The following is a 119,482-nucleotide window of genomic DNA, read 5'->3' as shown; positions in this document are numbered from 1 at the left end:
TCAGGTCAGGATCTCAGGGTCCAGGGATCCTTCCCTGCTCAGGAGGGAGTCTGCTTCTCCCTCTGTCCCTCCCTCCTGCTCATGCTCTCTCTCAAAATAAGTAAACAAAATCTTTAAAAAGGAAAAGAAAACTTGTAGCTAAAACCCCCAAAAGGAGACAATAAATATATTTGTGTGTAAGCATATATTTTACACATACAAATTTTATATATTGTGTAAATAAACTTTGAAGTATATATCCATATCTCCCTCAATTATGCCCTCTGTATCCAAATGATATGCAGATAGAATCCATTAGCAGAAAACAATATTATGTGTGTGTGTGTGTGTGTGTGTGTGTGTGTGTGTGTGTGTGTTAATGTGGCAGTTGACCATCAAGACACTGAAAGCCCAGAGGGAAGGGCCAATTTTCCTGACTGTTCCCAGCAGGTTGCCTCTCGCTTCCCCCAAGTCCCAGGAATTCCTTTCTTCCCTGCCCTCCCTCCAGTCTTTTCTTTTCTCCTCTCCACCACCTCCCAGTGTCCCAGGGTCTTCCAACCCTAGTAGGAGCAGGCTGAGGGCTTTAGCGTTTTGACACAGTGGAGTTTCTGCTTGCTAATACTTGTGGTCTTTCTTTCTTTCTTTCTTTCTTTCTTTCTTTCTTTCTTTCTTTCTTTCTTTCTTTCTTTCTTTCTTTCTTTCAGATTTTATTTATTTAGTCATGAGAGACACACAGAGAGAGGCAGAGACACAGGCAAAGGGAGAAGCAGGCTCCATGCAGGGAGCCCGATGCAGGACTTGATCCCAGGACCCAGGATCACTCCCTGAGCCAAAGGCAGATGCTCAACCATTGAGCCCCCGAGGCACCCCACTGATGGCCTTTCGTATGATACCTTAAATATATTTTGATACTGGAAGAGCTCCCTCTCCAAGGAGAGCGGTAAGAAGAGGAGGGGTGAAGGGGACCCAACACCTATTCTCTAGTCTCTATACATATTTAGTCATCTATAGAAGTAATTTGTCCATTAGGGAAGCTGGTGGCACAGGCTGCCAAGCACCTGGGTCCAAAGCATGTAATATATAGCAGCCTGGAGAAGGTCAAGTGCCTGAGTAGGTGGCAAGTTGGAGGTGCCACACTTTGATGGGAAGGGAGAGGCAGAGGAGTATTTCTGGTTCATTAGTGCCCCCATGACCAGTGTCTGCATGGCAGCCTCTTTGAAAACTTGCTCACTATGTAGGAGCCCCTGATTACTACACCTTAGGTAAATGGAAGATTGCAATTATTTCTTTTCCATCTTTTAAAAAAAGATCTTATTTATTTATTTGTGTGTGTGTATTTGAGAGAGACAGAGAGATTGAGCATGAACGGGGGGAGGGGCAGAGGGAGAAGCAGACTCCTTGGTGAACAGGGAACCCCATGTGGGGCTTGATCCCAGGACCCCCAGAATTATGATCTGAGCCAAAGGCAGATGCTCAACTGACTGAGCCCCCAGGCACTACTTCCTTTTAAAAAGTAAGCTCTATGAGCATCATGGGGCTCCAACTTACAACTCTGAGATCAAGGGCCACACATTCTACTACGTGAGCCAGCCAGGCACCCTGGAAGGTTGCAGTTAACGTTAGCCAGACACCTACTGTCCTCTCCTTCCCTCCTGCCTCTTTCCCTGGCTTCTCTTCAGTAGACACACGTCATCTGAGTGCCTTCTATGTCTTAGCTCTGTGTGTGGTGCTGAGAGGGATAGCAGATTGCTCTGGACCTCACAGAGAGCAGGATCTCGGACTAGAAACACAAAGGGTTACACTTCCCGTCTCCACGTACTGATGCCCCTTCTCTAAGCTTTGTGACTTCAAGTCTTAGTTTTCCGTGTCAAATGGGAAAGTTGGACAAGAAGGTTTTTTTCTTCTAGCTCATCCGCCTGACCTTCTGTGGCAGCAGGAAAAGTGTTCTCCTCTTGACCTGGGTCCCCTGGTCAGAATCCCCCAGGTGACCTTGACTCCGCAGGGATAGGTTCCCAGCCCTACCTGCAGAGCCTGTTTCCACAGGTCTGGGCTGGGGCCTGGGAGACCATAGTTTTAGTGAGAACTCCTGGGAATTCCAATGCTGGCAGTCCACTAACCGGCGTCCCCTTACCCTTTGGGGACATCTTCTTTGCCCACAGTCTGAGGTGGCTCTGTGGCGTGGAGAAAATATTGCAGTATCAGTGGCAGCAATTCAGCCTTTCTTCCTTGGTGCATAATTAAGACATAACTGGTGGCAGGCAAAGCAGACCTGAGCTAGAGCCAAGGAGCACTTCCTCTGCCCCGTAGGCGGCTCTGGTCATAGTTCAACAAATGACTAGATGAATGTATAAATGTGGCACATCTCTTCACCCTCCTCTCTTCCCATGCCTCTGCCAGATTTCAGAAGCCAGATGACCCCACACTTCCCAGATAGGCCCTTGGTAAAAAGATGATGCCTTTAACTTATGCTGGTACCCAGTCCTGTTAGGGGCCCCAAAGTCTGTAAAACCCAGTGTCAGGTATCCCCAAATCTCATTCTCCACTATAGGAATAACTAACATTTACTAAGCACCGAGCAGGTGCCTGGCACTGTGCTGATTGTTTCCATTTTACAGATGAGGAAACTGAGGGAAAGATCTACAAGTAACTTCCCCAAGATCACTAAGGCAGAGCCAGGACATTTTGGCTTCAGAGCCATATTCTTTACCACTGTCCTACAGCTGCCTTTAAACTTGGCCCCAGAATGTCAACCCTGAAGTAAAAACAAATCTCAAAGTCAGAATGGTCTTGATCTGAGTGCCTCAAAAGACTCAAACTGCTTTACAAATACAAAAAATAATTTTTAAAAATTTATTTATTTATTTATGATAGTCACACACACACAGAGAGAGAGAGAGAGAGAGAGAGGCAGAGACATAGGCAGAGGGAGAAGCAGGCTCCATGCACCGGGAGCCCGACGTGGGATTCGATCCCAGGTCTCCAGGATCGCGCCCTGGGGCAAAGGCAGGCGCTAAACCACTGCGCCACCCAGGGATCCCTACAAAAAATAATTTAATTCAAGGAATGATAGACATTTTGCCAATAAGATCTAATCTAAGAATGTGACTTTTGCTATAAAAGATAAAATGTGGTATTTAGTCCCTGGCTGCTAAGCCTGAAGTCACTTGTAGACTGGAATGACACTCTGAGGCCATGATTCTTGTCTTAGCCTGTTGCCTTCTAGCTGTGAGGCACTGGGTAAGTCAATAGACTTACTCAGATTCTTCATTTTAAAAAAGGAGCATGCTAGGGTTAGGTCATGTCTACACTGGGTTCTGCCCTGGGATTCTGGGAATCTATGAGAGGCCATATCACTCTGTAGGCAAGACACAGGCTTTGGAGTGACAGATGAGGGTTGGAGCCGACTTCTGCTGCTTGCTGGCTGAGTCACCTCAGGCAAGTCCCTGATGTTCCTATGTCTATTTGCCAGTCCCTTATTGAGGAACCAAAAATAAACAGTTCAAAACAGTTAATGCTCTGCCCTCGTGAAGCTCATATTCTGGTGGAGGAGACAGATAATGAAAATAGTAGAGAAGTAAAATATATTGTGTGTTAGAAGGTGATAGTGCTATAGAAAAACCAGGGCAGGGTGAGTATATGTGGAGAGATAGTGGGAAGGGGAGGATGTGAGATTTAAGTGAGACAACTGGTAGGCCTCCTGGAGGAGGTGACATCTGAGCACCTTCTGATGGGGGTAAATAATAAGTTTTGTGAATATTTAGGGCAAGAGGCTTTTGGGCAAAGAGAACAGCCAATGTGGCTGGAACAGAGCAAGTGTCAGGGGAAAGTGGGAGGTGAGGCCAGAGCTAATAGAAGATCTGGTCCTGTAAGCCATGGGTTTTTCTTCTGAGAGACACAAAGAGCCATTAGAGGTATGGGCAGATAGGACACGAACGGACTTCAGTTTTTACAGAATCATTGTGACTTCTGTGTTGAAAAGAGACCATGAAAAGGCAAGAGTGGAAACAAGGAGACCAACTTGGCAATAATTCAAGTCCAAGAGGACGGTGGCTTGAACCAAGGTGGTAGCAGTGAAGATGGCAAGGGCTTCCTGGCACACAGTAAATATGTATCAGCCACTTGTTAGTGGTATCTTTGAGGATTTTCTAGCAAAGGTGAGGTAAAAAGGTTAATGCACGTGAAGTCACAGTGATCAATACAAAACAGAAGGCCATAGATGGTCACATGATCTGTGCTATAGGTGACCAAAGAAGGGTAGGAGAAGGCTTCACGGAGAAGAAAGAGGCCTTGAGGTGGTCCCTGACGATGGTGTCTGGGTGGAGGGAGTGATATTGCCAGTCTGTCTAAATTCTAGAATCAACGTCAGTGAACCAGAGCCTCTTTGGGGAAGTAAGCAAATCCTGGCCCTCCCCTAAGCTATCTGTGGAATCTTGGCAAGACATGTAACCTCTCCAGCCTCAGTCGATTCATATGTTTAAAAAGGTTATCACATCCCTCTCTCCTGGGACTGTTGCAGAGATGAAATGAGGGACACACAGGAGCTGCCTGGCACCGTGTCTGGAGCTCAGTAAGCCCTCAGTAACGGACCAGGCTGGCATGGCTTGGACCAGGGTGTGGCTGGGACCAGGCTGGCATGGCTTGGACCAGGGTGTGGCTAGGACAGACGTCTCACAGAAAAGCAAGGGGAAGTGATGACATTGAGCACCGTCAGCCATTTCTCCGAGGAAGGGGAAAGAGAACAGGGTTTCTGAGAAGGAAGTGGTGTTTGTGTGTCCCTCACACTGAGTCCATCAGAGCTGAATGGAGGGCCCATGCCATCTCTCAAGCTGGCAGGCACGAACTACTATGCTCTTTGCCTCTCTTAGCTGCGGTTCTCCCAGCCGTGAAATGAGAGTGTTGTTTAGATGATTTCTGAGGTCCTATCCAGCACTGACGTCTCTTCAGAGCAGGGGGTCTCTTCTTCCTTACGGAGTTCCAAGCCTGCTTTTGTAAATAATGATTTATTGGAACACGGGCATGCCATTGTTCATGTGTTGCCTGCGGCTGTGCTCATGATTCAATGACAGAGTTGCATAGTTAGAGACCATATGGCCCACAAAGCCTAAAATATTTATATCTAGCCCTTAAAGGAAAAGCTTGTTGATCCCTGTGGTAGAAGGTTTCCTAGAGTTGGGGATAGAAGGCTGGTTTTTGTTCTTATCTGCAACTCTTGGTCCAAGTGAGTCTTGAGGAGGTTTCTAGATTCCCAATTTTGCCTCAGGTATGGGACCAAAGGGATTTCTTTCTTTCTTTCTTTCTTTCTTTCTTTCTTTCTTTCTTTCTTTCTTTCTTTCTTTCTTCCTTTCTTCTTTCTTTTCTTTTCTTTTCTTTCTTTCTTTCTTTCTTTCTTTCTTTCTTTCTTTCTTTCTTTCTTCTTTCTTTCTTTCTTTCTCTTTCTTTTCTTCCTTCCTTTTCTTTCCTTCTTTTCTTTCTTTCTCCCTCTCTCTCTCTCTCTCTCTTTTTTTTTTTCAGGAAGGGAGCTATTGTAGCTGTCAACCCAGCCAAGATAGCACATTTGGAAAATCTCACTATAAAATCACACACAATTTCATGGAGAAAATATGGGACTCCCAAACCCATGCAAAAAAAAAAAAGGAATTCTGAGAAGATCTGCCAAGTCACTTGTACCTGGGTACAAATTTACTTCTCTGTGACTGACCTCTCTCCCAGGGCACTTGAATCTGGGTTTTTATTTATTTATTTATGATTTACTTATTCATTTTTGATCAATTTGTGTTGTGGGGTTTGAATTCTGTAAGGAAGAAGGGGAGAAAAGTGGAGTGTGAGCATGCGGTGAGTGTGTGTGTGTGTGTGTGTGTGTGTGTGTGTGTGTGTGTTCATTCTCAGAGGATGGAGCAGGCCCGTCCTTTGGAAGGTCCTGAGGATGGCTCAGGCCTCCCAAGCATATACCTGGTCCCTGACTATTCCTGGTACATCAAGTTGTTTCACAACGCAGCGGAAACTTCTCTGGCACCAAAGTTCGAGGCCATGCGAGGCCAGGAGTTCTACAGAGGGGTTGTGGCTGGTGTCGGTAACTCGCTGGACCTGAAGTGGGGAAGCGCTTGGGCGCCGCGCCGCCCTGGGGAAGGATGCATGTGGCCACGAGGTGGCGCTCCAGCCCTGGGAGTCCGACTGCCCAGCCCGGTCAGGAGGCTGCTGGCTTGGTTACCGCAGGGAACGCAGGCCTCAGAGCCAGCTCTCCCATCAGCTGACACTGGCTGACACTGTCTATAGTCCCAAAAGGAACACGGTTGTCTCAGAAATTGAGACACAACAGAACAAGCTTCTTTCCTCCAAAAATCTGCAGAGAAGAATGTCTTTCTTGCCTGAGGGATATTAGCAATCAAAATTAAAGGACGAGGGAGCGACCCAAGGAGACAGGAAGTCATCTTTCATGCTTCTTGTACAGTGTTCTGTTTCCAAACTCACTAAAATTTTAATTTTCTTTTTCTGTTTTCAAAGATAACCATGCTTAGTGCGGACAACTCGGAAAATAGAGACAATTATTAAAAAAAAAAAAAGAAAAGAAAAATCACATAATTTGATTTATCAGCAATAGCAACTGTTAAGATGTGGCACATTTTCTTCCAGTCTTTTCCCAGTGTATTTATGTAATAAAATTAAAATAACATTAACATAACAAAATGTACCATTTTGCATCTGGCTTTTTCCACTGGATATTATATTACGAGCATTTTTCTATTTTGTTAAACTTCTTCAAAAACATTAATTTTAACAGCAGCATAATATTCTTACAGAAAAGCGTATCAACATTTATTTTACCATTCCTTTGTTTTTGGATATGTGATTTGTTTTTGATTTTTCATTATTATAAATGGCTCAGGATGATCACTGTTTTGTATAAGTTCTTTGTGTCTGTCACATTTTTAAAAAAAGATTGTATTTATTTATTCATGAGAGACACAGAGAGAGAGAGGCAGAGACACAGGGCAGAGGGAGAAGCAGGCTCCACGCAGAGAGCTTGATGCAGGACTCGATCCCAGGTCTCCAGGATCAGGCCCTGGGCTGAAAGCAGGCGCCAAACCGCTGAGCCACCTGGGATGCCCTCTGTCACAGTTTTTAAAGCCAAGTGGAATAACAAGGTTAGAGTTTATCTCTGGAGTCTAAAGACAGATCACAACAGATCCAATAGTTAGAAATGGTCTTTGATGGGGCACTTGGGTGGCTCAGTCATTTAAACATCTGCCTTCAGCTCAGGTTATGATCCCAGGGTCCTGGGATGGAGCCCTACATCGGGCTATCTGCTCAGTGGAGAGCCTGCTTCTCCCTCTCCCCCCTGCTTGTGTTCTCTCTCTCTCTCTCTCTCAAATAAATGAACAAAATATTTAAAAAAACAAACAACAAAAAAAGATTTTCCCTACTGATTCAGGCAGGGCAACTATTGGTCTAGTTGGTGTCAGAAGGGACTCAGGGCGTGGATTTTTAAAAAAATTTTTTTTTTTAATTTATTTATGATAGTCACAGAGAGAGAGAGGCAGAGACATAGGCAGAGGGAGAAGCAGGCTCCATGCACCGGGAGCCTGATGTGGGATTCGATCCCGGGTCTCCAGGATCACGCCCTGGGCCAAAGGCAAGCGCCAAACCACTGCACCACCCAGGGATCCCCCAGGGTGTGGATTTTGTAGAAGGTAACAGAAGGTGGCTCAGTAGGTGTGTGACCAGCAGCATTCTGTTTGGGCCTAGCCCTGGCAGGGCCTGGGATGGTCAAAATGCTCATTTCTAACCAAGGAGGGGAATGATGATGGAAAGGACTTCAGCCAGAAGGGAAGGGTGGAGAGCCCAGTGCCATGGTGAGGGAACCTGCTGCATGGAGGGCTCAATTGGGGGACTGCCTCGGAGGGCTGCCTGGTGAATGCCATGACCACATGTAGATGGAAGCTGGTCAGGTGAAGGGGGTACAGATTCATAGTACCTTATCCAAAACACATCGGACTAGGAAACAATTCAGCTTTCAGGATCTTTCAGATTTTAGATCGGTTATGGTCTAGGTGCATTATGTAATATCACCAGCAGGGGCTGGGGCAGGAAGCTGTAATCAACACATCAATATCTCTGCAGAAAAAGATTCGACTATTTCCACTACATGGGATCATTGAACACCATAAACAGCTTCACCTAAGTTCAGATCAGGCTTTGTCACCAAATTAGCTCAGAAAAGTCAGCGTACTGCCAAATTGCTTATAAAAAATGTTGAGAGTTTCTTGGGTTTTAGAGTTAGGCTAAAGAATTGTGGACCTTTGTCATCACTAAGGGGAACAATTTCTTTTCAAACTATTTTAAATGTGGGCTACAGCATTCCCTGTCTTTTAACATGTTCTTAAAAGATCACCCCTGAAGCTTACAGGAAGCTGGGATTTCCTGCAGCGGAGGAAATGGCCAACATGTGTTGTGTCTCTCAGATGAAGCCAGACCGTGATGTCAGGCTTCCCCATCGACTAAACCCCAAAGTCGAAAGCTTTAGCCCTCTTAGAGAACCAGGGAGCCTTGGAGGGCATTTAAATTGTTCAGACAGGCCCCTGGCCACACAACCCTCCTCCTCCCTGATCCTGGTCTTCTTTATAGCACAGCCATCTACAGTTACAGGAGAGATATGTCAGACACAATCGCTGGAACACCAGAGGTGTCCCTGCAGTTCTCTTTACAGTAGGAACACTGCAGTGGTGATCTGACACAGTAATCTCACTCACACATAACTTTCCAGCTGGTGTTCAGGGTGGTACCCCCAACTGGTTAAGTGAGAAGCCCCAAACCTACTACCTTTTGTAGCTACATCCCCACCCCTCAGCAGTCAAATTGTCTCATAAGGCTCTGGCCTGAGGAATTTGAAGCTTCTTCCCTAATAAGACTTGGGGACCATTCAGTGTTCTCTTGCATAAGTGATCCCGAATCTGGTTTTGAGACTCTCCTTACACAGCTCCAGTGTCTCCAAGTGCATTGTCACATGCTCAGTGAACTTTTCAGTAGTTTTAATTTCTTAAATTAAAAAAATCCTTGTAGAGGATTTTCTGGCGAACACGGTGTTCACTGAACAGGTGTTGGAAACCCTAAAATTCAGTTCGGCTTCCAGGATGGAAGTTCATTCTCTGATTCATTCATTAAAGCATTGATTGACTCAGCATTCAATTATTCATCTATTCATTCATTCATCCTTCATTTATCCATTCCACAAGCTTTATTTTTAGCACCAGCACTGATGGTACATTTGTGGACTTCTCTTCTGCGTGTTTTCCTGTCGGGGTGGTCCACGTTCCAAAGGCTGCCGTAGCTTCTTTTCAGTTTATGACTGGGTTTGTGTTATGCCAAGGCAAGAGAGGCCATCTAAGCATTTAGCTAAAGTGAAGCCCAGAGGCTCTGCAGTAGGTAAAGGCAAGGAGCTTGAGGCAAGGCCTGGGTGAAGGTAGGAAAGTGGAACAAGAAGATGATGGAAGGAACTCCATGGTATCTTTGTATATTTCTGGCTTAGCATTTCCTACACCATATTGTAATTATCTTATATACTAGTTTTCTCTTGGCTCTGAGAGATTTGCAACTCATCTTTGTCCTGGTATTTGGCACATATTAGGTGATCAGTAATTATTGATTGACTAAATAAGTACATAAAAGTAATTGATGATATCATTATAAGGAAAAGGAAATAAACACATGCATAGGTTGGAGAGTGCTAAGAACCAGCAACAGGTACTTTGTGGATGAGAGGTTGTCTACTTCTGGGAGAGGAGGTGAGGCAGGCAGTGGATAGTGCTGAGAGTAGCTGAGCTGGGATGGGATGGTGCTCCCTGTGTGAGAGGATATAGTGGCCCAGGATCTGACCCAGAGGAGAAGGAGCCAGGGCAGTGCCAAACAACAGCTGTTTTGTCTCTTAAGGCATCAAGTGGCAAGTGTTTATTGATGAATGATGTTGAAGGTATTGCAATGAATGAATGATGTTGAAGGTATTGCAATGAATGAATGATGTTGATATTATTGCAGACAATCTTGGTTGTTGGGGGGAAGTTACAGTCACTGTGCATTTGAGGACTACTCTCCTTTTTCAGAGAGCACTTTCTTCATCTCCTGAACAGTTAAGTCAAGGCAGTTCATGCTCTCAACCCTGGGAAATGAGTCTGGATAGATATCTAAAAAGGGAAAAGAAAAACAAAACCCTAAACTAAAAATAGGCAATTTATTACTCATATGGGTGGGTGAGGCAGAAAAAAATGGCTGCCCTTTCCTAAATAAACCTCAGCATCCTCTAAGTGGGGAGTTCTCTGGCCCCCTTGTGTATTCACTGGGTGGTCCTCTTGGGCCCTGGGACAAGGCTGCAGTAGCCCCAGGTCAGCCCCACCGTTGTTGTTGGGAAGTGCCCTTTCTGAAGCCCTTTCTGGGATTAGAAGCAAACCCTACAGTGGCTCATCTGGAGGGACACTGTGCTGTTAGGGGCCTCGTTTGTGTCTTGAGAGAGGAGAATGGTGACAGGAAGTCTAAAATGTTTATTATTTGTTAACAGTAGACAAGGGAGCCCACTGCCACCCTGTCCTCCCTCTCCACCACCTCCAGGCTTAGGAAAAGAAAGCTTCTCTTTGGAGTTGCTCTGAGTAGAGACGTGGGGAATCTAAGAGAGGTCCTGAAATGGGGCTGTGCGCCCCAGTAAACAACACTGTCGTCTGTTACCCAGGGAATGGGTGGGGTGAGGGTGGGGCTGGGGTGAAGAAACAGAGGGGACACAGGAGATGGCTCTCTTTATCTCTCTCTCTTCTTGATTTTAGAAATGTTCCTAGAAACCCAAGCTATGAGTTCAGATAATGCAGGATTTAATACCTCCCCCGGCCATTGACTACTTGTGGGAACTTGGGCAAGTCACTTGCCTTCTCTGGGCTTTATAGTTCCCATCCTCACAAGGGGCTGCTAGGAGGACCAAAAATCAATGCGCAAAGAACACTGGATAGTCCTGGGCAGATGGTAAGTGCTCGATAAAGAGTAGCTGTAAATATTATTGGGAACAATACCTACCCTTGCCTCCTTCCTAGGGGACCCCGGGCTCCGTGGTGTCCACAGGCTGCTCGGGGTCTCCCCTAACCTGTCCACCAGCTGCCGCCCCTCCGAATGCAGGTCCTTCTGACCCTGACTGCCCTCTGCTGGGGGCTTGTCCCTGCCCAGCTCCCTTTGCCCACCACTAGGTGGCAGGACGAGCCTTCCATTAGAAAGGTTGGCGCCAGCCTTGACCCACATGGATTTCTCCAGGGGCTTTCTTCCAGAACAATGCTCCAGGAGACAGTTACATGGTGCATATTGCAGCCCTTGGGGTCCTCTCTTTTAGGCTCTCTCGATCCCCCTCCATGGTCATTTCACCAAACATGTGCTGGACACTGTCTCTGCACCTGGCACTGTGGGATTAAGTGCCTCCTCTGGGCCTGCTTTGGGATTACGGAAAGGAAAGGGAGAGCCAGGGTATTATCCAAAGGCTCCAGCACTGGCCTGGCCCACCACAGAGAGGCTTTAGGGCAGAGGATGAAACTTTTATGGAAACAGGGTCCCCAGGCTTCAGCTCCAGGAGCACTGAGCGCTGCTTTCTAGCCTAGGGCTGAAGGGTCAGAGCCTGGCTCTGGGTGCTCCTGCAGCTGGCTTCCATGTCATTCTGTCTCTGGCCCAGGGGACGGTTCCAACTCCAAAGTCCCACCACAACCGTACAAGGGACAGAGACAATTCCTCCAAGGGAATCTAGGGCATTGTTAGGAAAAGAAAGTGCATGCCAGGCAGTTCCCACCCCCTGTTCCCCCCAAAATACTGTACACTCTACAAAGTTGCTGTCCTCTGGCAATAGAGTCAACTCATGGGCTCCTTGCAGAAGTGAATAGGAAAGCAGTAGCATGAATTTTAAAACACTCTAGGAATAAGTTGAAATAGAATTTCTGAAGGAAATACTCAGCTGGGATATGCATCCCAGACACCTGGGTGGCTCAGTGGGTTGAGCATCTGCCTTCGGCTCAGGTCGTGATCCCTGGGTCCTGGGATGGAGTCCCCTGAGGGAGCCTGCTTCTCCCCTGCCTATGTCTCTGCCTCTCTCTGTTTCTCTCGTAAATTAATAAATAAAATCTTAAAAAAAAGAAATGTGCATCCATTTTGACTTGTCAATATTACTTCTAGGAAGCCATTTTAAGTAAACAAACACAAATACAGATAAAAAGAAAATTTGCAGGATTTTACATGGAAGTATTGTTCATGAGAGTAAGAAAATGGAAATAATCTAAATGTTTAGCCCTACAAGAATGGATAAACAAACTATTGAATAGTTTTAACATTTTCTTGAATTTAAAATTCTTTAAAACTAGCATTTGTGGGGTGCCTGGGTGGCTCAGATAATTGATCTCAGTGTCTTGGGACCAGCAGGCTCTGCACACAGCTGGTAGTCTGCTTCTCTCTCTCTGCTCCTACCCCCCATGCTCTCTCTCTCTCTCAAATAAATAAATAAATAAATAGATAAAATCTTTTTAATAAAACTAGCATTTGTAAAGAATTTTTACAGAAAAAGAGCTTATTATGTTTTAAGTGGAAACTATTGGATGTGAAATGACATAACGGTTAGCCAAATTGCAATGGTGTAAAGCGTACACGTACATAGTAAAATTCTGAGAGGAAAACCACCAGGATGGTAATAGTGGTTTTTATTGAATAGTGAGGTTTTTGGTTGATTTCTATTTTCTCCTTTTAAGTTTCTCCTTTTCTCCAATTTTCCGTAGTAAAAATATGTAAATTATATGTTGAAGGTTTATGTCAAAAAAGGTTACTTTAGGAATTTAACAAATAGGGACGCCAGGGTGGCTCAGTGGTTGAGCATCTGCCTTTGACTCAGCACGTGATCCTGGGGTCCAGGATTGAGTCCCGCATCGGGCTCCCCACAGGGAGCCTGCTTCTCCCTCTGCCTATGTCTCTGCCTCTCTCTCTCTCTCTCTCTCTGTCTCTCATGAATAAATAAATAAAATCTTAAAAAAAAGAATTTAACAAATAACTTAAAAGAACCAACCAACAAAAACAAAACAGAAACAGATTCATAAATACACAGAACTGGTGGTTACCAGGGCAGAGGGTGGGGAATGGGCAAAATAGGTGAAGAGGATTAAGAGGTACAAACTTCCAGTTATAAATAAGTCATATATTTATAAGATAAATATGCAGAGTACAACATAGGGAATATAGTCAATAATATTGTATTGACTATGTATGGTGACAGATGGTAACTACATTTATCGTGGGGATCATTTTGTAATATATGTAAATGTCAAATCACTATGTTGCACACATAAAACTAACATAACATTGTATGTGAATTATACTTCAATAAAAAATAAGTAAAAAGTAAAATTTATTTATTTATTTATTAAGATTTTATTTATTTATTCATGACATAGAGAGAGAGAGAGGCAGAGACACAGGCAGAGGGAGAAGCAGGCTCCATGCAGGGAGCCCAACGTGGGACTCCATGCAGGGAGCCCGACGTGGGACTCCATCCTGGGTCTCCAGGATCAGGCCCTGGACTGAAGGCGGCGCCAAACCGCTGAGCCACTTGCGTTGCTCAAAAAGTAAAATTTAATAAACAGCCTAGATCAACCTAATGCTTCCTTATGTTACAGCAAGCTATAATAATTATTTTATGAGTGTTTACTACACGTATCATCAGCGTATCAGAGCGTATCATCTACACGCTGAGCTATCTATACATACTTTCACAGTCTTTGTACTAACACTCTAAAGAAGACTATCTCTTCGTTTTACAGAGAAAGAAATGTACTTCAGAGAGTTTAGATGATTGGCCCCAAATCATATAATTAGTACACGACTGAGCCAGGATTTAAACTGAAGTCTGGATGTTTCTGATGTCCGTCAGTTTCCCACTATATCAGAACTTTGATCAATGCAATTCTTGAGTTATGAAAGGCTTGGATCATAAAATTCATTCCAAATTCATTTGTTTGGAATTTGGGACACATTTGCTCTTAGAAACACTGTAGAAATGCTAACAGGCAACACCATATAAAGATCAACCCCCTAAACGCTGGTGACACTCCATTGACTCCGCGGCTCTGAAACCACAACTTTCAGTAAGATGTTGCTGCTAACTCTTTCGCCCAGATGAATAATGAAACCGATGCTAAGGTGAGGACAAGGCAGTACTTGGGGGAAGTCACGAGGAGGGTGTCCCCAAAGCCGTGTACATGTGCAGAAAGAGGAAGCAGAGCCAAGGTGTGACTCAAGGTACAGGCAAAACCCATGAGGTCTGAGTGGCCGACTGGGAATGCGTGCAAGGAAAGGGTGCTGGGCTTGAGAGTTGGAAGCCCTGAGTGGAGACCCAGGAAGCCCCAGGAGGTGTTGGGGGGGTATCATATCCAAACGTTTCCAGGAACCAGGCAGGTAGATGAATGAACCCAACCAGGTGTCATCAACAGGAAATGGTGGGGACTACGGCAGTGAGAGACTGTGTGGCCTACCTACAGGCGTGAAGAATAAAACTTAATGGAAACACAGTCACACCACGGGTAACTTACCTCACTTGTTCCTTTAGTGAGGATTTTCTGATCTTGGGTTTAACCACTGCAACTTCCAATTTCGTGGAAGGGTGGGGACCTGGTGAAACTATAAGGGCTGTGGGGAGAGTGCTGGAAGATGCGGGGAAGGAGTGCCCAAGGTTTCAGGGTCCACTGCTTTGGCAACAAGGAAATGTCGGGGGAGAACTGTGGGGGTCAGGAGCTTGTTGGCAGCAGCTGTTCCTGTTGTGTTGCAAGGAAGAGTCTCTCGTTGCTCCTAGCAAAAAGTTTGGCCATGGAGAGAGAGAAAGAGGAAAGGAAACAGCCTGTGTTAAAAGCTGCCCTATTTCATAGTCATTATTTCATTTACCCGGAAAGCAGGTGTACATGGCAAAGACTAGGTAAAGGGTTACCAAACCCGTTTCCTCATCTTCCTGGGCACGTAGCTGGACTTCAGTGCTAAGTGTTCTTTGCAATAAATTGCAGCCACACACCTGTGATATAGACACTAGCCCCTGAGTGGAAGTGCCGTGTGGTATTTCTAGGCTTAGTATAAAACTCTTCCCCTGGCCATAGTCCTCCATCATCTTCCTTCTACCAATTCTCCTTGGATGGATGTCTACAGAGCCTGATGATCTGGAGGGCCATGTCTAGAAAATGGTGAAGCCAGACAGAGAAAGGCACATACCTCTTCTCTTGGAAGAGAACAGCCCGAAGATGAGGAATTCCTGTTCTGCACTTTATATGAATCGGAAATGAACTTCCACAGTGTTAGAGCCAAGTAACTTTGTGTGTGTGTTTATTATGGTAGCTAGCATAGCTTTAACCAATATGGTGTTTTTATGCCCATTCTATCGCAGAGCAAACTGAGGCTCAGAGAAGTCACGTAATTTGCCCAAGTCACGCAACTGAAAATAAATGAATTTGAATCCAGCTTTATCCAGCTCCCAAACTCAGGCTCTTTCTATAACAACATACTGTTGCCAAGGTAACCAGTAAATTCTGTAGTGTAGTGTAGAGAAATCTGTGATTTCTCATCCTATTGTAACTAACCTACCCCCCGCCCCCAAATTTGATGGGTGCTTCCAAAACGCAAGCAAGTGGGAAGAAAAACGGGGGCCGGTGGAGGGCTGGATCACCATCTCCCTCTAATATCTAGTTGCAAAGGGAAAAATGCACGGGCAGCTCCTAGGTCTTTCTCCAGAGGGCCAGGAGGGGCCGCTGACAGAGCAGAGTGTGATCCGACAATCCTGAGGAAGTTTTTTGATTCCCAGTGGCACTCTTGCTTGCTCCCCTTGTTCATTAACATCTGTGTCCCTCCAATTTGGGCTCTGGCTTGAACTCTGTGAACTGCTCAAAGAGGCTCTTGCTACCTCTTTGTTCAAACAGACAATGGTTGCAATAACAAAGAGGAAAATCAGATGCAGGTGAAAGTTTATTTTTAACATTTCCGAGGCCAAATGGGGATTTAACATGAAAATCAGAGCCCTCACTTCCGCTTGCCCTCTCCAAAAGTGGCTTGGGTACTTTTGGCTGGCCAGGACTCCAACATGGTTGGCCCCCTTCCAAGCAAGTGCACCACTTGATGAAGTAGACAGATCAGGCCTTCTAGGGCCTTCTTTGGGCCAGAAATAGATGTTTTGTTTGGAGATGGTGTTAAACTTGGGCCCATAGAGTGTGATAAGCTTAGGAAGGCATGTGGCTCTGGCCACTCCAAATTTGTGAGGTCTCTTTACATTTTAGTCAAGTCAGACTGAAGTCTGGGAAAAAAATGTATAGTAAAGTGAAAATTCTTGGAAACCATTAAGCAGAAACTCCATTGGGAGTGGGTCCCTAGCTTGTGCCTCCCGCATGGCTCCCCTAGAGGTCTGCAGATAGTCCAGAGGCTTGGAGGTTGGTGTGGGCAGCAGCAGGGACCACTGGGTCGGTCTTCAGGGAGCACCTAAGCTGGGTGAAGTCCCTGATCCTGTTATGCCATCATCATATCCTCTCCGGAGGGCAGAGTCCTTCTCACTGTGTTTGCTCTGTGAGGAACCAGCAGCTCTAAAGCACAATGAGTCAGCTCACCTAAGTGCATTCAATTCCAGAGTCAATTTTTCCCGCATTGTCCTGTAGTGTGGATGAGCATTAGTTTTCTTTCCTAGGATTTTCCACCAACCACAGGGAGGCAGAAACATGCAGAAATGGCTCGGTGCTTTTTTCTTTCTCTCTTCTGAGAATCCCAGCAGCTGCAGTTTTCCTGCAAAAATGAAGAAATGAGAAGTTGTGGGTTCACAGCAGCCACGACTGAAATGAGACGTTTCAAGAAAACAAAACAAAAATTAAGTGACGTGCTTGGTCTTCTGGTATAAATGGCTTTCCTTTCTGATTCCGTCCTTTCATCGGCAGGTCTTGGGAAGGTATGGATTGGGAAGAAAAGGAAGAGGGGGGTAAGCGGTCACAAGAGCTAAGCCCTGCCTTTATTTAGGACACTTGGTGAATGTGTCTTCCTCTGGCTTGTATTTCCCAAGGCAGAGAAAAGATGGGGTGATTGCTGGAGGGAAGGGAGGGGAAAGGAGGGCAGGATGAGGCGGTGGAGTGGAAAAGGATGTCTGGGCACAACTAAGGGGACTTTAAAGCTAACTCCACCAGACGGATTGGGCTGTCTGTGGCAAACATGAGGCAACACAGCCTGGAATGATGGTCCCATTGTTCCATCCAGGTCTCCTTGCCATCTACCTCTTTCCTCTCTGCTCCATGCCTCCTTAGACTAGACAGTCCCTACCCACTCCTGCTGTTGCCCCTTTTCCAGAAGAGGCACTCATGGAACCCTCAGCTCCCGCCCGCAGCTCTTGCTCCATCCTGCCCTGTATTGCTCCATGTGCGTCTCCGCCAACTTCTATGAAGCTCAACAAAGGCAAAGTTAAGACTGAATCTTCTCTCATAAACCAACATCTCCTTCTTTCTTCCCATTTTTATTTTTTAAAAGATTTTATTTATTTGTTCATGAGAAACACACAGAGAGACAGAGACATAGGCAGAGGGATAAGCAGGCTCCCCAGGCTCCCCTCGGGGAGCCCGATGCAGGACTCGATCTCGGGACCCCGGGATCATGACGTGAGCTGAAGGCGGATGCTCAAACAATGAACCACCAAGCTCCCTCTTCACATTTTTAAACAGACATTGCCAGTGTCCAGGACCCCGGGGCTGGCGTCCACTTTGACCTCCTTTCCTGTGAACTCCCATCGTCCATCATTCACAAAGCCCCATCTGTCCTTTCTTGAGCATGCTTCTTACATTTCTTTTTTTTTTTTTTCCTAACTCCTTCTTCTATCCTAACCCAGAGTCTTGCATCTGCCTCTTGCACCTGCTTCTTGGCTGGTCTCCATATAGACTCTTTCCTCTCCAAACTGTCATTCCACTGTGCGTCATTTATTATTCGTTCATCAGAAGGATATTCCCTGAGTACCCACTAGGTGCCAGAGAGTGTGCTAGATGCCAGATGCCCCAGTGAGGAAGACAAGCATCGTCTGGCTGGGGAGGCAGGCAATTATCAGGCACTTACAGGGATTTGGGGTGAGTGTGGTGATGGAAGAAGCACAGGCAGCTGGGGAAGCTCAAGGATGGGGTCCTAGTCCACACAGGGAGAAGTGTTAGGGAAGGCCTGTGTACACCCACCAGACTCATTGTCATACAGCACTTTTATCCTGTTTTAACTAAATTTGGCCTGGCTTGCATGGGTGGCTCCGTGGGTTAACTGTCTGCCTTCGGCTCAGGCCCTGATCCCTGGAGTACTGGGATGAAGCCCCAGGTCAGGTTCCCTCTCCCTCTGCCCCTCACTGCTTGTGCTTACTCTCTCTCTCTCTCTCTGTCAAATGAATAAATAAAAAAATTTTAAAAAAATAATATAAAATAAATAAAATCTAAAAAAAAAAAAGGGCAGCCCAGGTGGCTCAGTGGTTTGGGGCTGCCTTCGGCCCAGGGCGTGATCCTGGAGACCTGGGATGGAGTCCCACGTTGGGCTCCCTGCATGGAGCCTGCTTCTCCCTCTGCCTGTGTCTCTCTGCCTCTCTCTCTGTGTGTTTCTCATGAATAAATAAATAAAATCTTAAAAAAAATAAAATAAATAGGCCTCTGATTACTTTTGCTCCTTCAGGTTTGCAATGAGCTGAATGTATCCCACCAAAACTCGTATGTTGAAACCCTGACCCCCAGTGTGGTGTTGTTAGATGAGGGGCCATTCAGAGGTGATGAGATCATTGGGAGGGAGCCCTCAGGAATGGGATTAGTGCCTTTGTAAAAGGAACCCCAGACAGCTCTCTCACCCTCTATCTGCCACATGAGGATACAACAGAAGTCAGCAGTCTGTAACCCAGAAGAAGATTCCCATTAGAACCCAACTGTGCTGGGACCTTGATCCCAGACTTCCAGCCCCCAGAACAGTGAGGGATACATTTCTGTTGTTTATAAGCCCCTCAGTCTGTGGTGCTTTGTTATAGCTGCCTGAACAGGCTAAGATGACGTTTGAACGTGACAACCTGAGATTCCAACCTTTCTCTCCTCAGACTGGCCTCGTCCCCGGACTTGCTGATGGTAGTAGCAGTGGTGGTGACAGTAATGATGGCAATAACAGCAAAACTGTATGAAGATTATACAGCCCCAGGCCCTCTTCTCAGTACTTCTCCCATGCTCACTCCTCCCAGCATTCTCTGTTGGAGGAGGGGCCGTTAGTGTCAGCACTGACAGATGAGGAAACTGAGGCATGGGGGGGCGCTAAATGTTAGAATCTGTATTCAAACCCTGGTGGCATGGCTCCAGGCCTGACACATCGATCCCAACACCATTGCACATTGGTGTAACCTGGCCTTGAGGATCTTAGGCTCGCCCTCATATACCATAAAGTCTCCTTGAGGACCTTTTTTCCTGTCCTCTGTCTCCTGCTCCTGGGAATGCTCTTTTCTTTCTTTCTTTCTTTCTTTCTTTCTTTTTTTTTTTTTTGAGAGAGAGAGAGAGAGAGGTGAGCAGGGGTGGGGTTGGGGCACAGGCAGAGGGAGAGAGAATCTCAAGCAGATTCCTCACCCAGTGGGGGAGCCTGATGTAGCGTTCAACCTCACAACCCTGAGATCAGGACCTGAGCTGAAACCAAGATTCGGACACGTGACCAACTGAGCCACCCAGGCACCTTGCTCTTCTCTTAGCACTCCCTATGTCTTTTACAGAGCCTCCCTCTTTGGAAGAGGAGCTGGGTCTGGACTCAGTTCTGTGTTCAATTCCCAGTTTCTAGTTGTCAAATCCCTTCTCTCTGACCTCAGTTCCCTCATCTCTGCAATGGAACCATCATTGTCCTCCTCACAGGGCCTTCCGGAGCATGCCACGAGGGTAATGTACATGAGTGTGCTCTGCAAACTCTAGAGTCGTATACAAAGGTAAGGGAAACAGCATCAGTTTTTTCTTCCATTTCCCCATGTCAGTCAGACTATTTCTTTCACACAGTCTGTACTTCACTATGATGAAGTTTGCTTACACATTCCCTTGGGCACATGACTTCAGCTTTCTAAACCTCAGCTCTGTCATCTGTGAAATGGGCATAATACCATTTGCCTTCTAGAGTGATTTGTGGGGATTAAATGCAATGGTGTTTCTAAAAGATTACATGCACGATAGCCACACAAGCATGTGCACTGTGTGCCTCCCAAACCTTGACTTTTCTCAAGCCGCTGGGGATAAATCCTTTTTGGTCTCTCCCTAGGAGCCCATCTTAAATCATGCCTTCTCTCTTCCTCCATTCTTTTCATAAATGAATGACACCTGTCTTCTTCAAGCCTCACGTAATTCAGCATCAACAATGGAATATTTACCCACCAAAGAAAACTACTTTTCATGCCCCTTTTCACTGTGTCACACACATGCACCCCCACTAGCTGCCCAAAGCCCGCTCTACAGCAGCAGGACATTTTGTGACCCTCGGAGTGCTTGTTCAGCTGGAATTACTTGTGTCTGGCACAGACCTTCTCTTCGGATTTTGGCAGAACTTCAGGGAGTGAAAAAGCTGGGTTAGTGTGAGGGCTGGGATTAGAATTTGAGACTCAACAGATCATACTGTTAACACTTCTTCTCTTTGCTAACTTTATGAAGTTCAAGAAAAGCTTTCTGGGGAAAGGCATCGATTTATTTGCCAAAAGCTGAGATGGGCCAAGGAAGATGTAGTCAGCATTTGGAATCTCCTTGCCTTAGAATTTAACAGCCAAGGAGGGAAGAAGGATAGGCTGGGGAGCTGGGGAGCTGGGGGGCCGTGGGGGTAGGTGTGTTAAAGGGATTTGGAAGGATTCACAATGCTGAACAGGCTTGGCTCCTTGTGATTCCACCCCCACAACATCTCTCGAGCCGTCCCTTCCTGTCCTTCTCTAGCACAGCCCCCTGTCCTGGGCCTCGTCATCCTCACCAACGACAGCAGTACTCTCTGATATGCCTTCCTGTCTGTCCCTCTTGTTCTTCCTAAACACCACTGTCAGTTGGTATTTCCCTGCCCAAAGCTCCCCAGTGTTTATCAGATAAAAACTTCGCCTATAGCACTGTGTTCAGGTGACCCCAAAGTCCCATCTGTCCTCACCTCACCCCTTACCCTGCACAAACCTCTCGGGCCTCCAGGCACGGAGGAACCATCCCGCAGTGGGCCAGTATGGCCCAGACTGAGAGCCTTTGCCCGGGCTGCTCCCTCTGTCTGATTGCTCTCATCTGGTTCCCATCTTTGCCAGGTGGATTACCCCTCGTCCTCGAGGACCCAGTTCTGCTATGGCTCTTTCTGAGAAGCCTCATTCCCTTCTTCCAGGCAAAACTGAGGCCACCTCATTTCTCCTCCATGGGACTGTGTACTGCATTTGTTTATGTGCACTGCTGGGGACTTGGGGAACTGGACTAAGCTTTATTTATGTCTTCCCCATCCCCATCCAGTGCCTTGTTCAGTGTATGTTACTTTAGTTGAACTTTTGAAAGCTGGTGGGACAAACTCCCGTGATGCTAGGCAGGGGCCAGAGCAGTAAACTGAATTTTTGGCTGAGTCCGGCTCACTGATTCTGCCTTTCTTAATCTCCAGAGAAATGTAGCATACTGGGTAAATGCCTCCTCGTTTACCATGGGTAACTGCTCCCTGAGAATGTGTCTGTCTCCGAGAAGGTGTTCAAACTGGCAGATATTCTCCGGGGGCAGGGGGATATCCTATTGCATCTGCAGCTCCTTCTACAAGGGTTTTCAAAGTGTGGTCCCCAGACCAGCAGTACATGCATCCTAGGAAAATTGCCAGAAATGCAAATTTTTAGACCCCACCCCAGAGCTCCTGAATTAGGAGCTCTGGGGCCAAAACCCAAGAATGGCCACCAGGTGTTCTGATGCGCAATAAAGTTTGAGAACTACTGGGCGACATCATACAAGAATGAAAATGAAATGCCATGGTGGTTCCAAGAAGAAGCAATAATGTTTGATCAGAGGATGGGGAACACCTTAAAAGGTCTTTCAAGAAATAACAAGGGTTGACAAAAATGTGGAGAGCAGAAAACCCTGATGACCCGTTGGTGGGAATGCAGACCAGGGCAGCCACTGTGGGAAGCAGGATGGAGGTCTTTCAAAAAGTTAAGAATAGAACTACTATGTGAACCAGTGATTCCTCTACTGTGTATTTACTTAAAGAAAATGAAAACACTATTCGAAAAGATATATGTACCCTTGTGTTTATTGCAGCATTATTTACAATAGCCAAGATATGGAAGAAACCAAAGCGTCCATCAGTAGAGAAGTGGGTAAAGAAGATGTGGCCTACATCTATAACAGTAGAATATTACTCAGCCACAGAAAAGAAGGAAATCTGGCCATTCATGACAACAGGGATGGACCAAGAGGGTATGATGCTAAGTGAAATAAAGTAGATAGAGAAAGACAATATTATATGATTTCACTTGCATGTGGAATCTAAAAAATGAAACAAGGGGATCCCTGGGTGGCGCAGCGGTTTGGCGCCTGCCTTTGGCCCAGGGCGCGATCCTGGAGACCCGGGATCGAATCCCACGTCGCGCTCCCGGTGCATGGAGCCTGCTTCTCCCTCTGCCTGTGTCTCTGGCTTTGTCTCTGCCTGTGTCTCTGGCTCTGTCTCTCCTTCTATCTCTCAAGAATAAATAAATAAAAAAAAATCTTAAAAAAATAAAAAAATAAAAAATGAAACAAGCAAACAAACAAAAAAAGCAGGAAGAGATTCATAAATACAGAGAACAATCTGGTGGTATCCAGAGGGAAGGTGGGTAGGGGCATAGGCAATTTAGATGAAGGGGAATAAGAGGTATAAACTTTTAGTTATAAATTATAAATTTAGAGATGAAATAAGGAATGGGCATATAGTCAATATACAGTCAATATAGCATAGGGAATATAGTCAATAATATTGGAATAATATTGCGTGGTGGTATGGTGAGGCATCCTTATACTTGAGGACCCAGGCATCCTTACACTTCATTTTTTTTTTTTTAAAGTAGAGACAAGAAAAGAGAAGTTCTTTGAGGTGGGTTTTGAAGATTGGGTAGATTGCTTGAAATGACTACAAACTCATACATAATATTATAATTAATTGTAATATTGTAAACATAAAAATCTTTTATTCCAAAACATCAACCGTTTGTTTTTACTGATGGTCTTTTCCATTCCTGGTCTATGAGAAAACCTACATTTTTGTTTTTTTATAACTAATGCAAATACGGGACGCCTGAGTGGCTCAGCGCATGATCCTGGGATCCTGGATGAGTCCCGCATTGGGATCCGGGTGGGGAGCCTGCTTTTCCCTCTGCCTATGTCTGTGCCTCTCTCTGTGTATCTCTCATGAATAAATAAATAAATATTTAAATAAAAAAATAACTAACGCAAATACAATTCTCTATTTTACTTTTTTAGTTACCAATTTTTTCCCTTATACACTATGGTTTTTCTTATATAAGTGTTTTGACCATTCACAATGGCTTTGGGGAAATTCATTTAAAATAACTTTAGAAATTATCTACGGACTCATCACTGTAACCCAATCATCATGGTCATTTCCTTCTAGTCCTTTTCCCGTGGAAATTGTTTACACAAGAAGGATGAAAGCAGAGATGTATTACCCACATTCACTTTACATTCTAGCACGGGCATTCTTCTTCATTACTGAGCAGCTTCACTCTGTACAAGAGGCCAGCAAATCAATGTATCATAACTTATTTAACCCGTCTCCTATTATTGAACATTTTGCTTGTTTCCAGCTTTGGCTATGATAAACATCTTTGTGTATGAAATTCTTCCTCCCACATTTTGAGTTATTTCCTTAGAATAGATTTCCAGAAGTGGAATTATAGGGTCACAGGAACAAACTCTTTTATGGTTCTTGATGCATGTTGCCAAATTTCTTCCAAAAGGTTTGTACCAATTTACATTGCCACCAGCAATGTGTGACAGTGCCAGGTTTCCCACATCCTTGGCAGTTTGGGGCATTTTAATTAAAAAAAATTTTTTTGCCAATTTAACAGAGCTTTATTTTAATTTGCATTTTTATGACTTAACGTTACTTCATATCTTCCCATGTTGCTTTAGTGTTCTTAATATGCTTTTTAAAGGTTGCAATGTCTTTTTTTTATGGTTTAGATTTGCTGAGTGGTGGGCATTCCACCTTAGAGACCACCATGAGTCAGAGTGCACGGTCTGGCAGCTCAAATACAAGCCTGTCAGGAATGGGACTCATTGTTCTCAGCACTTTCCTTCTTCTGGGCTTTCCATCTTAGTAACTAGTACCACTGGTCATGCAGTCATTCAAGCCAAACCCTGGGTGTCATTGGTGAATTTCCCTGCTCTCCATCACCTGCATTCAATCAATAACCAAGTTCTCTAAATTGCTCTTGAAACCCAATGCTACGACTTGAATTCAGACTATATCTCTTTCCAACATTATGACAGAGGCCTCTTGAGGGGTCTTGTTCCCCTCTCAGCCATGCTTCACATTGCTAGCAGAACTATTATTCTCTTATGCAAATATGACTCAAGTCAAGCTTAACAACTTCCTATTACTTACAGGATGAAGTCCCAACATTTCTTAGTTCATTTGCATGGCTTCCGTGATCTGAACCCTGCCGTACTCTTTTCCAAGTGGTGCAATTAGACAGTTGTGCACAGCTCCTTCCTACTGAGCTGTGCAGAGACCAGGGCCCAGACCTAGGAGGACCACCACCATATTCTCAAAATGGCTAGCGGGAATGGGATTAAAAGGTGAGAAGCATTGCCTGGCTCACACGAGCGGTCTCACTATCATGCCCTGTATCCAGACCAATCACCTGGACGGTGTTTTGGTATTTACCAGTAGCATGTGCATGGTGCTACTCAGAGTAGCTCCGAGATTTGTTCATTACTAGTTCACAATGAGGTGAGGATAGGAATGGAAAGTAGGTGGTTAAAAACTGCTATAGCAATTTGATAGAGTAATTTTATGCTTAGAATAAAAAAGTTGTATTTGAGGAGTCTTTTAAAAATTCAATTTTCCGGATGCCTGGGTGGCTCAGCAGTTGGGCATCTGCCTTCGGCTCAGGGTGTGATCCCGGGATCCAGGATGGAGTCCCACATCGGGCTCCCTGCATGGAGCATGCTTCTCCCTTTGCCTGTGTTTCTGCCTCTCTCTTTGAGTCTCTCATGAATAAATAAATAAATCTTTAAAAAAATAATAAAATAAAAATTTTATTTTCCTATTATTTGGATTTTATTGTGTTTTACAAATTGGTCTATCATAAGATTAATTGGAAAATTTAAAATAAAAGCTCTTGAGCACAGATGGTTTGACTTGAATTCTCCTGGAAAGTTTAGTCTGAAACAAACAATCTTCTTGTAAGGGTGTAAATACACTTTCTGGAGTAAAGAGATCTTTGAAGGTCCCACTAAGAGAGTGTTTCAAAGATTGAAGAAAGTCCCAAAGAGAAAGAAATCACAACTTTTAAAAAAGTTAATTTGATTTTATTTACATTCAATTAACATAGAGTGTATTGCCAGTTTCAGAGGTAGAGTTTAGTGATTCACCAGTTTATAGAACACCCAATGCTCATTACATCAAGTGCTCTCCTTAATATCCATCGCGTTACCCCATTCCCACCTGCCCCCCTCTTCCCCACACAGCCTTCAGTTTGTTTCCCATGGTCAAGAGTCCCTTATGGTTTGTCTCCTCTCTGATCTCATCTTCTTTTATTTTTCCCTCCCTTCCTCTATACTCCTCTGTTTTGTTTCTTAAATTCCATATATGAGGGAAATCAATAATTGTCTTTCTCTGATTGACTTAAGAAACCACAACTTTAATTTATATCTTAACTCTGCGATTTTCATAGAGAAACTGGTTAAAATAGAAAGCTCCGGCTTCTGACCATCAAGTCAAGATGTAACAGTACTTCATATATTGAATCAAGGGTAAATGGGAACAACTAAGAGGGGAAATTAGTTTTAAGAAATTCCTCGTTACCCTGGCCTATAAAATGAGGCAGTGGGATGAAAAAACTTCCGATATTTTTTTCTACTCTAACACCATATGGTTTCATAATTCTATGCTTGACTACTTAGTTTAAAACTTTTCTAATAAAGGTGTGTAACATGGAGTAATGAGGGCTTGAAAAAGCAGCCGGTAGAGAATCATTGTTCTTACTTAAAATTTTTCTTTTCCATTCAACAACTTTAATGGAAGAAGCTGCTAAACAGTGACTCATTTATCAGAGACCTGGGTTCTCCACCACTAACTAGCTGTGTGATTGAGGACAGATGACTTCCCTTGTTTGTGCCTTCTGCTTTGTAATCAGGAGATTGGACTGTTGCCAGCACCCCTAGAGTGTCAAGGGTTCTCCCAGAGGGTGTAAGAGAGAAGGATGGGGAAAAGATTGGGTACTTCTTGGGGTTTTCCCCACTCTCAGCCAGATCAGCTTTTCTTTATATTTAGAGATCAGGCCTTGTGTAAGATTTCATTAGAAGAAATACTTCACTGGTATAAAAGATTTGGGAAAACTATCAGACTATATGATTGCCATTTTTTAAAAATATTTATGCCTACCTATTGGCATTGTACCATTTAGTGGCAGATGCCTGACTTGTAGTCATGATGTCTAGGTGGAGGGGTTGAAAATTAAAATGTATAGGATACAAGCAAGCTATGATGAAGGTCGGAGTATAAGCCCAATAGGGAGCAGTGAGGATTGTGGTGAAGCAGGAAGTGCATGTCTTATTGAAAGAAAACCTCAGAAATTAATTTCCTGCCTGTTGTCATATGGGGATGTGGACACTGGCCTGTGCATCCAATATGATTTCTGGAAGCCCAGTGTGACTCATCTGCTTCCAGACTGTGGCCACCTGAAGTTCTTAGAATTGTTCATGTTAAATAAGTAGCACACATGAACTTGCAGGCTAGTAGGCTTGATCATCTTCCCAACTGTTTAGCACTGTAACTGGCACATGGTAAACAGACTATGGATGGTAGCTATCATTATTATCATCACCATCTTTATTACCTAATAATGATGTAGCAGACTGGGATCTGTTAATAATTGCAATTGAATTGTAATGCAATTATACAGTTTTGTGCTATTCGAGCTTAATTCCTCTAAAAGCCATATCATAAAAACAAGCATTTTGGTGAATTACTGACAAGAGGAGGAAGACAATAAAGGATGCCTCACTATGAACTTGAGTCATGTCCAACGTAGGTCTTATGCTGTTCTGCCAAGTGTGGTCCTTCAGACTCATCTTGGCTCACGGTGAAAAATGTGTAGGTGTCCAGCACTATTAAAGACTTGGATGTACTCGCTCTGTGTGTGTTTTCGAGTCAGGCCTATTCCAGTGATAATAAAACAACACCGTCACACTCAGTGAGGTGTCCGGGTTGTTGGCTTCTCTCTCGCTCACATAATAACTATAGCTTTAAAAGAAATTATAGTATCTATAGAATCAGACCCTCTTCCTTACTTTTCTCCAAAAATGTCTTGGCTTGTCTTTCAAGCTTATACATTTATTTTTCCAGATAAACTTCCTTACTCATATGGGACAGAGTTACCCAAAGCCTGATTTCAGATATCACAGAGAAATCCTGTCCAGGAAATTGGGATTTGGCCCTAAAAAAATTGTAAAACAAAACATATAAGAAAAGTATTTTTTTTTAAATGTTCTCTCAGTTTCACCAGACTAACACAATTATTGTCGTTTCTCAGCATTCCCTCTCATCATGTATTTGTACATTGTTAAGTAAATTAAAGAACTATGGCTTTATCCAATTTGTTAGTGGCTGGTGAAGGGGTAGGTGGTTACAAAAATGAGTAGGACATAGTTTCTACCGCAAAGGAAGGGAGATGAAGAGGTTAAAAAAAGTCTTAAAATAGATTAAATAAAGCAGAGGATGACAAGGGTGGGAGGTGGCTAGGGAAAAGGAAGCATAGAAGGGAAGAGCTGATTAACTCTACCTATGGAAATGCCTAGCCTAAGGTTTGCCAAATCACTTTGAAACCTGTTCTAGCTGAAGGTTTCTTTTCTTTTCTTTTCTTTTCTTTTTTTATTTTTTATTTATGGTAGTCACACACACAGAGAGAGAGGCAGAGACATAGGCAGAGGGAGAAGCAGGCTCCATGCACCGGGAGCCCGACGTGGGATTCGATCCCGGCTCTCCAGGATCGTGCCCTGGGCCAAAGGCAGGCGCCAAACCGCTGCGCCACCCAGGGATCCCTAGCTGAAGGTTTCTAATGCTGGAGTCCCACCTGGATCCGGGGACTAGAGTTATATTTATTATCCTGTACAGTTTTGTGTTTTCCTCTTATTAAATTTTATATTATCAAGTAAATCATTTCTCATTTTGCTACAGAGACTTTCTAATTATTTTTGTAATCTACTGAAACACTACCCCCCCACCCCATATTAGGTATGTATGGCATATTCAGTTTACCACTAATATAAATAACAGTGACAGATATCTTTATACATGTAAGTTTTTTCTTCATTACAATTCTTTCCTTAGGATAAATTCCATGAAATTGGGATCTTGAGTTTAGAAAGATAACTATTGTTTCAAATTGGGTTGCATTGCCCCATTGTTTTCCTGGAGGCTTATATAAATTCACATTGTTAATAGATGAAATGGAGTTTTAAATTTTTCTGTAGACTTCCAGGAATTGGATTTTACAAATTTTTGCTTTCATTATTTTGATTTTTGTGTCTTTGAAGACTAATAAAATAGGGGATCTTTGAAAACTTCTTGTTTGCTCCTTGTCTTTTCTTGTATTAATTGCTTCATGTCCCTCACCATTTGTCTAATGGGGTTGAGGTGATATTCATGTATATATTTGACCCATTTTTATATGGGATAAATAATAGCTCTTTGGTAACTATTTTTACAAATAGCTATCTTTGACTACGTTTGTGCCAAATATACGCTGGGCTTCCATGTACTTTGCTCCTGTCTCATTACAGTATTCACCAGGTTTGTGTTGCAAGTATAGGTTTACACACCTCTCTCCCCTACTGAATCATGAGCTCCTTTCTATATGCCCACCTTATAGAGAATCTGGCACATAATTAATTATTCAAAATTGCTTGCTGGAAGAACAGCAACCAAGAAAATTGTTTGGTTTGGAAGAACAAGAACGCTTGATTGAAAGAAGTAAGTGAAGAATGCTTTGCAGTGATAGTACCATTTTGAATTTCTAGAACTACAGGGAGACCCCAGTTTTCTTCCTTCAGTCAGGAAGACTAAAGGGAAACCTCTGGCTGACCCTGTGGGGAGGACTAGCAGTTGGAGAGCAGGTCTTCCTCTCTCCCCTGGGGCCTCACCCAAGGCTCAGGTCTTGGAGAGCCCCTGGGGGGTCTGGGTGGGCAGCTGCTTTCCTTTGGCACCACTTTCTGGGCAAAAGGTTCCAGTGTTTGGATTTTACTAGCCAGTAAAATTAAGGGGAAAATGTTGGAAAAAAAATCACAGCACACTGTTGTTACGCTTATGAATGAATAACATAACTTGCAACTAGACTATTAATGTCTAAATGGATTTTCTGTGCTCCAAGCCAAAACACATTTCATAAAGTTGCACAGAGATGGATGGTATCCCAGTTAATAAAAACACTTGTGGGCGAAGAATGCATGGTCTGATGGAAGGGAAGCTGATTGATGCTAGGTTGGGGGGATTATTGCATTTCACTGGGATTTTACTTATTTTTAAATTAAAAAAAAAACCACTTTATTAAATAGTTGAACTTAAACATTATTACCAAAACTTAACTCAAAAAAGTGAACTTACGGAGCAAGTGTTTGGAAATATAAATACATAGATGGAATTTTATGAGGTATTTTGAAGGATTGTCAGCATTATTACCTACCATTTTAATCCAATCCTAGTTTATGTCTAGTCAAAGTAGGGATGTTTCTTTTAAACATTTAGGGGTGCCTGGGTGGCTCTATCGGTTAGGTGACCAACTCTTGATCTCAGGGTCATGAGTTCAGGTGCCATGATGGGTTCCATTCTGGGCTTGGAGCCTTCTTAAAAAATAAATAAACACATTTATTCAGTAGAGTAATATATAATTGATGTGTAGCTCTAGAATTTCAGTCAACACTTAAAAATATACAACACTATAGATTCTGACAGCTGCAAATATCTTAGTTCAAAGGATTATTTTTGTGATTATCTTCCTTTACAATCTATTGGGATAATATATTTCAGAGTTTCATTTCTTTAAAGCCTCTTATAATCAGCTGAAGGAGAGAAGAGAGAATGCAAGTCACTGTACAGAAATCTTAAGAAACTCAGGGCTTTCATCTGAAAAGGCAACTTTTCATTTTATTCCTAGAAAACTTCCCCATTCCAGTGGATCTCCGTGGTGATTGGTGGCTTATGGCTGGATATCACTTGCAATTGCAACTGCCTCTTCCAGCAAGGCTGTTTGTAACATGACTAAGAAATATGTGGTATGGGGCTCTGCTTAGGCAGAGTAGTTAGAATCATATATAAGATATATATTGTTTTCCTTTTTTTTTTTTTACCATTTGTAGTACAGGCATAATGTAAAAATGTGATAAAATATGAAAAATAAATCATGTGTATGTGGAAATGCACCAAATGTGAACAGTGGGTTACTTCTATGTCATGGAATTAGAAGTGATGTTTATTGTTTATTTGTTTGTATTCTTTCTACATTAAACCTGCAGCTCTTATATTAGGGAAAAGGGAACTATTTTTCCTTTTCTTTAATTTTGGGAAATTTTAAATAACTATAAAAAAATAACAAGACTCGACTAATAGAGCAAGACTATCACCTAGATTTGTGCACTGGACTTCAGGCTTCACTGGGATCCGTGACCCCTTTTTGGTTTCTTCTTTCTTTGTTTTGGACTGAGAATACCTATCTCATGCCTGTTCTACCACTGTATTTTGGTAATAGATGAGTTGTTTTTCGGTTTCACAGCTCCACAGATACAGCAGAATTTTGGGTCAGGATGTACCATATCCCAAACCTCACCCATAAATGACTTAGGTAATGAAATGTGGGCCTTTCAGAGTTGATGATATTTAGATGAGATTTTGGATTTAATGATGCTGGAATGACTTGAAACTCTTAGGAACATTTGGGGACCTTTAGTACATGGAACAGATGTGAATTTTGGGAGGTCAGAAGGTATATTCTACTGGGTAGGCTAGTGTCCCCCCAAATTCATGTCCTTCCTGGAGCCACAGAATTTGACCTTATTTGAAAGTAGAGTCATTGCAGTTGTAGTTAGATGTAAGTCAAGACAAGGTCATGTTTGAGCAGGGTCCCCTAATCCAATATGACTGGCATCTTTATAAGAAGGGAATATACATAGAGACACAGGGAGAAGGTTGTGTAACAGGGGCAGAGGAAGGAGAGCAGAACTGCCATTAATACCAGTAGCAAAGAGAAAGGCATGGGACGGATTCTCCCCTAGAACCTTTTGAGAGAGATCATGACCCTTGCTCACACCTTGCCTTGAGACTTCCAACCTTCAGGACTGGGAGACAATACACTTCTGTGGTTTTAAGGTGTGCAGTTAGTGGTACTTTATTACAAGAGCCCTCAGAAATGAATATAATTTGTCCATAGGCTCCTGTATTGTATATTATGCATATTACAAAATGTACACAGAAATAGATATTGAAGAATGTGTAAAGATGAGAAAACTAACATTAAAAAAAACTTTTCTTTTTTTCTTAATCTCTTCAACCCATGTGAGGTTCCAGTTTATGACCCTGAGATCAAGAGTCACCGACTCTACCAACTCAACCAGCCAGGTGCCTTGAATAAACTAACATTTAGAAAATAATATTAACTTATTTATTGTTTGCAAAGAGTTTGGTATAAGAGAGTAATGATACTATTTGCCATTTTTAAATAAACTTTTTTTTAAAAGATTTTATTTATTCATGAGACACACACACACACACACACACACACACACACAGAGTGAGAGAGAGAGAGAGGCAGAGAGACAGGCAGAGGGAGAAGCAGGCTCCACACAGGGAGCCTGATATGGGACTCGATCCCAGGACTCCAGGATCACACCCTGGGCCGCAGGCAGATGCTCAACTGCTGAGCCACCCAGGCGTCCCCATTTTTAAATAAACTTATCTTGGAATGATTTTGCATGTACAGAAGAGTTGCCAAGACAGTGCAAAGAGTTGACCAGAGACTCTCCTGGTGTGGCTGGGGGTGGGGGCAGCAGGCAGCTCTGATTCCTAGGAGAGAGCACTGACTTTGGAGCAGGAGACCCACGTGAAAGCTTCCCTCTGCCACCCACCATCTTCCTGCCTGCCTCAGTGTCCTCGTGGGAGAACAGGGGCGATAAAGCTGCTGACAGAGTTGTGAAAGTAAGAGAGGTCCTCGCTCTGCCCCGTGCTACCTGAATGAGCCTGGAGAAGATAGATATTCGATCCCCAAAGGCACAGTGTCCTCCTCTCTAAAGTGGGGAGAGTCCTGTCTTGTCTGTAAGGTTATAAGGGGGTGAGAGGTTGTTCAACTTTAGGCCACTGGCTCATCTCTTCTTCCCTTTCTTTGTCCCTTAGCCACGTTTTCTAGGCTTTTCCTTAAATGGAGTTCTTGGTTACGGTTGCAAAAATGCCAAATATGAGCTATGGTTGCAGCTCAAATATCTGCATGGAATGTTCAGACGCACCATGAAAACTTGCTCTGAAACATACAGCTTGTGGAACTAACATTATTGAAGTGTGTGTGTTGGGGGGGATGTTGGTGACCCCTTAAGGACCTTCCAGTCTTAGGATTCTTTGTACCAAGAGAAGCAGAATCTAGGCTTGTTTCTTTTATGCTGTGAGTAGTCCTCAGCTCTGTCTGGAAAATTCCAGGAGGAGGCTTCTTCAGTACATATGTCGGAGAAGAGCTGATTTGTTCTAAAACTAGCAAGTGCGTGGGTTGCTACGCACCATAGCTCCTCAGCACCCGCCCCTCGCCCCCACTTCTGCGATGCCAGCCTTGCCTTCAGCTGAGGAACCTCTGCCACCCCCGCTCCTTTCTCCCCAGACTCCATCAGGGGGAGGGGGTAGTCTCCAGGGTCTGGACTTCAGCCCTTTTCTCCTTTTCTTCCCTTGATGACAAAGATCACTGAACAGGGATTTTAGAGCAGGTGGAGATTTAAAATCTCTTGGAGATTTTAAAGCATACAGATTTCTGGGTCTCACCTTCAGAGATTCTAGGGGAGAAGCCCAGACACTGGTATGTTTTAAAAAGCTTCTCAGGTGAGGGGGTGCCTGGCTGGCTCCATGGGTGGAGCGTGTGACTCTTGATCTCAGGGTGCATTCCAGTGCCATGTTGAATGTAGAGATTACTTAAAAATAAAATCTTAAAAAAAATAATACAAAAAAAATAATACAAAGCTTCTCAGGTGTTTCTAAAATCCAGCCAGGATTGAGAGCCAGCCTAGAGTTTTCTGACCACCCCTTACCTAAGGCAGAGACCTTGTGTCTCTTGTGTACCACTGTATTCACTAACAGCACAAATATTTGTAGAATTAATGAATTCAACAACTACTTAGAGCCGTGGATGCCCCAGAGAGCTGGGGAGAAGAGGGCCAATGACTGGTCTCCAGGCCCCCATCCTTCCTTTACCTGGAGCACTCACAGTTATCTGTTAAAATTTAAATATATATATGCCCAGATAAGAGATAAAAGTCTCTTGTTTGGGATGCCTGGGTGGCTCAGTGGTTGAGCGTCTGCCTTTGGCTCAGGTTGTGATCCCGGGGTCCTGAGATTGAGTCCCACATCAGGCTCCCTACAGGGAGCCCGCTTCTCCCTCTGCCTATGTCTCTGCCTCTCTCTGTGTGTCTCTCATGAATAAGTAAATAAAATCTTATAAAAGAAAAAAAAAGAAAACCCTTCATTTACTGATAAAGTCTGGCTGTTTTAGGTAAAAGAACAGGGAAAAATTCTCCTGATGCAGCAAAATGGCCTAAGAACAAGTGTTCTCATGATAAAACTCCAACACATGTTCATTAATAAGTTTTATAATTTAACAACACATTTGTGGAGTTCCATACATTATAGCCATTTTTTCTATACAGACTTTAATTTTTAGAAGAGTTTCAGATTTACAGAAAAGTTGTAGAGACAGTACAGAGTTCCCATATACCCTGTTCCCAGTTTTCCCTTACTATTAATATCTTACATTAGTTATATTGATTACAATTAATGAACCAATACTGATACATTATCATTAACTAAAGTTCATACTTTATTCCAGTTTCCTTAGTTTTTACCTAATATCCTTTTTCTGTTTTCAGGATCCCACCCAGGATTTCACACTACATTTAGTTGTCATGTACCGTCATACTTTTCTTGGTTGTGACAATTTCTCATCTTTTCCTCTTTTTGAAGACTTTGACCAGTTTTAGGGGAGTGCTCGTTGGGTTTTTTAGAGTGGTCCTCTATTGGAATTTATCTGTGTTTCTCATGGATAGACTGGGATTATAGGTTTTGGGGAGGAAGGCCACAGAGGTAAAGTGCCATTCTCATCCCATCATATCCAGGGCACATACTATCACCATGACTTATCAATGTTCATGGTGACCTCTGTCACCTGGTTGAGGTGGTGTTTGTCCAGTTTCTCTGCTGTTTAGTTATTCCTCCCATCCCTGCCCTTGCCCTACTATTTTCTTTGGAAGGAAATCACTTTGTGCAGCCCACACTTGAGGGGCGGGGAGTTATATAATCCTCCTTGAGGGGGTAGTATCTACATAAATTATTTGGAATTCTTCTACTTGGGAGATTTCTCTTTTTCTTTCTTTTGCCCTTACTTTCTTTCATTTTAGTTATTCAATCATTTATATCAGTATAGAATATATATACTCTGGATATTTATTTCATACTTTGGGTTATAATCCAATACTTCTTTATTTTGTTTCTCAAAATGTTCCAGCTTTGGCCATCGGGAGCTCTTTCAGTTGGCTCAAGTGTTCCTCTGACATATGACCATGAATTTTTTTCTTTTTCTTCTTTTTTAATACTTCCTTACTTTTTTGGCACTACAACATGCTACAGGCTCATCATACCCTAGATTGTAACCATTTTAAAATGTATTGATATTGTTCTTGTGTACTCCTTAATTTCAGATTACTGTATATTTTTCTCAGAATAATTGAAAACTTCAAAAAGTATTAGACAAGTGTGTCAGGCTGTTAGAGTTTATGGTGTTGGTCAGCTTTTAAAATGTGTAATTTGCTCTGCTTTCTTTCCTTGGTCAAAGTAAATATTATTTTTATACCTAATTCGGTATTCATGATTTTGTTTGTTTTTCTTTTAAAAAATCTTTCCAATTATAAAAGTTTAGGGCCCTGGGGAGTCATTGGTGCCCCTTGCTTCTTCAAGTGAGTCAAGACATTTAGGAATGAAGTCTAAGTCTTCAATAGTTAAGGTCAAGTGAGAGAATGACAAAGTACGAACATGGGAAAAAGCTGGCCCAGCCCATGGGCCAGGACAGCTGAGCCTTCCCTTAAACTGGTCTGACCATGGCCCTTTGCTAAGTGCAAGTCTTTGCCAATAAAGTAATTTCAGTGGTTATTTTACTAAGCACATGGTACTAGTGACTCATTCAATAAGTGCTCAGTGAGAACATCTATGAGTTAGGCATCTTTCTGGGCATAGTTGGAGATAATAAGACAAAGTCTCCAACTCCAAGGAACGTACAGTGCAGAGAAAAAGATGGGAAGGACATGAATAATTGAAAATGGAATGTGACAGGTGTTCTGGGACCAGAAAAAAATTCTCCAGGAGAGACTTATTCTCTCTTGAGGGGTGGGGGAAGGATCCATAGAGCAAGGGATGTTTGGATTGGGTCTTGACAGATGGGTAGAAGTTCACCAGACAAAGAAAGGGTCATTTAGGTTAGCTGCATGAATAAGACTTAGGGTTGTGACAGGGCTGGCCAGTCAGCCACACTAGGAACCTTAGGAAGTCTAGTGAGCCCAAAGCATAATTAATGATTCTTTCAGTATCCTTGCCTAGATTAACAGGCCCTGTGCCAGATTCATCTTTGCAACTCTGGCACCTAGATAGTTCATGGTGAAGAGTCAGTGCTCAAGAGCAGTGGTTGAGTGGATAAATGGAAACATATGCGACTTATTCTAAATGGACTTCTTCAATGCATGTGAGTATTTGGCTATACAGATAACCAGTATGGAATTATAGGTAATAAGGCAAATCTCAAAAGAACTTAGATTTCCAACAAAAATGCATTGGTTAGACCAAGTACAGTATATTCACGAATGCAACAGAATTCTATATAGGCATTAATAACAACAAAGATAATATTTATGAATATGGAACAGTATTTATAATATATTGTTGAGTGGAATAAGAGATTACGAAAACAAAATATACAATTATAAACCCACTTTTGTAAATTATATGTGTGTATGTATATATAGACATGCATACATACATATATGTGCATATATGAAAATTGGGCAAGGATTTTTACAAATTATAGATTATTCCATTTTTCTCCTTTTGGTCATCCACTCTTCTAATTTCTCTATAATGCATATATGTTAAACATGTAATAAGCAAAATGTTTTCAAAAGACTCAAATTTTGAGGAAAAAATGTTTATTGAAAAACCATAAGACAGTAACCAAAAAGAGTTCTCTGTTAAAATGCAAGTACTTGGGCAGCCTGGGTGGCTCAGTGGTTTAGCGCTGCCTTCAGCACAGGGTTTGGTCCTGGAGACCCGGGATCGAGTCCTACATTAGGCTCCCTGCATGGAGCCTGCTTCTCCCTCTGCCTGTGTCTCTGCCTCTTTCTCTCTCTCTCTCTCTGTGTGTGTCTCTCATGAATAAATAAATAAAATCTTAAAAAAAATGCAAGTACTTGTGTGTGCATGTGTGTGTGCATGCAGGGGCAGATGCTTGTGTCTATGGTGTAGATGTAGCAATATTTTAACACCTTGTTGCCCCATATTAAGTGGTCTTTTCCTAACCATTGTCTCATTTAATCCTTACTGCAGTCCCCGGTTAGAGGCCAGGCTGGCATTACTGTGGGTGGGAGGATGTGAGTATTTACGAACTGACACTCCCAGCCTCAGCCCTGCCTACGTCCACACAGCGGTGACTAACAGGCTGAGCTGAAACTCATCCATGGGCCTTTGACGCTGGGGGTTAAAGCATTCTTCTTTCCTGGTCCAGGGATGATCTGACTGGGAGGAAGGCAAAACCCAGCCATATCAGTATCTCAGGGCTTTTTCCTGACATCATAGCCTTTAAAAGTCACACTGGAGAATATTTGGTCATATACAAACATGTCCATAAAACATTCTGAAGTGCAAAAAGCCAGTTACAGGGGTGTGTTCCCATTTTAGTAAAAATGAAAATGTTTGCAGAAACACAGGAAAAAAAATCTGAACTAAGATACATGATCAAAAGCAAAAAGCAAGATGTGGTACATGTGGTATGATGCCTCTTAGAGTAAGAAAGGTGGAAAACATGAAGTTATGTCTGTACTTGTATTTGCATTAAGGAGCCCTACAAGGATACACAAACAACCAAAAAGACTTCACCTCAGAGGGTGGGGGTGGGTGGGAAACAGATCGCTGGAAGTGAAGTGATGTTCCTCCTCAAGGACTATCTTTTCCATGCCACTCTGTTTGGAACCATTCAAAAAAATGAAAACTACATTAAAAAAAATCGAGCAGACATACCAAAATGCTAATTTTTGGGTAGTGGAGAAACATGTCCTGTTTATTTCCTTATAGTGCATCAGTATTTTCTGAATGTTTTTCATGTGTAAGAAAAGGAGTTGTTGAAAAACTTTTTTCCCCTAAATTTGTGAAAGCCTTTGTCCCCTTGGCTGAAAAGAGGAGCTAAACAAGATTTCAATGGATTTTGGGAAAAAGTGGTTCTGTCTATACTATAAATGTGAATCCTCCTTTCACCTGACGCTGTTTATTACTTCAGGCTGCCAGGCTGCAAAGAATCATTCTGGACCTGGTTTCCATTGTAAGAAGAGCAGTAGGCCCCAGAATCCTCTCTGGAATTGCATTTAAAATCCTGGTCTGGCTAAAAGATGAAATGCAGATTTCCCACCACAGACCAGTCCTTCCCACTCTCCGCCCCCAAAAGTTGATTCAGATGATACTTTAAAAAAAGAATCCCACACCACCTCCATTCAGGCAAATGGAAGAAATCTAGTCCAGAGACATTCTCTGGGCCTTTAGCATTTTTGATTGATTGTGAATTTAATATATTTTTAACTCAATTCAAGTGCTTCTCTCTCAAGAGACTGCTCCTCTTTTTCTCGTCTGTGTTGCCTGAATTGTAGTCAATGAAGTTTGGCTGCGTGTTTGTTGACACATTTTCTGGGCAAGGCTATTTGAGAAATACTGACATTTCCTCTAACTTTCTCTTTAGGCATCAGCCCAGTTTGTCTCCCCATCCCTGTTGGGGCTCCAGTCTCTTTCTTGGAAGAGAAGAATCCGCTTTAGTCTTCACAATCACTTTCAGACGTTTTTCTTCTTTCTTTCTTTCCTTCTCCAAACTTGTCTCTTTTCCATGCCCTGGGCCTCTGCCCAGCCAGCTTCCGAACCATGTTGTCTCCCAAAGCACAGAGTCCTCTGTTCTCAAATTTGGAAGGGACCTCAGAAATCCTTTTAATTGGCACATTAGGAATCGTCTCTATGACATCTTTGCCAGATAGTCATTCAATGTCTTCTTAAACACGTCTAGTGGCAGAGAGCTCAGTACCTTTCAGACCAGTTGGCCCTCTATTGTTGGTGTTAGAAAGTTGTTTCCTCAGGAAGCTGAGAGCCAGCTTGTGGTCTTTTTGCTTGCTTTTTGAGTGATTTCTGATCCCAGTGAAAAGCATCACCTGAGACAGGAGGATGGGGAAGACAGCTCATTGCCTAGCCTGAGCCAAAGGGACCAAAGGACTGGCATTTGCCCCAAGGGCAATGGTAAGAGTGGAGGTGGGGAGGAGGGAATGCCAAATCTTCTGGATTTGGCCTTAGAAGACGGGCCTCACCCCTGCATCATCTTTCACTTACTACCCCGTTACCTGGGGAAGTCATTTGTCCTCTGAATCTAGTTTCTCTCATTTATAAAACTGGACTTGTAATAACTATTTTCCTGGGCTAATGAGATGACTCAATGAAATAGTCCAGGCGGAAATGCTTGCTAACTAACAGACTTTTATGGAAAGCGCAGTTATCATCTAAGTTCTAGATGCAGAGCTTAGACTTACTAGTCTGTGAACCTGCCCAGGCTGAGGTGGTTACAAATGAGGGGTTTGGGGGTTAACTCTGCCTACATCTGTGTATCATTGGCAGGATCAGCTCGTCACTGCTGTTGGTGACCTCTGAGGACAGAATCTGGGCACGTCAGAGGCTGAAGGATGTGAGTTCCCATCTGGTATAAAATGCTCATTTTCAAGACGAATGAGAAGAACTGGTGCCTTGCCCAGTCACAGGGCTCGGTAATGGTGGGTGGACTGACTGTTGACCGACCTCCGAAGCCCGATTCTTAGGCATAGCTCTTGTCGGGCTTTCTGACAAGGGTACAGTGGTATTTTGGACAGTACCATCTTCATTGTGTAGGACTTCCTGGACCACTGTAGCAAGTTTAACGTCTCTGCTCCCATCCACTAAATGCCAGCAGCATCCCACTGTCATTTTTTTTAAGATTTTATTTATTTACTCATGAGAGACACACACACACACACACAGAGGCAGAGACACAGGCAGAGGGAGAAGCAGGCTCCATGCGGGGAGCCTGACGTGGGACTCGATCCTGGGACTCCAGGATCACACCCTGGGCTGAAGGCGGCGCTAAACCACTGAGCCACCCAAGTGTCCCCCATTGTCATTTAAAAAAATATTTTATTTATTTACTTGAGAGAAAGAGTGAGTGAGAGATAGAGAGAGAGAGGGCACACATGAGCACGGGCAGAAGGAGGGGGAGAAACAGACTCCCCGCTGAGCAGGGAGCCCAATGCAGGAATCGATCCCAGGACCCTGAGATCATGACCTGAGCCAAAGGCCGATGTTTAACCGACTGAGCCTCCCAGGCGCCCCCAACCTTGAACATTTATTCTCCTTTACAATCCCAAGCATTTCCTCATCTTCTGTTCTTACTCTCACTCTTGTTTGTTCTTCCTCACTCTTATGCACACTCTCCCCCACTCACCACTCTCTCACCACTGCTGCTGTGTCTTTATGCTCCAGCTTCTCTCTCATTAAAAATACCCCTGGGGTGCCTGGCGGGAGCAAGCCTCTCTTGATCTCAGGGTTGTAAGTTGGAGCCTCACATTGGGTGTAGAGATTACTTTAAAATTTAAAAAATCTCAAAAACAAATACCCCCAGCCCCCTAAGCCTTTGACCAACTTCTCTCTCCTTCCTCATCACAATCAAGGCTGTTTAAGAAATGACAAGAGTAGTACAAAGACTTCCCACATACTTTTCGCCCAGATTTCCCAAATGTTTCCATTTTACCACATTTGCTTTCTCTCTCTGGATCTAATTTCATCTAAACATATAAATAGATATGTTTATATTTATACACTTTATTATTTTTCCCTTAGTTTATTCATTATGTTTTGATTTATTCTTATATCTACTATTTTTCTGTTTTCTAATGCATTGATTTATTCTTTTTTCTTTGTATGGGGGGTTGGGTGGGCAAAGCAGAGGGAAAAAGAAAATCCCCAGCAGGCTCCATGCCCAGTGTATAACCTGATGTGGGGCTCAATCCCAGGACCCTGAGATCAGGACCAGAGCTGAAATCAAGATTCTGATGCTCAACCAACTGAGCCATCCAGGTGCCTCACACATTGACTTATTCTTGTATATATATATATTTTCCTGAACTGTTGCACATAAGATGCTCTTTTACACCTATATACCAAGTATTTTTTATAAATGTAAGCCAATGGTCAAAATCAGGAAATTAGGGGCATCTGGTTGGCCAGTTGGTTAAGCATCAGATCTTGATTTCGGCTCAGGTCATCATGATTTCATGAGATTTCATCACGATTTCATGAGATTGAGCCTCAAATCAGAGTCTGTGCTCAGGGGAGTCTGCTTGAGAATCTCTCTCTCCCTCTACTCCTCCCCCATTTGTCCATTTCTCTCTCTGTCTCCTTCTCTCTAAAATAGATAAATAAATCTTTGAAAAAAATCAGGAAATTAACATTAATATGTTACTTGATCTATAGATCATATTCAGATTTATTCATTGTCCCAATAATGTCCTTTATAGCAAAAGAAAATTCATTTGCCGTGTTTCTTTAGTTGTTTTCTTTTTTAAAATCTAAAACAGTTCCTCAGTTTTCTCTTTCTATTTCATGACGCTGACATTTTTAAAGAGTACAGGCCAGTCTTTCTAGTAGAAAATCCCTTAGTTCAAGTTTGTGTGTTGTTTCCTCATGATTAGGATAAGGTTATACTATTTCGGAGGAATACTACAGAAGGGCTGCTGTGTTTTCTCACTGCATCATATCAGGAGGTGTGGGGTGTTGATTTGTCATATTATTGGTGACATTAGCTTTCATCACATGATAGTGTTAATCAGGTTTTTCCTCTGTAAAGTTACCATTTTTCCATTGCAGTTCTAAGTATCTTTCGGGAGATACTCTGAGACTATGCAAATATCCTGTTAGTCTTCAAACTTTTCACCTACTAATTTTGGCATTAACTGATGGCTTTTAGCTTGCATTAATTATATTATTGTGATGGTTGCTGAATTATGATTTTCTAATTCCTTTATTCCTTCTACATTTATTAGTGATTTAAATGAATGCTTTTTTAATTTTGTCAAATGCCTTTTCAGTGTCTATGGGAATGACCATACTATTTTTCTTCTTAGATCTAGTAATATGAATTAAACTGATTGATTTCCTAGTATTGAACCATCCATGCATTCATAGAGTATCCTCATGTAGTCTCTCTTTTTTAAAAAAAAATTCTGCTAGGATATTTTTATTAATATTTCATTTAAGATTTTTGTATCTATATTTATAAATTAGCTTGATATGTAGCTTTTGTGCATGCTATCTTTGTTATTTATCTGTATCGATGTTAAATTCTCATAAAAAACTTTTACAAGGTTTTTATTTTTTCCAAAGCTGTCAAACAACTTAAATAACATTGGAATTATCAACTCTCAAGAAGTCTAGTAAAAATTCCCTGTGTATGGGGGAGGGAGGTGGAGAGGTAGATTCCCTGTGGAATTCTCTGAGCCTGCTGCTTTTTGAGGGAGTAACTTTTTAACAAATTTCTCATTTCCTTTTATGAAAATTGGTCTATTTTTATTTTCCACCTATTCTGGGGTTGATTTTAAGGGAATCATATTTGCCTAGAAGTTGGTCAATGTCATTCAGGTTTTCAAAGTTTGCATAGAGTTAGCAAATTAGCCTTATGACCTTTTAGTGTCCTCTAATTTTAGGTGTATTTCTCTCTTGTCATTTCTTAATTTGTGAAATTGAACTTCCTCATTGTAACAAATTACCACAAGTGTATGTGGCCTATTATCTCACATTTTAGTGGGTGGGAAGTCTGGCTCGGGGACTGCAGGCTAAAATAAGGATGCTGACAGGGCTGCATTCCTTTCTGGAGGCTCTGGGAGAGAAACTCTCTCTCTCTGCCTTTTCTACTGTCTATAGGCTGCCTGCATTCCTTGGTTTATGGTCTTCTACTTCCATCTTCAAGCCAGCAATAGCACACCAAATTCTCACATACATCTCTCTGACACTTCACCTGTTGTTACATTTCTCTCTGACCTCAACAGGGGAAGGTTCTCTGATTTTAAGGACTCATATGATGAGATATGAGCCCACCTGGATAATCCAGGATGCTCTTCTTTTTCAAGGTCCTTCACCTTAATCACATCTGCAAAGTCCCTTTCTGCCATGTAAAGTAATATATTTATAAGTCCTAGGGATGATAGTGTGGACATCTTTGAGGGGCCATTATTCTGCCTACCATGCCTGTTTTTTTCCTTAATAAGATTGGCAAATTTTAATCTATTTTATTATTTCTCCTTGGTTTATTCGTTATGCCTTAATTTATTCTTATTTCTATTTTTTTGTTTTCCAACATTGACTTATTCTTTTCCTTTTTAATTTCCTATAGTTTATGTTGTTCTTTTTCTAAATTTGAAGTCAGATGCTCAATTAATTTGTGTTTCTTCTATCTTCTTTATCAATTTAAATAAAATTATGGAATTTTCACTGAACACTGTTTTAACACTAGCCCACAGGTGCTGCTATGTTTTCATTGTTACTGCTTCTAGACAGACTAGAACTCTAGTTGTTATTTTTCCTTAAACCAAAGAAATGTTCAAGACAGAATTTTAACTTTTTTTTAAATTTCCGAAGGTGGAAGTGTCTTTTTATTTTCTGATTTTATTATTACTGGTATTATTGTACATAAGAATGCTTTCTTATGGTTTAATATCTGATCAAGTTTCACGAATGTTTCAAAGGCCTTTGTGGGGAAGAGGAATGTATTTTCTATTTTCAGGGTACAGAGTTGAAATTTCATCTATCAGAACTTCCTTACTAATAATTATATATGTGAGGTCTTATCTATCATTGCTTATCTACCATCGTTTATCCACTTGACCTGTCATGGACTGAGAGAGGTGAATTAAAGTCTCCTATTAATGTATTTGTGTTTATTTCTTCTTGTATCTTTTCTAACTTATGTTACATAATGGTCATTATTACATTTCTTGGTATATAGATTTTCATAACTATTATATCTTCGTTGCAGAGCTTCCTTGCCTCATTCAGTGTGGTATTTTTGATTTAAAAAAGCTTTTAAGGTTTTTATGTAGTCAAATTTTATAATATTATCGTTTCTGGTTTCTGTGTTTTGTGTCATGCTTAAAAAGGCTATCTCTACTCCCAGTTTTTAAAAATATTCAATCATGCTTTCTTCCAGTACATTTGTCATTTTGTTTTTTACATAAAAACTTTAAAAATCATCTGGAATTTATTTTGATGTAAAGACTGAATAGGTGCCTGGCTTTGCTTCCTACTCTCCAACATTGGTCTTTTCAGATGGCTTATCAGATGTCTAAACATCTTTATTGGATAATCAGTTATAGGAGACATCTGTTGTTTCTGCCTCCTGCCCAGCATCCTTTGCCTCTCCCTTTAATAACAGCTCTTCCATTTTCCCTGGGGAACCACCTCTCAGTCCATATGGTTTGTTTGGAACTGACGCTAGCTCCTGCTGCAGGGTTGGATATGTAAATCAAACTTGGTGTCATCTCCCTGACCACAGTCGGTGACTTGGGGATGGAGCATGACCTGAGCTAAGACAATCAGAGTCAAGAAGACTTAGCTCTAAGACTTTTTGACTATTATTTCAGAAGAGGTCATCTTTTTTTTTATTGGACCTGAAGCTATAAAATTGTAAGCCTGGGCTTACAGGGACCACCACCATGTGTAACCTGAGAACAAAACCAACAAAATGAAAAGCAGAACCTTGTGTGATAGAAAGAGACTAGGTACTGGGGACTTAACCTGAGCCTCTGGATTCAACTGTCTTGCTCCTGGACTTTTCTGTGATGTGAGCCAAGAAGTCTACTCACTTTTCAAGATATCCCAGAAAATTAACATTGGACAACCACCAATGTGTATATTTATTTACTCAGGCAAGATCATCAGAAGATGATAAAATCATCAGATGAAATTTAACTGGGGAATGGGCTACTTATTAATCTCATAGGGGAAAGAGTAATTTTATAATAGAACTGGCGTTACTACCTTAACCAAGTAATCAGCTTCAGAATAAGTACTATCAGGGCGAACTGATACCATGTGCCTCTCAAGGTGATGGGATAAGAAGTACACTAACTCTTAAGTAGTATTCCTGCCAAAAATGTTTGACTTGAATCTTATCACAAGAGAATATCAGACAAATCTAGCTTGTGACACATTTTCCTAGACAATAGTCTTTTTTTTTATGATAGTCACACAGAGAGAGAGAGAGAGAGAGAGAGGTAGAGACACAGGCAGAGGGAGAAGCAGGCTCCATGCACCGGGAGCACGACGTGGGATTCAATTCCGGGTCTCTAGGATCGCACCCTGGGCCAAAGGCAGGCGCTAAACCGCTGTGCCACCCAGGGATCCCTCTGGACAATAGTCTTTGTAAAGTCCTTGTGATTTAGGGCTTTTCATTTCATATACTTTCATAAATAGGTAGAAGGTTAGATGAACTTAAGTGAAATGTTTACATGTGTCTATTATATTATTCTTTCAATTTTTCACAGATTTGAAATGAGAAAAACACAAATTTGCAAACAAAGTATCCTTCATGCAAGCATACAAAATAGGTACTATATAAAAAATCTCATGTGCTTTCAAATTTGGTATGCCTTGCTCAATAAAATAGTTCAAACCTCTTTTGTCAAATCATATTATGAAATGTGCATTGCAATTATAGTCAATACTCATCTTATTTCAGCTTATAATAAGATTTTCTAGTTCTTATTAACAAAAAATAAAATTATATGCTAGCTTCTGGACCAATTAGTTTTAGCAGTATATACCTTTCTTTTTCATTAAATGCATGGGAAATTTAATCATAATGTCTAATTAAATTAATGGAGCTATTTTGGCCTTTTTAATGCATTATTTTATTGTATTAACCCCAGAAGCTGTCCACCAGAGTTCAGTACCCACATGGACACACATTTACTGAAGGAGTATCTTGTTTTCAGTAATACTCATCACATTAATAATAATTGATAACTTTAGTCACACATCTGAATAATTATAAAGTAATGAGTACTGCCATTATCATCTTGTTCTGGTAACTCAGATGTGATCAATTTTATTAGATATTCATCAGTTTGATCTTGACGACTTTTAGTAATATTTTTTAAAAGATTTTATTTATTTATTATTTATTTATTTATTTACGAGAGACACAGAGAAGGCGGAGACATAGGCAGAGGGAGAAGAAGGCTCCATGCAGGGAGCCCGACGTGGGACTTGATCCCAGAACTCTGGGATCACGCCCTGAGCTGAAGGCAGACGCTCAACCGCTGAGCACTCAGGCATCCCTGCTTTTAGTGATCTTTCTTACAATATATGCTATAAAATGTATTATTTCAATTTTTTATGTATTTCTTAAATTTTGTATTAACACATTTATTTGAGTTGAAAAATGCCATCTGACTTTTTCTGATAGAAAGGAAGTCATAGTCTGATTTGACCAGGAGGCTCAGCTTTGGAAAAGTTATTCTAGTAAATATTTTTCAGAATGTTTACTATTGAATGCTCTAGAGAGAACCTCTGAAGTTTAATTAAATAAAGTTAAAGCATGTGGGGATCCCTGGGTGGTGCAGTGGTTTGGCGCCTGCCTTTGGCCCAGGGCGCGATCCTGGAGACCCGGGATCGAATCCCACATCAGGCTCCCGGTGCATGGAGCCTGCTGCTCCCTCTGCCTATGTCTGTGCCTCTCTCTCTCTCTCTCTCTCTCTCTCTGTGACTATCATAAAAAAAAAAAAGTTAAAGCATGTGATGAAACAAAAGTGTTTAAACAAGAAGTCCTGAGCAATGCAGCAGACAGAGGTTAGGGTGGACCTGATGATCCCTATATTCTGGTATTCTTGTTTCTGTGCGATATCCTCCCCTTCCAGGTGTATGGAACCTAGAACTTGCTTTTAACTAAGAGAATATGGCAAGGATGATGGGATGTACATGACTACATTTATATGATTTTGTTACAGAAACTTGCAGCTCCAGTCTTATTAGGAGAGACTTTGCCTTGCTGGCTTTGAATCAGCAAGGGGCCATACTGGGAAGACCTCAAAGTGGTAAAGAGCTGAGGGTGGCCTCTAGCTGGTACACACAGAGAACTGACGGCTGCCAACAACCATGTGAATTTAGAAGAGAATCTTGTCCCAGCAGTGCCTCAGATGAGACCTCTGTCCCAGCTGGCACTTTGCAGCCTTATGAGGTCCTGAAGCAGAGGACTCAGTAAGTCATGCCTGGACTCCTGACCTACAGAAATTGGGAGAAAATAGATGTGTGTCATTTGAAGCCACTAAATTTGTGGGATATACATATATGTATATATTGAAATTAGTATTTCAATATTTGAACGCTTTTGGGAACTATCTGATTAAATACAGGTCCAGGCAAAGAATTACAGATGTAACATACAGTAGTGATTCTCAAACTGGAGCCTCAGAATCACCTAGAGGGCTTGTTTGGTAAAACACAGACTCCTGGTCTCATCCCCAGAATTTCTGATTCAGTAGATCTGGGTGGGGCTTAAAATTTGCATTTCTAACAAGTTGCCAGATGATGCTGATGCACTTGTCTGGAATCCACACTTTGAGAACCACCAGCGTAGAAGCATTTGGTAGCTAAGTCTTGGTAAAACCTTTTTGGTATACATATCAGAGATGGAGGAAATGATTAGACTCTAGTGATTGGTAACTTCTAGTTTTGTAAGTTAAGTTGATTCCAATCTTTTGTTTTCAGTGAAATCAAAGGAGGACCTAATGGAATTGTCAGTTGACAGATCATTTAAAATAATTTCTGATGAAGATCAGTATATGAACCTTGGCATATAGCTTGGAAGGACTATTCCATAATGGGGTGATATTTCTATTAAACACACATGCACGCAGCTTATTCCATTCCTAAGTATTTAAGTGAACAAGGTTTATTAGTTAGGGTAAATTAAACTGCTCTTACAAATTGACATAAACATGGTTCAGTTCGTTTCTTAACAGGCATGTGGTGAATCAGAGGCCCAGGCTTCTCTATCTTGCACCTCTGCCACCACCCAGGGTCTGGTCATCATCTACATCCAACTGGAAGAAGGCACAGTGGAGGTACACGTGCTTTCTTAATAGCCCTAACCCAGAAATAGCCATCATTATTTCTGCTGAAAGAGAACTAAGTAACATGACCACTGTATCTATCTGGGTCCAATCAGAGGAGAGAAACCACAAAGTAATTTGAATAAGGAAAGTTTAATATGAATAGTTATTAACCAATACAGGAAATTGGAATAACAAGGGATTGGCAGTTCTAAAGTAAAGGAATAGCAGATATAAAGAGTGGGTACTAGCCCCAGGGTGAGGTAGAGTACCAAGGAAGGGTCCCAATACCCTTCTCTCCCCAAAGGGCTGAGATTCAGACTTTATTGGGAAGGTGTATTTGAGAGTCCCCAAGATCACCCTCAGGTTCAATGATTTGTGAGAGGGACTCACAGAACTCAGAAAAGCTGTTATACTCAAGGTTATGGTTGATTACAGTAAAAGGCTACAGATTAAAATCAGCAATGAAAAAGGCACACAGGCAGAGTCCAGGAGAGACCAGGCACATGTTTCAGGTTGTCCTCTCCCAGTGGAGGCAAAGGGATAGCCCATCATTCTCCCAGCAGTGAAATGTGAAAATATTCATGAAATATTGCCAGCTCAGGAAGCTTACCTGAGCCTTGGTGTTTCCACAGCGGTTGATCACGTGTGCATGGCTTACTGCCCACATGGCTGACCTCACTCACTCCACCCTCCAGAAGTCAATTGATGCTATGTGGCCCAAGGCACCCCAAGTATAAATCACACTCTTAGCATAGACTATGTGGCATGGCCTGAGGTCCTGGGTAAACAGAGACACAGAGATATTCCAGGCAAGATATTCCAAGGGCTTAGAGGTTATCAAAGGAGCCAGACGAAGGCCAAACCATTTTTTGGAATGTGAAAAGTTTGGACATTGTAAGCCTGCTAAGTTAATTCTTTGCTGTATTAGAGGATATAGCTATGGCTCACTGAAGGGCAGAGAGTTCCTGACTGGTAGAACTTGCTGGAAATCCACCCTGTTGGGGGCCAGAGAAAACTGCTCAAGGTCCTTTCCTACAAAGCCAACTGGGAGGGTGCAGTACCAAGGGAAACTTCTGGCTGCTGGTTGCCACTGGCTACTGTGCACTATGGGAGCCTAACAGGCACTGAAAAAAGTGCAGGCCCAACAGGAGATGCAAACACTCTGCTATAAAACCACTGAAGGTAGGGGGTGCCAGAAGAAACTGCTGGAAGCTGGTTGCTACGCACTGCAGTAGTTGGGTACTACAGAAGCTGGAGTAACTTCAGGAGACTGCACACAGGAACCAGGAAATAAAGCCCTTTCTCCTTCATTGTCACTCCAGCGCCTTCTGCTGACAAAGTGTCACTGCCACCTAGCAAAGAAAGAATGCATATGGGGCCCAGATTCATTTCACAGAGCAAACACAAAAGGGTGAATTTGAGCTGGGAGACAATATATTGATAATGGGCCCAACAACTGCAAGGGATGCTGGAATGTAGCCTAGTCATGTGTACAGCTACAATCTTACTGCCAAAGGAGAAGAAGAAAATGAATTTGGTGGACAGCTAGCACCGTCTTCCCACAGTGTATCTTAGCGCTTACTTAAAATTAAAAATTAGGAATAGAGCGGACGCTGAAACCTATCTCATTCGTGCAGTGAACTAATGGAAAAACAATAGCACTCCCATCCCAGGGAGATCACTGACAGATTTGTTTTTGATACATTTTTACTTTTTAATTTTAACAAATATATACCAGATTTGGTTATATATTTATGTTGTTTTGATCGATTGTGAACTATTAATTTAGTAATCACTCAACACAGAATAATTTTTTAACATGTAAAGGCTGATTGCCAAAGGAAATGATTTAAAACAATTCGTTGGATGCAGGTATCCTAGAGTAAGATTAAAAGGCAGGATAAAGACTTTCCAGCATAAAAATAGATTGTATCAGGATAAAATTCTTTTAGGGGGTGTATGCGGAAATATGGATTCAAGGATAAAAAAAGTGACATGGGGTGTCTGGGTGGTGGGGTGCTTAAACGTCTGACTCTTGATTTTGGCTTAGGTCATGATCTCAGGGCTGTGAGATGGAGCATTGTGTCGAGCTCTGTGCTGGGTGCGAAGCCTGCTCAGGATTCTCCCTCTCACTCTGCCCTCCCTCCCCCCCAATTAAAAAAAAAAAGAGTAACATAAAAGTCTGTGAAAGAAGAGATCGTATAGTTTGGTGATAATGATGAAAGTTTAGTGATGGTGGTGATTAAGTTGGTAGCATATATAAAATCCATTGTTAAATTGGAATAATTATATTTTAAAATGTAAAAATGTAAAATAGATTGGAAATTATATCCTTTTCAACTTTTCATAGTATGATAGAAAATGTTAAATGTCAACTTAAAGTAGTGCTAACAGGTGTCTAGCTTTTGAAAATTCTTTTCGATTGTATGTAAGCAAAAAATGTGAAAACTGATATAATTCATCACTGCATAATGAACATCTGGCTTGGTACATGGTATGTAATAGGTGCTCAATAAATAATATTTGAATAAATTGGGGCACCTGGGTGGCTCAGTGGTTGAGCAACCGCCTTTGGCTCAGGTCCTGATCTGGGGTCCTGGGATCAAGTCCCGCTTCGGACTTCCCACAGTGAGCCTGCTTCTTCATCTGCCTGTGTCTCTGCCTCTTTCTCTGTGTCTCTCATGAATAAATAAATAAAATATTTAAAAAAATATTTGAATGAATAGAGAAAGAAAGAGGGAATGGCAAATTGAGGTGTTAAGTATAAATAATGTTGAGTGTAGACAAAGAGTATAAGAACAAGTATGAATCACAATCTTTTTGGTGGGCCTTTTGTCGTTCATACAAATAACCTTGAAATATTCCTACCCTTTGCTCAAACATCCATCTTCTAGGAATGTATCCTGAAAGTCATAAAAGAACAAAGACACTGATTACTGTATTTACTCGTTCAATAGATATTTCTTAACCACCTGCTCTGTATTGGAGATAAAGCAGTTAGCAAAGTATACATGGTTCTGCTTTCATGGAATTTATAGTCTATTGGGAAAGACAATCAACTAATCTTGCAAATAAGTGAATAATTAAGAATTGTGAGAAGTGCTATGAAAAAAAGATAGTGTGGAAAAAGTGGATAATGGGGGATGAGAGCAAAGCTTGGAAGGCCAGGAAATTGAAATTACTCACTTACTTGTAAGAGTGGTTGATTGTCTTCCCCTGGGGTGATCTTTGAATTGAGATGAAAGTATGTGTTGAGGTTAAGCTGGTTGGAGGTTACAGATGATTTTGAAGGCAGTATCGCATTTCAGGTCCAGGGAATAATTTGTGTCTGGCTGGAGCAGGAGACACCAGGAGGTCAGCGGGGCTGGAACATCTAAAATGAGAGAGAATGGGACGAGATGAAGCTGAAATGACAGGTAAGGACTCACTTTGTATGGCCAAGTTAAGGATTCTGGTTTATCCCAAGAAATGACTAGAAATACTCCTTTGAGGAATACTTCACAGGAAATAAAAAGCGCAGAATTCAGGTATTCAGTTTGCCACATGCTGACAAATGTACAAGTAACAACCACCGAAGCCAACATCTGGAGCATTTCTTTCACCCCAGGGCATTCCCTCTATACCTTTCCGATCAATTCTTGCCTATCCACACCTTGCTATCATTTTCTGATTTCTACCATCAGAGCTCATTCTTTTTCATCGCTGAGTAGTATTTTGTTGTATGGATATCACAACCTGTTTATCTGATCTTCCCTTGATGTACACTTGGGTTGCTTTTGGTGGCTATTGTGAATAAAGCTTCTCTAAACATTCTCACAGAGGTCTTTTTGTGAACACATTTCTGTATCTCTCTTGGCTAAATACTCATGACTAGAGGTGCTAGATCGTAAAGTGGATGCATGTTTACTTTTATAAGAAACCACCAGCTTTCCAAAGGAGTTGTATCATTTTACACGACCTCAGCACTGTATTCTAGCCAACATGCGGTAGTATCAGTCTTTTTTAAATTTTAGGTGTTCCAGTGGGTGTCATTGGAAAGTCTCAAGTGATAGAATGGCTTGGGCTTAAAATTCATCATTCTGACTACAGTAGGGAAGAGGGGTTGGAGGAGGTAAGGGTGGATGTGGCAAAGTGTGTTAGGTAGTGATGGCAATAGTCCAGTGAGAGGTGATTGTGACTGAGTTATGGCAGTGATGGTGGAGGTAGATTTGAGAGATATCTAGAAGGTAAAATTAGTAGGAGTTGATTGTTAATTGGGAACACCAGAAAAAAAAAAAAACCCAATTCCTGTCTTTTGTTTGTTTGTTTGATTTTGGGGGATGGAGATTACTTGGCTTGGTTATGGATATACATTTGTGGTGCCTTAATCTCCAGCAAAGGGACTGCTCAGAAATGTTATAGTATATATATATATATATATATGATGGAAAACGATGCAGGCACTAAAAATGACTGTAGGAAAATACTTCCGGATCTGGAAAGATATTCAAAATATACTGTATAAAAATAAATTACAAAACTATGTCCACTGTATAGCACGACCTTATTTTTATAATTAACAGCACAGAAAAAAGCCATGTGGGTGGAGCACCTGGGTGGCTAAGTTGGTTAAATGGCTGACTCTTGATCTCGGCTCAGCTCATGATCTCAGGGTTCCGGGATCAAGGCCTGAGTTGGGCTCCTTGCTCAGTGGGGAGTCTGCTTGAGGATTCTTTCTCTCTCTCCCTCTGTCCCTCCTCTTGCTCAAGCTCTCTCTGTGTCTCTCTCTGTCTCTAAAATAAATAAATAAATCTTAAAAAATAAAAGAAAAGCCATGTGGAAGGATGTATGATACAGTGTTAACTGTGATTTTTAGGTGGAGTTTCCAGAATAGTTTTAAATTTGGGCTAAGGTTTTTTTCTGTTTTTCTACAAAGAACATATGCTAATTGTGTAATATGAAAAAAGGTTATTTAAAAACACTTAACATTTCAAAAAAAGAAATTTAAGAGCACAGAACAAGAACAGAGTCCCATAGGAATGGTAAAGATGATGGTGACAGCAACGTAATCTCTCTTCCTCTATCCCTGAATCAGTCATCTAGTACCTTCTGGGCAGGACGCCTGGCAGGGATGCCCAGGGCTCTTTCAGACTTTGTGAGTCAAGGAATGGAAGGGGTAGTGAAAGAGGCTGAGCTGAACTCAAGCCCAGGATTCTGAATCCATGGAGCCTTCCCTGATCCCTGCCTCAAACCTCCTTTGGGTCATTCAGTTGTGTCTCCTTCTCTCACTCTATGGAAATGCACAAGTAATCTGTGACCTCCATGTTGCTAATTCAATCCTCACCCTACTGACACTTGAGAAGCATCTGCCATATTGATTTCTCCTTTCTCCTGGAAATACTGTTCTGATCGTCCCTACTTGATGAGCCACTTTTCCCCCTGCTCCTCTGATGATTCTTCTCCATCGCCTCAACCTCTTAATCTTGAAGTCCTCAGGGCTCAGTCCTGGGAACTTTCCTTTTTTCTATCTAGACATATTCCCTTAGTGATCTCATCTAGCTTCAGCTTTAAATACACACTGATGACTTCTCTCTACAGTCTGGATCTCTCTCCTGAACTCCTGACTCATGTATCCAAATCGATGTTCCCATTTGGATTTCTAATAGGCATCTCAAAGTTAACGTGTTCAAAACAGGATGCCTGTTCTTCCCTCACTCTCATCCCCAATTTCTCTTCCTCTATCTCAGTGAATAGTTGTAAATGCAACTTCACACTTCCATGTGCTCAGGCCAAAAAAAACCTTGGAGCCGTAACCGACTCCTCTCTTTCTCTCACACCACACATCTGAAACCTATTGGCTCTATCTTAAAAATATATCCAGACTAGATCCTCTTTGTGCCCTGGACCTCACCTGCATTCCTGTAGCCCTGGTACTTGGTTGTGCTTCCTTGCTTGTTCCCCTACAATCGATTTTTCAACTCAATGGGCAGAGCGGTCCTTTAAAAATTAGGTTAGATTATGTCACTTCTCTCTCAGAACCTCTAACAGCTAAACATTAACAGAGCAAATGTCAGAGTCTCTCTCTTCCTCTTTTTAAAAAACTTATTCATGAGAGGCAGAGAGAGAGAGAGAGAGGGACAGAGCTATAGGCCAAGGGAGAAGTAAGCTCCCTATGGGGAGCCTGATGCGGGACTCGATCCCAGGACCCTGGGATCCACACCCTGAGTGAAAGGTAGATGCTCAATCACTGAGCCACCCAGGCATCCCCAGTGTCACAGTCGTTAAAGAGCCTACCTGGCCCGAGATGATACAACCAGAATTTCTTCTTTCTGCTTCTAACTATGCCCTGCATCTCACTCCCTCTGATCTAGAGTCACAGGTCTTACTATTCCTAAATATTCCATGTGTACTCAAAGTTTCAGGGCCTTGCACTTGCTCTTCCCTCTGTCTACATGCTCTTCCTTCCCAGGTATCCATCAGGCTACTTTATTTTTTCCAAGTCTTTGCCCAGCTCTGAGGTCATCCCTGACATCCCTATTTAAAATCACAACCCCTGTACCTCACCATTCACTATTTCCCTTCCCTGCTTTATTTTTCTCCATAGTACTTAACACCATCTAATGAGTGCTATCACTTGTTTCATGTGTTTTTCACTCCTTCCCCCAGATGTAAGACCCCTGAGAGCAGAGACTTGTACCCATTTTTTCCCTTTCACCAATCCTAGAGCAGGGCCTGGCATAGAATAGGCACTACTTATTGGATGACTGATAGTAAGTTTTAACTTGTGTTCTAGTTTCATGTAGAAAAATATTTTCCCCACTAGCCTGTGAGCCATTTAAGGGGAGGGTGGGTTTCCCTGTGTGACCCCCACCACCCCAAAGTGTCTACTGCAGTTTCTTAAAAAAAAAAGGTGCTTGATGTTTTTGAACAGAACAATGGATGCAAAGAATCACTCACCTGAAGTAGGGAGGCCAAAAACCCAAGGTCATCCAGGAGAGCCCTGTTCATGTGATAAGTAGGTGTAGCAACCACAACCATACCTGCTCCAGGTCCCCTCAGCCCACCTGAGTTACTCATCTACCAACAGCTCCCAGCACACTGACCCTGGGGCTTACCCTTTGCTCTCCCCGGTAGGAAGCGCTCCGAAGAGTTCACAGCCCTGGGGGCAGGGGCTGCAGTGGGTGGAGGGATGCCCACCTCCTCAGCCTCTGGCCAGTGTGGTCAGAATAAGGTGGTATCAGTGGAGTTTGAGTATGAGCTGCTATGAGCTCGTGAGCAGGGCGTTTAAGGAATCACTGCATGTATTACTGTGCCATGAACAGGGCTTTATTTGAAAACTGTCATCTTAAATCATTTATTTTCAGGATCCAGCAGTGCCTGGCATCTAGCTCAGTAGATGCTTGGGAAATGAACAGACATATATCTTTAATGATGGGACTCAGCACACTTCAGAGCTTCCTTACTAGTAATGACTTGAGAATGTTTTTAGCTGTTAAACCTGTGCACGCAGGTGTCCACATGTGCGTGCATGTGCACACACACACACATACACACACCTTGAACTCCCAAAGGAACTCCTTTCTCCCATACCTCCTAAGAGATCTGGAAGTAGTGGCTCATCTGTGCCCTCACTGGCCTGGGAGGTTAGGCCAGGATGGCCCAGAGATCATCGAGTTAATCCAGTCAATCCCAGAGCTGGGGCCAGAACCCCCGTGTCTAGTCCTCTTCCCACAGTAGCCACTCTGAACATTCCAAGAAAGTACTTTGGGAGGCTAACAGCCTTATTTTCAGATTCAGTTTCAACAGGCTGTTACCATTTAAGAAGTCCTGCCAAAAAGATAATGGGGACGAAAAAGTGCTCTGTAAACTGTGAAGTGCCATTCAAAGGTTAGCTATCTGAGCTTCACTGCCAAGGTCAACAAACCAAGGTTTGGGTATAGAGTCAGGTCTTTAAGTGGAGGAGCTAAAGAAAGCTGGTCGCTCAATGACCAGTGTATGGGACAACAGCGTGCTGGGATCAGGACCCAGAGGCTGTCCGTGTGCCACTCTCACACCCACTGCCTATTTTAAGTACAGTGCGCTCATGCTAAATCAAAACAATGCTTACACATACAGGTATTAAAATCGATGCTTTTCTGGCCTTTTTTCCTTTTGCTTGTGTTCCAGAGGCTATACCCTGAGCTCCAGCCACCTGTACTACCGGACAAGGGGTTGTCTAGGGTATCCAACCGTCTGGGTGTGTGTGTGTTTTTCTTTCACATTCGTATACGTTTGTCCCAGCTGCATTAGAATTTAGATTCTGCACATACTCTGGCTCTCATGACCACATTCTTTTGCCCTCACACTACCTCTTTGTCATCTAGCAACTGAGTAAGCATTGTTTGCCTGGCTTGGCTCATGAAAGGGGACCTCGATGAAGAGTAAACTTCACATTTTCTGGGCTTCCTTAGCCTAGCGCCCAATGCTGTAAGGGCGGCCCAGTGTTTGGTGACCTCCCGCGTTAGGTTAACGATCTGGGTCTGGGCCCAGGCTGGATAATGAGCCCGTGAATAATGGGAAGCTGACTGTCAGAGCCTTATCGTGGTGAAGCGGAGAGGCAGAGTTCGCTTTGTCCTGGGCTCCCCTGCCTTCTCCCCAAGCGTCTTTTCTTCATCTGTCAGAGCTAATGGGTTTATGTGGCAGGCATTCATGCCTCACCAGCTCCGATTCAGTCTCCGATGTTTGTACACTCACTGGCTTGTAAAACAGTGAAAGACAGACGGTAGATAAACTTACAGAAAGCCCTCTGTCAGAGCCCTGGAAAAAGGTTCTACTTAATTCTCTACTGTAATAGGAGTCTTGAAAAGCCCAAAGGAAGGTGCAGAATAGAGTGAAAGAGCAACACGGCAAGACCCAGCCCTGCACACAGCCCTGCACACTGTATATGGATATTCCCTTCTACACTTGCCCCATGCGATATATGCCCACGAGGAGACAAACTGGGAAGAAAAATTTCTCCCTGCCCCACAGCTAGGAAAAAAACAGGCCAAGACTTTCCGAAGCCTTTGTGGTCGTTCTCTAGGGAACAGCCTGATATTAGTAAAAATTTTACTTGCTAAGATCAAAGCTTGTTGGGGGGAGAATTAGTAATAAACTTCTTAGGTGCTTCCTGGTTTTTCAAGAATGTATCCAGGGGGCTAAGCTAGACTTACTCTGGAACTCCTAGTCCTAGCCTAGTCAGTCATCATTCACACAACCTAGGATCCAAATGGGAGCTAGGCTTTAAAAAAAATTGTTACTAGGGACGTCTGGGTGGCTCAGCAGTTGAGCACCTGCCCCTGGCTCAGGGTGTGATCCTTGGTCTTGGGATTGAGTCCCACATCAGGCTCCCTGCCTGGAGCCTGCTTCTCCCTCTGCCTGCGTCTCTGCCTTTCGCTGTGTCTTTCATGAATAAATAAATAAATACAATCTTAAAAAAAATTGTTACTAATTTTGAGCAGGTAGGCGGGCTCAAGGGGATGGGGTAGTCTCAGCTTACTACTGGATGCGAAGAGGACCTCTCTATCTCCTAGTCCTTCAGATCCCATTTTTAGCCAGAGTTTAAGAGGGGAGGCCAAAAAAAAAAAAAAAAAAAAAAAGAGGGGAGGCCAAAGAGCACTGTGCACTTCTATGTCCAGGTAATAGTTCCTCTAAGTACTCTCAGCTCCAGTCCACTGGTAAGGCCAAAGAGCTGAGAGGGAAGGAGAGAGAATGGGGGTTGGGGGAAGGGGAGAGAGAAAGCCAGGTGGCTTCCGCTTGCTTTCAAATTAGACCACTGAGAGCAAGAAAGAGGCAGGTTTCAGGCACTTGGTAAACTGAAAGCAAACTTCTTTATTGTACACAGTACAGAATATAACGCAGCTTGGCAGGATGCATACGGCCCTGCGCAGGGGAAAGTATTTCAAATCAACTGGCAGGTTAAAGCCTTTCTGCACTGTAGACTTTCCACACTCTGGAAAAGAAGCAAAAATAAAACAAAACAAAACAAATAAAAAAAAATAAAAAACCAAAACCATCCGGGAGGTGCATGAGTCCAATGGGAATGCAACGGTGATGCGCCATCCTGTGTCCCGTACCAGCACAGGCCCCGTGGTTACAGCAGGGGAAGGGGGAGCTCAGGCTACAGAGGGTTATTTTCAAACTTGCTAAGACAGCATAAATCCATCAAAAAAAGAAAACCCAAACCAGGATAAGAAAGAAAAAAACAAATCCTATACAGCATTTACAACAAATAAATCTCTAGCCAGCTGGGGGTAAAATATGCATCTATATATAGACTATGTGTAGGTTAGAGAGCTATAAATATGGTCGGGAAAGAGTCCTTTGATTAGAGTACAATGCTAATTAAGGCCCAAGCTAGAGGTTCAATACCTTGGCGGGCTAATTAGCTTCCAATAGAGGAAAACCTCATGTTTTCATAGCTATAAAACGCACCCCTCAGCCCTATGAACCTCTTCGCAGATGTGCCGCTGCTGGTCAAAGGGGGGGTGCTGGTGAAGACTGTAACGCACCCCCCTTGAGAGGCAAACAATCAAAGCAGGTTTCTTCCCCTCACCGGGTCAGCACTGTCTTGTGCACATGAAGACCAGCAGTCAGGGTTAACTTGCCAAGTGCTGCGGGGAGCACGGAATCCTATCAGCGGAGCAATCCTATCAGCAGAGTGGGCAGCAAGGCATTACCACTTCTAAGAACTTCTCCACTTTGAGGCCAACTTTCACATAGCTTTAGCTGGGTGGTTTAAAACTTTTCTGATATAATACAGTAATCATAGTAAACTTTTTTTTTTTTTTAAGGTGGCAGGAAACTCAAATGCTAGCACTGTTTTACCTGTCAGTGTCACATGTACATCTCAAACCCTATTGAATCATATGCAGGGTTGAAAGTCCAAGAATTGAAGAAAAAAAAAAAAGAAAACAAAACAAATGGATGAAATGGAAATTGTCATCGGTCATGCCCGGGGAGAAATCCCCAGGGTTCCCGCCAGGTGGCCAGGTTTCGAATGGACATGACATGTATTATGTACATATGCTTTCCAGAGAGGGCATGTTAGAAAACACGGGGAACTATACACATAGAATCTAAGTGGTGTGTCCGGGCTGCCCTGCACACCTCAAAAATGTACAACTCAGGTGCAAATGTTCCATCAGGCTGTCTGGTGCAGAAAGCACAAAGCAGGCAATAGAATGGGCTTGTGCACGGCTAAGGGGGCGCCCCCAGCAAAGCCCCTTTCAAGCTGCAGCGTCATCAGTCGGCACTGCCCTGCTTAGGACGCAGTGCACAGTTACCAAAAGATTTGTTTTTTTTTTTTGCTTTAAATACCAAAACTACAAAAATCAGTTTATAAACTGGTTTTCCAAAACAACCACCAAAACAAAACAATCCCCCGAATCAAAGCAAAACAAAATACTGTCAAAAGTGTAAATCACCCTTCTAAAATGAAAGCCGTCCACACACACAGCCGTGTGACTGGGAAGAGAAAGGGGGCTTGTTCTACTTGGTGACCACATGGCTAGAAGGTTCCCAAGAGTCGCAACGGTTTAGTATTTGAGAACCATGGAGTGGGGAACAGCTGTTCTGACTTTCCCCCCTTCTTTCTAGACCGAGGGGAAACATTGCAGCTCGAGCTAGAAGAGCTCTCCCAATTTGAAGATAGACTTTTTAACCCTTCATGGTCTGAGCCTTCCCAGCTTCTTAGCCTACTGTTCTATGGGTCTGTCATTTCTGTTTCAATAAATTGTGCAAATCAGAGCCCTTCTATGTAAAGGCAATTAGTAGTCCACGATCAATGCAGATTGTCACACACTCTGTCCTGGTTTGTGGGCACTACCCTGAACAAGGTATTGCTTTGCATATAGTGTCCATGGGAAGGAGGCTCCACTGCAATCTCTTCCCAGAAACCTTGTCAGGATCAGAGCCGAGGCACCAGCCTTTTGGTGGTTTCTCTGCCCCTTCCCTGTTCCCACTCCCCAGCCAAGGTATCTGTCTTTGAGGGTGCCAATCCAGAGACGGCTTGGGTTCTCCAGATAATACTCAAAGGGCAAGCTTTAGGAACAGCCAAAAACACAAACAAAACCACTGCCCTCGTTTGCCTGAATGGGAACTGCTAGCTCTAGGGTTTGGCCGCTCAGCCACTCGGGAACTTAGTAAGCAAAGCCCTCGGCGTAGGGGAGGCTGCCGCAGCGGTCCAGGTCCAGGAGGTAAGCCGGGTTGTCTTCAAAGTGGGTCAGGGGCAGGGTATCCTCCTCGGTGAGGTGACACTCGGACTCTGCTTTCAGGAACGGACGCTGGTTGTCAGGGAAGGCCATGGAGAAGAGGGCATCCGGGTCACACACAAACTTATAGACGTATCGCTCCCCAGCCACCTGGGAGAGAAAAACACACCTTCTCAGGCCCAGCTGGAACAGGGTATGGAGGGGGACGGCGGAGGAACCAAGGGAAGGATAACCAGGTGTTTGTCCTTCATCAAGGTCTCAAGGAGCCAGGGACCAAAGGAGGCTCATTAGCAGCTGATTGTCCAAATCATTGAGATTTATTCTGATAAGTCCTGGGGGCTTGTTATCTGCCGAGTGTTTTGTTGACACCACAGCTCAGCAGTTGAAGATATCTGAATTTCAAATTCACACTAGATAGGCTCACCTACTTATTTATTTACTTAGGCTCTTTTAGAGGAAAATTCTCATTGTGTTATACTCACAGCTTAGAAAGAAAGGTTATGCTGAGGCCAGTGCTCGGTGTGAACAGGGAGGATTGAAAAGTGAAAGGCCGAAAGACCATGTTTTCAGTTACCTCCAAGGTTCACAGTCTTCACAGTATGGCTTTGTTATTTTGGAGGGTTAGGAATTTGACCAGAGAGCTTCTGTGGAAATTTAAATGTGTTCCAAAGCCAAAGAGAATTGCTTTTTTGGCTTACCTGGGGTTTTAAATTATGCATTCTATCGTTCTGTTACACCGAAGAACTGCTAACTACTTTTTTTTTTTAATTTTTATTTATTTATGATAGTCACAGAGAGAAAGAGAGAGAGAGAGAGGCAGAGACATAGGCAGAGGGAGAAGCAGGCTCCATGCACCGGGAGCCCGACATGGGATTCGATCCCGGGTCTCCAGGATCGCGCCCTGGGCCAAAGGCAGGCGCCAAACTGCTGTGCCACCCAGGGATCCCGCTAACTACCTTTTTATGAATTTTCTGCATTATAGCATTTATTAGAACCCAAAGTTCTTGATTCTAAGGCCTCATGATGTGGTTGATGAGCCATCCAGGTCAACGGGGTCACCCATTCTCTGCTGGTTGTTTAGCATCAGTGCAAGATGACAACTATCACTGATAATCAAACCTGATAAAGTGCTTTGCCTGGGTAATACAAAGGGGCAAGGGAAGGCCGCTAAAATTGCTGATAAAATGAACATTTTAGGCTTAAAATTCAAAAGGCTGAGTTTAACCCTACCCTTCGGTCATTCTTTTTTTTTTTTTTTTTTAAAGATTTTATTTATTTATTCATGAGAATACACAGAGAAGAGAGACACAGAGACAGAGACACAGGCAGAGGGAGAAGCAGGCTCCATTCAGGGAGCCTAACATGGGACTTGATCCCGGGTCTCCAGGATGACACCCTGGGCCAAAGGCGGCGCTAAACTGCTGAGCCACCCGGGCTGCCCCCTTCGGTCATTCTGTTGGGATTCTAAAATCTCTTTGTAATTGCAGAAATACGGCTTTGTTTCCAAATCTTGGCTTTAAAAAAATCTGTTGCTACAGTGGCAACTTGATGTACACAACCAATCAACCCTATTTGGTTTTTTTAAGCTACAGATTTACACTGAATTTCTGACACCCCACCCCTAAAGCCAGTATGCATATGTAGAAGAGTGAGGCAGAAGGGCACAGTGGAAATAATATGAGATCAGGGGCCAGTAATGGATGGATTCCCAACCTGGTTCAGTCACTAAAACGGAGGATAAGGGACTACATACAGCTTTCCTATCTCTCTTCCCATAAGGGCACACTATCATTCACCTTTAATTAGTTTTCTTTTACTCATGGGTCATGTAATATATGTAACAACAATCCCTCACATTGGATAGCACATTATTATCTCTGGAACATTTTCACATATTTTATCCTGTGAAATTACAGGATAGCAGGGTTTTTTGTTTTTTAATCTCCACTTTTACTGGGAATAGAAGCTTTGGAAGGTTAATACAAAGCATCCAACTAATAAGTGGGAATGTTAGGATCTGAACGCATCCAAGCCTCATTTTTGTGCCTTCCTGTACTCTTTGCCTGTTTTGTTCTCAGAAATAAAGTTCTTTTTTACTTCCTTAAACAACTGAAGTCCCTAGTCATAGGGACAACTCACTGCTAGAAGTTCAAGTTATTGTATCTTGGTCAAATTCCCTCAGAATGGATCTGGAGTTGGGAACAGCAAAGGAGTAACAGCTCTTCTTCCTGAATTTTAGGATTCCACTTGACAGTATTAACACTAAAAGGGGTGTGTGTGTGTGTGTGTGTGTGTGTGTGTACGCACGTGCATGAAGTTTGGGGAAAAATGGAAAGTGATTGCTAATGGATTTGGGGTTTCTTTCTGGGGTGATAAAATGTTTTAAAATGGATCGTGGTGATGGTTGCACAACTCTGTGAATAAATTAAAAAACCACTAAATTGGGCAGCCAGGGTGGCTCAGCAGTTGAGTGCCGCCAGGGTGTGATCCTGGAGACCTGGGATCAAGTCCCACGTCGGGCTCCCTGCATGGAGCCTGCTCCTTCTTCTGCCTGTATCTCTGCTTCTCTCTCTGTGTCTCTCATGAATAAATAAATAAAATCTTTAAAAAAACAAACACTGAATTGTACACTTTACAAAAAGGAGAAATCGAGTGACTGCCCATTTTAGATTATCTATCAACTCTGTGCCAAGCACTGAAGTCAAACCCTCAGCTCTACACCAAAGGAGCTTACTACACTCCTGTGGGGGATGCTGACAAGTAATGAGTAATTTACAGTACAGAGAGACGGGCCGTGATAGAGATGTGCGCAGGTGCTACTGGAAGCAAGAAAAGAGACCCAGCCTCAGGACTTCAGATTCTTAGGAGTGATGAGATGATTGGCCAGGTAATGAAGGCATTAAGAATGTTCTAGTTTTTAAATAGGATGATAGTTTAATAGGTGGTTTTTTTTTTCATTTCCTAATATGCTTGATAACTTATATACATGTGGTATATATTCTTTGGTAAACAAATACTACATTAATTAAGAGAAGATGGCCTTGTCAATGAAAGCAGTCAAGTCTGAGTGAGGAAACAGGAATTAGATGATGGTGTCCAGAGTGAGAATAGCCTTACAATCTTATGAACCACCAGAAAGTCTATAAAACTTTATCTTTACTTCTTTATCCAGAGGATCGTGGCAAGCTGTTTAATATTTTTTAAGGTGGTGAGAGGAATATAGGGTCACATTACCATCTGCTATGGGAAATATAAGTCTGGTCTCTGCATAGGCAAGTTCTCAGCGGCAATGGCCATATTGCTTCTGCCAAGTGCATCCTATCGGCCACCACCCAGACTGCCTAAATGTGTAAATGCTAGAACGTGGGTAATAGCACGGCATAAAATACGGTGGCTAAGAAAGATGAACCAATGATTAACCATTCCCATCTTCTGCTTATCCACAGGATTTTCAGGTTGTGGTCTCTCACCATGCATCCCAATGAGGATTTTGTACTGGCTTCCTCAAAATCTGCTCTACCCTTTATTCTGCAAAAAATGACCCGGTGCTAGGTGATTCTGCTGCCATTTTACAAACCTTGGGTTTTTAAACTTGAGTTCCAGTCTTTTCTATAGGTCTTTTTTTTTTTTTTTTTAAAGATTTTATTTATTTATTCATGAGAGAGAGAGAGAGAGGGAGAGGCAGAGACACAGGCAGAGGGAGAAGCAGGCTCCATACAGGGAGCCCGATGTGGGACTTGATCACGGGACTCCTAGGATCATGCCCTGAGCCAAAGGCAGGCGCTCAACTGCTGAGCCACCCAAGCATCCCTCTATAGGTTCTTAAAGAGAAATAGGATCGCCTTACTCCTCTAACACTATTGAGAGTATTAAATCAAGGTATTTAAAAGTCTAGGCATTTTGACAACTAAAGACTTCAACTCAGCTCTTATGGGAGTAGAGGCCTTCAAGTTGATTCCTTCACATATTCCTTTATAGATATAATTGTTGGCTTATGTTTCTGGGCATTTTTGTAATCAGAGGCAACTTAAGTAAAGCAGAGTTCCTAATTTTCCTACAGTATGTTCCATGTGCAAGCTCTGGAGTTTGTGTACCCAAGAGCATTAAAAGTGGTCTTTATATCTCATTTGACTCTCAAGTTTGTGCTCCCAGGATTTTTTCCTACCCCAGAATCACTTATGAGACTCACATTTTCTCCCAGCCACTCTAAACAGTCATATAAGAGAAGCCCTTGACATTTTCCTTGAAAGTGGTCAGAGTGGCCCAGTAACTGCTCACCTTCTGCATGATGCCCTTTTCATAGTAATAGCGTAGAGAACGGCTAAGCTTGTCATAGTTCATGGCTGGCCGGTTCTTCTGGATGCCCCAACGCCGAGCAACCTAAAGAGATAAGAAGCAGAGAGCAATGGAAACTCCTTCCCTGGGGCTAGTGGTTTTCTCCCAATCCCAGGAGAGCGAGTTCTGTAATCTGACTGCTTTGGTCAATGGTCCACTTCCCTGACCTGGATGCAAAAGTACTTGATTCCCTCAAGACCAAACATTCAACAAAGGTGATGATTCAGTCACAACCACTAAGAGAGGTGAGATCTAGAAGGCGAAGAATCCTAGCACTTTAAGATTGCAGAAGGCTTGGCTAATGTCCTAGAGGAAGCAGGCTCTCTACTGTTTCTCCACATATGAATTATTGACCAATACCCATAGACCATTAACATGTTGCCATTAAGTGCTATGGTTTCTGTAGCAGTCAATAAGGAATAATTAGAATGGTCATTCCTGAAACATTAGAAACACACTAGTGAGTTGCTAATGGGCCAGCAGAGCAAAAGTTCAATTCTAATAAGATTGGCGAGGGGCTGGGAGCTGTTTACTTACTGCAGCTCATGGAGTAAGGGGGAACCGGATCATTCCAGCCCACTGCCATCCAACCCCCCCGCTCCCAGCAGACTTGCAGAATGGACATTAAAACATGCAGCACCATTATCCACTTAATGAAAAATTAACAGGGCTTCCCAAACAGTTCTGAAGTGCATTATATCCAACCCAGTCCACCTGAGGTGCAGTGATGGGGAGATGTAATTGGAGCTTTGGGCAAAGAAGCCATATAGCAAGAAAACTTCCTAGTGGAGTTTACCCAATTGTCAGGATAGCCAAGCAATTTCTGTCCTCAAGCATCTCAACATCCAAATCCTACTTATAAGATGACTGTCCATGCAGGAGAGGAGTAACTCTAGAAATGTGAGCCTCCTCAGAGGTCTTTAAATGTATGTAAACTAGGGGTCATGTATTGAATATTTTAGGTCACTTCTGGAACTTAAAAAAAAAAAATCAAAATAATTATATTCCTTTGATCTTTAAAAAAACAGATGTTAACATGGAATGGGAAATAGGGAGACTGAAAATGGGAAAGAGGATCATAAAAAAGCATTTCACTTGAAGTATTTCCTTAAAGCATTTGGGCAGAATGAAAGCAACATCTTCTGAAATCAGGATTCTAAAATGACCTTTAAAAAATACCAGAAATGATCTGATAAGCAAGGAAGAATGCGTCTGTCCTAATTACATTAGAATAATTCAATAGCTATGATTCCTCCCTGCCTTGCAACGGACCATGTGAAAGTTAAGTTTCCATTCGTTTGCCTTGGGCCCCAACAGCATGCACCATGTCCCCGGCTCTCCTTTCTCCACACTGCACCCATTCAAATCTCTCTTCGAAATAGCCAAAAAGGCACAATTAACCAAAAATACATCCCTTGGTTGGTGAAGATAAACATTTTAAACCAACAGAAGCAGTGGTGAAAGGGAGACCTGCTAAGCCAATACTCCTACCCTGTTCACAAGAAATGACACTATGAAGCTGTCCTTGAACTGCTGTGAGCCTCCCGCAAGTGATGTAGGGGACTCTGAAAGCAAGCCCGGCCTCGTCGTCTTACTATATTCAGTGGTGGAAATCAATTCTGGAATATTTTTCCACTTTAGCCTTGACCTCTCTTTGCTGTTACTTGCATATGCAATAGCTTGCTGGAGAGAGGTTCTGTATCTGCACCGGCTTCCAAGCAGCTCTGGTAGCCATAGTTACTGACTCATCCTCTTGGGCCAGGGCCCTGTGATTCAGTAGCCCTCCCCAGGGCTGCTCCGTCTACAGTAATGCATGATGCGGCACAACTGCAAGCTGCTGGAAATTAGGGCTGCCCCATTTCTGGGGGGAGGGGAGCAGGCTATAGCTTGTTAGCAGCTCTTTCACTTTCCCATTTGTTACTTTGAAAACAGGCATCTTGAGGACAGAGGCTGAAAGAGTTAAAAAAACTCACATTTCTTTTCCTCCCTTTTCAAGACAGAGCAAGCCACAGCATGGGGAGCGGCTCTTTCTAGCAGCCCATCCTTTTAAACCTCCCCATGGCATCAGTTATCTGCCACATGTTCAACAAACAACCCTACCCCCCAAAATATTCATTAATGCAGATTCACAGTTAAAATGGCTCCAGATTAAAGCCGAGTCAGTCATAATTGAGAGGGTGCTAAGCTGGATGACTATCAAAAGACATTTGATTAGGGGGCCTGCCAAAACGCAGTTCTAAAACCACAATTTCCATGCACAGTGTAATGGATATTATGGATAATTACCCAGAGTGCACTACTCAGCCACACAGCTGCCTACAATTACGTCCCAAACAGCTTCCTCCTCCGCTTCACCCTTCAAGCTCCCCCCATGACAACGTCTTACAGCTTTCTCGAGGAGTTGGTATCTTCCTGACTTTAACAAAGAGTGGGGAGGGCAAAGTTATACAACCAGTAGGGAGAGAGCTCAACCAACGCCTCACGTCCCAAGGCCAAAGTGCGCACGTGGAACAGAAGCAGTCCTGGAATATCCGAGATTGGAACCCTCAGAGTTGGCAGCATGCTGGGGGGATTTCAAGGTAGGGTGGAAAGAAGTCCTTCCTGGAAAAACGAAGCTGTCCAGTCAACCCAGGGAGGTGCAAAGCCACCACAGGCCTTACATGTGATTCGGCCCCTTGGCATTTAGGAGCACTTTGGATTAATATTAGTTTCTCTATTAAGTACGAAGGCAGGGGCCCTTTACCATCTGTTCATCATTGTCTTTACCGCTGGTAGGAGGGCAGAAGATTCAATAACAGCTTTACAGAGGGTCATAACCAGGTTTACCTGCAGCTGCACAGCCTGTGCTTAGGCCTGAGGCAGTGGCAATAAAGTAATAAAAGCTCCTATTTGTGAAATGAGATAAATCAATAAGGACGGCCCACATGACAGACTTGCATGCAGAAAGCCTCAGTGAGTCTAGGCAACCTTTCTTCAAGCCTCGTATCAACCAGACCATGTTATGAGGAAAACAATGTGGGGTGGCTGGCTCCCCGGTACAGCTACATTTCCCCATGACTTGGCCCAGGAGAAACCTTCAAAAAACACAATAGTACCAAACTCTGGCTTTGAAGGGAGCCCAGTCTTAGCGGAAACTGTTTATGATAGGACATGTCTACACACTTTCAATTTGACGAAGGGAATGAGACAGGGAATACCATGTATCTTCTTTTATAACTGCCTGTAGTGGAACCTTCCTTTATCCTCCTACCAGCTGGGATTCTTTAGAAATTTCCAATTCACATAGTCTCCTTTTCTCATCTTAACTTTCAGACTATTTTCTTCTTCCAAGCCAAGTGCCAAATGGCTACTTTCTGCTGTTAATCCCCACACCAACTTATCCCCTTGGTATGCTGAGGCACATCCTGGAGTTAATCGAATATCTAAAACCATACTTCTTGGGGATCCCTGGGTGGCGCAGCGGTTTGGCGCCTGCCTTTGGCCCAGGGCGCGATCCTGGAGACCCGGGATCGAATCCCACATCGGGCTCCCGGTGCATGGAGCCTGCTTCTCCCTCTGCCTGTGTCTCTGCCTCTCTCTCTCTCTCTCTCTCTCTGTGACTATCATAAATAAATAAAAATTAAAAAAAAAAAATAAAACCATACTTCTTGCTCAAATGCCTTCCAAGAGGTCTTTTCCCATTTCATTTACATCCAACCCAAAGATACCTTTTTCTTTGCTGATTTAATATAGAATGCCTAGGTATACAGTACCAAAAGAAGCATACCTCAGATTTTTAGGCAGTTTTTTTTTTCTATTTATAATCTCTCTAGATTCTAAATCAAACAAATTTAAAATCAATGCCTTTGGAATATGCCAAACTGAGAACATGATTTATTTTGTTATCTAATATTCTAATATTTCTCCATTGAAGAGAAAATATGTCTGTCTGTAGGCCTTTCTATCAATAGCTCTAGGCAAAAAAACAGTGTTTCTTTTCTATTAAAATAATGAAGGTTTGGGCCACCTCTCAACCATTGTGATGCCACGATTCACCTAAAAAAAAACCTAAGCTCCTAAGATTGACCCCCTTCTGATCATTTTATTTCTTTAGGTTAGAGCCACTTGAAATATACAGTGGGGTAGTTGCATCTTATATTACCAAAATGTCATATAATATGTTCACGTAGCCTCAAATAGATCCTGTGACACATGAGGCCCGACACCAAAACAAGTTGGTATCACCGAAACAACCCTTGAAAAAGACTTTCCAACACGGAAAACAGATGCTGTCTGGATATAAGTCTTCATGGCCTCACTCTTTAGATTTTGCAGATGTGTTACTAAAACTTTTTCTACAGTGGAGAACCCTGCCTGTCCCCGGATTGTAAATTGTCCTATTAATAGGAAGAGAACTGCCAAGCCCATTGGCCAGGCCAGAATCTGAATGAGAAGGAAGAGCATATTTAACACAGTAAAAAGCCTCAATGGAGGGGTAAACAAACGTAGACATCATCATCCTTGTCCAGTCAAATCTCATCCAAGCCCAGCACTAGTGCTTACCTCCTCAGGTTCTATCAGCTTAAACTCCATGCCACGGCCCGTCCAGGCAATGAAGTGGGCATTGGCTGGGTCATCCAGCAGAGTAACCAGGAACTGCCACAGCTGAAGAGAACCTCGCCTCTGGTAAGGGGGCCCCTCCCGATACATGGTGGGCTCTTGCTTGACTTTGCCTATTTGGGATGAGGATATACATAGAATACGTGAGCATTAAGTTTCTTGGGCAATTTGGGCACGAAGGTGTTGTTAATGCCAGCTTGGCATGAATAAGCCTGAGGTGCTCTAACATCTCTGATACTTCAGCTTAGCAACAAACTAGGGGGTGGGGGAGCTACTTACCTTCCAGTCTCTCAGGAACAACACAAGTGTCGTCAAAGTACAACCGGGGATCTTTTTCATATGAAAAACCTGAAGGAAAATTTAAAAAGACCATGTTGTTTGACAAATTCTATCTGTATTCTACTCAAACTCTGGTTTTAAGGACTAAAATGGAATTCTACTATTCCAAGTCCTAAGCCCTACTAATTGCAGTATGTATGCTCAGACTGAATTTGGGGGACTTCAAAGGGACTTAGGTGTTCGTGCTCTGAAGCCAGTCAGAGAAGCATCGATTCCTGCTATTTGAGCTAAGACTGCAGGGAAGCGCTGAGTCACCAGTAAGTTCCCTCACATCTTGTAGGAGGTCTGGATAGGTCAGTGTTGCTGTGACTAAGCTTTTATATCTGAAAAGACATCTCATCTATTTCAGCAGGCCTAGCCAGGAGGATTTGGTTGATCTGTACATAGTCTTGCCATTTTCCTTTTAGCAAATATTAATTTCAACCTTTCATAGGGCTTGTCGAGGCTCCCCGTGTATCTCATTCAATTATGAAGGAGCCTGGAGGGTAGACAGTGTTGCCGAAGTGAGTAAAGACTTGGGCCTGTGGGGGATTGTGACCAGCAATAAATTTAAAAGCAATTTGGAAGTATTATCACCAGACATAATGGAAGAAATCTGAAAAGACTTCCCTGCAATAAAAAGTATTTATTGTTAGAGACAACAGAACAGAGGTAAAAAAAGACAGGGTGGGGGGCACCTGGGTGGCTCAGCGGTTGAGTGTCTGCATTTGGCTCAGGTAGTGATCTAAGGGCCTGGGATCAAATCCCGCATCAGGCTCCCCACAGAAAGCCTGCTTCTCCCTCTGCCCATGTCTCTGCTTTGCTGTGTGTCTTTCATGAATAAATAAATAAAATCTTAAAAAAAAGGGGCAGGGGATGGATGGGCTCAACATGCATAAGCAGAAATGAAAGAAAGGGAGGGCCTAAAGTGAAACAGGTCGAGGAGAAGGAGGGCTGACTGGCACTCTCAGTCCATAGACCCTTATTGTACGTTTGGTGCTGACTACTGAGTCATGTCACCAGGGACCCTGGCGAGATCTGCGGTGCCAATCAAAGCCAGCTAACAGGCTTGCTGGGGACCACATCCGACCCCACGGCCGAGCCCGTTTCTCAGGTGTGCAAGGGCCAGCGCCTGCTCCCCTGACAGCACACCCCTCTGCAGAGAGCCCCGGCTGCTCCTGCGTGCCCATCCCTGTGCTCACCCACGTGCCCATCCACCTGGCTGTGCAGTACAGGGGTGCACTCAAGTGCCAGGGGTGCGGCGGGGGCAGGCCAGGAGACTGGCTACTCTGCAATGAAGGACTAGCAGGAGATTGTGGGAGGGATTTGCTAGGACTTGAAAAGTCCATGAATAAAGATGCCAAGAGATAATCTGCTGCTCTTTTTTCACAACCAGCCAAGATCACGTTCTTTTTGGCAGGGCCAGCGCTGTTTTTAAAAGGCCCTGGGACTGGGAAAGTACTACCTGACTGGGATTATTTTGAGGTTTATATTATTCATTTTTGTTTTCTCAGCCCCAGGCACTATATCTCTGTCTGCTTAATGATATCAAAGGGAATATATTTTATTGACATTTATTTATTATTTAATCCAATAAATATTTATGCCAGGCACAGTGCTAGAAGGAGGTAGATAATGAGAATAGTGACTCGGTGCTTGTTCTCATGGAGCTTATAACCCAACTGGCAGAGACAGACAGACAATAAAGTAGGGAAAGAAAAGTGAGACCCGGGATGGTGGGGGCATCACAGTGTGGGCCATGAAGCCAGACTGATACACTTGGAATTGCTGCGTGCCCTCTCTGCACCCCAGCTTCCTCATTCGCAGACAGAGGAAGATACTAACTATGAGAACTAGTTGTGTGAGAATATTATGAGTTAATATATATTCTGTTACATTGATCTGTTTATCTCCACACCTCAGTGTTAAGTAAATGTACATAAATGTACAATAAATAATAGTTTAAAAATTATGATAGTAATTGTACATTGTGATAAATAACTATTTAGAAAGTAATTGTAGGGGCACCTGGGTGGCTCAGTTGGTTAAGTATCCAACTCTTGATTTCGGCTCAGGTCACAATCTCAGGTTAAGATTCTCTTTCTCCCTCTGTCCCTCCCCCAAAAAGAAATTAACTGGATAATGTGAGAGCTTTATCTTATATAGTCCTGGTCATAGATTCTATATTCCTTGAGGATAAGGACCATGTCCCGAATATCTTAGTATCCTTATACCGTCTTGTACATAAGTGCTCAATGAATATTTGAATAATTATGAAAGAATCTCCATTAAAAAAAAGATTTAAGAACACAATGTTAGCTTTGTAAGTCAGGATTCAGTGACTTCTATGATAAATCTATTTTTCAATCTGGTACTAGGAAACTGACTTTTATGACAAACTGTTATACTTTATATTATCAACAAGAATTACATAATCCCTCATGTTTCACGTGTTGTATTTTTTTGTTTGTTTGTTTGTTTTTGCCTTGGCTGTCAGGAAGTTATAATTTTCCTGACTTTCCAAGTGGATTTTGATACTCCAGTGGTGTTTTAACGGCCTTATTATAAAGTCGTTATAAGTAAATGTCTTCAGAGTTTACACGTCTGTCAAACGTGCCATGTGATTTTTAGCACTGTTCTTCCTCTGGACACAGATGCTACATTCACAGTACAGAGGGGAAAAATGTAAGTTGGGATGAAATTCTAGGTTTGGCTTTTAAACCAATCAGATGAGGGCCTGCCCATGAGTATCGTTTTGGTGTATCTGTGGTTTTTGGTCACTGCCACACGAGGTTCTCTAAAACATCTGCAAGGTACTGTTGGCTTAAGTGAAATTTAAGTCAGTTGAATTAGCCTTAGCAGTTACATCGGTTGTGGCCACAACCATCCCACCACTCAAAGGCGGCAGGAAGGAAGAACCTATTTGAGGAGCCAAGTGGAAATGAAAGATTCACATGCTGTGCAGAGATTCCAGGTGAACGCTAAGGCAGGACGGCTATCTTAGTAATCACAGATGCCAATCAGAAACACTTGTTTCACTAACTGGCATCCGTGGTCAAGCCTATAGAAGGAGGAAGGAGAAGCCACATCACGGCAATTTAGAGCAATTAAGAATGCAGGTCTCTTTGAAACTAGCTTCTCAGATGTGTGTGGGGTCGGGGAGAGGAATGGGAAAGAGTAGGGGGAAAACACAAACTCGCCAGATATTCTGTGTATAGTAAGCAGCCCAATGCTTTACTAAAAATATTTCCTTTAAGAGCATGCTCCTTTCTAAATGTTGTAATTATGCAAAAATGTTTTCCTCCCTCTCTTTCCCCACTCCCTCCCAGTTTGCCTGCTGCACACATCAATTGCTGCCGCAGAAACATTTGGGAACCTGGAAGAGAGCCCCACACAGCTGTGCCAATTGATCACAGTCAGAGGTCCAGTAGACAGCCCTTCCTTCCCAGGGCTGGACACACACTCAGAATATTCTTGGGTCCCCAAGATAGCCCTGCTGGATTGCCCCTCTCACCAGGTCAGTGGGAGGCAGGTCCTATACAAATCATGCTTATGAGCCAATCACTTACAGAAAATGAGCCATGCTTCCTAGTACAGTTTTATTAGCTTTTCAATCCTCCTTGGATACACATTAGAATCATCTGGGGATCTTTAATAAAAAAAACTACAAACACCTAAGCCCCACCCCAGAATTTCTGATTTACTTGTCCTCAGTGAAGCTTGGACACCAAAAATTTTTAAAGTTCCCAGCTGATTCTAATGTGCAGCCAAAGCTGCAACTTACGATACTATGGTAGTTCTCAAACCTAAGCATGCATAGCACCACCTAGAAAGCTTGTTACAACACAGAGTGCTGGGCCCCTGGAGGCTCTGATTCAGTAGTATGCATGGGGAGGGGGTCCTGAGAATCTGCATTTTTAACAGATTTCAGGTGAAGCTGATGCCATGGGTTTGGGGAATCACACTGCTCTGGCTATTTAAGGAGAGATATATAGGACAAAAAAACAAGGCATGCTTCTGGGGAAAATGTACTAAGAAAAAAAACCCTTCCTTGTTTCAGTGTTCAAAGAAATCCTAAACCTACCATCTCAAGTAGTCACATAGTTCCCAAGTTCTAGTTCAGGCTGATAATATTATATATATACAGCTATATAAACCTCCTTGAATGGAAATGTGGAAATCAGATTGGTTTATTTTTTTTTCTTTCATAATATTCCATGAACTCTTAAAAGTTAGTCATTTCTATTGACAATGATGGTGGTCCTCACTGTGTTCAGGAGTGTGCCTCAAAATAACTGAAGATTATCATCCATTAGCTCTCACTTTGATGACTTAATAAAGGTTTAAACCATCTATGACCCCAAATCTTAGCCTGGAAGCTAAGCAATTTTAAGTCTGCTTAAATATAATTTTTTTTAAAAAGTTACTCACCTTCATGGCTGCTGGAGAAATACCCCCCTCTGATATAGGACGACTGGCAGTTAGGCACTTCTGAAAGACAAACAGACACACCATCAGTAATTTCTGTAGGTCAGTCAGCACATCCGTTGAAGTGTAGCCCTGCAGTAAAGCTCCCTAGACCTTCTCCTGCTCCCAGGTCATGTCTTTCTGGTCTTGTCCAGGGAAAGAGGTACCACCCTAATAGGCAACATGGGCAATGCCATCACCCACCATTTGGACGTAGGACCCCTGACTCCTGATCAAAAGAACTAGGAGGAAAAAAATGATGCTTCATTCTCATAACTTATTCATTTTAGAAATTGGCTAGCAACAAATCTGGTGAGAGAGTTAATCATAGAAAAAGAAAGTGGCTTTCAAGAGGCCAAGCTTGGCCTTCTGTCTCTACTGACTCATGGGCTTTGGGGGTTAGAGTTAGAAGAGGTATGCTTTAGATCTTTCCCAATTTGCTCCCCTTTATAGCAGATGGTCACATCCAGTTCTGCTCCAACAGATGAGGGCCAAAGAGATTAGGGGATTTGAGGTTAGGAAGCCAGGACAAGAGCCAGTGGGGGTGGGGGCAACCTGCCATTTGCAAGTACATTTCCCCACATTGGAAGTGTTGGAATGAAACCCATGCTCAAGTGAGCTCTTCTTCAAGCATTACATTATCGAGGTGTCCATTGAGAGGAAAGCTGGTGAGTTGAGTTTTGCCCATGTGGGACACAAGAATTATAGATATGGTAACATCTGCTAAGGGTCTTGCTTTAAGGGGGAGTGGGGTGGAGTGAAAAATTCATCAGGATGAATTAAAAATGTCAATCCCAAAGGAAAAAATGTTGCTGGTCATGTTTTTTCCTGAGAAAAACACATCAAAGTCTTCAGGAGGAATGCCAGTGGGAATTTTACAAGCTCTCAATACCTATACACTGGTATTTTTTTTTTTTTTTAAATCATAGAGCAACAGATGTCTCCCTTCTGTCTACTTCCCAGCCTTTCCCATAACCCATTTCTGCCTGAATTGAGCAATCTATGTATTATCTCCCAGAAGGCCAAGAGTAAACTATATATATCCTATTCTGTTTGCAAAAGTCATTCAAACACATACTGCCCACCCCTCTCCAGAGTCTTCAAGAAAAACACCCATCAAAAAGGCTAAAAACCTACCCACCCCACTCAAATTCCTTGAGTACCAACTGTAAGAAAAGAGTGAAAAAGTTTAATTTCTGAAAGAAGAGGAAAAGAATAGGAGGAAGTGGTTTCTAAAAGTGCAAACTGCAGAATTTCAACTCTCCTTTCCCCTAATGATCTCATTTAACATGCCCAGCCTGTAAGATACATAGTTAGTGAATGAGTGTATGGTGGTGGGGTCTCCAATGACAGTTTAAACTTCTTGATATGTCTATATTTTTAGATGAGAGGTAACCCATAAGCACACAATAGGTGTCCTAACATGTTACCTGTCCCTGTGTATACCAGCAGCATCTGAAGGACACCAGGAACTTTCCCAGATGAAAACACTGCAAGAGGGCAGTGAGTCCCATGAAGCAATCAGCAAGACAGCCTTTTCCTTGGTGGACCCAGCACCCCATAGAGCCACGACATACTAGGTGCTTTCTCAGAATACGATTCATTTCAAAAATAGAAAGAATCCCATCCTATGTGTAGATTCTCTTCCTTATGCTCATATTAGTAGTTTATGAGTCCACTGTATTCAAAAAGCCATAAAGCTAGTGGCAGGACTAAAATGCAGAAATGATATTTCCTATGTCCAGTGACCCTAAGATAATAGATCTTATAAAGGGCATTGCCATAACTGGATCTCTGGGCTTGGACTCAGAGGTGTACTCCCTACCACTTTTGAATGCCTATTCCACTTCCTACCATCGGATGGCTTTTTTGTTTTGTTTTGTATTCAGAATCGCTTCTGAGCCTTTTGGCTAAGATCAAGTGTTGCTTTGTATTCAGTTATACATAAACAAGTCTGCCTTTTTAGCTCCTAAGTTCTTTGAGGGCGACTTTTTATAAAACTATTTCCTAAAGCCCTGCACATAGAAGACAATAATAGCAGACAGATAAACAAGAGAACAAAGAGAGGAACGGCATGATTTTATGCTAACCTGAATCAACGCAGTAATCCCGGGGCTCCTGCTTGATTCCCATTGGTGACTGGAACCCATGTGTTGGGGGGCCTGGCATGCCTGGGACCCCATGTTCATAGAGTGGATCATGGTATTCTTGTTTGAATCCCTGAGGGGGTGGGGGAGCTGCAGGGACAATGGGTTCTGACATTTGCCGGTGGTAATTGGGGCGATTATCTCCAGGAACTCCTGACTGAGGAGGGAAGGGGTGGCAGGGTTCAGACAGTTGTCTCTGAAATCTGTAAGAAGAAAGTAGTTATAATTTTTAACTAAGAACATGATATATGCCTACTCTGATTAAGCACTGGGAATTAGAAATTCAGATAAAGGAAATTATTTGCAAAGCACTTAGTAATGTATATTTCTGAACATTTTACCTTCTTCCCAAAATTATATGGCATATTTCAGACCCCTTGAGTCAGGGATGGCAAAAAAAAAAAAAAACACCCCAAAGCAACGACATGGTAGCCTCTTATCTCCCATGCATGTTTATTTCATGCAGTCTATCTGTACAGTTGGGTCAGATTATGTGTTTAAATATATAAAACCACTTAGTTGCAAACAGTACTAACTTATACATATGTTTACTAGTTCATTCCTTCTTTGACCTATATATAGAATTAAAATTTAAAAACCAAAAAAAAAAAAAAAAATTAAAAACCAAAGTGTACAAATTGGCCAGTTAGAAAATGTAATTAAAAAGTCCCATTCATAATAGCAATCAAAAACATAAAATCTCTAGGAATAATCAGGAAATGTGTAGGCCATAAGAATAAAACCTTAAAACTGTTTTCTGAGGAAAAGAAAGAAAATTTAAGTAAAGAGAAAATATTTAGGACTTAGAAGCTATTGGCTCCCTATTATTCTTTAAAAGCAATGCCTTCCCAATCAACTTGATAAAATGATGCTAAACTTCAAAGTATTAAATAATTTTTGAAAAGAAATTAATGATTAGATATGTACAAATTTTCAAAAACCACAATAATTAATACAGCAATAAAAGAATGAAAGCTAGTCAAGGGAATCAAACAGGGAGTCAAAAACTGTCAAGAATATTCTAAAATTTACTACTTGTTAAACTTAGCATTTCAAATTAGTTGGGGGGAGAGTTAGATCCTGTTTTATACCACATGTCAAAATAAATTTCATATAGATTTAAGATTTCAATGTGAAACCTTAATGGTAGAGAAAATAGATGTGGAAACATATAATCTTGGAGTGAGGGAAAACCTTTTTACACATCATACCAGCAGTAAAAAATCATCAAGATAAATATGGATATTTCTCATTATATAAATTCTACAGTTCAAAAGAACACCAGAAACAGGATCAAAACTGAGGAGAACATCTCTAACAGTCAGAATACATTAGAAACAAAACCAAAAACAAAACAAACTGGGGAAAAATCTCTAACAGGTGTAGCAATGTTAATATTGTTGACATAAGCAGCTTTTAAAAATCACCAGAGAATGAATATCCCAGTAGAAAAAAATGGGTACTGAACATAAATAGGAAAGTCACTGAAGAAGAACTACTAATGATTGTAAACCAACAAGAAGCTCAACTTCATTAGTGATCAAAAGAGTACTGAGAGAAAGGTTTGTCCTGGTTACTTGGAGGACAAACAGGCAGTTAACAAATCTGTGCCTGGCACATAAAAAGCCCTGAAATCATAGGCAGATGAGATCTAGCTACAAGGATGGTCACCAGTGCAAGTCTGCAAAAAGGGAACTGGCTAAGCACATTTATGATAAAGCTATTTAGTTGTAAGCAACAACCAAATATGATATAATACTCAAATATGTAAGAACTTGGAAAGCTATTTTTGACGTATTGTTTAATAGTTACAAAGAACAACAAATTTTTGCAAAAATAAAGTCTCTATGGAAAAAAAAGTATTTTTGGGATCATGCAAATCTTGGAGAGATCTGCATACCTAAATGTGAATAGTGAATACTGCTTATCTTTGGTTGGTTATGATTTTAGGTGATTTTCTTTGTTTGCTCATCTACAGTTTCATACACATGTACTACTTTATTATTAACTGAGTAGCATTAATATCCTTTAGCTGTTAGGAAAACCCAAAAGTGTACCGACTGCCCTTGATCTGTTGGAAGGGCAGTGTAGTGAAAGGGAAAGCGATAGGGGGCAAATTTTCTTGGCTTCAGTTTCCTCATCTGTACCATGGGAGTAAATTATGAATCAAAATGCTACTGGAAGGGTGAAATAAAATCATGTCTACGAAGCATGGTTTCCATCACACCTGTGAGCACTAACAGACTTCAGGAGGGTGGGTGTAGAAGTCAGAGATGGTAACCCTAAAGGTGAGGTCTCCATCCATGAAATGTGCATAATAAATGTGCATAATCTCTGTGTATAAAGAAGAGCGTTTGTGGATCTATGTCCTCAGGTAGAAAGCAGGAGCTGAGGTTTGGGTTCAAAAATTAAAAATCTACAACTAATTCCAATGGGTTTTTAAAACCCAACAACAGAAGCCTGTAATATTAAGGTCTTACCTCTAATTTTAGCTCGAATCCTATGAATAGCTTTCATAAAATAATTTGAATTTGATTTGAATCAATCTGTGGCAACAGGTGGCCAACAGATTTCTAGAATATCAAGATTTAAAATCTTTAACTGAAGAGATCTGGATACAGATAAAACATTGTTTAGATCAGGGTTTAGCACTGCACTCACTCTGTGTGAATCTTTACTACCTTACCAAAGGTACTACCGTAAGATCATGTCATGACATGAAGATCCCCAAACAGTTTTCCATACGCTTAGCCTTTTATCCCAGACACCAAAGGCATCCGAATCTGCCTGGCCAATGTATTAAACAAGTTTTACAAACTATATAAGGTTCGGTGGGTTGAGAGCCTTTCACTGTGGCGCTGAATGCATTACAGTGGAACTTCATCAGGAATGCGGATTTTCAAGGTTGCTGTTATTTAAGGAAACCCTTCCATGGTCTTTGAAGAAGTGTAAATTTGAAACCCGGGTTTAGGCTTGACATTTAGAATACAGGCAGCAGCAGCACACTGCAAACCTGAATTTTTGAAGAGAATTCTGAAGAAGTGGGCAGAAAAGAAAGATGAAGATATTCTCAAGGCCTTATTTTTATCAAGAACCAAAGCTTATACTAGAAGGAAGGAACAGTAACAGAGGCACCCATCTTCCACACTCTCTCCTCTCTGCCACCATCTTAGCACCTTCAAAGGTGACCTCCACAAATCACTTCCTTTGATGGCTCTGAGAGGGCGCAGAACTGCTCAGTTCTGTAACCAGAGCCTCTGCAGCTGGCAGGCCCAAGCCTTTCACTTCCTCTCAGCGCCTATCTTCTCACCTTCCAGAATGAAACTCTAGAGTCGGCCTACTGCAGTCCCTTCAGGAAAAGGTACTTCCATCTGGGTACCAGCCAGCAGCTCCTGCCCCTCCCCTAAGCACCACTTTAAGGGTGCGAGGAGCTTAGGGGCCTCGGATCTGCAGAACAGATTCCATACTTGGGAGGGTTCAGCCCTGGTTTGTTTTGAGGGAGTGGCATGGCAGGCAGAGGGGATCCGAAGGGTAAGTCACAAAACCAACATATTGGGAGAAAGGTTCTCTCCGAGCCTGCTGCCGATAATGGCTTTTATTTGCAGAGATTAGTAAAGTAATTCCGTGCTTGTCCTCAAAATACATTCTGTGAACTTTACTCACTGACCTTCATTTGAACCCTCTTCCCCTTTCCGCAATCCTTTTGAAGTATCTAAGAATGTGTTGTATATATAATACAGCTATGACAAAGATGCCTCTTGTTTACTGAGGCAGGCAATCATTTTCAGTGGAGGAGCCGCCTGGTTCCTCACAACCCCCTTCTCTTGCTCACCCCCCCCTTCTCGCTCCCACACCCGTCATCCCAACAGAACTCCTCAGGCCCTAGTGAACTCACAGTTGGTGAGCAAAAGGAGATTTCTGACTATCGAGGGAGCATAAATTCAATAGGTTACGGATTAAGGCTTTTTCGGTACCAGTTTATTTAAAGAACCAGTTATTTATTTATTTGTCAGATTTATATAGCGCCTTTCCTCCCAAGAGCTCACCCACGCTACCAACATTTGGTTTACGTTATGAAAACCGTTAGATGCTTTTTCTGCATTTCCTTTTCGGTTTCTGCTGCCAACACACAGAGTAAACACAATGCTCAGAGGAAGAAAGGAGAAAAGTGTGGATTTGACGAAGGCTACACAGTGACTATGGATGCCAGGTAAAGTAGCCATGGTTCAGAGGCCAGCTGGGAGATGAGATATAAAATCGGCCAAGAAACCACCACCATGCACTTAATATATCCATTTAGGCTAAGAGAAGATAGAACAGGGACACAGCATAGCTGGGTAAGAGGCTGTGGCCATAAAGGAAGAAGATCCTGGGCTGAAATCCAATCTTTACCATTTACTGTCTGTGTGACCTTGGGTGAGTTATGTAACTGCTCTGAGCCTCATTTTCCTTGTGAATAAAGTAAGGACAACCAGGATACCTGTCCAAAGGTTTGTTGTAAAGATTACAAAAGCTAATGCAAGAAATAGGGCCTGGCTGGCTGTTAAGTTCTCAATATATGTTATTTTCAAACACTACCATCAACTGCCCCATCTCCCCCTTGACCCACCCCAGAAGGCTAAATTCAGAAGCTAGACAGTAAGGGGAGATCTTAAGGAACCGGGAGAAAACTTTCACACACACATAACAGACTCCACTAGTTGCCTAGCCAATATCCATTCTCCTTTCTCAGAATGAAAATGCTATTTGTATTCACATTTATTTCACACTAATGTTTACTTTCCTGCCATCTACCAAGAGCCAGACACTATTACAAAACCAAACTCAAACACTCCCTAAAAGCACACCACAGAACTCTGAAAAAGCTCTCGGGGGCTCTGTGAGTTCTGTTAGCACTGCCTAAACTCAAATGTGGCCCATCCCAACTATGATAAAACACTGATAGATGAGGAACAAAATATGTCCTTTAAGAGACTCGATGTTTGTCTGATTTCCTAACATCAAACAGAGAAGGATGGTGATGGAAATACAAGATATTCTCAGAATAACAGCTGGTGAGAGTGTTAGCTTTATGTGCATAACATTGTTATGCCTGATGATACAAAGATTAGGGATAAAGAGAGCTTTACACATTAAAAATGTAACCAATGCAGCAACAGAAGTTTCTAAGCTGTGTTATCTGCAACATTTTAGGAAGATTCCTTTATAGAATGAAAGTGTCACAGAAGCTAGCGTTTACTGAATACCTTCTCTGTGCTGGTATGACTTCATCTAATCCACCCAATGATTCCATGTGTTAAGTACCATTCTCCCATTTTCAGATGAAGAAACCAAAACTTAGACAAAGTTAAGTGCCTACCTGAGGTCATACAGATAGGAAGCAGCAAGCTGGGATTCAATCCCAGACCCAACTCTAGAACCTATACTCTTTCTGTGACTGCTTTTAAATACTTTCTTGATGATATTGAAATAAAAATCATATAGTCCAGACAGCTAGAAAACTCCCATATGTTTGGAAATTAAACAATATATTTTTAAAGAACTACAGGATTGAGAGAAAAAAATAGAAAATGCTTAGAACTGAGCTTTGAAATTAAATCAGAACTTTAATTTAAATCAGAACTTGTGGGATGCAGCTAAAGCAGGACTTGGGTACGGAAATCAAATAACTGATTGTCCAAATCAGGACATTTGGGGGAGTAAAAAGGAAAGCTATGAGCAGTAACTTCCATTAGGCACCAAACATAAGTGACCTGGGACAAACTGAGTATCTGGTCACCCCAGCCTTAGGAGAAGTTTAATTTGGTTATATGTTACACTATAAAGAAAAAAAGTGGGAGGCCAGGGTGGCTCAGAGGTTGAGCATCTGACTTTGGCTCAGGGCATGATCTGGAATCCTGGGATCTAGTCCTGCATCAGGCTTCCTGTGTGGAGCCTGCTTCTCCCTCTGCCTGTGTCTCGCCTCTCTCTAAATAAAATATTAAGAAAAAAATAAAGAAAAAAAAAGCTAAAAAAATTAATGCATGAATCATCCAACCAAGGCAGTTAGGAAAAGAAAAACAAACAAAAAAATAAAAATAAAAATAAGTTAAAATTTAAAAAAAAGAAAAAAACAATGAAAGAATGAATAAAAAATTTTAGTAAGAATAGAGAGAAATTAATGAAATAGAAAACACCTAATAGAGAGGATGAGCAAAACCAAAGTTGATTTGTTGAAAAGACAAATGACATTGTCTGCCAAGGACTAACTAGAGATTTTATGGCAATTAATTTTAAAACTCACACAAAATGGAAAAATCCCCAGAAAAAGTAATTTATTAAATTCACTCAACTAAATAGAAATTCAGAGCAAGACCAGAAAAGTGAAGATGCTTAACCGGTAATTAAAAATCTGCCCACAAAGAAAATATCAGGCCCAAATGGTTTTACTGGTAAATTCTTCCAAAAATTCAAGGAATAAATGTTTCCAATTTCACATGTATTAATCTAGTATACATAAAAAGGAGGATACCCTCTACTCATTTGATGAGAATAACTTCAGTGCTAAAACCCAACAAGGATAATATAAGAAAAAAAATTATACGTTATTAGTTTTTTTTCCTATACAGATGCAGACATCCTCAATATATATTAGAATAGAAAGTCCAGGAATGCAAAAAAGGTAACACATAACAAATAAGTTGGGTTTAGTACACAAATACAAGGCTTGTTTCAAATAAACCAGTATAACTCACTACATTAGGAAATGGAAGGAGAAAATTCACTGGATGATGTCAAAAGACACAGAAAAAATATTTGATAAAATTCAATATTCATTCATATTTAAAACTCTGAGTAGGGATGCCTGGGTGGCTCAGTGGTTGAGCGTCTGCCTTTGGCTCAGGGTGTGATTCGATTCCAGGATCCCAAGATCGAGTTCCACGTCAGGCTCCCTGCAGGGCACCTGCTTCTCCCTCTGCCTGTGTCTCTGCCTCTCTCTGTGTGTCTCTCATGAATAAATAAATAAAATCTTAAAAAAAACAACAACAACCTCTGAGTCATCTAGGAATAGAAGGAAATTTCCCTTAGTTTGATAAAAGGTGACAAAACAACTAGGTAAATATGGTGAAATGTTAAAAACAATCCCTCTAAGATTCAAAACTAAAACAACCCATACTCTAACCATTAGAAGTACATTATTCAGTCTGTCAAAGAAGGTTCCATTAAGCATCTCCAAAACTCAGTTTCGGATCCCAAAGTGAATTTGTGCTACCATACATAACATGCTATTAACAGCAGTGCGTGGAGAGGAGATGCGTCAGACACATTCACTTCATTCCAGGCCAGGCTACAAATATGACTCACAGTCAAGTTCTTCCCTCTCTAAAAACTACAAAATCTAAAGGACAAAAATGAACGGCACTTTATTGGGGATGGACTTTATGAGAGGAAGTGGAAACAACAGAAAGCCCTAAGTATATTAAATCTCTTAATCTTTACAGCATCTTTAGGGAATGAATAGTTACCTATCAAATCACATATCCACAAAACTTAAGCTCATTCCTTTAAGCTTTAAAGCTTTGCTTATAACCACTGTGGGAGAGAACTTTCCCGAACAGGTTAGGTGATTCGCATAACTGATCCTTTCTTGATGACTCTGGGACATTCTACTCTATCAATTTCAGCAGGATAGCCTATCATAATACTGATGCCCTTGGAGAACATCAAAAAAGCAGGGGATTTTTCCACCAGCCGTACTGTCTTGAATGCCGTCATTTCTTGAGATTTGCTTCTTGATGCTAAGTGAGAGAGCAGTGTATTCCAAAATTTTTACATGATAAATTTCCTAGTGGAGCCTCTTCAGTTGAATTATGGGGACTCTTTCAACTTGAGATGTAATGAGAAATGGTGTAACAAAGGACAAAATCATACCTGGCCAGTACAATACTTATAACACAGGAACATTTTCTAAATTTCCCTCACCCAGCCCATATAGACATCGTAAGCAGCATGATGATAAAACTTTTAAGATTAGGATGGCTGAACGAAAAACACGCCTCCTCTTTAAGGAGCAGCTGGTCTTTAAGGATAAATGGAACATGTCTCAACATGCCAAATTACATGCTTTATTTCCCCCCTCCTTGGGGGGGAGGAAATCACGAATATAAATCATGGCTTCCAAACACAGTATTTATCTTCTAAAAATAACTTACGACTTGTGAAAAATTATATACTAAGATTATATAGAACATTAAGAATGTACTTTTGAATAGATTATATTTTATTTGTTTAAAGTATAATCCTAGCAAGCTGCTGTCACTATCAGTAAACATAAACTGAGGACAAGTATGATACTGGGCTGAGAGGGTTCTAAATCATGGTTTTTAAGCCTCAAAAAGTTTATTCAACAGCAGAGATAAGGCATACTGTGAGCAAAACAAAAAAGCTATCTGTCACAACATGAGTTTAGATGAGTGAAGCAGGAATTTAGCAGGGTTTTGTAATTTAAAACATGGATAAAGTTCTGGTAGTTTAAGAGGATGTTAGCAACCCCTTCCCCCAAATCATAACCAAAACAGCGCAGTTATAAATGTTTTGGTTTCTAAATGTAGGCCCCTGTATTTGGCTATGTGACCATTAAGGAAGCCCCTTAGCTGCTCTGAGGCCTGATATTCTTATCTATGGAACAGGTTTTTTACTCCGCTTTGGTTACAGGATTGTTAAAAAGCTCAAATAAGACTATTTCCTGGAGCACCTGGGTGGTTCAGTCGTTAAGTGTCCGACTTCAGCTTAGGTCATGCTCTCAGGATCCTGGGATCAGGGCCCCACATCGGGCCTGACACTCAGCAGAGTCTGCTTCTCTCTCTCCCTCTGCCCCTCCTCCATTTGTGTTCTCTCTCTCAAATAAATAAATAAGGCCTTAAAAAAAAAAAAAAGACTATTTCCTTCATATCCTGCAAAATACCATATATTTTTGTTAGGGGGTTCTTTTTGAAGTAATATTCTCAGATTGCATTTAGATTGAAAGTTAGCAAAGAACAAACTACAATTACCAAAAAAAAAAGTAATCTGCCCCATTTCGTGCAGGTGTAATAGTTATTAGAGGTGGAGTTATTAAGCTTGTTATCATACACAAGTACAGTCACTATTACTTTTACAAAATCAGACCAGGGATTTTAGTTTGCCTCATTTTCTTTCTTTCTTTCTTTCTTTCTTTCTTTCTTTCTTTCTTTCTTTCTTTCTTTCTCTCTTTCTTTCTTTTTTTTTTAAGATTTTATTTATTTATTTATTCATGAGAGACTGAGAGAGAGAGAGGCAGAGACACAGGCAGAGGGAGAAGCAGGCTTCATGCAGGGAGCCTGACATGGGACTCGATCCTGGGTCTCCAGGATCAGGCCCTGGGCTGAAGGCGGTGCTAAACCGGTGAGCCACCTTGGCTGCCCAGTTTGCCTCATTTTCTGTGTGCTCTCCAGTATCTACAAGCAAAATCATTTGTCATGTCTTTGGTGTAATCTGCATCACACAAATATCCCATGGATACCCTCATTAATAACAGACAAGGGCAATAAGAACAAAATTCAGAGTACTGGGTACTTGATGCATAAGGAAAAGGTGGGTTTGAGTAAGGATGGGGGTACAACAAACAGCTATATCATGATTTTTCAAAGTGTGACAATAAAATATCCAGGCCATGCCCCCAGACCCACCACCTCAAAACCTGGGGCAGAGTAAGGAATCTGCATTTTAAATAAGCCCCTGTGATAACTCCTGTAACTGGCAACTTCGCAACTACAGTGTCCTCAGGTAGAAGGCTAAGTGTCCAGGTGTTGCTCTTCACCCTAGTACTCTCAAGGATCTCTGTATCAGCCCAGAGCACGAGAGGTCTTTTTATTCTCAACCTGTACTCCTGGGATGCCTGGGTGGCTCAGCGGTTGAACACCTGCCTTGGGCTCAGGTTGTGATCCCAGGGTCCGGGATCAAGTCCCACATCAGGCTCCTCACAGGGAGCCTGCTTCTCTCTCTGCCTATGTCTCTGCCTCTCTCTCTGTATCTCTCATGAATAAATAAATAAAATCTTTAAAAAAATAGACCTTTACTCCTAATGGCAGACTGTAGGGGAACTAAGCCCACAGGCAGATGTCAGAGGAATCCCCGCTAAAAAGAAATATCTGGTTTCTGGTTCCTGCCTTTCTCTCTTTGGACACCTGAGGGCAGATACTCCTGGATCTCAGGATCAAACTTCCCCCTTTGGGGGGTGAGGTGGGGCTGGGAAGCCTGGCAACAAACCTACTTCATCACCACTAAGACTAAGGCTTCCTGTCTGCCTGGGCTGCAAGAGGACAAACATTCTCCTCACTCAAGCCCTCTGGATAAGAAACAGGGATTGAGAGGGAACTGTATAAAAGAGATTTAACATGAGTAATTCTCACCATACACATGGTGTAACAAATACAAGGTTTGTTAAGTATTTCATATACCAAATATATGTACGCCCCATCCCTCATCCTCAATTAATAATCCCTGCAGAAAATCAGGAAGATATTGTTTAAAAAACACAAAACCAAAAAACTTTTGAAATAAAAATGGCATCCAGGCCTGAGTTCACCAACTGGCAGCCTTGCAGAGTGATTTTGCCCAGAGAGGTTTTGTTTAGTCTGCAAAATGTTGCTGTTGTTTTTAATTTGAATTAGTTGCCAACTTAAAAAAAAAAACAAAAACAAACCAAAAAAACCCCCCATAGAACCTGGAATTTTTACATAAAAATCTGATTTCCGAATTCTCTTGAAGAAGTGTAAGGCTGTTAACAAGGCAATAAACTGGCAAAGCTTAGTGGTAGCTATCTCCTTTGGATGAGCTTCCCATTGAAACCAAGGCTCACTACTGAGCCAGCCCCCCAATCAACGCTCGCCCCTTGGGTCCTATGTATCATTGGTGTTCATGGCTCTGGGCCTCGCTAGGGGAATAAAGACTAATCAGCCAAATTATGTAGGTCTTTATGGTGACTTTCACAGCAAGGGGCAAAGGGGACCAAAACCAGAGAAAAATGTCTTTCTTTTCTGTATTTCATCTAGAAATAATGTGACCCCTGAGCAAATACTGGGAGGCATTTGGGTTGGACCAGGCCTTGGGAAGGTATATATTCATACAGCCTCCCTCTCTTGCCCCTCAGCCCTACACCCAGCCAATGCAAAACAAGAAAGAGAGGAAGGAACTGCAACGGTCACCATCTTGCAACTCTTGGTAACATCACTGACAACTCCCCATGTATATATATTCCAGAGAGACTCGAAATAAAAAGGCAGAGGTCTCCAGAACACCCTGTACAAAGGAAGGCCACAGGCATCCAAAATTCTAAAATACCTAGATCATGGACTTACAAGGCTAGGACCTAAGAAGTTCAGTTTGGTGTTTGCAGAGGAGGTTCCCTTTTCACTTTAGTTTGTTTGACGAATGAGACTCTGGCCAAGTTACTCCTGATGCCTCAATTTCCTTATCAGGAATGTAGAACTACCTACCTGGAGTGAAAGGAGAAGATTTCCATCTCACAAGTAGGTAATTACAAGTAATGTCTTTTGCTAATTTCCTGTTAAAATGTGTTAAACTCAGACAAGTAATAATACCTTTTGTAATTTAGCAACCTTCCCATGTTAATGCAGTGTTTGTCAGTAGCATAAACCAAGGTTCAATACCAGGAGGCAGTATCCAGTGAGTCAGGAAGCCCGCCCTCAGTGAGCGTCAACAGACTGTGTATCCTGGTCAAGTCACTCTTCTACCTCCATAATGGGGCGATGGTACTAACAATCCCTCCTTCACCTACTTCATAGATCCTCCGAGTACCTCAAGAACAGGGTGGTATATAAACAGGTCATATTCCTATTATTATTCATCTTACCTGACAAGATGCCTCAACACCATGAGAGCTTTATAGGTACCTGGTAAAGACAAGCAACTCCTTCCTCTTTCCCCATGGGGTCAAGGGGAGGAGGAGGATGGAGGCAGCAAAAGCAGCCCGGATCAGCACCCACCTCTGTTCTGATGGATACTGGTTTTCAGGCATCATCTTTGGCATCTGCAGGGGCTGATGTGGTGGCCGGGGGACCGCAAAGGTTTGCTGCTGTGGTCCAGGTTCCGGAAGCGAGTGGGGGGCGGGGGCAGGGCCCACCCCTGGTACTGGGCCAGCCGCGGGGGCATGCGCAGGGGTGGGCAGACTTGGCTGGGGCGGGGGGAAGAGGGAGCTCTGATGGGTGGGGGACAGGGGGGTGGTGGGAGGGGTTAATGGCTTGAACCCGGAGGGAGGCTTCCTATCATAGGCACTGGAAACAGAAAGAGAAAAGGAAGCATTAAGCTGCGATGGAGATGGAGCCGAGCCTTGGTGGCCAGGTCGGGCAGGACGCCTGGGCTAGCTTGCAGGCCATGTTGCCAGGAAATGACAGCATTAACATAGTTAAATTGCTGGCAGCCCCGAGGGAATATTTGTACCTCCGAAAAGTGACAAACACAACTGCGTCACAGGGACTTGTTTAACACTTCTAGTGATTCTTCTCAAAGATAATTTTAGCCTCTGTTTCCGGTTTCCTTTTTCCCCCTTCTAAGAGCATTTTCCATGTATGCGCCTGTAGGGATGGATGGTGCGGGGAGCTTATGCCCTGGGGAGGGGGGTCCTGGCCCCCTCTCCCAAGTACTCCAGGGTCCCAGGGAAGCAGTGAGATTCCCTATTGAAGATAAATTTTCTGCTGTAAGATCACTTGAATTAACGGCTCTTCTCCCCCTTCCAGGCAGATCTATGTTTATCTTCTAGAGCAAAGAATGCTTTAAAATTAAAGCTTCATTCCTGGGGCCTGGATATTCTTAAGTAAAGGGCACAGGCCCTGGGACTTTTTCATATATTCTGATTTGAAGATTACTTCTTTGGTGCTTAAAGTTCACATTAACATATGCTAGACATGGAGAAGTATATCTTCCCTCCCTAGAAGCCACAGATCAAATATCCCAGTATTCAAGGCTCTTTCCCTCAGGAGGGCTCAGTACCCCATGAACGCAGTTCCCCTGCGGAGGCCGTCTAACAGTTTTGCTTTTTATGTGCAGCACAAAGGCCCCATTTGTACTGGGCTACACACCTAGAGGCCGACATTGCCACGAGAGACTACTCTGAGCGCTACTCTGAGTGTCTGCTGAAGAGCACTTGAAGCCGTCGGCCTGACGGCTCCTTTCTGGCCAGCCTTTCTCTGGCTCCACTTACCAATAGCTGTAGAGGCACTTTTCTCCATAGTTAGCACCGAGAGCCTGCTCGTGGCTACAGGATGACAGCTCCGAGGAGGGGCTGTGCAGCTCCCGTTTGATCTTGGTTGGAGGTGGGGCATGAAGCACCACTGCAATGAGAAGAGGGATGGAGGGGGTGGACAAAGAGAGGATAGCCGATTAACAGGGAGCACAATGCTTTCCTTCTGCAACCCCTGTAACTAGCTGATTGTTCTTGGAAGTCATGTCAAGTCACATGCCAGAGAAAGCCAAACACTTAAACACAGAGCCTTCCATCTAAAACCAATGAAAAGTTCTTTCAAGTCGGAAGTCATCATCTGACACTTTTAATTAACCATGTCTTTTCTCCCCCCATTTCGTTGGTGTTGGGTTTGCTTTTCCCAGAGGCTTTGAAACCCTTAAGATTCCTGCAGGTGTCGGTTCGTCAAGAAAAATGCAGGTGTGATAGAATGTCAAGGGTTGCAGACATGAAGAATTTTGTTTCCAGAAAAGACAAAAACAGCCACAGATATACTGGTAGACATCACACATTAACTTCGCAGAGGCTTGAAACTGTTCTGGCAAATACATTTCTTATTCAGAGGCATATAAATTAAATATATGACTTTTTAAAAGTCCTTTGTCAAGCAGCTCTACGTATCAGTTCTGAGTAAGAAATACTTAATGGCGTTTCAAAAATTTTAAAAGCAAAGGAATACAACAATGGGCCAAACCACAACCTAGCTAAGGCTAACTGAGTTAAGGACGAGTCCTTGAAACCTTTGTGCTTGTGTATACTCTGTGCCTTTCCGTCCGACCAATCCAGAAGGGCAGGTTTTCATAACCAATCCTTTCAGAGAAGTGCCAATCACCTCTCCAAAATTGACGAAATAGTACACAGAGCTCTTGCGTAATGTTTGGAAATCAAGTGCATATTCCATATGTGATACTGAGAGGGCAAAGTTTTTCAAACCAAGGTAGCTTTACGTGGTAGCAAAATGAAACAAAATAAAACCAGGTTGGCCTTTTCTGTCTTATCTAGGACTTAACTTGTTTTGAGAGAGGGCATTTTACCCAAAGTAGAAGGACAAACTCTAAAAGATGCTACACCACGGGGTCTGTTTTCTACGTTAAGAGTTAGAATTGCTGCTCTCTGTCCAGCTATCAGGAAGGCTGGGGGAACGGGGAGTCAAATTTTGTGACAGTAACTCTCCACTCTATCGAAGGTCTCTTTAGATAGCTAACCACAATCAGTGCCCTGGTGACCCACTAAAATTTCGGTTTGACTCAATGCTTACTCCTAAAACTTAACTAAACGATCATCTGTTTTCTGCTGATAAGACCGAACAATCTTCTGGCCAACTGGTTGCTCAGGTGCCACCTCCAACCACACGTTCAGGTCTCAGGAGTGAACAAACGAGATAGATGCCTCTATCACAGATAAGTTTATAAGCAAAGTCCTGCCAATGGCTGACCGGAAAGGATAGGTTTTTATAATTCCTTTCCTACAGCATGCCAACTGCTTTTCCAAAACACATGGAATAAGTTTGGAACTGGAAGATTATAGTTAGAAGTCCTTGTGATTTTTTGATGGTGACATCATGGCAGCCAAGCCTCAATTGTTATCAAATGTTTTCAGACATTCAGACACAGAAAATGGCTAAGCTTGTTGTTAGAATGGTTAGTAAATGAAATGGGACAATTAGACAATCTGACACAGGACAACACTTCTCCAATGCAGTGAGTATTCCGGTGGTTCTCAGCACCCTTCTCTTTGCCATGGCCTTTCCTCTCATTAGCTTTTTGTCACAAAAGTTACGGAAAAATAATGAGGAAACGTTAATGATGCCCCAGTGTAAGCAAAAGTTATATTACCTTGAAAAATCTCCTTTTCTTTACTTAAAATCATTTATAATCACTAATTTTACTTACATTTAGAAAGTAGACCATTATGGTATCACTCAATTTTCCTGTTTCAGGTTTTGGAAATGAATTGACATTTTCACAGTACTGTTTAAAAAGTAACCAGTTCTGCTGACAAGACCAAGACCAGAGGGTAAGCCAAAGATGTCCAGAAAGAAAAATTTGCGAATGGCTTCAGGAACATCATATACCCATGTTGAGAGAGAATCTAAGCTGCCAGCCAAGTCCAATGCCTCGATTTCTTCAAATCTATGCGGTACCCTTAGTGTGTATCTTATTGTTTTGTCTCGAAAGTAAATGGTATATTATCCCACCCCCAAACTGTCTTACACCTGGAATCTTATGTTCTCTACACAAAGGAGGAGTTCAAGAAACAGCTGATGAGTGCTATGGTCTGAATGTCTGTGGCCACACCCCCCAAATTCATATGTTGAAATCCTAATCCCTAATGTGATGGTGGTGGTAGTGGGAGGCTTTGGGAGGTGATTACGTCATGAGGGCAGAGCCATGAAGTCACTAGGACAAAACAAGAAGAGAGCCTTCACTGGACCATACTGGCACCCTGATCTCGAACTTCCAGCTTCTAGAACTTGAGAAATAAAGTTCTATTGTTTATATGTTACCCTGTCTGTCATGTTTTGTTATAGCAGCCTCCATGGACTAAGACAGTGAGTGACTAAGTGGATTATGTTTCCAATTAATTCTTAACCTTGAAGGCTGGGACTGCATCTACCCTACAAAGTGAGGCAGTGTTAGTCATAAATATTTTTTCTGGGATGCCTGGGTGGCTCCGCGGTTGAATGTCTGCCTTTGGCTCGGGGCGTGATCCTGGATTCCCGGATTGAGTCCCATGTCGGGCTCCTTGCATGGAGCCTGCTTCTCCCTCTGCCTGTGTTTCTCATGAATAAATAAATAAAATCTTTTTAAAAAAAATAAATAAATATTTTTTTCCCAGGAATGAAGAGAGAGAGAGAGAGAGAGAGAGAGAGAGAGAGAAGGAAATGGAACACAGCCAGAGCGAGATTTGAAAGTTTCCCAGATCAGTGACAAGAAAACCATTAGGGGCCGTTGGAGTGGTAAGGAAGAAGGCTCAGCTCTCCAAAGGGACTGCTGGGCCAGAGGATGTGTGAAGGAACCTAATTATGGCATGCATTAGTCAGAGATAGTGGTGTATTTAAAGCAAGGACTTAGAAGCCCAAGGAATGCTCCTTGCTTTCAGTCTGTTCCCTCCTTTGTAAAATGAGATATGTGATGCTGCCTTGAGAAATACAGAAAATGGCACAGCACCTTGCAGATGGTGCTATGATGTTGTGTAATTATACACTGTGCTTTCAAAAATAGAGTATTTAACTTCGCACAGGCATCGCTTCCTAAATGATGACAGAGACCTAGGACTACAAAGGATGGCAATGAACTGGAATGAAAAAGGGTCACGAACTCCAAAGGAAGCTGGAAAAGAAATGCCAAAAAAGTTGACTACGTAAGTTGACAAACATTTTCTACAATTAGAAATTCTGCATTTAAGCTCAGAACTGTGGAAAATGGGCCCAGAAAGCCCTGACAATAATCCCCAGTGAATATGGATCACCTTTGTTGTTGTAAAGCTATCATTCACTCCTCCATCCATTCACCCACTCGCTGAGCATCTTCTATGGGTTAGGCATCCTGGAGATGCGGGGGGTCGGATGGCATGCCCAACAGCCATGGCCCTTTCTTCGTGGTATGCTCAATTTAGTGAGGAATCGGACTTTGGGCATCATCTCATAGATGCATTCATAGTTAGACCAGGGCCTCACAGTCCACCTCATTCAGGCCTCTGCATTTATAAGGACTGTGAGGCTCAAGGAATCAAAGTAATTGCTCCAAGTCTTGGAGCTGCTGTTATTAGAGAGGACGCAAGCACTTCTGTCATTTCAGTGATCTACTGCACTGACAGAAATGGGAGACATTTCACTCACCCACTTTGCACACTAAAAATAGAGGACATAAACCTTTTTTTTCAACAAAAACAACAAAAATATCACATTACACCTGGTTAAAAGTGCTCTAGAACAAAGAAAAAAAAAATGAATAAGAACTAAGACCTCTGGAAAAAAACAAGGTAGACCGAAAAGAAAGAGGCAGCCAGACAGACCCCTTAGCATTTACTTTGTGACAAGTTGCTCTTACATACATTATTTTATTCGATCTTCCCAACCCAATGAGAAAGGTACTTTTGGTTTCCCTTTTTAGTAGGATGAGAGAGCCCAGGCTGAAAACGTTAAGTCATCTGGCACAGTCTCGGGTCTTTAAGTGGTCGAGGTTCCTACCTAAACAGTGCTTGGTGATTCTATCATATTCTATCATATTGCCCCCTAGAGAGAATCTGAGAGAAAAAGAAATAGGGGAAGGGATGGAGAAGAAAGACAACACCAGAGGAGAGTGGAAGGATACGTTTTGCCAGCTCTCAGAGTCTGTTTCCTCATGTTGACTCTACATTCTCCAACTGGAGGCACATCTGATACACCTGTATCCCCATTCGACTCATCCCTTCCCTGTCCCTAGGCCACCGAAATGCCCAGGATCCCTCCTTCCCTCCTACTGGCAACCAACATCTCTTGACTCCGGTAGCCTCTGCTTCTTATCAGTTCTTGCCTCCCATTCCACCTAAAAGATCTCATTCTCCCTTCTATATTTCAGCTGACCATTATCTTCTACTTATTTAGACAGCTACCTGACTTTGGAGACCACGTATCTTCCACAGCAGTCACTGGCTGGCCAGAACCCACATTACTGCCCTGGATACCCTCTCCCCAAATGCTCTGCCTCTCCTGAAAGTGCTTCTGGACAGTCCCCTCTCAGTGCCACCTGTGAGGCAAGAACACTTTGAGTGAGCTGTCTGGACTCCTAATGAACTGCAAGAACTCTGTTAAGGATCCATATGCAAATATATATGGAAGTCTCTGCTTGTCAGGGGTAGAAAAGACAAAGATTCCTGTCTGACCAGATTTTAGTCCATTATCTGTGAATGTGCAGCACAAAGTACAATATTGCTTTGTAGACTACTATGACACCAAATTAAATCTAGATCAAGGGCAGCCTGGGGGGCTCAGCGGTTTAGCACTGACTTCAGCCCAGGGCCTGATCCTGGAGACCCGGGGTCGAGTCCCACGTCGGGCTCCCTTCATGGAGCCTGCTTCTTCCTCTGTCTGTGTCTCTGCCTCTCTCTTCCATTAATAAATAAATAAAATCTTAAGAAAAATAAATCTAGATCAACTACATTTAACTTTATAGTTGGTTTTGTTATTATGGGAATTCCTTGGGAGATTTTTCTATCTGACACAGTGATCAAAAATAAAGCTGAATCTTTAGCCAATTCAATAAGTCAAGAAAAACAAATAAAAAACAAAAGGATTAGAAAGGAAGAAATATAACTGGCATTAATCACAGGTGGCCTGATTTTGTACATAGAAAATATAAAAGTACTGGGACGCCTGGGTGGCTCAGTGGTTGAGTATCTGCCTTGGGCTCAGGTCGTGATCCCGGGGTCCCAGGATCGAGTCCCATATCGGGCTCCCCACAGGGAGCCTGCTTCTCCCTCTGCCTGTGTCTCTGCCTCTCTCTGTGTGTCTCTCATGAATAAATAAATAAAATCTTTAAAATTGTTTTTAAAAAAAAAGAAAATATAAAAGTACCCACAAAATATAAGAATCAATAAGCTAATTTACCAAGATCTCTAGCTACAAGCCTAATCTAAAAAAGAACTGTATACATGTGAAATTTGAAAAATAAATTTACAATAGTGACAACATGAGATACGTAGGCACACATCTAGTCAAAGATATGTAATATGCCTAAACTGAAAACTACAAAGCACAAGAAAATTAAAGAACTCTCAATATATGGAAGGATATATCATATTCATGGGTTGGAAAGCTTAACATTGTAGAGATAGCAATTCTTCCCAAATTTATCTATAGGCTTAATAACCCCAAACTAAATCTCAGCACTACACAGAAATGAGGATAAAGAAATTACAATTACACTGAACAGCATGGAATCTCACAGATATGCTGAGTAAACGCTGGACACAAAAGAGTACATACTGTGTGAGTCCATTTATGTAACATTCAGAAGGACAGGAAACTAATATATGGTGTGTAAAGTCAGGATGGAGGTTACTTTGAGGGTAGTACTTTTCAGGGGGTACAATGAGTCTTCTTGTCTTCTGGTAAGTTCTCAATCTTGATCTAAATGCTTGTATAGTTTGTGACTGCCATGTATCAATTAAGTTTCTCTTTGCTTGTATTAAGGTTTTTATTTTAATTCCAGTACTATTAACATGGAGTGTTATTTTAGGAAAATATGGAATGCTTCCTGAACTTGTGTGTCATCCTTACAGAGGAGCCATGCTAATCTTCTCTGAATCCTTCCAATTTTAGTCTATGTGCTGCTGAAGTGAGCATAAGTTTATCGTTTTTAAAGAAAGCAGCTCTGTTAAGCAGCATCATTGAGTTTAATAAATACTTATTAAGATTTCTTGTATTTTAGAAAATCTTTCTTCTGTGATGGTATAGAAACAGTTTTCCAAAGAAATAACCCAATTGTTTTGAAATAGAAAAAATAGACAAACTGGCCCATTCAAGAGAAATAATAATTCCCTCTGCTGACAAAATCTGTTTCCTGCCCACAAGTACAGGCTTGTGGACTCTGTCCAAGGCAGCTACCCCATGCCAGTGCTGGCAGTGAACTTCACTATTACAGCACATATGATCAAAACAAAGGAAAACACTTTTGTTGAATGATAGGATGAACGACAGTTTGATTTAAAAGGATTTTTTTTTCCTAAGGAAGACAAAACCCACCTCGTCTAACAAGCCTTTCCTGTGGTGCTTCCATAATCATCAAAGTTTCAATTTGCCACTGACTTTGTTGGGAATACATATAGCATTTATGTAGCTGCTGAGGGTTAAAGAAAGTGCTGATCAGTGACACTGCAGTCTGAGAGGGAGACAGACTAAGCCCATTGTTATTTCTCACGCTTCACACACAGGCTTTGCCTACCTACCCCCCCCCCCCACCCGCGGCGGCGGGGGGTCATTGCTCAGGTTTTGTTTTGGGGTTTTCCTCCTCCCTTCTTCAGTTTCAATATTTTCATCCGGGGCAGATTCACCTTCCCAAATCAGCTGTGCAGGCCTGCCCTTGGGGGAGGACCTTATTTGGTCACACTCGATAGATCTTCTTACCTTTCATGGAAAGTTGTGTCTCATGACAGAAGGTGACCAGAATACCCACACCTGCTTCCAAATGGCATGTCCATGAGACTATGTCTCGGGTGGCTAGTTTATGTGTCTAGGGCCTCTCACAGAACTTCTGAATGTGGAATGTATATAGTTGTGGTCAGAGACGTCTCAAGAGTCCAGAGTCATAATTTTACAGTGAAGGTCTATTCTTGAGCTACTCCCTTTCCCAGCAGCTTTAGGTCACTGTTCCTCTCTTAGGCCACTACCATCCCACCTCATTTCCCTCCATAGTAAGGAAATACGTGCTGTTTAGTTCAAGAAGGCAGGGGGTGGGAGAGAGCCCGAGACATCAGCCCATATTGTTCTTTGGTTATGGCAGTGAGTAGACTGTAAGGAAAGAGGCAGAGGGAAAAACCATCAAGTAGGACATGTGAATATAAACATAACACTGGCAAAAGAGAACCAAAGAAGCCACCCAGAACGAGTAAGTGTGACCTCTTCTCTCCTCATGTACCCTTAACTTCTGAGAGTGCCCCACTAGCAAAGACCAGAGGGCTTGAAGTCATCAGATGCAGTGTCCCTTGGGACCTATGGTTTGAAGAGCACAACAAAGCCAACAGGCTGACTTTCCAGTATACTGTTGCCTTTCCTTAGCTCTGGCTTTTTTGGACAAATTTTGAGACAAAGTGCAAATAGCCAGTTAGAAAAAAAAAAAAGAGGTAAACAGACTGAGGCTTACATTTTAAGTTCTACCGTATTACCAGAAGAGGTCAGAAATAGGTCTTTATTTTAGGGCTGAGTAGACTAAAAATTCATTTCAAGCATAAAATATATTCCTAATGTCTCAATATTCTTTGTAATTGCTACAGCACTACTAGTGAATGACAAGAACAAGAGATAATACTCTGTTCTGGGAACCAAGAAGGTTCAAGAAAGATAAAGTAAGTGGATAGGACCTGGCACTTAAAAAGAACATCTGGGAAAGGAGATGCCTTTTGGATTTCCAAACCAAATAAGAAACATGCTCAAACCCATCAGAAAAGCTCACATTAATTCTGCCTGGCAACAGTTTCCAAAAATAAAAAATTTCAAATGTTATCAAATGTAGTTAGGGGGCACAAGTTCTAAAAGCAGGATTGGAGGAAGTATGGGAGAATGTGCTGTCTTCTTTAATACCTGACACAGCTAACCCTGCTAAGCATAAATTTAAAAATTGAATATAGCAAAAAAAAAAATCATCCATAAATAGTAAAATCAACTAGTAGGCTGTGCTAAAAAAATTTTAATGATTCCCTCAAAAGCCCTCTCCTCAAACATGTACAAACTATTTCCAACCCAAATATCTCCATCTGACTCACTCTATTCTTTTATACTAGTATTTTAAGGTCAGTCCAATAATGTGGATATAAGAGTGAGACAATCAGCAACATAGGACATTTCTGGACCTAAGGCCAGCATTTCTGTGTGTTGTTTCTTATATATCCTTTATGTAACCTTTAAACATGTACCCCCAGGGGCACCTGGGTGGCTCAGTCAGTTGAGCAGCCAACTCTTGGTTTAGGCTCAGGTCCTGATCTCTCATAAGACTGTGCCCACCGTTGGCTTCCATGCTTAGCATGAATTCTGCTTCAGATTCTTTCTTCCTCTCCCTCTGCCCCTCCCCCCACACTCCCTCTCTAGATAGATAAAATCTTAAAAAAAGAATTTATCCCCCAAAAGTCAACAACTACAAAAAAACTCTCTAAGACCCTTCAAAAAAATATCAACGTTACAGGAAAAAGAAAAAAAAAAAGGACAGAGTGTTGTAAAGAAGATAAAAGAGACAAAAATAAATGTAATATGGATTATTAATTGAATCCTAGATCAAAAACAGTATTAATATCAGCTATAAAAGACATTTGAGGGCCAACTGGGGGAATTCTGAGTATTACTGTATAAAAGTTAATTTTCCTAGGCTATGTAGAATATTTTTAATCTTTGTGGAGATGCACACTAAAGTATCTGGGGGTGAAATATCATGTCTGCAATTTATTTTTGAATGGTTCAGAAAGAAAAAAATAATCTACACACAGAGAAATGAAGCAAATGTAGGACTATGTTTTAAAAATCAGTAAGAGGGTGCCTGGGTAGCTTAGTCGGTTGAGTCTCTGACTCTTGATTTCTGCTCAGGTCATGATCTCAGGGTCATGTGATCGAGCCCGTGTTGGCTCCACGCTCCATGGGGAGTCTGTGTGGGACTCTCTCTCTCCCTCTGTCCCTCCTGCACCACTTGCTCTGTCTCTAATAAATAAATGTTTAAAAAATCAAAATAAATCAATAAGATCCTCTATTCCATCTCTTCTGAGATACTTGGAGAAAAAAAATATGCCTTTGTCTTATGATTGACTAATAGGTCAAAAGTAGATGTGCTAAGAACTTCAAAACCATGCATTCATACATGAAAAAAGCCACCCTGGCCCATTATCAAATTGGAAGGATACTATCCTATTTATCCTTTACCATGTTTGGCTAATACAGCCCCAGGATCTAAACTTACACAAAGACAAATGTTGGTCACACTTCAATGTCTAAGTCAGTGATTCTCAGATACTTTTTTGGCCCTGGTCCAATTAGAAAGGAGAAGGGAACACTCAAGAGAGGTCAGAATGAAAAGTGCCACTGCTATCATCATGACTATGGCCTGTGGCCGCCTTTACCATTGCCTGGGTAAAAAACACAGTAATTACACAAGTACAAAATATTAAGAAAAGGAAAATCTACCAGTAATTCCACATATATATTAACACACACATAACAGAAACTAAAACATATGCCCAACTCAAGATCACAAAGCATTCTTGGGAAAAAATGGAGAATGTCTACCCCTTGTAAATATATATATGCACAACAGCTTTAGAACATTACCAGAACAGCTGGACAACTCCTTAGATTTTATCCCCAGAGTCCTCAAGAGGACACAATGTAGTCATCAACAATCTGTGAAGGTTGGCAGAATTAAAAAAGAATTAAAGTCCTTTTCCTTGAGGTTCTCCTTTGTTCTCTTCCCTTTAAGCAGCTGGTTTGGCACCTTTCGTCCATAAAGGCTGAGCAGGGCCAGGAGTAGCAGTTTGAAATGCATGGCCTTGGCTTTTGGTGATCTGAGCCTTGTGGAAAAAAGGCACATGTTTCTGAAGGCCCAAATTGGACCAACCTAGCTTACCAGGCTAGATCAGAAAGGAATATGGACTAAAGATGTATGTTGTGTTTTAAAAGTATGTTGGCTTGAGAATCCCCTGTGCATTTATGTTTTGGGAATCCAGAGTGGCAGTGGGACTCTGGAGTCAAATTGAAGCCCTCCACACAACTAATAGGAAATAGGACAAATCTCTGGTATAGCCAACACCTATGTGAGCATATACAACACATCGGGACTAAGATTTCAGGGCAGACTCATTCTGCAATCCCAAACTGTAAGAACAGCTGCAGGGCAGCCCAGGTGGCTCAGTGGTTTAGCTCCGCCTTTGGCCCAGGGCATGATCCTGGAGACCCGGGGTCGAGTCCCACATCAGGCTCCCTGCATGGAGCCTGCTTCTCCCTCTGCCTGTGTCTCTGCCTCTCTCTCTCTCGGTGTCTCCCATGAGTAAATAAAATAAATAAAATCTTTAAGAAAAAAAAGAACAGCTGTAACTGTCCTGGGCAAAGTCCTACATGAAGAAAGCAAGGCTTCCTCTCTGGGATAGAATTTGGGATCAGTAGGTACAGGGAAAGTGGTCTTTAGGACTGGCACAGTGGCAATATTCAAGATTTTAGATTGCTGGTAAATCATGGTGGTAGTGGTAGGGGTTAGAGTGTTGATTACTCCAGGTTATTTTTTCTTGCTTGCCTTGTTGGTAGTTGGGGACAAAAGGACTGAGTATCATCACTCTGGTGGTATACTTCTAGGCCATGGATATAGAATCAACCATGAGGTAGCAGAATTCATCAATTAACAATTCTAGAAGCCCTTCCTGTATGGCCAGTATTATCTTCTGTACAATAAATATCTCAAGAGCCAAATTAGGAACTGATAAAGCTAGTTCCCGGAACATCTGGCTTCAGGAATCAGATTTCTTCTATGCAATAGGAAAAACCTACAGTCAGCAAAAGAGAGGCTTCAGAAATTAGTGTGTGGACCAAAACAACAACAACAACAAAAAACCCAAACCCATTCTATTTTTCATGATTTAGAGCTAGAAACCTGAGGTAATATAATAAGCTCAAGGAAAAAAATCTCTGACCTTGCTATCATGACACGGACTATGGGTAAAGACAGATGCAACAAATAGGATTAGGGTTACATTGGTATTTGGAAAGGACCAATCCAAAAGTGAGATTCAACGCTTATGATCTTGCATGAACATGGCTGGGGAATACCAGATTGAAAGAATAACCAGTGAAACCAGAGCCAGGTCTTGCTAAAGAAAAAGAGGTGAGGGAAGAAGACACTGGTTTTTTGCCCGTAAGACAGATGAGGTTATACCAAGTATTTGGAAATTCAAGAGCTGGAAACTTTTTGGGGATGGATGCAAACTCAGGAACCACGTTGGTGAGCTCCTATCAACAATAAGAGGCACTTACTTGAAAGATGGTATGGAGAGTGCGTCTCCAGAGAGCCCACTCTCAATTTACAAATGGGGTGCCAGGAAAACAGGGTTAGCAGGGACATCAGAACAACTTCAGAATTCTGAAAATGGAAACCCAGAGGCCTTGATACAAGAGTTAGAAATTAAAGGTTGGAAAAGCAGCTTAAAAAAGCACTGGCCCAACTTTGAAAATGTATAAAGAGCATTAGTGAAAAGTGGTATCTGAACTATCTCTATGTGGCCACCTGCAAAGGCAGTAGAATTCCTCCCAGGATATAGGAATTAGAATTATTGATAGAATTTCTCCCACCTAGGTTTTAAATTAGACAAAAGAATGGATACCATGAAGCAGTTAAAACCATGAAGCCAAGCTCTGTAAGCCTCTCTTCCATTTTCTGTTTACCCTGGATAACCCTAAATCTCTGCTATGGACTGGAGCTGACAGCAACATGGGTCTAGATGGTGCCATGGATACATGTTGAGTTTGCAGAACTTTGCTTTCTCTGGGGAAATGCTGGCTGTATATAGGATTGCCATTGGATCAATGACAAGATGGTGCAGTGCTCACACCGGCTCTGGGAAAGTACCGGGTTTCTAAATTTTGTTACATATAGGCTGGTGTTACGGCATTTTATGCTCTACTGCTCCCTGGAATGTGGAATATATGACACAAGACAGACTCAGCAACAAAGAAACCCAGCTTTAAAGATGCCAAATCACATCTGCATTTCAGCTCAAGGGGCCTCTGGGTTGCAGCTTGTTAGACCCCCAAAACAAAGCCCTTCTGGCAAGGGCAAACGTAGGAAAAGAGAAAAAAAATGGTGGTTTTATACTTACAAAAGGATTTAAATTTCTGTGATTGACTTGACAAGGGGTACGCTTCACAAGAAAGGGCTTTATTGGGGGTATTTTTCTATTGTTGGAATCATATTATTTGAACTATAATGTTTGTATCATCGAGTGACTTAATGTACTGGGGAGGGGAATGTGATGATCTGGAAGTTTGCTTCTGCTAGGCTCAGCTTAATGATTGCAACATCCCCCCAAAAGTTTCCTCCCTCCTCTCCCTCCTCTTCCACTGTCTCTCCCAGCAATCAGCCATGGCAGCAGCTGGCAGGCAGAACTAGCACATGGTATCCCAGAATCAAATCACCAGCTGAAATACTATTGGTCAGAAGATGAAAAACTCAATCCTGCCCATGAAAGTCAGCTTGAGAGGTCACTGTGTAACGTACGACTGCAACCCAGATGGAGAGATAGTATCGTGCAAGCTGACCACTCAGAATATGGGGGGGGGGCACCTTCGCCTCCAGGGGTCTCAAAGCTTTCCTTGGTTCTTTACTCTCCCTCCAGAGAGGAGAAAATGTGACCCAAGTCAAGGATGACACCCAGGTTCTAAAAGAGAGACAGTGTGGGGGTGGGGGTAACAGCTTTTGCTAAGAAGAGTTAAAGTGGTCCTCAAGGCTATTTGCCTCTACTGTTGCAAAGGGCTGGAAGCTGCTCCCCACCTCCAAAGGCTGAGTGAGCCCTACGAAGAGCTCAGGGTAATAATGGGCCTGTTGTGGGCGTTAGAAGCAAGAGTCCTCATGGCTGACCTATAGTTCTGGGGCAAATTTGCCAGGGTATAAAAGGTTGGCTGATCATGTCTTCCCATGGTCATCAAGTAGGAGGACCAGTTTCTAAGCAGAATTTGGGATACTGACCTTGCCCATTCTTTACCTCAATCAGTACTAATAATAATGACACAGGTGATTTTTGAAGGTTTCTATTCTAAATTAGGCTAAAATAGAAGGAAAGAGATTCTTTGTATGAATCCTCCTTAAGAGAAGTGGTCATGTTAATCAGAAGCCTACTTTTTTTTTTTTTTTTTTAAGATTTTACTTATTTATTCATGAGAGAGGCAAAGACACAGGCAGAGGGAGAAACAGGCTCCCTGCAGGGAGCCTGACGCAGTACTTGATCCCAGGACCCTGGGATCACGATCTGAGCTGAAGGCAGACGCTCAACCATTGAGCCACCCAGGTGTCCCGAGAGAAGCCCACACTGGACACAGGGTATGAATCAGGGATGTGCAGACTCTGAGGATGGGGAACTGTGGATGTGGATGTGGGAAAGCACAAGTGTCTATCCAAGAATACTCCCCCTGGCTCTTGGTACAAAATCGCAAATCTTTCAGCGTCATTTCCAAATAGAAAACCTCTGCTATCAAATCGGGGGAAATAATTTAACGCCAATGGTAGCAGAGAGGTGTTTTTGTGGTTTGGGGTTTTGTTTTTTTTTTTTGGACCCAGATGAACGAGTTCCAGATTCACTTCAAGTTCACACTCTCCACATCTCAGTATTTTTGAAATGGCTCGGATCTGTGCAGTTTCTTTTCTTCGAAGGACTCATTTACCCTAACAATTTAGGATTGTTACTTTAGAATTTGAAAATGGAAACTCAGAGGCCTTGGAACATAGAGTGAGAAATTAAAGAGAGGACAAGGAGCTTCGAAAGCAACTGGCTGAACACTGAGGTAGGGCTTGTGTCTTTAACCGCTATGGGGCTCTTCCACAAAAATATTTTGTACAGAATGAATATACCTAGTTGCATCAATGTGTCACATCCCCAAATTTGTGGGCGATTGGAGGAACCAGAGCATTTGACAGTAGAGTGTAAGGCTTGTGCGAGTGTACAGAGCTGACTCAGAGCAGAGTCAAGATAAAAATAAGTGGTTCCTCTGGCTTTGAATGAACCACCCCATTTCGACTACCACAGGCTGGGACTTTTTAGACACAGCCTGGAGAGCTGGCTTCCACCTGGGGCATTTGGTTACTTTCAAGCTTAAGAGACTAGCAGGATGAAAAGGTGACTGAATGGTCTGCTTACCCCGAAAGGAAAATCTGAGCATTATTCATACTAATTCCTTTCCTGGGGCAGCTGTTCAAAGAATTTTAATATTCAACTTTTACCAATATGATAGACAACTATTTATTTGATTTTCACTTGCGAGAAACAAGTCTAAAGAGAGCCTTTGTGGTCGACATGACAGGATGCCTTCCTCTACTGTGGGCCTTACGTCAACCACAGACCATGAAGTTACCATTAAGGGCTGCTCACGGGGGTTGGGGGGGAGAGGACACAGGACACAACATCATCAAGAAAAGGGGAAACAGGGCATTTTTCCTGAATGGTGAAAAGAATGCCAAACGAAACCATCTTTAACATCCTTCCTATAATTTATTCCCAATTTACGTGATTCTCCTCTAAACTGGCATTAAAGAAAAGTGTTATTAATACTGGAAACAGGACTTAAGCACTGTGGAAAATTTTATCTTTGCCTTCAAACTTAAAATCTGACAGGAGAAAAATCCAAACTCCAGAGAAATTAGGGAAATCAGCTCCTCTGAGAGCCATTCCTCTATTTCTGGCCCTCCTTCTCCTAAAAGCAGAAACTCGGCAAATGTGTCAATGGTGTCTACACCGTGACTTATTCTCTAGCACATGTAGTCTTACTGGGAAACATAGCATTAGCCGCATGAAGTCTAAATGCAGCCTAGGAAGACTTGGCTTGTGTATGTGTTTAAAGGAGGAATCAGAAAATGAGAACTAGTCCTAACTAGTTTTTTCCTACTTATCTCTAAGGTCATCCCAAGGACTCTCAGAACTCCGGTTTTGAGATCCTCTGCTTCTGAGCTGTTAGAAGCTGGTGTTGGGGGCTGTTGAAAGGTGAGGTGGGAAGGGAACACGAGAGACTATGTGGTATACAGAATACATTCACCAAGTTCTGGTTGTGTGCAGAACTCTGCTACGGCTGCCGCGGATACAAAGAAATGTAACACAGGGGTCCTCTGCTTTTGGAGCCACTTATAGTGAAGAGAGATTGTTTCCTGTTTTAACAAGAATGTAAACTGAGAAGCAGGGAGTGAGTTTAATGTTTGTCAAAATACAGAGGACATTAAAGCCCTATATGGCTTTTTCCTTATTCCTCCAGAAAGATTCCATGAAGAGTGAAGGAAATGGAAAGGGAGTTGAGGGGCAGAAATCTTCTGACTTGAGGTATCCGTGGGTACGGAGTAGCTACCCCTACTAAATTATTCTCCATTTAGATTCAGATTAGGACAGTTGGGGTAGGCATTCCAGGATCTGGTCCTTACTGTGGGAGGGCAGCCCCCCAAGCAGACACATCCCCCACTCCCCTTCTACCTTTTCTATAAAAAAGTATAAAGGACCCTCATTAAGTGCCCTTTCAGGCAGTCACAAAGCATTTCCAGGCACTCAGCTGAGAAGTGTTTCTGTAAGCTGAAGTCCTCCTCAGCCCCTTCTGGAAAAGCACAAATATCAGCATCCTCTTACACAGCTGATATCTAGGGTTACCTCCTGAGAGGTTTCAAACTCTCTCACAAAAGGACAATCTGCCCGGGCCTGTTCTTTTTTTTTTTTTTTTTAATAGGGAAAGGAAGACATTCTTGTAGGCCCTTGTCTTTTCCTATAGAGAAGGAAATATTTCAGGAAAAACAAAACAAAACAAAACAAAAGAACAAAATAAAAAAAAAAAAAAAAACCCAACCACCTTAAAGTGAAACACAAATGCAAACAACCACCACCTCATTTCAGGTGTGAGGATGAGGACCAGGAATTCAGAAGAGCTCTTTAAAACACTGAGAAGCTGCACTGAATCATTACTACTGAGTTGTGTTTTGCTTTTTAACTAATTGTCCTTTTCGTGCTTATCCCATGGCCCTGGTCTAGCCCACACAGCCCTTTGAGGGAGGCGGGGGTGTGGGGGGGGGGGGGGGGGGGGGGGGGGGGGGGTGTCTGTGAGCTGCTGGCCAAGACAGAGGAGAATGTTTCAAATGGTTGCAACCGAGGTAAGCATATCCCTAGAACCTGACCTCATTTGGGGTGAGGAGGCCGTTCTGGTTTTGGGGTTGCTCAGAGGCTGGGTTCTTTCTGGTACTTCCTGGGATGTTCATCTGAGGAGGCTAGGCATCTGAGGAGTGCCTGGCGGAAGGGTCACAGCCAAAGCGAGGCTCCCCCGTAGCTGAATAACAGTCTGGGAAGTATCATTTTAAAATGACATGTATCCGACCACAGTGGGAAATTAAACAGGACAGAGAAGGCCAAGGAGTAGGGAAATTACAGCTTTGTCATTCCCAAGTCAAAATGTAAGCAGAAGCAAGAGATCTGGGCGCTGCAGCAGACAAACACCCGATCCTCAGGCCTGGAGTCAAGGCTGGAGCTTGCAGTGGAAGAGCAAGCAGGAATCTTCCATGGGAGCTAAAGCCACAGCCCCACAGCAAGCAGGAGATAAAAGGGTAATATCCTCAGATCAAGTCTCAACACCTCTCTCTCTGGGGAAGCTGAACCACCCTCTTCTATTAGCACCCCCTTTAGACAGCTACAGTGTAAAATGGGAGACAAAGAGAGGAGGGCGGCCTCATGGGTCAGTAGCAGCCCTCCCTCCGAAGCCCAGACCATTAGCTTGGCAGTTGCAGGGTTAAAGCCAGCACTTAAAAGAAAACTGGAACCCCATTAAGCCCAGGCTCATTAAGCCCAGGCTCGGAGAACAGGGAGCAGCAGGGAAGCCAAAGGAAACTAATTTTGGAGGTTCTCCAAGCTGCCAATCACAAGCATATTTCTAACAGTCCCAGTGTTGTTTGAGTTGGTTGTTTTTCCACAGGCTGCACAATAGGGTCTGGTTATTCATTGAAAAAGTCTGCAAGGGAGCCCCGCCCTCCATTCACAACCAATTTGGAATGCTCCATTCAGGCCGGAGGGGGACTCAGCAGCTCAGCTCGCCGGGGCGGACCGAGCAGAGCCCAGCTGTCGCCACAGGGACGCTTGCTCGCCCAGCGCGCTGTGTTTATGTAAGAAATTCAGACACTGCAGGCGCCGGCCTGCTCTGCACCCTCCCTAACATTCGGATGGCCGAGCCCCTGGCTCAAATCTGCAAGGATGTGCAAGTCAGCTCCGAGGAAGGTCGGAAAGTGCCCTCTGGCACAAGGGGGCGGGGGGGGGGGGGGGGCGTAAGGCAAAAGAAAACTGTCCCGTGCTGCCCGGTTCAGAATCCAACTGTAGCTACCAGCAAAGAGAAAAAGACTTCCCTGGTATTTCTCCTGCCCCCGGGCAAGCTGGTTTGCATTAGAGGACACCTCTCTATGGAAGTCAGCCTTTCCAGACTCCTTGCTTTTCCATTCACTGCCAACAGCTACATGGGGAGCCACCTGGCATCCTCCCCAAGGGAGAGGGTCTCTGGAGACACCACTCGATTCTCTGGCTGCAGAGGGGGGGAGGGTGCGAGCTACCTATTATGAACAGCTTCACAGTTCCTCTACCGGCTTCACATCCGGCTTGAAAGGTTTATAATCTCCCCCAGCCCCCCACCCCCACCATGCCCATGCGACATCAAAAGGGAAGAGCATGGATATGTTGGGGTTGGCGGGTGAAATCTACTCCAAGGACAACGCAAAGTACAAGGCTAAAAACTGGTTTGGTTTCTTGGAGATTTTTTTTTTTTTCCAAATCTTCAATAATTACCCTGAAGAAGATCTGATGAAGCCAGTCTGACAGCCAGGGTTTATTTCAAGAAAAGCATACTACTTTGTGAAAACCAAATCCAGGAGATAAATTAGCTCTTGGGTTGTTTCCTTTTTTTCATAACAGATTTGGCTATTTTCAAATATCTTCTGTTTACCTCTTCTCATTGCCTGTCCCCCCCCCCCCCCGCCCCAACACTAGTGAACTCAGATGTGACTCAGGGAGCATTTCTCTCTATAGTGTTTCTGACCACAGAATCCCCACATTCAATGCCTTGGCTGCTCTGCAGACCAGTGGCTAACTTATCCTGCTCCTGGAGTCTTTGCGCCCTGTGCTGCAACTTTCCCCCATGCTTCCTCCTTCTGGGCAGGGGAGCCCTCTTTATTTGCCTTGTGGGGGTCTTCTCCATGAGAAGAGCTGCTACTTCATTGCCAAGCCTAACGGAGTACTTACATCACAGTTACACGCGCACACACACACACACACACACACACACTCACACTCTCTCTCTCTCTCTCTCTCTCCCTCTCTCTCATAAGCACCCACCGCAAATACACTATGGACCTAGTATTTTGCCCCTCCTTTAAGCTGAGCCTCTTAGAGGGCTGGGACAATGATAGAAACTGACGACCAAAGCCTCTGTTAAATGAGCTTGATGAGTTCACAAAATGAATTTTTAAAAAAGCAACCTAATCCGGTACTGGCATCAGCATGCCTGGCGCTTGTCCAAGAGCTGGGAGCTGCAACATGACAAGACTCTGAGCTCCTTGGATTCCAAGTGGAGAAGCACCGTGTGCCAGGGCACAGATGGGGCCCAAGCTGCCTCAAGGGCAGCCATGCGCCTGAGAGGGGGCTGTCAGCCTCTGAGCCTCGTTGTACTTTACCACCATTAAAACTCGAAAAACATGTGGAGGGTACAGTCTCTTGGTAGAAACCACACACCCTACCCAAGCCTACTACCACTAACATTTTTCCTGGGGCTGAAATTCAAAAGATGATACTCCTAGATGGTAGAAATGAGCTGATAATACAAATCCTCAGCTTTACAGAGCTACCCATGTTTTAATCCCATGAAAGTAAAGAATGCTGAAAACGAGATAGATGGTAAGGTCTTGAATGATTCTAGGTTTTTGTTACCTCTGGCATCTACATAAGTGATCTGCCTGGGGCAGACACACATGTAATTCCCCATCCCAAGTCTTTCTTGCCAAATGCAAAGGACTGGAAAGGTTACTGGGTTTTATTAGAGGGCTAAGAGCACAAAGACATCAAAGAGGAAGAGAGAAATTCATTGTTTTTAATAAGCCTAACTGAATTAAAGTTAGAGAAAATAGATTTTGTGTGAACATATGGCTCTCTTAGATAAACGGGAACTCCAGGTCTTGGATCCTTAAGAGTCCTGGTCAAAGGATCTTGGAGGCTATCAAAACAGGAAGGATTTCAAGTCACTTAGCACTCTCCCAGTGTAAGTTAGGGGGCTAGCTAACAGAGACTCTGAAAGATACCCTGTAGCCTGGAGTCAAACGTCCTCTCCCTTCCACTGTTCTCTCCTGGCTTTCCAGAACAGTACTCTTCTGCCTTCTACCTTCTTTTGCCTTCAACAAACTGATAGCCCTGACTCCCTCAAATCTCTTACTTTCAAAGTGCCTACTGTTACTTTCTAACCTTCCAAACAAAAAGACTTTGGGACAATCTTTTCAAATAGAAATGGCCCAAGACCACAGGGCAAGTTAACAAGAGTTTTGCTACAGGCTGGTCTCTGCCTCTACTCTATCAACTTCATATGTAGTTTTAAAAAAAAGAAAAGAAAAGAAAAGTCCAGTTGAATCATCTCATATTAAAACAGGATTAAGATCAATGTGTTTCAGGCTCAAGGGCTGCCATAACAGTTAATTCTATTTCCCCAGCCACCTATTGCAATGTATTTATGAAAAGTCGATTTTATCAGTTAATTAGCCAGTCCTTAGGAAATTACTAGTACTTCCTCCAGTCGGTCCATTCTTTTTGAAACACAGATCTAAAAAAGAACACTTCAAGGGGAAAATAAGGTCATTTGGATTTTCAAACAGTTCTCTAAATTATATTTGCTATGGAGGTCACGGTTTTAAAACAAGATTTTTATCATGCTTTTTCCTCAGTGTAAAATAGTTTTGTTATTCAAGATGCTGACAGGTAAATATTCACAATATCACAAATGAGATTAAAAAATTAATCTGAAATCTGCATTTAAAAAATACTATTTATGTATACTAAAGTCTAGTAATATTGTTAAGTGCCCAGTCAATCCAGAAAAAATTAAGGTAAGCTCTGCCTTCCCAGATCTAGAGCATTTTGAGTTCCAATCTTAGCCACCATTTTGATTTATAGTTAAGTCTATGAAAATGTATAGTAAAAGTGTGACACATCTAACCACTGACCCAGATTTCCAGGTTTGTAGATTCCAGGTTTGTATGTTAATACACATATTTAGCTACACACACATTTATATTATTCAAGATATATACACACACACACACACACACAGTTTTTATCTATATGCACACTAGTATGTCTTATAGGAAAGATGTCAGTTTTATAACTTTGTTTTATAGGTCTCTTCCAAATCCTAGATGGAAAAACTCACAGCACCAAGATATTTAATAAGTTTCTCAGGATCCTGGAATGAAGAGCACTGAGATGTCAGACTGGGTGGCCAACAGTCTCCCTATATCTTTCTGGAGGGCTGGCTCCAGGTCTTTGAAATAATGAGGGAGCCTGTGGAACACACCTGTACATGCCAGTACCTGGCTCTGCAGCTTTGTGAGAGGTTCTTTAAAGATAATATTTTATAATTTTTCTTATTTCACCTATCCCCTCCCACTTGCCCCAACACACCAGTCAGTAGCTCCAGTGATCTGGACCATATATTATCCCCTCTATAAAATGAAGGGGTTGGGCAAGACTATCTCTACAAGGGACTTGCAGCTTGAACCATCTGGGATCTTCAAGGTTACTTCTCAGGACCAGGGAACAATGGGTCCAACTGGTAGATCCCCTATGGTCTACAGGTTGCACTTTCTGTTCCACTGAATTTGACCTTTAAGAATTTCCAGAGTGGGGGGGAGGATACTTTACTAACGTCTGTATTTGTGAGGTAAGGGAAAGTCTATACAGCTAGAAGTAAGCAGAGCATTTCTGTAGGACTTACAAGAACAATGGTTTCATTTATTCAAATCACACTTAGAAGACTATGGATGGGAACCCAAATCTGGAAAACTGACAAAACATAATCTCTTTAGAAGCTGAGCTCATAGCACTTACTGAAAAAAGTAAGCCATAATCCTCAAAACTGACATTCTAAAAAAAAAAAAATTACCCACATTACTTTTCTTTTTCTCTCATACATAAACACACACAGACTCTGCCTCTGCCCCCCACCTCACTCTCTCTTTCTCTCTAACACACACACACACACACACACGACAATTAATTAAATCATCATTAAAAGGGCAGGAAGAAAAAAATAAATAAATAAAAGGGCAGGAAGATCAGTGTGGCAGGCCACAGAAGAATATCTGTTACAAAGGCTTTTGCTACTGCAGGGAAAAGGTTTGCCTTACTGGGCAAGTGCAAGTTTGGTTTACAGTTCGTTGATTGGCTGATTCAAATCAACTCATAAGGTTTTATTAAATCTGAATGAGTTTCTCCCCCTCCCCTGGAATAATCATGGGCTCTTCCAGAAGGTGACTGCAGTGAAAACAGATCATCAATCCAAGGCTGTGAGATGTGCTCACAGAGAAGTCTGTCCAGCCTCAGGCTTTGCCAGCTCCCTTGCATCTACACACTGTCACTCACAACTGCAGCCAAACCCGTTACACATAATGGTAAGGATGAACGGCTCAAGTACATACCACCCTGTACTTGTGCTCTTAACCTCTAAGACAAGCTGATCTATTTGAAGCTATCCTTCTTAAACCTCTATCTCCCGAAAGAAGAGTCAGAGGGGGGAAAGAATTATTAAAACACTTTTTGAGGCTACTCAACCATCTGTTTTATCCTTAAAGGACAGGAAAGCTCAACCTTAAGAAGTTAAAGCAAAAAGCAAACAAAGTAAAAAACACATCACGCTTGGTAAGTAGAAATCTCTCTCAATGCATCTCCATTTTAGGTAGGCATGGCAATTTAATTAAAGAATTTAGCACATTCTATTGGCTGAGTGGGAATTATTTCTAAGGAGCCAAAACACATTTATTGATTCCTTCACTTTAGCCTATTCCTGCAGATAAACATCTCTCCAAATATAAATCTTGTTTACTGACATCTTTCTCTAAAGAGCATACCTTTGCTTCAGCACATGAAATCAATTTGAATGCAGTCATCTCAACTCCCTTTTAACTCTTTGGGTTACAGAGAAACAAACAAAAGTGTCATAAAAGCATTTCAAAGAACTTCTGCCAAGAAAGCCACCTCCCAAACAAACTGCAGTTTATGCTGTTCTGAGCAGGAACTGGAAAGGCTGGGCCAAATTGTCAACACAGAACAAAGTGGGGTTACAAATCCTGTCTTTTATCTTGCAACACACACACACACACACACACACACACAATATTTGGGTTATCTTTATTTAGCCTTTTAGTGGCAAGCTTCCCAATCACTTGAAAGCAATTAAAAGGGCAATAATTAACATGCATTTACTTTCCTATAGAAAACAACTACAGCAAGCTGTGGCAACACTAAGGTAACTATACATCTGTGGGTTACAGTTTATTCCCTTTTAAATTTCATGGCATTGTGCCTTGAATAGGAGGTCTATCATTAAAGAATATTTTGCTGGTACCTCTGGTCTTTCATCTAATGCTTAAAACAGCCAGCTTTTACTTAGATACAAAGATACCCTCTCTCTCCTATGGCATTCCCTCTCTCTCTCTCTCCCTCCCTCTCTCTCTCTCTCTCTCTCTCTCTCTCTCTCTCACACACACACACACACACACACACACACACACACACACACACGATAAAACAAAGCTGGGAAGAATTTGTTGCTGCAAGATGAGAAATCGAATCCTTGCCTGGCTCAGGTGCTTGCTATTATAAACTATGACTAAGAGACATGAATTTCTCTATGATGCAACTCTCAAGAGAGGCAGCATTTTCTCCAGGCCTCTCTTAAACCTGCTCACTCGCCAGTGACTAATGCTCTCTAGAGCTGCCCTGTGCTGCTCACATTTCATCAGCCGGCTTTGTCCTTGATAGCTCTGCCTGGACCATAAAAGCTCCCAAACCTGTTGAGGACAGCCCGGAAAGATCAGTGCAAAGCTAACCATGCCCTTGCCAGCCTCGAGAGCCATCTTTTGAGTTCCCCCACTGCATTTATTATCTCAATGATAGGCGCACTTAATGACCATTTGAAGAAAAAGTTTTTACTCCTCTCTGAAAGATAATGTCCTGACAACTATGCAAAACACAAGAGTAAATCAGGTCACACTGTGACCACCCAGTGTCAACCTAGAAGTAGACACAAAATTGACAACATGTTGGGTGAAGCCACAATTAACTGGAATCGTCCATTAACTATTTTCTGCACCTTTAAAAGAGAAAAAAGTGTCAGACTCATGATCTGCATCAAGGACTTAATTTATAAAACAAACAAACAAAACACTGTAAAATAATGTCTGGTTAGAGGATGTTAAGTCCAACATCTTACATATATAATGTAAACTGTTTTTATAATTTTGAGCTTGAAGCCTTGCAGTATTCTTAGGCAAAAAGAAATTTAGGATGAAATTATGTTCAGGAAATCTTACCTGCCATAGAATAAAAGCATTTTAGAAATAACTCCAATAAGGAATGAAACAAAAGTTTCGAGGGTTAACTTTGAATTATTAAAAGAAACGAAATGCACTCCAGGTCCACACAGGCTGGCGACGGCTGAAAAGAGTCTTCCAGACATGGATGTGCCCAGACCAAACATTTTCAGAACAAATGTGCCACCACCAGAAAGGTACTTACAGTTATCAGACTGGAAATCTGGGACAAACTGTTCATCATCAGGAACTTGTGCTGGAAAAGAGATTTTTATTTTAGACCTTTACGTTTTATTCAAGAGCACAGCAAAATGTTTGATATGGAAAATCGGACAGCCAAGAAACTTGCCTTCAGCTAACCAAGCCTCTTGAAGTTGACTGAGATCCTGAAACAACTCTGGAATTGAAAACAGAAGACACCAGAATGAGAACTCCTGTGCCCAGGAGGGCAGGGAGGACAAAGTCTCCGTGCTGCTCTCACAGGGGCGCCATTTGAAGAAGCCACAGAGCAAAGGGAAAGCTTCACTACCTTCAGAATCATGGGCCAGATCTGTGTCCAAAAACTTTCTCTTTCTGTCAATCACAGGCCGCCCTCGACATTCCTCTGATCGAGATTTCTGCAAGAGGCCAAGAGACAGTGAAGGCTCAAGGGAAACACACAGGTCAAAAGGGGGCTGTGCCACTCAGCCAATAAGGAGGAGACTAATATTCGAAGAGGGAGAACAAAACAAACCAAAGCCACATAAACTTACCCCTGGGACCATAAAAGGGACTTGCTGATCATAAAACCCATCCATGGTGCTTCCAACGCCTCGAATATCACTTTGAAAGGTTTCAGCATTGAGTAATTTCTGGGGGGAAAGGGGTCCTCCTGCAATATGAATTTGGGAGATTTTAACTGAGGGGTGGGGAAGAAGAGAAAGGAAGTAATTTTTACTGCTCTTTCTTTAGGGCCTGTGCAAAATCACTACCTTTTCCCGAAGTACTTAAAGCCCACTCAGGGTGTAAGCTTTACAGGCTAAAGGTGTGCTTGATTAAGGGCATCAAAAGTTCCTAGTGTACTTAGTGTCAAATCCATTTACCAGCTATGCTTCCCTCTCTTATCATGAACATCCTAAATTTGCTACTATGTGTTCCCTATAAAAACAAAAAACAAAGCCCCTTATTTTCATTATAAGAGGATGATTTCAAGATTCTCTCCAATACAAGATTCTCCAGGGCATTTGTAAAGTTAGGTCTTTCTTTTTTTGTTTCAAGAGATAATTTAATTTTTGACAGTACAGTGACAGGAAGTAGAGAAAATGGGTTTAAGCATTCCAAATTATTGGCAATTAAGAAACTGACATACATAGTGTTTCTAAAAGTGGTTTGTAGGTCAGTGGTAAGATACTATATATAGTTCCAGGAATATATCGATCAGAGATATACTTATTTTCACACAACACTCTTTTAAAACCTAATTCTTCTGTCCAAACAGATGTAGTGTCTGTAAAGTCACAAACATTCCTATGGCAACCTAACAGATATCTGTGATATCAACTTCTAAAATAAATAAAATAGCTGTGAAAAGTAATGGATCAAGGAAACCAAATTCCACCACACTTATTTTAAATGTATCCCTACCACAGACCTTAAAAGCATTAAAAGCAAAAGATTTTTTTTTTTTTGCTGTAAAGAAAATTCAGTTTGTTTCTTATAGTGAAGCCAATTTCCCCCCAAACTTGCCAAAAGATAAAATTAAACTTGTTTGGGCACTGTCAAGTCTTGGGGCTGGGAAGATAGGTTGAGGGTCAAAATGGAAAGGAGGGGCCTTTTTCTAATTCGGGAGGAATAAAGTAACAATTTTAGGAAGGTACTACCATCTTCCCGAACCCTTTGTTTCATTCTCCAAATAGAAATGCAGTGAAATCAGCAGAATAGAGCAAACAGTAATTTCATTTACCCCAGCTCTAAACAGAGCAAAATGCCTAAGGATAATGCTTTTGTTTACCTCCTATACACATTTTAAATAGGGAACTTCTTCTCAGTGGGCAATTCCATGCAGCTTGTTTTGCACTTTGTGGACAATATTAAATTTTCTTAAGTAAGGAGGATACAAGAGAACCCTTCACCGCCAACCTCCTCTCAGCACTCTGGCCCAAGGAGTCAGGAATTTCCAAAGTCAAAGAGAAAGGGGGCGAGAAGTAAACTGCACAGTCCATAATTTCCTAGAAAAACACTCCGGCTAGCTTGCCTGCAAGCCTTCCAAACAGCGCTGAACTCCGAATAAAGCCTCTTTCTCAAATGCCACCAACCCCGTCTACACAACCTGAGAAGCATCCGCAGTGAGTGGAGGGACACGAAAATGCGTCCTCTCTAACCTTCCCCATCTGTCAGATTAAATCGTGACTTCAGAAATTCCGTCAGTGTCTAGGAGGGAAGGGGAGCACGGCGAAGAGCTCGGCGGGAGACCTATTTCAGAGCCTCACGATGAACTATGTTGCGACACGCCTCACCACGAGGAGCAAAAAAAAAAAAAAAAAAAAAAAAAAAAAACACCTTTTTAAAAATGAAAGAAGCTTTGCCATCAGCGAACCCGAAAGAGGCATCGAGGATTTTTTTAAAGCAAGCTCTCAGAGTTCAAGGGCTAGGAAAATCTTGTTCAAAGTATAGGGTTGGTTGCTTTTTTTTTTTTTTTTAAGCCTTAAGGGAGTTTAAGCCACTTCCTTTGTGGTCCCCCCCTTCCCGGTGCCCCCAGGAAAACTTTCACGCGGCGCAGCGGCGCGATCGAGGCCCCTCCCCCGCGGCGCGCAGCGGGCCTAGTTTTATGAATGGGAGAGCGAGCCGCGGCCGCCGCAGCAGGTAAAGGCTGTAACTGGATCCCTCGCGCTGGGCCCCATTCACAAAACAAGACACGCTTCCACCCAATTCCCAGCCTTCCCCATTCATGAAAACTCCTTCAGATGCGCCCCCGCCCCCACACCCAACGCACGCCCAGCCTCCGACGCAGGCCCCTCACCCCAGCGATTTCGGAAGAAAGCTCAATGCTTCATTCACAAAAAAGGGAAAGGAGGAAAAAAAAAAAAAACTGCAGGGAGCCGCGAGCCAACGAAAGAAACCCGCTTCATTCATAAAGTCATCCACATTCATAAAACCGAGCCGCGGCGCCCGGCGCTATCAACCGCCCCCGAAGCCCCGCGCCCCCCAAACCTCCAAGCATCTCTCCTTGGCACCCCTCCTCAACCGGGAGTTCGGTTCCCTTCAGGGGTCTCCTCTTCTCTGCAAATGCAGACAGATCCCTAACCCAGCGAGAAGCATCTATCCATCCCCCCACCCCCCGCACCCGTTTTCTTCTCCACTATCCCCAGGCCGCTGCTCTGATGCTCCCCGATTTCTCGAGAACCGCGATGCAGCCTGACGCCCTCGGGCTGCTGGGGGTGGGAGTTGGGGGACTGAGCGTCCACTTGCCACAATCTGAAACTTGCAAGGCCTGCGTAAGTTCCTGGCCAAGCCCCAACCCCTCAGGCTGCACATGCCTGTGTCACTTAACCCCTCCTGGTGCTTTGGGGGGCATCACCTCTCAAATATTTCCCTTCAAGCTGCTTCCCGCCCCCTCCTCCCCACTGCAAAGCTCCGCCGGGCGTCTCTTCTCGCGAGCCTCCAAGTCTCCTCCGGGCTCTCAGACCTCCGGAGATTGCAAAGCCCCGCAACTCCGAGCCCCCCCCCATCTCCACCCGAGAGCCCCCGCACCCCGCGCCCGGGCGCGCCTCCCCGCGACGTGCGGAAACCCGCTCTTGGAGCGCTCCCGAACCGTTAGCCACCCCCACCCTACGCCTCCCACGAACCGAACCGGGCCGGGCCGGGCTGGGCCACGGGAGAGGATGGGGCGGCCGGCCGGGGAGGGGGGGGCGCTCAGTTCAGATAGAAAGTGCACCCGGACTTTGAGGATTCTGAATCAGCCAGTGAACTCTCGCCGGCTGGGCCCTTCGGTCCCGTCCCTGGACACCCCCTCCGAGGCCCCCCTGCCTCCTCGACGCCCCCTCACCTGAGGCAGCCGCTCTCCTCCCGTTGCAGCGGCCCCGGGGCGCAGGCGCGCTCACGCACGCGCGCACCGGGCCTGGGCGCCTGGGCGAATGGCTGGGCCGAACCGCTCCGGGGACGCTGAACCGCTCCGCGCACCAGCGGCTGGACTCTGCGCCGCAGCTGCCAACCAGGCTGGAGCGCTGGCCCGGCCCCCCGGGGCCTGCTGCTCCGCCCGCCGCCATTGGCCGGCGGGCCTAGCTCAGTCTGGTTCTCATTGGCCGGCGGCCGCTCCTGCGCCTGTCCATCACGCCTTGTTTACCCTGTCTGCGGGCAAATCCAGCCAAGCCGCCCCACCAACTCCAGCCCCCATTGGTCAACACCGCGCCCCTCCCCGCCCCCTCAGGGGTCTGTTTTACATAATTTATGCACCGGGGGCCTTTGTCCAATCAGCACAGGCTTGTTTATATAATGAATGTAAGGACGTTTTTCATTCATAAAAAACGCGACCTGAGGGGGAAGCTTAGCTGAGTCAGTGAAGCACTTAAAGGGGCCGAAGCCGCGAAGTGTCGCGTTTACTTCCCTCCTCGCAGCTCTCCCAACTTTTCGCCGAGGCAAGGCTCTTCCCGCGTCCCCACTCACCCCTACTTCTCCCCCCCACCCCCTCACCCCCCGCCCGGGTAACGCCACCGCCTGGATGGGCCGCTGGGCGCCAGACGTTCGCAGCTGCAGCACCAAGCAAAGTTATCATTTTAGAATTCAGGCGAGAGGAATTCGTCATTCCACCCAGAAAGAAACTCGCTGACCGACCTGGGCGTTTGGCCCACAGAAACACAGAAAACGGAAACCGAGCCCTCTAATCTTAGTTACCTTTAAGAGAGGCCTTAATTTCCTTTAACCAGGTTTCCAGTGGGGAAGAATAAGCAGGATCTCCCTTTAAAATCTGAGCTCTCAAACAGATTCCAGTTACAATTTTATCCTGGCAGAGCCTAAGGCCCAAGCAAATTCCGTTTTCTCCCCCTGTTTAATTGCATTTTACAACCTCCGCCAGGGTGGGTTCTTGACCCGAGAAGAGCTGAGAGAGGGGTCGGAGCTCAAAGAAATCCTCTGCGGGGATGGCACCAACCAACCAGTCGACCGACCTAGAAACGTAAATCCCTCCGAAAGGGGCCTGCAGCGTTAGACCGCCTGCCTCCCTTCCGGGACTGCTTGTTTTCCATTTAAGCGTTGAATGCAAGATGGTGCATTTGCGAGTTAGATCCCGTGCAGCTGGGAACGGCGAGAAGCTACTCTGCCTGCCAAACGATCGGGCACTAACTGCAATTGCTGAGATTCTTAACAGGGTGTTCCAGGAAACAAATAAATAAGCAATCCTCTCCCCCCTCTGCCCCCTCTACCCCCTTCTGTGAAGGCTGGGCAGCTCTCTGCGCTCCCCCAGGATGCTGGGGTGCCCTGCCATTCCCCCCATGTGCCAGTGGTAGGGAGGAAAGACGCCAAATGCTAGGAGAGAACCCCAGTGAAGGGCGGTCCCAGGGTAGCCAACTGTAGGACTGCCACCACCTCTGCCATGGAGAATGCAGTGTGGATTTTTAGGAAAAAAAATAATTTTTTAAAAAAGATTCTACTTATTCAAGAGAGACAGAGAGGGAGGCAGAAGGAGAGGCGGACTCTCCGCAGAGTAGAGAGCCTGATGCAGGCCTGGATCCCAGGACCCTGGGATCTGGCCCCTGAGCCGAAAGCAGCTGCCCACCCGCTGAGCCACCCAGGTGCCTCTCATCCGTGTATCTTAAAGAAAGAAGCCTCTTGATTTGTCATTTATAGCCTAAGAAATGCTGGGGTTCACCAAAGGAATGTGGAGTACTCTGGTTGAGTCCGGGACCCAGCAGTGGTCAGGTGTGAGTTATTGGCTTTGAAGAGATTGGGGTGAGCATGAGTTGATGGTAGGGGAAGGTGCTCTGAACTTTCAACAGCAGTTCCATGATACTTAATTTCCTAGTCGAGCATTTTGCTTCTGACCCCAGCTCAAGGACAGTTTTTCCCTTAGTGCCTCTCTTCATTCCCCAGGTAGTGCTATTTCTGTCTGGTGGCTGGAGATTTTACCCTAGTCCTGCTGTGTTTCCACTTGGTTGCTACCAGCCCTGAGGGCTTTTTCTCTCCAGTTAGACTCCCTGCCCAGGTTAGCTCCCCACCCACTTCCTCCCCTCAGGGCGGCAGGCCCCAGAGTCTATATGTGGGAGACATAGCATGTGCCTCTGTTGCTCAGCAAACC

At 42.9% G+C, this 119,482-nt stretch overlaps 1 protein-coding gene and 1 non-coding gene across 2 annotated transcripts; both read right to left on the bottom strand.

The window, feature by feature from the left end:
• Positions 1–57,681: 57,681 nt before the first annotated feature.
• Positions 57,682–117,401, bottom strand: ETV5 (ETS variant transcription factor 5). The gene is made up of 13 exons (XM_041731857.1): positions 117,239–117,401; positions 113,967–114,085; positions 113,744–113,831; positions 113,564–113,611; positions 113,420–113,470; positions 89,168–89,297; positions 87,954–88,241; positions 75,892–76,151; positions 73,766–73,825; positions 69,296–69,364; positions 68,960–69,129; positions 64,361–64,462; positions 57,682–60,232 (listed from the first exon to the last, which is right to left on the bottom strand). The coding sequence occupies exons 2-13, from the start codon at positions 114,009–114,011 to the stop codon at positions 60,011–60,013; spliced, it is 1,533 nt and encodes a 510-aa protein (XP_041587791.1). The 5' UTR covers positions 114,012–114,085; positions 117,239–117,401; the 3' UTR covers positions 57,682–60,010.
• On the bottom strand, positions 95,428–95,534 carry LOC121477635. Its single transcript, XR_005984306.1, has one exon. It is a non-coding gene; the product is annotated as a U6 spliceosomal RNA (small nuclear RNA).
• Positions 117,402–119,482: the final 2,081 nt, after the last annotated feature.

The sequence above is a fragment of the Vulpes lagopus genome, chromosome 17, assembly GCF_018345385.1.
Source record: "Vulpes lagopus strain Blue_001 chromosome 17, ASM1834538v1, whole genome shotgun sequence".
In the NCBI taxonomy this organism is placed as follows: Eukaryota; Metazoa; Chordata; class Mammalia; order Carnivora; family Canidae; genus Vulpes; species Vulpes lagopus.
The sequence above is the reverse complement of the archived record's forward strand: the minus strand, read 5'-3'. Positions and strand labels throughout refer to the sequence as shown.

Bases quoted from the DNA above. Each gene is read 5' to 3' on its own strand.
- ETV5 (XM_041731857.1), bottom strand. From the start codon at position 114,011: ATGGATGGGTTTTATGATCAGCAAGTCCCTTTTATGGTCCCAGGG. The intron at 89,298-113,419 runs GTAAGTACCTTT...TTCTCATTGCAG, and splicing joins AGATTTCCAGTCTGATAACT to TGGTGCTTCATGCCCCACCT. The intron at 69,130-69,295 runs GTAAGTAGCTCC...CATCCCAAATAG, and splicing joins TGTTCCTGAGAGACTGGAAG to GCAAAGTCAAGCAAGAGCCC.